This window comes from Ixodes scapularis, unplaced genomic scaffold (genome assembly GCF_016920785.2).
Source record: "Ixodes scapularis isolate PalLabHiFi unplaced genomic scaffold, ASM1692078v2 PGA_scaffold3__209_contigs__length_174095766, whole genome shotgun sequence".
Taxonomy (NCBI): domain Eukaryota; kingdom Metazoa; phylum Arthropoda; class Arachnida; order Ixodida; family Ixodidae; genus Ixodes; species Ixodes scapularis.
The window spans coordinates 78103778-78247956 of record NW_024609868.1 but is presented as its reverse complement, the minus strand read 5'-3'; the positions used below and the strand labels follow the sequence as shown (position 1 = coordinate 78247956).

The 144179-nt window shown below is 45.5% G+C and overlaps 3 protein-coding genes across 3 annotated transcripts; 2 read left to right on the top strand and 1 right to left on the bottom strand.

Moving 5' to 3' along the window:
* Positions 1-33023: 33023 nt before the first annotated feature.
* Positions 33024-37530, top strand: LOC121046570. The gene is made up of 3 exons (XM_042292782.1): positions 33024-33038; positions 33698-33848; positions 37298-37530. The coding sequence occupies exons 1-3, from the start codon at positions 33024-33026 to the stop codon at positions 37528-37530; spliced, it is 399 nt and encodes a 132-aa protein (XP_042148716.1).
* A 10201-nt stretch (positions 37531-47731) lies between these two features.
* On the bottom strand, positions 47732-71392 carry LOC120840109. Its single transcript, XM_040210523.3, has 18 exons — positions 71138-71392; positions 70844-71029; positions 67978-68108; positions 67780-67909; positions 67335-67403; positions 64990-65093; positions 63223-63307; positions 62925-63092; positions 61134-61220; positions 60931-61025; positions 56345-56461; positions 55775-55835; positions 53970-54080; positions 53826-53890; positions 52911-52982; positions 52697-52799; positions 48266-48332; positions 47732-48017 (listed from the first exon to the last, which is right to left on the bottom strand). Exons 1-18 carry the CDS (start codon positions 71201-71203, stop codon positions 47905-47907), a joined length of 1830 nt encoding a protein of 609 aa, XP_040066457.2. The 5' UTR covers positions 71204-71392; the 3' UTR covers positions 47732-47904.
* A 179-nt stretch (positions 71393-71571) lies between these two features.
* LOC120840108 (sentrin-specific protease 1) lies at positions 71572-73123 on the top strand. The gene has a single exon (XM_040210522.3). It carries the CDS (start codon positions 71787-71789, stop codon positions 73026-73028), a length of 1242 nt encoding a protein of 413 aa, XP_040066456.2. The 5' UTR covers positions 71572-71786; the 3' UTR covers positions 73029-73123.
* Positions 73124-144179: the final 71056 nt, after the last annotated feature.

Here is a 144179-nt window from a genome sequence, read left to right as displayed (position 1 = left end):
TCAGCGTGCAAAACGCCGCCACACTGAGCTACCATAACATCTCAGCGACTTTTGCATAGCACCGAGCACGGAAAAGAGAAAACAGTTATTCATTCACATAAACGAAGCAAATTTATTTAAAGCCCGGACACTCCGTACGTCCAATCTAGCTAAGGTTATCAATAGACTCGACCATGTCATTTGTCGAAACAGATAAAAGACGTTGGCAAAAATGATTAGACTGAATAAGTGAATCTAACGCACGTATTTTACCAACCGACGGTCGCGCGCCTTCAATACCCTTTCCAATTGTCATTGCGCACCTTGGACACACTTTGGGGAGCAATGCATAATTACATCGCCGCCCGAGGTCTCCATTGAACGTGTAGTGCTGACCCAAATAAAATGCTAACCTGACTCTCAATCGCTCACCACAAAGGACGATTTCGAACAGGCGGTACTGTAGGTCACTTGAGATAAAAAAAAAAGAAAAGAAGAAAAACAAGCTATAGAAACGAGCGTCATAAAAAAGGGGACCGGCATTTTTATTCCTACCTCCGAACAGAAACGAGCGCCACCCACTGCATCACACAGCGCAGAGGCCGGACTCGGCCACCGCGCGTACATACCAAGCGCGCGCGAGGGAGGGAGCAGGGTTGCCAGGTAGTTTCTAGCTGAAACCGCCAAATGCCAGACGGCGTAGCCCAAAAGTAGCCAAATGCAAGAGATTTATGTAGCCCAAAAGTAGCCATATTCTGCAGAGCCCAAAAAATTGTGCGCTCGAATGTGCGAGCTCAATTCGAAGGCCCTTCGTCTGCGTACTATATGGTTTAGAAGCAGCTTGCAGGATCTACGATATCTTTAAATGTATTGAACGTTTTATGTTAAACACAAAAGTACAAAACTTTTCCAGTTGCGTTTTTACAGACGCATAGTTATGAGCACTCACTCGTGCCTGCTGCCCGACTTACTTGCCTCATACATGAATTCCGTGTTAAAACGGGCAAAAACTTCTTCAGTAGGGTTCATGTCCTTACAGCACTCGTTCTTGCCAAGGAAAGTGCAAACTTTATATAGAAGACGTTTTGAAGAGTTGGAAGGGACATGTTTTTCGTTAGGTCTGACTTCGTGAGGGGCATGTGACTGAATTCGACATGGGCAGTGTCGGGAGCGCGATGGCAAGCTCGGATAGCAACGGAAACAGGGCTGCTCCTGGATCGATCCTGCTCATGTTTGGAATATCCATTACCCCAAATCTGCTGTCTTTTGTTATGGCTCATTGTACTTTAAAGGCCCGTTCACACTCTTGCGACCGAGTACGACTGAGAGAGACGAGATCTCTTACAACTTCTTAAATGTTTTTAGAATGAGGGAACAGACTGACATTGTGGCGCCATCTATGCGGTGACCCTGGAACTGCTTTTCACAAGAGCGAAGGTTTTGCGGGATTTTCGAGGTCAAATGTGCGTAATACCCATAGAAAGGCTTGTTTATAACATTGTCAAAAGTTTTTCGAGCCAAGAAAGAAAGGATAATGCTCGAGAAATAAAAAAAAATATGCCGGACTGCCGAGTTTACACTGCTTCCAAATAGATGGCGCCAGTGTGTTTTCAGGTTTAAGAAGTTTTAAGGAACCCAGGTTTAAGAGGTCGCAAGAGTGTGAACGGGCCTTAAGAAACTTTCATGTTTCGCGGAAAAGCCTCCTTTGTTATATCCGGTACAGCACGCGTTATCGGGCGACATCAAATTCTGCAGAATGTCTTGAGTTATCATTTTTCCTCGGATGAGGCGCCTCCTGTAGGTGGATGGTGGGAAACTCGAGGAAATAAGAGACGCCGGTAGGAAGCACAAAGAACTTGGAGGCAAAAAATAAGCCACAATTCAAAAGCGATGTCGTCGGAGCTGAACCTAGGTCACGGTAGCTCACTCGAGCTTATAGGTTCTGGCAGCACGCCCACGAATCTTCACGCAGAAAATCCCTCAAAAGTGAGAATCCAGAAAGGGTGGACTGTCGCTTTGTTTCCATGCTGAAGTTTATTTTGTACATCTACCCTAAACCAAGCAAAAAAAAAAAAGTAAAAGAAAAAGAAGTGCCGCGTTAGGATTTGAAATAGCCCAAAAATAGCCACATAGCCAACTGCCAAATTTCGACGCCAAATGCCTGACGAAGTAGCCCAATTTGGCTATTAATAGCCCAACCTGGCAACCCTGGGAGGGAGAAACTTCCTCCGCCGGGAGAACATGGCACATTTCGGGATCTATTTCACGCAGCGGATAACGCGGGCCTTTTCACACCTCGATACTGGCGCCATCTAGAAGTTGCGCGCTCAACCACGTTTCCAGCAGCGCGCCATCTGGTGGCTGAAACGGACGAATAAATAGAGGTACCGCAACCTCGTTGAGGTACCGCCAACTTTATGGGCGACACCTTGCAGAGATCTCGTCCTCGTGTCGCCATCGAGCGCGCGAAAAATTGAAAACCCTTTTAGAGGCGAAGCTCCTTAGGGTCTAGCCTTGTCCGTCCGGCGTCCATGCTCACATCGATTGCCATCCCATCTGTCTTCTTTAAAAAAAAAAAAAATGTTTGCGCAGTTGACAGGATTCGAACCTGTGCTGGGAGACCCCAATGAATTTTTAGTCCACAACTAATATCTTCTTTTTTTTTTTTTTTACTCTTTTTTGTGAACTTAGAAGGATATATAATTTTGACCACAGTTGTAGGTTTTTTCGGTCGCGCACCAGTCACCTAGCTGTGTTTTGTAGAAACGAACGAACTGCGCAAAGGACGAGGACAGAGGTAGATAAGAGTACGACACACGGAGCGCAGACTTCCAACTCTTTATTTGGCGCAGACGCAACAGTATATATAACAGCAGCAATCAGTTTGCGGCGAAATAAGGTTTAAACATGACCATCCAAAAAAGAAAATTTCTTGTCTGATACAGTGAAACAGATTGCATGCTTATGCAGTCGTGGCCTTTCTTTTTAACGAAGTAGGCTTCTACGAGTTTTCCGTGTGTCGCTCCGTGTGTCGTACTCGTTTCTACCTCTGTCCTCGTCCTTTGCGCAGTTCGTTTATTTGTACAAATCATGAACCAACTAGCCCGCCAAAAGGTGTTACTTGTAGCTGTGTTTGGAGATTTGTGTTTGTACTTTGTCCCTCTTGTTCCCCTTCTCCAGGAATTACTTTTGTAATTCTTGTTTAGCTCACCTTTGCATTTCATGGAATTTTTTTCTTTACCTTGTTACACTTCTTTTAAGCAGACGCGTAGTTTCTAGACATGAAAATTAACAAAGGTCATACTAATAACATCGGACTCATAATGATCTGGCACATTTTATTCGCGTCCGCCTGTTGACTGCGAATATCCACGCCAAGCTAGAGGACTAATAATGACCACGAAAAGTCGGATAACTAACTAAAAATTCTCGATTAACGTTTCAAATAGTGCCGATAAACATGTGGTTTTGATTAGAAACTCGCCGAGCGTCATCGAAACCAATAAATAAGTAAATTTTAGAAAGATGTGGGGCTCCTGGGAAGCGTGTTGTGGTGAGCTAAAGTCACCTCTCGTGCAGCGGGCGCAATGCCGGCGGTGCGAATAATGCAAACAAGAGACAGAAAAACCGGGTGAGCGCGTTTTCGCGCCTGCTGCGCGAGTTCTAGCTTTCGCTCACTACCGCGCTTCTAGCGCCCCTAATTTTTCTAAAATGTACTTGTTTCGTGTTGTTTTCATCTTAAATTTCGATGACGCTCAGCAAGTTTCCGAGTATAACTCTATGTTTATTTTCAATAAATTTATAAAAAAAGTAATGAACACATTTTGGTTGATCCGCTGACTGTAAAAATTTGGGTAGCTCTCACGATTTTTTTTAAACAAATCTGTAATGTTTAGAAGAAGAAATAAACTTTCTAATGCCTCATTGTCTTTTTTTTTTTTTTTTTGAGGTGGTGGCACTCTTTGTTCTTTGCGATTGCCGATGCCGGCATGCGGTCGTGTATTACTACTGCGTGGTGCACGTTAAAGACCCCAGGCTAGCGGTTGTACTGCACTGGCTAAATTGCTCATCTACAGCGAGTGACTCGTCGCAACTTTAATGGCTGACCAACTACACGCTGTATAAATATCCACCATAACCCAATTTTTAAAAACTTTATTTTCGCGGCCTCGATATTTCGCGAATTTCGGGGAGTGTAAGCTTCAGGAATATTTGGCGGGCACAAAATTTCGCGAATTGAAGTGATGTGTTACGAGTTCATTATCATAGGGTGACTGGTATGTTCGCGAGATCAGTTTTTCGCGATATTTTTCAAGTCCCGAAATTCGCGAACATTAGATCATCGCGAAAATGAAGTCGCTTACGGTATTTGATTTAAAACAGAATTATTTGCTCCCAATGAGATCTGTTTGATTTCAATAATTTGGTTTTAATAAAAAAAAGTTTTTTTTTTCTTCTGTGTTTTTCTTTTTTTTCTTTTTCTTTTTTTTTTTTTTACACATGACAGGTTGAGTTTTTAATCTGCTCGATCACTGAAAACAGTATGAATGACAAATTGACAAATTCACTAAAAATTTATTTGAGTCCGAAAGTACAGTTTAGTTAAAGGGATACTACAACGAAATTTCGGCGCTCATTTTTTGGTCTATATGTGTTCAAAAAAGCACCATCAAATCGAACATACCAATATCTTGTTAAAAAAGTCACGAAAAGGAACTTTAAAACGAATTAAACGATTAGCAAAGAGCACCTGGTGGATGCCGCTAACGCCTCGCTTGTAATGCCCGTCTAGGAACCTTGACAGCTAGTGACGGAGATTGTCTCGTCTCCGGCCACGACGAGAGAAGAGGGGCAGCAGGAACTCCCCTCTTCCCGAGAATGCCTTTTGTGTGTCGCAGAAGTCGCTATTGTCCCCCTACAAGGTTATAGAAGATTAACCCGTGACTCAAAATTCGCACAAAAGCAGCCGCTTCGGTGGCTGGAACGACTAGGCCATCCTCTCGACGTCAGCCTCGCCGTAGCTTTGCTCGTCTTGAGACGACCTAGGTCACAATTGCGTTGAATGTCACGTGGTCTCCGCTGGGTCTTCTCCGAGCGCTTGCCAGAGTGGGCCGTTTATAACGAAAAATACAGCCACCAGGCTCAAAATACAAACCTACGATTGTCATTTACGGATATTGTGGATCATATTGAACCTCTTTTTGAACAGGACGGGAATATTTCAAATTTCGTTGAAGTATCCCTTTAAGAACGTCATGTACCCTAGTTACCGGGCGCCTTTAAACTTCACCACAGTTACCGCACTATACCCTCAGGCAGCTATTTCAGAAGTGAGCGCGCGCACAGCTTTGATTGGCGCTCAAGTTGTGCAAGTGTACGTGCGCCTACAGCAATTGACTGCATTTCAACAGAAAGTTATCCAAAAGATTAGTGTGGTCACTGTGGTTAAGCGTAACTGCAACACATACAGCGGAGCGCTCAGTTAGCGTTTCATGAGCGCTGGAAGCAGCGCTCATGTGGCACCGACATGTGGCACCGATGCGCGTGACGTAGCGCTCGGTTAGCGCTTCGGAAGCGCTCCATGCAGTGGGCGCTCAGTTAGCGCTCCAGAAGCGCTTCAGTAGACGCTCCTTGTGCCGTGCTTGCTGCTGCGGAACAGCGAGTGCACGGCGATTCCGTTGTTGTTGTTTTTCCTTTGGCGTTGAAAGAAGAGGAAGTAAAAGAGCCGCTCTCCAAGCAAAGGGTTGGGCAGACGATCCAGAGTCATGGACTCTGAGCGACTAAATGATTGGATACGTGACCGGGCCGTGCAGGAAAGCCGGCACTACGGGGATGGACGCGCATCTCTGGCTCCCAACGGTCAGGCTGGTCAGGCCCAGTAGGTGTGGAGACGAAGGCGCCGCAGAGGAGAAAAGTGAAGGAGAGGGAGATAAGCGCCGAAGGAGTGAGAGAGGAAGGAGAGAGCAAAGAGGAAACGACCGCCATTTTGGCGTAACACGCTTTCAGCGCAGAGCATTGTTGAGGCTCTACGCGTTGCCTGCTGCGGGCCGACTTCTTTTCAGGCGATAGCTTTATGGGCGACACTATGCAGATATTTCGAATTCGTGGGCTGTCGTCGCGCCACTATGGAGAAACCCTTCTCTCCGCTCCTGGCGCGAAGCCAGTGAAGTCGGGTTTTCCCGTCGGCCGCGCAGCGCGGAGAAAGAAGAGGGGAGCCCAGTGGCGTCACTAGGGTCGGCAACACTAAGGGCGGTAGACCGCGGTAGACCGGCGTCCCGTTAGCGACGACGCGACGAAGGGAGAGTCTTCCAGTCGTCTGCTTGAACGACTTCTTTTCAAACATTACTCGCGCTATGCAAAATCCCAGCTTGGCAGAATCCAGTTGCTACGCGTAATGGATGGTTTTAGAAACTTCCTCTGCGCGTATACCCACTTCACGGATCACGGATCACTGGTGGCAGTCGTCAGAGGCATCCTCGACGCCAACCACGACGGCTATGAGAATCCAGCACGTCGCACCTGCGTCCTCGGGTACGTGACGGTACCATTCCACCCGCATTGCGCGACCGTGCTACTGGTATCGATTTCCTTTCTTCGCACTGTGCGGGTGAAAAATACGACTTTGCCTGAACAAAAGTTTACGGACAAATGTAAAGAAAATTTCATTCGTTAGCTGTTTAACCCACCGAGGAATAACACTATATAATTTTCTTGCCGGAGCCTGCGAAATAAAAGGAAAGAGGCGAAATTTGGAGAGAGAGAGAGAATAAACTTTTTTTCTTATTCTGAGCCTTTCAGCACGGCGGTCCGTGCCGGATGGAGGTGGTTCCTTTTTCACGAGATTCCATATGCTGCCTTAGCGGCCTGGCCCCTGGTGATCAACCGAAGCTGATCTTCCAGGGCAAGGCTGGACAGCAAGTTCACCCATCGTTCTACAGGGGAAAAGATGAGGGTGGTGGGGGATAGGGGTGGTGGGTGTTCTTGATTGAATCTACACTCGTCTACAATGTGACGGAGGGTTTCCATCTCTTGGAGCACTGGGCAGTTCCCGCTGTGTTGAGTGGGGAACATGCGACTTAGCAAAAAAAGGGAGGGGGGGGGGGGAGGGGGGGGGGGAAGGACCCCGACTGAATTTGCCTATACGCTACCTGTTCCTCCCGCGTAAGAATGCGGGGCCGGCAGAATTGCCTATCCTTGCGGTTGAATATTACTATTTCCTTGTAGATCAACATGGGTTGATCCTGCACCTCTTCCACGGCTGTGGCCCGGTAAGTCAGCGCGCGGGCCTGCTAATGAGCATGTTCGTTGCCCTCCACCGCGGAGTGAGCAGTACCCATACAACTTCTACGGGCTCCTTTGGGGACGTCTCTTGTTTTTGAGCGCCCGCAGCACTTTTCGGGACACCCAGCCGGACTGGAAGCTCCGGTATATGCTTGCTGTGAGTCGGTGCCTACCCTAGTTCTACCTGGCAGAATGAGGGCCAGGGCGATCACCATTTCTTCCGCCTCTTCCACATCTTTTAATCCCAGACACACTCGTCAGCATCTTCTCTTTGGTTGTCACTACCACCACAGCCCTGGTATTTCCCTGGTCTTTAAAAGCGCCCGTGTAGACAACATGCTCCCCTTTCCCTAGCTGTCTGGATAGAGCCCGAGCCCTGACTTCTTTTCTGCCACCATGGCAAGCAGGAGTCATGTTCTTTGGGGCGGGCTTGGTCTTGATGTTCTCCTACCAATCATCCACCAGTTGTCCTCACTCTTCCAGTTCTGCAGCACTCCATCCTATCTTCCGTAGGGCTTGTCTTCCTGCTTGCGTCTGGCTAAACCTTTGCCTTTGGCTGGGTAGGTGTCCCTCGATCAACTCGTCCACCGTATTGTGTATTCCCATTTCTAGAAGTTTGTCGAGGCGCTCACGGGGACTCCAATGGCCTGCTCACGGGGACTGCCAATGGCCTTTCGGATGATCATGTCCACCTGCTTCGTGTCCCCTTTGCTTAGTAAGAGGTACGGAATTGCGTACGCAACTCTCGAGATTATGAAGGCTTGCACCAGTTTGAGTGTGTCTGCCTCCTTCATCCCTCTCTTCCTGCTTGCAACCCGCCGGAGCATGTGGAGGATCTGCCCCGACGTGTGCTTGAGCCTGCACAAGGACGTCGTCACTTTGTTGTCTGCTTTAACGGTAAGGCCGAGGATCTTGACGCTGGGACCGAGGACAATGTCCTCGCCCTCCGGGACCACCTTCACATCTTCCGTGTGTTTCTTGGGCGCCCTAGGCCAGACGATTTGCAGCTCCGATTTCTGAGGTGAGCAGCAAAGCCCGCATCCCCTCGCATATTTTTCGACCACGTCTGCGGCTGCTTGCAGCGTAATCCAAATCCAAATTTCTATGCCGACTACTTCGGCATAGAAATTTGGATGTCGATTCACTCCGCCGAGTGAATGATTAAGAATGGCGCGCCCCCCCCCCCCCCCCCCCCCCCGCTCAGCTGGAAACAGCTGCGGGAGTTGACGTGCATCCCTGCGTCGCGGGCTGACTAGCTCACTCAGGAGGGGTGGCGTTACGGCGGCGAGATCATAAACTGGCCAAACTCTCCCAGTATATATGGCTCTGAAAAAGGTCTAACCGAGCACAACTTAAAAACGTCAAGTTTCTTTTTTTTTAATGTGTTATCCGCGGCGATAGATGGTCTTATAAAAGATCTGCCGCTCCGTGTGCATGTGCGCAAGCATACTTGAATTTTAATAATAAGAACAAATAAAGTTCAGCGCTCCGGTTCGGTCGAAGAGCACCGCTTTTAGCTTTTCCGTGCTCGATGATTTTTTGAATGAAAACAAAATAAATGCACATGAAGCATCCAATAATATCCAAAGGGCAAAAAAAAAAAAAAAACTATCTTAGGATTACGTTTTCGGGAAAGCTGTGGTATAAATAGTCACAGTAAAACCAGGATATCAATCACAATATTTAAGTCATGATTTAAATCATAACTTAAAGTAACTTTGATTTTTAATTCCACTGTAATTTCAAACCGTTTGTGAGGATATTTTTTTTCGTCATAGATTTCTTTTTTAGACACTTAGATGTTATCTAGATATCTCTGAAGGCGCCTATATGAACCTGTTAATATTCACTTGCCTGCAAAAAAATAAAAAAAGGTGTGAAGGGTTTTGTTTTACCGCCAAAAATTCTGACAAAAACGCTTCCTTACTCATTCATAAACTTGGCCACAGTCCCGCTCGAGGCATTATTCGAAATGAGCCATTATCGTATAGAAGTCCATTGTGCCCGCGAGAAGTTCATAGTGCGAGCCGAGGAAAGCCGGGCCGCGGGCGATATTTAACGGGCGCGTGGCGGCACCCGTTGAATTATTCATACGATCCCTACATTGCACACGTCACTTTGGTGCCTTTGTCTACGAGAAAATGGGACGGTCCGAAAGAAAACCTCGCCCCAACAAAAAAAGAAAACAACATAAATAAAGACGACAGCGAGCGTGATTGTCGACCGTAAATTAAGCGTCGAGGTTAGGACAGTTAGGAGGCACCCAGCCCGTTTATATAGGCCTAGCTCTTAAGTTTCGGCAGCGCTTCTGGCGGGCAAAATCGAATATTTTTCGATCGCGATTCAGTTGTGCGCCTTCACGCTTTCTCACGTTGCTCGCGGACGCTAGCCTGGAGGAATTGCATTGGTGGATATAAATTTTCGAAAGAAATTAACCAGAAAAATCCACCAACGATGACGTAATGCACAAGCCTCGTTTTCTAGGTGCTGTTGGCTCAGGTGACACAATACTAAATCGATCTTGGAGATACCCTATATTTGTTTTCCCCCTTCTTCGCTTTACGGGAGTGTCGATGGTTCAGACTCGTTTTGAGGAGCGTCGCTCTCGGTGTTCGTGGTGGTATACGCAAAGAAACAAACCAAACAACGACTTTAGGATGCGCCTAACTTCCGAAAGAACGTCTTCTGCAAGTTAGGATGCTACAAAGCCGTGGAGCTGTCTGCTTTCTGGCACTCGTCTGCTGTGTTTCCGCAGGTAGGTTGCATTAAAATGACACGGGTGAAAGCTCGTCATATTCGTATTACAGTGCAACCCACTACAGCGATGAGAAAACCCATAATTTTAATTGTTATAAACAATTATCATTGTATCTGGACTAGAAGCTGGTAATTTCCAATCTAGAAACTCTAAAAGCTGATTGTTATAAGCGGTATGGTATCGTTATAAGTGAGTTGCACTATCACGGGACATATAGGGGGAGGAGGACATCAAAGCGCGCGGGGACGTCGGAACACCGAGCTTTGGAATGATGAGTTGGAAGACACAAAGCTAGATGCCTTTGTCTCTCATCCGCTGTTCGAACGCGTTCGAAAGCCAAATGCCAGACGCCGGCGTTCGAAAGCGTACGAAGATTGGGTAGACACCAAGGCAGCTAGCTTTGCGTCTATCCACGAATCATTCCAATGAGAGCTCGGTGTTCCGACGTCCCTGCGTGACGTCGTCTCCACTTCTCCCTCAGTCTCTACACGTATTGATGGCAGAGGCTGGAGACCCGTTCACATACTTGCAACCGAGTACGGCTGAGTGAGACAAGACCGGTTTCTTAAGCCTCTTGCGACGACGTAAGACCAGATGCGCTGCTGCGGAGCACGTCCATCGCAAGAGGCTTCAAAACCATCTCAGCCGGTCCTACTCTGTTGCAAGTGTGTGAACGTCGAGCCTCGAGGGTGTTGTGACGAAGCAGATTTCTCATAGTCGACAAGTGCAGCCGCACAACGCGTTCTGAGAGTATCCACTTGGTTTGACGAGCGAATTTCGATGGCGGTCACCGGTCAATACTTCAGCTTTGACGAGTTGGTGGTTCATGCTTACACTTCACAGCGCACAAGAACAGACACATCTCAAAAGTTTACTCACGCAAAGAAAGAACGCTCACACTGCGCTGCTTCGATGGTTGGTCGGCTAGGCCCGCGAGCTTTGATACTGTGCGCATCTTGTATATGCACAATTTCCACAAATTGTTAAAAGAACAAGAAGCTATTTTAGCCTCTGTTTATGTTTCAGTATAGATGAAAAGATTGGAAATGCTTTGAGCTCTGCAGGGTAGAGAATAAAAATCATAATGATATAAATCGCGATCTAGATCATGATTTACATCGAGATTGAAATCACACCGACATTGCTATGAAAAAAAAAATGTCAACGAAAAATAATTTTGAAATGGTTTTTATAATTACCGTTTGTGTATCATATATGTTGCTTTCTGTCATATATGGCATTTGTTTTCATCGAAATCAGAAGGATCATTAGGCAGGAAAGATAAGATGAACACAAGCAGAAAGTGCTCTTGTGAGCAAATCGGAGCGTTACAGTTTCTAAACCGTTTTTCACAAACTAAAAACTTAAGCTGATTTTGAGTGTGGCGGGGTTTACACCAATAAGACGTTATTAATTGAACTGTTAAAATTACAGTAGGGTAATTTTTTCTTCCGCGTTGTTTTCAACGATCGGGCGGATTGACCAATCAATCTGTCATGTTTAAATTATACATCTATTGATAAAATTTACTATTTCAAACTGCAGTAATTTAAATAAAATCAATCTGATTTAAATCAAATAAATCTGATTCACTTAAATAAAACAAAATCATGATTTTGTTTTTCTGCTCTGGTTGTGAGTTAATAAATTGAGAAGTTGAGGCCGTCAAACGCGCTCCTGCCTGTTGTGGCATATCTGGCTCCGGCGGATTAAGGATTTGCAAGGTTCTATAACTTCGAATTATTTTAATAACTATTTGACAAATCAAAACTCTTCCACCGGTCTTGATTTGGAAATTTATAGTTTTTACAGTTGAACTTACTTTATGTGCCTTATATTGGTGCGTTTATTCAAATGCATTACAGTACTTATTTGTATTTATAATAACAAATAAATAAGATATAACAAAATTAAGCGCCGATTAGCAAATATGAAAATTAACAGATGTAAACAACAATAAGATGCCAAATTTGCGATAAAAAAAAGTTCAAAAACAATCTCCGGATATAACCAAGAATATACTCAAAGAGAGCGGTATCCATGTTGAATTCACGATAGAAATAGTTCAAAAAACACATTCCGAATATCGCCAAAACTAACTTCTGGAAAAGCGGTATATCCTAGCTACACAAATGTTGAATTATATAAAAAAAAACGGTTCGAAAACACCCTGCGAATATCGCTAAAACTAAACTCAGAAAAAACAGTGTTCTTTTTATACAAATGTTGAATTCACGATAAAAATAATCCAAAAAACATCCGCCGAATTTCACCAAAAATATACTCGGCAGAAATGTTATTGCCGAGTTTACTTTTGCCCTTTTTTGTAAGGTATTTTCACGAATATTTTTATAGAGAATTAGGCGTTTTATCGCGGTTTGCTTCTGTTCAATTTCATCTTCGCTGTAAATACATTACTATTTTATTTGGTGATCGCAATCACAGCTGACCTGCCTGATCCAGCTCCTTGTCCATTAATCGAGGGAACGACAATAAAATTACCGCATCTCCACGTGGTGAATGATGTTGATTGGGGTGAAGCTCGGGTGGTGCTGATGATACTTATTTTGGTCATAGGTAGTGCTGATGGTGCCGTTTTCGTTCATGTCAGTAGGAGAATGTGCGGTTTTCTTCTTTTTCTTTTCTTTAAGAAGACAGATGGGATGGAAACTCAGAACCCCCAACTCTTTTTTTTTTCTTCTTTTTCTTGATACTGATTTTGGTCATAGGAAGTGCTGATGGTGCCGTTTTCATTCATGTCAGTAGAACAATGTGTGGTTTTCTTCTTTTTCTTTTTGTAAGAAGACAGATGGGATGGCAACTCAGAACCCCCTACTCTTTTCTCTTTTTCTTCTTTTTCTTGATACTGATTTTGGTCATCGGTAGTGCTGATGGTGCCGTTTTCATTCATGTCAGTAGAAGAATATGTGGTTTTCTTCTTTTTCCTTTTTTTAAGAAGACAGATGGGGATGGCATTTCAGAACCCCCTATTTTCTTTTCTTCTTTTTTATTTTTTTTTCGTCTTTTTTATTTATTTTTTTCTTGCTCCCGCTGCTGAACTCACGAGCAGGAGCTCGTGAGCTCCTGCTTGTGAGCTCACGAGCAGGGCCACGCCGGACGGCATACGGACATACGGACATGGCTAGCCCCTAAGGAGCATTCGCCCCTAAAATTCTTGGAGAAGGAGAACAAAAGGGACAAAGGACAAACAGAAATCTCCAAAACACAGCTAGGTGACTGGTGCGCGACCGAAAAAATCCGCCTGATCCTGCACTCGGCAGCGGCGACGGATAAGAGCAACGCAACCAGCTGTTTTGTAGGCCGTTTTTTCGAGCCAGCCAGATTCTCCCGACACAAGCCCACGGAACCATCAAGCTGCAGCGTGACGGAGCATCGAATAAGAACAACAGCCATTGGTCAACACCGTCCAGTGTCGCCTGCGCTGCACTATAAAAGAAGGCTGCCTTTTTGCCGTTTTCCAAGCCAGCTAGTTTCTCCCGGCGCAAGCCCACGGACCACGCGTCGAGCGGCAGCGTGACGGAGCATCGAATAGGAACAACAGCTATTGGTTAAGACCGTCCAGTGTAGCTTGCGTTGCACTACACAAGAAGGCTGCCTTCTCGTATGCTGGCACTTGGCAGCGGCGACGGATAAGAGCAACACAACCAGCTGTTTTGCAGGCCGTTTGCCCGAGCCAGCTAGATTCTCCCGGCACAAGCCCACGGAACCATCCAGCTGCAGCGTGACGGAGCATCGAGTTGGAACAACAGCTATTGGTTAAGACCGTCCAGTGCAGCTTGCGTTGCACTACAAAAGAAGGCTGCCTTCTCGTATGCTGGCACTTGGCAGCGGCGACGGATAAGAGCAACACAACCAGCTGTTTTGCAGGCCGTTTGCCCGAGCCAGCTAGATTCTCCCGGCACAAGCCCACGGAACCATCCAGCTGCAGCGTGACGGAGCATCGAGTTGGAACAACAGCTATTGGTTAAGACCGTCCAGTGCAGCTTGCGTTGCACTACAAAAGAAGGCTGCCTTCTCGTATGCTGGCACTTGGCAGCGGCGACGGATAAGAGCAACACAACCAGCTGTTTTGCAGGCCGTTTGCCCGAGCCAGCTAGATTCTCCCGGCACAAGCCCACGGAACCATCCAGCTGCAGCGTGACGGAGCATCGAGTTGGAACAACAGCTATTGGTTAAGACCGTCCAGTGCAGCTTGCGTTGCACTACAAAAGAAGGCTGCCTTCTCGTATGCTGGCACTTGGCAGCGGCGACGGATAAGAGCAACACAACCAGCTGTTTTGCAGGCCGTTTTCCCGAGCCAGCTAGATTCTCCTGGCACAAGCCCACGGAACCATTGAGCTGCAGCGTGACAGAGCATCGAATAGGTACAACAGCCATCGGTCAAGACTGTCCAGTGTCGCCTGCGCTGCACTATAAAAGAAGGCTGCCTTTTTGCCGTTTTCCGAGCCAGCTAGTTTCTCCCGGCGCAAGCCCGCGGAACATGCATCGAGCGGCAGCGTGACGGAGCATCGAATAGGAACAACAGCTATAGGTCAAGACCGTCCAGTGTCGCTTGCATTGCACTACAAAAGAAGGCTGCCTTCTCGTATGCTGGCACTTGGCAGCGGCGACGGATAAGAGCAACGGTTACAACCAGCTGTTTTGCAGGTTTGTGTAATTTTCTTTTTACTTGCAAACTTCAGCAAGGTCTTACGTTGCCGCTGCCAAACTTGCACTGCCTCGTTTTTCTGTGAACATTTTTAAAGGTGTGTTTTTCACTCCCTGTCTTTCGATTGCTGCTTAGTTTATCTGAATGGCGAAGGATATCGTGAAAATATTGAATGACTTCACAGATGAATTTCGTCAAGAATTTAAGAATTTACGTGAAGCTTTGGAAAGAGGCATACGAACAGATATCCGTGTAATGCGAACAGAGTTGACCGGTGTGCAAGAGAGCATGACCTTCATGAATACCACGTTTGATGGAATCAGGGGGAACTTTCAGACCGCCATACGAGAAAACGCAAACCTGAAAAAGGATTACGTAAATCTTTGCCTAAAGTGTGATGCAATGGAGGAAGAACTGGAGAAATGCCAGGGGAATGGTTGACACACTGCGAACAGTATTCTAGGATCGGAAACATTGAAATGAAGGAAGTCGAGACGCGGCAATCAGGAAAACCTTTACGATATGCTCGATAAAGTCGCGGCGGACATTCAGGCCTGGATGGATCGTCCACCTCGATAGATATTCACTCACGGTGGACATTCAGGCCTGGATGGACCTTCCGTTCTCGTTGAACATTCGGACTCGTTGGACATTCCGTCTCAATCGGACATTTTGTCTCGCCTGTCACATTACATATTGGATCTTTCGACTCGTTTGATCTTCCGTCTCGGTGGATATTCAGGCCGCAAGCGCCTGGATATCCAACGACTCAAAAGATCCAACGAGACGAAAGATCCACTAGTGAATATTCAGGCTCGTTGGATATTCAGACACGTTGGACATTCAGGGCTGGTTGGATCTTTCGTCTCGTTGGACATTCAGACTCGTTGGACATTCAGTCTCAATAGGATATTCCGTCTCAATGGATGTTCAGTCACGGTGGACATTCCGACCTGGTTGGATCTTCCGTCTCGTTGGATATTCCGAATTGTTGGACATTCCGTCTCAGTTGGACATTATTTTTCGATAGGTATTCGCCTCGCCCGCCACGTGACCAAGTGGATACCTGATGTGAGCAATGCGTTTCGCATTGTTTATGTATTTCGAGCTGGTAGCCTCTTCAAATTTCTTTAAAAAAAGTTTGGTTGCTCAGGTAAATTCAGGTTGGTTAAACTTAGCTATTAAAATCGACACAATTTTGAATTGCCTAACGGCTTATAAACAATTGTGCTAGGATTTAACTTGTTTATTCTTATGCGGGCCATCCTATTTGAAGGAACCGCTGACCATTGTTCGTTTTGGAGAGAGATCCCTGGTAGCCTTCGCCTCTCGCCGGGGTCTGCTTTTTTGGGGTGTTCCCTGGTGCTTCCTCTACCAACCCTTCTCGGCATTTGCCGAGGCACCTTGGCTGGGTGCTTGGTTGAGACGGCTGCTGAGACTACAGTGGGAGCTACCTGCCCGCCGGACCAGTCAGCCGCCTCCCTCTTATCACCTGACCCGGCTCTCCGCGTTGGTATAAGCGGAAGCGTGATGTTGTGGCGAAAGAGAGTTGTAGGACGTAGCTTCCACCGCGGTTTCAAGTCCCAATTTTGCGGCAAAGCGAAACTACGAAGTTGTGAAATAGTTTTCGTGAATGGGCTTGGCGTGGCGCCAATTACGCTCGCCCTATTGAAAAATCGCATTCGTATAAAAAAAATATGTGTCCAATAAACACTTATGAATCATACAAGATATATAAAACATATAAGAGTCACACAAGAACTATGTAAGAACTATATAAGATATATATGAACATATAAGAACCATGTGTGAAACTTGTGAGAAGTTTCTTATATGGTTTTATATGTTCTTTTATATGTTTGACAGTTCTTATACTGTTATTTTATGTTCTTACATATCTTGTATGATTCATATATGTTTATTGGTCACAAGAAATTTCTCATAAAAAAAACATTCACTAGGGATTCAGCCGTTTGTACTGCCGAAGTTACGGGTGTGTCACCCTGTGTCCGTTGAAAATATAATCCGTACTAATGAGCGTGTTGGGCGGCCCCCAGTCGACAATTGGACGGTGGACACCCTGTGACTCCGATATATTTTAAAATGATTGATTGGCCGCCCCAGAGGGGAAGGAGGTGATAACCATTAACGTCCCACGCCAGGGCGGGAAAGAAGATTCGATTATGGGGACTGGGAACCAAAATATCCGAGGGGTGTTCTTGCTTTAATGTAAATTATCACCGTTGTTGCGCTTTCAATCCAATGTGACCGCCCCGGTCATTGAAAAGTCTACCACCGTCGTAACGTGTCAGCAGGACCGAACAATTTTTTATGTCCGTTCTTTTTTTTTTTTTCATCATTTGGTTAATTTTGCTAAACATCTAGAACTGCTGAAAATAATGAAGAAAAAAGACGCAAAAATTCCAATATTTATTTTAGAAACATGTTTTAAGTAGGTTAGTGCTTTATTATTAAATGTTGTGGCAAAACGAAAAAAGGATATGGCTTCAAGAATAAAATGTAAACAAATACAACAATCAGTGATTGCTGCACACCTGAGCAACTGTTTAGACAAAAAACGTTACGGAAAAGGTTTCCGCTTTTGGCACCTTTCTCTACGTTTTCAAAAGAGGACAACTTGATCAGCGGAAAACATTGCACATTTATTCACATCATGCGTCACTAAATGAGTACTGAAAAACTGGTAAATAGTCGCTGGGAGCACACCAATGCTCGCGATTCTGTCCACGTAATTGCAGATGTCCTGGTAGGCGGCAGCATTGCCGCTGGTGAAAGGCACATGCATCCATTTCTGCGTGGAGACTCTCGTCTCTGGCCGAGACGGCGCTTGATGTAGTTCTTGCCACAGCGAGCGGGTCAAGCAGAAGAGCTTGAATTTGATTCTGTGTGGCATGCTGCGCAACCTGAAGGAACTGAATAAATTCAATCAGGTAGGGATGGCGACTTGAAAGGCGACTACGCAGGCAGTTGTGCCACCCCTCAACTACGTTCGTCGTCCTTAGACCCAGATTTCCAAACTGTCCCCAAATCTCTTTGAGAATACTATGGGATAGCCAGAAGTTCCTGAAGTACCGGACGAACTGATCCAGGCGAGCGGCATTCACCTGGGGTTGATGGCGATTGCGTGAGAGGGCATGACTCTTGGACGTGAATCCATATGCACTGTTCAAGCTGGCTTGTATGCCATCCTGGACTTCATTTCCGTACTCACGAAACCTTTCCTGGGCGGACGTCATCGCTTCGTCGAATGCCTCACGGGATCTCTTGCTGCGGCTGCTGCGTACATCCGTACAGACTTCGTAGATAAATCGTTTTGCAAGCACCGCCGTCGCATCGGAATCCTTGTCCGGGAAACTGTAGAGTAACGTGTCCGTCTCTTATGCAGCGGGACCCTGGTTCAATCGTCAGTGTGGGATTACTTTTTTTTAGGCATTTAACGATATCTACAATTTTTTTATACGATTAGCACTGAAAAAGGAAATGAATGTTATCAACGAAACTTCGCTGAATTGTGGGGGGGGGGGGGGGGGGGGGGGGAGTGGAGTGGGTGAGTGTAGGACAGCGAGGCTTGGGGCCTCCGGCGGGCCGCCGCGAAGCAGTTGGGACAATTGAGTTAATATTTTTCTAATGAGCAGCCGCAGACGGTGATACACGCGCCGTCCGAAACTGGCGGAATTTGTTTTCCCAGGCTATGTCCTCCATTCACCCCCGGGAAAGGCCCAGTCCCATACCATTTAATTCAGCGAAGTTTCGTCCACAACATTCGTTTTTTTTTTTGTCAGTGTTAATCGTAATACACACACATATATATATATATATATATATATTGTCAAATGCCCAAGAAATGTTCGAAAAAAAAAAAAACACTGTGGATTGAATCAGGGTTCTACTGTGTATGAGACAGACACCTTACCACTGAGCTACCCTACAGCTGCAGATAGCCGTTTTCACAATTCGTTTTATACGAGACCCAATAAGGGACAGCCGCCGGCATTTTTTTTCCCGGGTTATTGTGCCGGCTGCCGGCAGAATATCCACTTCCTTATTTGTATATAGCTCAAAGTACATAGGCGTAATAACTACAATATTTCAAATGCAATTACAGTACTTCGGTGTAGCGGTAAATACACATAAATAATCGACCGATAAAGCAGCACTCACCGTATTTGTGTTTCATCGATTTGGAGAAGACGAAGCTCGGGGTTCTGACGGAGCGAGGTGGCGAAATTGTAGCATCGCAAATATTTGCAGTCCTTTATATAGCCATGTGGAATGTCGACAACCAAACTGTATGCGTTTGTGCGTCTTTTCAAAAACGAACCTGGAACGAGCATTGTTAGTGGATGGCTTAGTTTGTGAGCAGTCTAGGGTTTAAACTCACTCATTGCTATATCGCACCAAGAACAAGAGTGAACGTTTCTGAGATAACATAATAAGGCAGGCGAGGTGGTTAAAGTTAAACAGTTCTAAAACCCAAGATGGAGGCTACAAAGAGAGGAGAAACACAAGACGAGACGTCTTGTGTTTGTACCCCGTAGCTTCCGTCTTGGGTTTTAGAAATGGAATGTAGCTTCCGTCTTGGGTTTTAGAAATGGAATGTAGCTTCCGTCTTGGGTTTTAGAAAATAACCTTTCTAACCTGGCAAGTGATTTGAGGTCACTAGAATACAAAAGAACTTTGGTCCAAAACTGCAGAAGATAAAGTTTCGAATACCTCTTTGTTGTACGCCTACTTTTTGTGTTTCCGAGCGATCAGTCGCTTTTGTTTTCTAGAATCCTTGTTGAACCCTGTTTAGGAAGTTCATAATGCTTCGCTGCGTTGAAGACTCTTTGTTTCTAGCGTCCCTTTGATTTCTGTCTGCGGTGTGTTTTTTTTTTTGTTTTTTTTTTCTTATAAAAATAATTTGTATATACGTCGTCTTTATTCAGACGAAATAGAAGTCTGGGGGGCTGGGATAAAAGAAGACAAACCTGTCTTCTGACGGGACCCCAGCCGCTAGTTTTTTGTTTTTTTTTACAGCACTTAGCACAAAACAAAACAAACACTAAAATGAATTTTATTGCCAACGGGCATATGTAGAAAATATAAATGAATGCAACTTAAAAGCCGGGATACGAACTGCAGATCATGAGAGACTTAATATGTTACAAGGTTATCTTTGAATGTCAAAAAGGAACCATTGTTTTGCACAATTTGAGCTATGGTAGGGTGTATTCAATGTGAAAGTTGCTGGAGCCTGGAAGCCATAATTTGTACGAGCTTTGCTTTGACTTTGGTTGCTTTTGTTATTTTTAGTCTTTATTTATTTAGTCTGAGCCCGCGGCGCCTGTATTAGGCATAATTGTAGAGGGCGAACAAACATTAAAAAAAACCTTTCCGCATTTGTGGCACAAACAACTCCCCTAATGAGCGCATTCCAATCCTTCGTAATCTAATAATAAAAAAAAAAAAAACTTTCATTTTGTTTTTGGATATCACGTATCTTATGTGATCTTTACGTTGTTAATATAATCTGGAGCATTCCAGGAAGCGCTTTCACGTAGGATACAAAAACGTGCAACGACAGGTCAAGAGCGAAGTGGAAGATCCTCCCACCCCTTTCCACTTCAGCGGAGCGAACGGTGGTCTCGCCTGTCACGTGACATATTAGATCTTTCGACTCGTTGGTCGAAAGATTCGTTCGAAAGACCGTCAATAATAAGACGTTTTTAAGGTCACGGGATTTAAACAAGCTAGTCATCTTTAAGACATTTCGAAACGAGCTAGCCGCTGAATTGCGAGAAGCGAAATTTGTGCACTACAAAGAAATGTTTAATAACGTTGGCAAACAGCGACCTGATATTATGTGCAAAAAAATAATCAAGCTCTGAACCGCGGGACAATATCAGAACAAGTTGGTGACCTAACTGTAGATGGCCAAACTCTGTCTGATGTCTCTCTGGCTAAACTTTTTAACGACTATTTCGTAAATATAACATCTAGACTGCACAGTGACAGTGCTCTATTGTTTGTTCAACTTCACGAAATCAATGGCAGTTTGTTTCTAAAACCTACAGATGAAACAGAAATATTTGATACTTTCATTGGGCTAAAAAATAGCAAGAGCTGTAATATCGACGATTTACAGATAAAACTGTATTGAATTTGTCATAGATATCATCTCACCATGCGTAACATATATATTCAATTTGTCTTTAACTTCTGGTAAGTTTCCTCAAAATATGAAACTACCTAAAATCTCAGTTATCTTCAAAGGAGGGGATAAAAACATGTTGAGTAATTATAGGCCAATTTCTATTCTTCCTATTTTCTCCAAGGGGTTAGAAAAAATTAAATTTAAACGTATCAAAATTTTTTTCGCAAGGCATTTCATACAAACAGAGGTTCAATTTGGCTTTCAAAAAGGTAAATCTACTGAATCGGCAGTGTTACTACAGAAAGAAATTATACTTGAAAATATTGAAAAACGACTGCTAAGACTTGCTGTTTTTATCGACCATAGTAAAGCTTTTGATTGCCTCAATCACACAACGCTACCCTCAAAGCTCTATAAATACGGGGTTCGCGGCATATCATTCGAATGGCTTAAATCGTACCTATAAGAATCGCCATCAAAGTGACAACGCTCACCGTTCTCGAACATTGTTTGTGGAGTCCCACAGGGCAGTATCCTGGGACCTTTTTTTATTTAATGGTTATATAAACGATGTAGCAAACATTACTGATAAAGCTAAATTTATAATTTATGCATAGGACACGAGTCTTCGTTTCTCCGGTAATGATGTTGATGAGCTTATAAGGAGGGCAAATTTCGTTTTAGAAAAAGTTTTCTTTTAGTCGGATGTCAGTGGATTAAAAATGAACACATTAAAGTCAAAAGCAATTATATTTAGTCCCGTTAATAAATTAGTAAATATTACAATTCCCTAGTAATTGAAAACGCGTCAGTCCATCAACATGAAACTCCTGGCGTATAGTTATCTGAGCATATGATAGGGAATTACCACGTGGAATATTTAATGAAAAACTTTTTTACAAGTAGGGGGGTAGTTGCTAGGTGCCGAAGTTTTTTGCCGGTAAACATTAAGCTAAAGATATACTACGCCTTATTCAATTCCCATTTGAATTACTGTCGCTTGGTATGGGGAACGACTGCAAGAATAAACTTAAATAGAATTCTGTTACTTCAAAAAAAGATATTGCGCGTTATATTGCGGATGCTCCGTATAACTATCAAAGGCCGGTGAGCTTTTCTCCGGATATGCCGGTTTTGCGGTGAGCTTTTCTCCGGTGAGCTTATCTCCGGTGAGCTTATCTCCGGTGAGCTTTTCTCCGGTCAGCTTTTCTCCGCCGCCCATAACTATCATACTGAATCCTTTGTTCGTAAAGATAAAGTAATGCGCGTAGAACACTTCTATGAGTTCCGAAAACTTCATTCAATCCGCTTCTCATCTTCTACGTTTCTGAGTTGTTTATATCGCACTTCCGAACTAACTTTACATGAAAGCACTATCAATACGCGTTTTCCAGAGAAATGGTTGGTCCCTCAAAATCGCACAAACTATAATCTCCAATCACTTCACCTGCAACGTTCCAACACTCTTAAATAAATGGCATCTTTATAGTAGCAATGTTTTCACTCTTCCTAAAAAAATTAACTTCGCGCACACTTTGCTTAAAGCCATAAAAAATTTTTTTTTTTCTTTCAAATTCACATGTCGGCTTGACGGTGTCGTAAACGGTGTAGCGTGAAAAATGTACTAATTTGTATACATATCGTACTTTACAGATTGTATTATGATTCTTCCGTGAAGCTGTTGCTTTCGTTGTTACGGGATCCTAGACCCCGTCAAGCTGCTTATACCAGCTTTTTGTCTGGAGGTCACTCCAGTTCAGTGTGTACCTGGAAAATAAAGCTTGAATTGAACCAGGAACCTCTCCATTTCCAGCGGATTTTTTCGGTCGAGGACCAGTCACCTAGCTGTGTTTGGTGATTTGTGTTTGTCCTTTGTCCCCTTTGTTCCCCTTTTCCAGGGATTATTACAGTCATTCTTGTCCAGCTCGCTTGTACCTTTGCATTAATTGCGTTGTGATCAATCGAGGAAAACCGGGCAACGTATTGGGACTTTCCCGGAGTAAACCATGGGGCAAATCCAGGTCCCTGGTTGGCCTATATGAACGTTCCGCTCTTTCGGAAGCAGCAGACGAACGTGACCCTCTCGCGCTCGTTGTTTGAGATGAGACGGCCCGTGAGAGGAAACCGAGCAGCTGTGATTACCACCGACGACGCCGGCGACACGATGGCTGGCGATGATGGCGCAAACGCTTGGCGCCGAAAACAACCAACAGCGCGTGGTGCGCTAAAATTCGAGCAAATCTCCGAGGGCGGCATCACTCTGAGGCGGCATCCGTGTACGCGTGAAACACTATACGGCTATTTGCCTAAGTACCCCCCCCCCCCCCCCCCCCCGGCCCCCCCCTCCCCCCCCCCCCCCGGTCTCTTCTCTCTACCGCGTAAACCAGGAGAACCTGTGGAATCAGAAAAGCCGCCGCAACCGACTGTGAGTTGCCGAGGTTCGCGCGTTTGTGACGTGCTTCCGGGGCCAATCGGGGGCCCCGGATTTGCCCCACGGTTTTACTCCGTGAGGAAATCCTAATACGTTTTCGGGCACAAAGATGCTTGAGATGCACCAGTAGAGGTAAGTATGCATACAAACGCACATCAAAGTTTTTTTTTTTTTTTTTTTTTTGGGGGGGGGGGGGGGGGGTTGCCTCGAATTTGGAATAAATTGATATTGATTTTTTTTTTCGGCGGTAAAAGGTACAGTATTATGATTGAACCACCAAGTACGCAGTGTAGGATCCCTTGATTAATCTTTTATTACAAACCACGTGCTTCTATTACATCAGAGGACACAACACCAATGGAAGACTGCTCAAGGGTACTGAACACTACCTTCAAGATTGCCATCGAAAAAGTGAGCGATTTTAAAGCCAAATAAATATTGGCTGTATCAATCTTTGAGAGATGTTCAGTTATGCTCTTGTTTCACGGCATTAAAACTGCTTCTAACGTTTCACAGACATACTAACAGCACGCTCCAAAACCTTCCACGTGATACATAAAACAATTGAGGTAGTTCTTTTGAATGTATACTTTCTAATACATACAAAGTAATCGAAGGGGGAAAAAACACTCCGTAGGAATATTTGGTTAAAACGAAATGTGTATATGACATACTTGTGTCTTCATTATGCTTAAAAAAAAAATCCAATCTTTAAAGGGCAACTCCGCTTCATTTTTGGTTTTAAAAAAACAATGCAGTCCTCTGCAGTATCGCCTAGGAAGACCACACGTCAAATATTACGACGCAGTTCTGTCTAAATGTTTCTTAAACGGTCCGGCAAACTTTGCAACTCACGAAGTTGCCGAAATCGGCTGACTCGAGCGGGCGAATTCAGGCGCAACCAACAGCGCAGTCAAGGCTACGGCATGGGCGGAGCCAACATTGAGCTAAACGCCATCTACATGGCCCCCTTTTGCTTGTTTTTACTGCTCCGATCGAGCGTAGCGCGTGACGTCAGCAACGTTGCCTCTCGGCGCTCAGCGGTGTCCACGTGATTGACGTACGCGCCTGCGCAGCGCGCTTCTTGGGAGCAGACCAACCGCCCGCCGTGGTCCCGCCGTTACCGCCGACTTCCGCGTCACAACCACCGTTGTCGTCTGACCGTTTGTGATTATTGCCTCTCGGAGTTTCGTCCACACTATGGACATCACGTGCGCAGAGTCCCAGACTTATGCCGCAGTTGTGCAGACGTCGTCGAATGGCGTAGACACCAAAACGTGGCGAAGAGTGCGGTGCAGACGACACTCGCGCCTGCCGTACGCCCGCCCGCCCCCATCCCGCCCGTCGTTGGGCCGAGGATCACGTGACCTCTCGTACCACGTGATGGCCATGTACTTGGCGGCCCGAGGCCAATGTTGCCGGACGGAGCCGAAGTTTCGGTTTCGATTTCCGCTCGTGTTTAAAATTAGATTTAAAAATATATATCCCATTTTTCGCGAAGCAAAAGACGTAGTGTCTTTTACTAGGGCTTTTTAATTCGAAATCACTCATTATCCCGAAATTTTCGGAATTGAGCGGAGTTGCCCTTTAAAAGAGGTTTATAAAAAAAAAAAAAAACGATGCGCGCGGTTGACCGCATCGTGATGCGTCCCTCCTTTCGCTCTCTAGCATTTTCCTTTTTACGTACCGCCGGAAGACGTCGTGAGGAGCACACAGGGGGTGGACGCCCTGCTGTTGCAGGCCCTGGGCGGCGCCCTAGGCTTCAAGTAAGTTACGCAAGTTTCTGTTTCCACTGTACGCACCAGTCTAACGAGGCAAAACAACAATAATCCAAAAAAAGAAACGAGCTAGTAATTTAGAGCTCGAGTAAAGGAAGAACAGGAGTAACCTGACAACAACGGGAAAAAAATAAGTCGTATTTTTGGTCTACAAAGTGAGAAGAAACGAAAGCAATAGCTGTAGCAAGGCCGCGCAATGCGGGTGGAATGGTGCCCTCACGTACCTGAGGACGGAGGTGCGACGTGGTTAATTCTCATTCATAGCCGTCGTGGTTGGCGTTGTGGATGCAACTGACGACCACCACGAGTGCTCGGTGATCCGTGAAGTGGGTAAGCGCGGTGGAAGTTTCTAAGACCATCCAACATTACGCGTGGCAGATGGATACTGCCAAAATGGTATTTCGTGTAAGGCTGCAGTAATGTTTGAAACAGGCACGTAGCCAGGATTTTGTTTCGGGGGAGAAGGGGGGGGGGGGCGCCCATGACAAAATGCTGTATGAGGGGGAAGGGGGAGAGCAGGTCCTAGCAAAATGAAAAATTTCGAGGGGGGGGGGGGGGGGGGGGGACAAGCCCCATGGCCCCCCCTGGCTATGTGCCTGGTTTGAAAACAAGTGTTTGAAGCAGACGACAGGAAGCCTCCCTTCCTCCCGTCGTTATTGTCGGGATGCCGCTCTGCACTCTTCTTTCTTCTCTTTCCGCGCTGCGCAATGCAATGCGAGCCGCCCTGGCTGCCAGCTTCATACAGCCAGAGTCCCTATCCAGAACATGCTTTAGTGGCGCCCTCTCGAGCCGTCGACACGGAGTGCGGTAGCCACGGCCACTCAAGGAAACAAGGACGTCACGAAGAAGGTTATTTTTGTCATTTTAATTTGCCTATAATTTTTAAAATAAAGCGAAACTCGAGGAAAGAAAAGTTTCATGAAGTTACTGCGTTCAGTGCACTCAGGTTCGGCGCAAACTGAAAACCAGTAAAAAAGCCTGAGCTGCGTTCTATAACAAGGTAGCTCTTCTGAAATCAAAGCAGCCGCGCTTCGAGCTAGTCTGGCCACCATGGATGAAAAACGCTTTGTTTGGGCGCCAGCGGCGCCAGCAACCAGGTTATAAATACTATAACCTCGTTAGGAGGGGGGTTGCAATATTTGTGAAGCCTAGTCATCAAAAGTTTAAACGATTTTGTGGCCAACGTGACCGTAGATCTCTCTGGCAATTGGTGCGCGTGAGATGTCACGTGCGAGATGGATGGCTGATTGTAGATTCTTTGCAGGGGTTGGGCGCGCTCCGTCCGGTAGGTTTTATAAGATCGAAGTTCACACGTGAAGCAAGCAAGCGGTTGAGGCGGATCACGAGCAGAGGACACACCGCTGCTGGTGCACGGGACGATCAGGGCAATCGCCGCATTCGAAAAAAAAACAACCAAAAAAAAAAAAAAAAACGAAAGCTTGGCGTCGCCAGGGCGCTAATTTCCGCCGACTTCGGTATTTGTGAAGAAGGAAAACCTGATATTTCTCATGAGAAGTTGAGGTATTTGACCGGATGATCCGAACTCTGCTGTTCATAAGGGGGGGGGGAGGAGGGTTGCGGCAGTTGACCACACTTGCAGCGTGGTCGGCTGCCGCAATCGAACCGACTTTTCTTCAGCGGGGGTTGCCTTTCACCGGTAAGCCCTTGGCGTATTACACACACACAGTTTTACGATAACAGGAATCGATCAATAGATTACCGACGGTCGCCGAACTGCGGAAACGATGGATTTCGGCCGTTGGTCGCGGCGGTGGCTGGACCCCATCGAAGTGGAACGTGGTGTGCATCGTGCACTTCCAATAGTCAATAAAACATCCCCCATCTTCGAGTCAAGTTGAGCTGGTTAAATTTGTCACGACTGCAATAAAACATCCTAGTGGACAACCTGCATAGCGGTCGCAACGAAAAGAAAAAACTTGATATTACTATCATTTTGCAGGTGGGCGCGGAAATCATCGCCGTAAAAATGGATAAGTATTTGCCTAACTGTCGGATCGACATAGTTACGCAATCATGTGCGTATATAATTTATGCTCACTTTGGCTAGTGGCCAGAAGATAAAAAGAATACTCCTCGCAGATGCACGGTACGTTCCCCAAAACACGCCATCAGGCAATCGCCTACAGCGTTGACGTTCCACGTTGAATACTATTGTTTTCAGAATGGGTAAAGGTCTGTAGAAAACAGAATGCATTAGCTTTATAGTTGAGGGTACACAACGAAGCGCAGCAGGCGTAGAATCGGTCGGCTGGGTGCGGGCGGCGCGGGCCACAGTTTTTAGCTGTGATGACTGATAAATAAAACCCACCAGCACCACGCTTCCTTCTACCCGCAACCATCAACAACGCGACGGTCACGTGCTGTGGTCACGTTGGCCCGATCAGCAAGGAGGGTAAGGAGGAAAATGAGAAAGAGGCGAGGCGACAATGGAGCATGGCTTGTGGAAACTACACGGCTGATGTCATGCCCTCTCCTACCCTTCTAACCTTCTTGGGCCAGCAATTTGCTTGACTTTCAGACGATCTATTCACACCAGTAGCAAGATGGCGGTGTCCAGAAGCCGTACTTGTAAACGTCTATAACCTTTGCAAGTACGGCCTCAGGGCGCCGCCATCTTACTTGCTTGGGGTGTGCCTGGGCGCGTCATAATCCGATTACGACGGGCATCGATTATGACGCGCCCAAGCACACCCCAAGCGAGCAAGATGGCAGCGACCTGAGGCTATGCTTGCGGACATGTATAGACCAACACGCGGCTCTGACGTCTCACCACTGCGGTGGCGCTACTGTCGCATGCGTAGACGGATTACCTCACGCGAATCTGGTGTCTGCGCACACCCAGTGCTACATCCCGCGTGTGGGCAAACTCGGGCTTTCTCGTAGACAGCCGGTTTGGCTTGTAACCACGATTAAACACAACTTTAAAGCTGCGCTAGCGCGCGCTCTTTGAGCCTCCAAAGGAAATTCTCGAATCGGCATACGAGAATATCGCACCACGTTTTAAGAGATCGTAATTGAAAACAATGAAGAACACGTGACCTATGCTCATATAAACGCATTTGTTGAGGTATTTCGCGTCTATTATGCATCACTTTAAAGACTCGAGAGAGCGGACGTGTATGTATAGTACATTCGAACTATCAGTAAAGCTCTATGTACGTATAAGAAGAAAAAAGTAAAATGGACTGTCAGAAAACTAGACATAGCAAGCTAATATTTCTCGAATTTTGGTATTTTATTGGCCATCTCGTGCTAAAATGTCAAATGTCCGATCAGTCCATGCCATAAGTAATACTAATAATAATAATGAATAATAATAATAATAAATTTATTTACGCAATATGTATTCAGGACGGCACTAGGCAGGTTTGTCGAAGCCAGCAGGGGCTTGTAGGACTGAGCCTAAGTAGCAGCGGTAAATAAGGAAGTTTCGGAAAATAATAAAATCAAGCAGAAAAACACCACGTGGTTTCGAGTTGTGAAAACTACACAAAAATGTCAGCCAGAAAGTTATTGTCAAAGTCAAGGAAAAAAATATACAGTACAAATATAAGCTATTTTTCTAGTAGAAGGGAAAAAGAGGTTTATATGGCAAAGTGACAGTCGTATAGTACAAGAACTTGATGATAGAAGGAGTCATACACATGCACACACACGCACATACGCGCACGCACAAGTACACAGACATTACTGCATTACACTACACAAATAATGTTGACTCGAAGAAAGATTCATGTAAGGAAGCAACACCAATTATGACGAAACAAGAAAATTATATATTTAAGGCCTCTTCATCGATGAAAAGTGTGCGGAATGCCTTTCCGAGTTTCTTTTTGGAAGTAATCTTTGAAAGGCTTGGTGGCAATAGGTTAAAAATTTGAGGGACGTAGTACGAACGCGCATTTTTGCCGTAGCGGGTATAACGTATCGGAGTGAGGAATCTTGAAGCTTTTCGCAAGTTTCATGAGATGGGGCGTGGAGACTTAAAATCGTCATTCCAGATGTAAATGAGCACAACTGTCTTCAGAAATAAGGGGCTGAAAAATTGGCATTGATGGAGTTTGAAAAACATCTAAATCCGAAGAACCTCGGTTGTACCCCACGCTTCTCAGTATTCCCTTCAATACACTGTTGATTTTCTTTCGCCATAGTTTGGATCACTTACCAAAAATAGTTATGCCATACCGCAAACGGGAGTAGGTTAATGCATTTAAGCAATGCGCTTGCGTAGAACGAAAGTCATGAATGCTTTGGTATTATAAAGCATTCATTATAAAGCATTATATATTTGGTATGATAAAGCATTCATTATAAAGCAGTATCAAGCAAAATAATAATAATATTAATAACATTAATAATAATAATAATAATAATAATAATAATAATAATAATAATAATAATAATAATAATTCAAATTATAATTTTAACAAAATAGATTATTTTTGCCATCTCGACAGCTGAAACTGCCAACATCTCATTGCAAAAGGTCGGACTGGTTCGGTTCATTTATTCTTCCCTTTCAATAAGTACAACGCAGTGCCAACCAGGCAAGTACAACCAGGCAAGTATATGCGGCAAAATACTGGTAATAAAGCGAACCTATAGACAAAAAACTTTCAGCCTTTCCACTCTGGTGAAGAAGGAAGACCAGCGAAGCTGTACTATATGTGGTGGGAATGAAGTAAAGGCCGTCCGCAAGTCGGCAAGCCAGAGTGGAAAGGCTGGAAATGTTGCCGGCCATCTATGAGCGACGGCAGAAACTAGTTGTCTGGTTGCCGAGGATGGTAAGTTGCCGCGATCTATGAGCGACGGCGGCAAGCAGACAACCGGCAAACACAACACTCTGGACAGCTACCGCCATCTATGAGCGACGGCAGCATCCAGAGTGCTGTGTCGACATTTGTTTGGTACCGGATACGATCCTTGGGAACCTAGCCCCTCCGCTGTCAAAGAGACGAGCATACACCAGCGCACCGATAGGTACATACGCCCACGCGGACAAACGCTGTGAAAGCCACGCTCCTCCCCTTCCTTAGGAGGTGGGTAGGGAAATCACTGGGCAATTCGACAGCCTTGCCATGTTCAGGGAATGTTCTGTCCAGGTATCGGCTGGTGCGACCACTCGATGGCAAGTGGGGCAACGAACTGAATGGAACATGGAATGGCATGATTGGCATGCTTGTCCGACGGGTACGAATTGCAAAACAGTGCGAAATCGGAACGCAAATCAGCGAAAAAGGAACCTCGTACGCAGGAAGTGGACGCCGCTGCGGGCGGCGTGAGCGTGCTTCCCGAGCGCCAGAGGCACGTCCAGTTCTCGTCCAGCTACCTTCTGGATCGCACCACCTTCGTCATCCGGGCACCGTCCACGGCCAGCAGGACTGGAGTCGTCTTCAGACCCTTCTCCAAGCGCGTGAGCAAAGCAAAACCCAAAGGATGCGGCAGTCTACAGCCAGCACACTAGGTGGTGTTGCTCCGCGGCCGGCACATCCCGGCCTCGCCAGCAGAGTGAAATGAAAATTAGCACCTTTTTCAAACAGGGTGTATCCGTTACACTTCTGGGGGAGACTTCTGTTGATTCGTATTATGAAACCTTCGCCGTCGTAGACGGCGAAGGTTTCGTACGTACGGAACGTATCTCAGAACAGTGGTCTCGAGGAAGGGTGATTCTTTTTATAGAAAAATGACGGGCCTATACTTTTTGTTTTTGTTTAGGAAGAAATGCCCTCGTTCTTAGAGAAATGGCAATTAACCCATGTAACGTCACATTCGTCCGTGACGTTAAATCTGTTCGTGATGTTACATCTCTATCCGAAGCCCCTCAAGCTTAACCCATGAATCCGCCTCTGCGTCAGAAAGACTTCCTCCGCCATTTATCAGACTTTTGTGATAAACATGCATATATAATAAATATAATTCACGTAGCATTTTTTTTTGGGGGGGGGGGGAGATTTTTTATTTTGCGCCCCAATGTAACTGATGTGTTATGGCCACCACGTACATTGCACAATACAGTAGGCGAGAACATGGCAAAGGCGCGCGCTTTTTCCCATTTCACTTATATTGACTATTGCATCATATTTTTTCGGTTACGTTGAAGTACCGAATGACTTCATGACGCTGTTGTTTTGATGGCAGAAATTCAGTACTAAAACAAAAATAGAAAAGAAAGAGAAAGAACGTCGATCGATGGTTCGTGTTGTGCATGTCGCGCTGCGTGTGTTTGGTACAGTTTAAAACTGGATAACACATTACTCGCTAGTTAATTATATAACCTAATAATCGAAAAAAAGAAAGAAAACTGATTGGGTTTTACGTTGGCGGCAGGATCGCCGACCGCCATGGTTGGCCAGCGCCATCAAGCGCGGCGCCGACCAATCGCGGCGGTCGGCCGTCATGCCAACCTTCTCGCCGAGTGTCCACCTTGGGACCATTTGTCTGTTAGTTTTCCATTCTTAATTTCTTACCTATGCGTTTTCTGTTTTCTACATAGTGGATGCTAGAACCTTAATTATCTCTACTACTGCGTGCTCCGAAAATGTTTGTAACGTGAAACGTTCCCCGGCTCCGGATCTCGTGAAGCCGTGGCCTGTGACGTCACATAACTTCAGTTTCCCCGATAGATTTATCGGAAAATTTGACGTCACGTGACCTATACACAAATTCAGTTTCCCCACTAAATTTAGCGGGGAAATTGACGTCACGCGACTTGATGTCATATGCTGCTAGAAAGTTTTACGTGTGCAACACAATTGCCCACACAATGTGCCATAAATTTTCTTCTTTTAATCACAGAATGATTTATTGGTTTGATCCGCGTTACAGGAAGGGGCTCACTTCCCGTGATGCTCTCTTGTCACGGAAGAGCGCGTCACACGAGTGTATCGTCAGCGTCCGACGGGAGCTCTTTTCCTCCCTCATTAGGGAGTTTTAGGGAACCGTTTCTGCACACCCAATAGTTAGCTTTCGTAGATCGATTTCGCCGTCCCGCAGTGTCCTCCGCAACCCGCTACGATACCCGGAACTCCAGTCAAGACCATCGGCGCGCAGACGCAGTAGCGGCTTCTTCGTTGCGGAGGGCATAGCGGAGGGGGAAACGCGGTCTACGAAAACTCCCTAATACGGTACCATGGGCACTTCGGTACGAACTGCGCATCTGCGAGACTTCTGCGGTAGCTCATGCGCAGCTCGTATACCGGAGGGCCCATCGTATCCGTATTGGACGTGCAAAAACGGTTCCCTAAAACTCTCTGTTGAACACGAGCCCCAGCCTAACGCTGATGCAGCACTCGTGTCCGATATCTACCTACCATAGCCTCCTCTATACTCACGAAGCCTGGCAGCTCGACGACGGAGCCGTATACGGTGCCCGGTCACAGACTTGGAGCGCGAGGATCTGGTAGCACAGAGCATTTCTCGGGGAGCCTGTAGTCAGCGAACATCTTTTGCAACGGCGAGGACCCGTAACATGGTTTTCAAGCCCGACGAGGAAAGAAGCGGTAGCCCGAGGAACGCGAGCAGCACGAGCGGACATTCCATCGCTCGGGAGGAGTGTGTTTCGACTTCTCGCTGTAGCGGGGCGCCCGTTACATACCTCTCCTCTCATCCGTTGTCTGCCGCTCTACCTTTTCACTGTCGGCGGCCGTGTCTCGTGGCGATCTGCCAGGCTTTGTCAGTATAGAGGAGGCTATGGCTGTACATACCAAAAGCCAGCGAGGCCGCCATTTTTTTTTTTTTTTAATATCACACGAATTTTTTAACAGTTGTTTCCTTGGGTGCGTGTCAATGTACGGTCAAGGAATCGACGGTTATTCATTGACTTCACTATAGTTCGGTGCTTTCTAAGGTGCGGGATGTGCATGAGTCTGGTTGGAATAATTTTATTAAAATTGACCTGCATCAGGTATCTTTCTCATTAGCTCCAGAATTTCAGGATGAAAGTGGGCTAGATGGGAGAAGTGCGTGTGAGTAATGTGTGTCGCAAACAGGAGGAGGTCAAACCCCTTGGAAATAGCTACGTCACGTATGTGTTGCATAGTGCTCTCAGATTTAGATGTGGTGGTACAAGGTTTTAATACATATATGGCACACATTTTGATGTACTCATTCAATTAAACCATGTTCAGCTATCACTCGAGAAAACAAGAGGGCGCCGCCTTTGTAAATACATTCAGAGAGAATTACATTTTCCGTGCAGTGTATCAAAGGCTCAGTTATCGAAACATTTACACTTAATCTGTGACTCGGGATTAAAAACAGCGCAAAAGACGAAGGACCAGACGAAGAAGTAGCATGGACACAACGCTGCGTTGCTTCTTCGTCTGGTCCTTCGTCATTTGCGCTGTTTTTAATCCCGAGTCATGTAGTACCAATTCGCACGAGCCTCAACTTTAGTAATCTGTGAGGTTTAAAACTGGGAGATAAGGTATATAAATAAAAAGTGATTTCAATGGAATAAATGGAAATTTTATTGTTAAAAATAATTTCTTCCACACTGAGATGAGACGATTGTAAAATATTTTTAATATTGAGGTAAAGCTGATAACAATTTAACTTTTCAGCCTGGCAGCTGAGATGACGTGCTTCCACCCGATTCTCACAAAACATCGCCGTATTATTTCAGGTATGGGTGGGTTTGCTTCTGGCCATGAGCATCTCTTCACTTCTATTGGTCCTAAGGAACTTGTTGGAAGCGAAGTTAGCACCAAGGATCCAGCCAACCGAAAGCTATCTTGTCACCATGGTTCAGATATTCCGAATCCTCATGGGACAAGGTGAGTACAAAACACACGGGCAATGCAGTTGGATTTAGACGTGTATAGCGCCACCTTGTGCTGAATTTTCGAAACTCTGGTACGGCCTGCCGCCGCACTTTGGACCTAAGGTCCCTCTATCGCACCCGATCTCGAGCTTGAACGCCCGAGTGCCCTGCCGAGGTGTTGTTCAGTGTTCTGGTTGTTATACTCCGTTCACTCCCAAATTGTCAGTGCGGTGGAAGCACGGGTTCGTTGGACGAATTTCACGTCAACCCTTCGCCACGTGGTCACACTCCCGCCCATACCGACGGCGAGAGCGGGTCAATTGCGATAAAAGACCAGTGTTGGGTAAAGTACATCTAAAAGGTACTTCAAGTAAAGTACAAAGTAAATAAGACGTGGCGTACTTCAAGTAAAGTATCAAGTACACTGGGTGCAATGTACTTGATGTCAAGTACTATAAATACAATGTACTTTTAAAGTAAAGTACAAGTATTTTAACATAATCATTCATGATGCCCTTTAATTCCCTTCAACAGCGATTTTTTAGATGGTATGCATTGCCCAGGGGCAGACTTGTACCGTACGCATTACAAGTAATCAAATTACTTGTAATCGATTACTTTTTGGAGTAATTTTGTAATCAGTTGATTACTTTTATTAGGCAGTAATCACAAGAGTAATCTGATTACTTTTTGAAGTAATAAAATTACTTGTAACCATTACATTTGTCCACGGGACCCCCCCCCCCCGGGCACACGCCTTTTTTTATGAAATGACAAAAATAAAATTTGCTTTTTTTTTTCGGACGGAAAAAAGAAAGATTTTTGCGGAGCTGTAGGAAGCGAGGTCAATCTCTTTCTATGTACAGTTTCTGTGGAAGTCCCTTTTCCTTTTTTTCTTTTTTTCGACCTGGGACTGGGAGTGGGAAGCCTTAGGGAAGCCACAGTGCGTGACAAAAGCCATTCAGGGCGAAGTTTGAGGAAGCAGAATGTAGCTTTGTGAGTCCTTCGTTAAAACTAGCCCCCTCACGCACACACACACAGAAATAAAAAATAAAAAAAGATCCTTCTTAGGGCACCTACTCGCAGCCCGTAGCAGAACCAGAACCGAAGAATGCCTAAAGCGGATGCGAAATATTGCAAAGGCAGTTGAAATATTTCCCCATTTCCCCTACGTGGTCTTTGTGACAAGCAATGTTTCGAGTTGAGAAGTGGTCGGGGCGATCTCTTCCGCTAATGGATACTACACATGATCCGTTTCAAATCCTGGAGCTGCTGCTCTTTTGTATAACATGCGATCTCATCCAGATGTGAATAATAAAATGAGCGACGCAAACTTTGAGCGACAACCCTTGCTCAAGCTTAACAAGATCTAGAACCCCCTCCGCTCTCGCCGCCCCACCCCCCCCCCCCCCCCCCCCCCCCGCCCCCCACACACGCACACTGGCGAACGCCCAAATCATTAAACGTCTTTAAACGAATTCTATGCTTGTGTCCGCATAGTGAAAGTGTAACGACCACGAAGAGGGAGCCAGTTTTACTTCTTCAATACTTGTGCAAATGTGAAATATAGGTTGGAAGTAGTTCATTGTTATGAGCGCTAAAGATGTGTCTTCACACAATAAAGTAATCGGAGAAGTAACGATTACTTCTTTAAGTAATGTCCAATTACTTTTGCCGTCGAGTAATCAAGTAATCTAATCGAATACTTTTTAGCCAAGAGTAATAGTAATTGTAATCGATTACTTTTTTTTTAGTAACGTGTACAAGACTGCCCAGGGGTAATCAGGACTGCATGACCTATTTTCAAAAACAGCGGTAAATATTTGATAAAGTAGACACAGTAGTTTTAATGCGAAAGCACTAACTGTCTCATGGAGCGAGCCGACGTCATCAGCTTTGAGACCATGCAAAACGGCACCTTCATGAAACCACGCGCAAAGCTACCCAACGGCACCTTTTACACTACGGCCCGATTGGCTCGCGCGAGTCGACGACGCTCCCGTTGCCCGCTGCGCGTCAGTTTGTGTGGTGTCATCCTGACTGCGTTATCACACTGTTGCGTTATCACTGATCACTGCGTTCGCTCGCCTCTTGTCGGTTGTAGGGCGCGTGGCAATATATACGGCGCATGGGATAAACCAAGGGGTTCGTTCTGCTGGGAACTACGTTGCTGTCTGTTCCAAGGCACACGCCAGTCTGAGCAATCGCTCATCCGATGACGCTGCGTGTCCGCGAGGCAGCGGCTCCACCGTTCCACGCCCAAGGTCAGAGCGTTGCATGCGCCGCAGATTAAAGAAGGGAGCAAAGAGCGCCGTGCGTGATTTCGCTTTTCAACTCATAAGGTGCTGAGGTTTACCTCGAGCCTTTTTTTCGGGAATTGAGCCAAATTCCTGAAAATCACTGTATAGTGGTTTTCTTGCACTGGATTGTTGCAAAGGGGGTTAAATGTACTAGGAGACAGCATGACGTCAGCCCTGTATCTCCCGCAAGCAATCCTCTCATAGAGGAATGTCCTCTCTTTAATAAAAAAAAAAAATAAAATAAATGTGCAAGCGAGCTGGTGATAATTAATCACAATTTCACACCTGAGGTTGGAGTTTGAAAAAATTAAGGAACTTTCAAGTCGAAGGAAAAGACAAAAGAGAATGTGTCAAAACATTAGGTCTCCTCCGCTGTCTTTTTCTTCGACTTCAGTTTGATTTTCCTGCACCACAGTTTCAGGTGCTACATTATGGTTAATTTCCTCTCTTAATATTTGAAACCTCCTCCCTTGCGTTCACCGACCGAGAAGTAGCTCGAGTTAAAAAAATCCACGGGAAAGCCGCCCCCAGAACTAACGGAGCGATGCGTCGTGTGCTCAGGTTACTGGTGTGAGTAGAGTATCCCTCCCAGTATTTCTCCGGAGTTAACGGATCATTTAGTGATGCAAACGAAACAAAACCAAATTTGGGGTATGTACTTTGAAGTCGGGAATTGTACTTTCCTCGGAAAGTACCAGAAAAAAATACTTTAAGTAAAGTAGAAGTACATACTAAGAGAATGTACTTCAAGTAAAGTACAAGTTTCCTAAACCTACTTGAAGTAGTACTTTATATACAAGACTTCCCAACACTGTAAAAGACAAGCGGTTAATTGGTCGGGCGAGGGCATAGCTCCCACCGCACTGTCAGCTTAGGGGTGAACGAAGTATATCAATGTCAAATAGGCTCCCATTCACAAGCTGTGGAGAAATTGTACATTTTTTATACGATTACCTACATCGTATGCTAATTACTAGGCCATTATTATAGGGGGCAGCCAATACAAAAAATAAGACAACATACAAAGTACGTACACACGTACATACGTAAGTACACAACCAATCGCTGCAGCATACTGAAACGCAAAACCAAAATGACGTCTTCAAATTCCCCGACCTTTCCAGTTTATGTCGAAAGTGTAACCCCCCCATGGATTCTGCAGGCATCCGGATACCTCGGACCTGGAGACGTCGCCTGCTGCCGGGTGTCTGGATACTGTTCGGCCAGACACTCTCCCTGGGCTACAGCGGCACCCTCATATCCTACATGGCCCATCCGGGCCTCGAAGAGGCTGTGGACACCGTGGCCAAGCTTGCCCAAGCCATCCGGAAGGGAACCTTCACATGCGGAACAATCAGGGACGCTGCTGAACACTCCATGCTCCGGGTGCGTTGAATACAATTCAATCTTGCGCTTGTCTTAAAAAACAAAAACCGACAGCGGGCTCTTGTCTTCAAACAGCGCAAAAATACAACCAGCAACTAAATTAGCCGTGACCTTGCGCTTTTAGTCCGTGAATCTATGTTTGCGTGTCTTCTAGCCTTTCACTTCGCTCTGACTATACTATTCGTGTGGCAAAGCAGAGCACAACCAAAAACTCTGCGGGGAGATGTGGTCCCGTGTTTGGGGTAAAAAATAAAATCACAGTCTGTGTATTTTATTTCGTACCCGGAACACGTGACTATATCTCCCAGGAGGTATTGGCCCTATGCCGATATCCGTGAGAAAAGTGAATAGGTTGTGTGGGATGAGTGGTTCATCACCTAGCAGAAAGATGTGCTATTTGTAAAGTCTTAAGAACTGTTAGCAAATGTATTGGTCGTACGCAGGGCATTATATTAGGGTCCGTGTAATACTGAAAGCCGCGTTACAGTATTCACATTTTGGAGCTTTCTTTGTTTTGGGGTAGCAATAGCAAAAAGGCATCCGTTCACCCTAGACTTGCGCGAGATTTTCAAATTCAGCATTTGAAAATAAATTTTGTTTTTGTCGCAGTTAAATTGTTTCTACAGTGTCGAACCGACATTTTTGTCGGTTCGGTTCGGGTTCATGGCTTTCGATTTAGTTCCGGTTTAGTTCTATGGAGCCGAAATAATGATTGAAAACGGGTCGAACCGCTAAATTGGGAATATATTTTCGGCGTTGTTGCAATAGGTGCTATTTCCGCTGTAATACAAGTAACTATACACCAACTCAACTCTGTGACGTCACGGCGCGGTGGTGGCGCGTCGGGCGCACTTCCGGTCTGGGGCTGTGGGCAGAAGTCCCCATGCCAGACGTGTATTCCAGCGTCAAAACGCCGCGACTGGGGCCGTACCAAAAGTGTACCAAAACCAACTTGTTATGCCTAATTGACTTGGTCCGATTCTGCTTGCGATTTTCGGTATCGACCTCGACCATATCTCAGCTACGGTTCACGCTTTTGCAGCCCGAGAGACGTCGCGACTGAAAATTGCGAGCGAAATCTCATCATGCGAATCAGGTTTTAGCGTACATACTGCGGCGTCCACGCGAAATCTCATAATGCGAATCAGGTTTTAGCGTACATACTGCGGCGTCCACGCGGAATGAATCGCCACATGCCCATTATTCATGCGAAGTTTTGCTATGCAACGAGCCTCGGTAATTTCGCTGACACCGCTCACGTAGTCAGACATCACCAGGAAGACGTAGAATCAACAATTCGAACGCGAAAAAGGGCAGGGTGAAGGCGGGAACACATTTGCGAAAAAACAAACCGAAAATCGGAGAGAAATCGGAGGCTGCGAAAATCGTAGCTTGCGATTTTCGGAAGACGAGCCACATGAGGTGGAATGCGCGGCGCGGAGATCGCAATGCACTGCGGTTTTCGTGCTCCGACTTCAGGAGGCTGTGCGGTAGTCTGGCGAACTGGCGTCCCATATTTCGCGCCTCTTAAAAACTTCAGCTATTAAAACCTCGTTGAATGCCACGCGAGCCTTTGTACCACCATCCTTTGATAAAGACAGAAGGGGTTTTCTACGAAGGTTGAGACGGGAACGCAGGGATGGCATACGATGCTGCCTGCGCTGCTTCCGAAGCTGCGCAGGGGGGTAAAGGTGGGTGAGGAGGAGTGGCAAATCCCGTGCGCCGACATCCTGGGTCCCGAGTGAACGATCGCAAAAGAGAGCGACAGAACACGAGAGAAAGAAAGCAACGTTGCCATGGTAAACACGGAGAGTGAAAACTCTCAGCAATATAAACAGTGATAATTTAACGTTGTAAACTAAATTCTGAGCTATTCTAACGCTTATAAAAAGCAATAAAGTCATTACGCTGCATTAACTTCCCTTCTGTCGAAATCTCGGAAATCTGGTGGTTGCGCAGTTTCGTATTCCTCAACCGCGCCCAGCCGCGCCCCACCAGCGAAGCCGGGTATATGGTTTAGTTTAGCGTTAACGCGAGGCCGTACATCTGCGCGCTATGCAAAAAGAAGCCTTCGAAAAGAACGCGAGTATCTTTCCAAGTTCGTGGATTGTTGAAGTTCACGAAACTGCTCTGATGATGTAACCGTGTTTGGGACCCAGAGGGTCTGCCTGCATGGTCCGCCGCTTGCGGCAGCCAGAATGTATGGGAAAATGGCGGACCTTTTCCTCTAGATTTAGTATATGATCTCTATGAAGCTGCGTGAGCCGCCATGTTGCGAGCCGATCGTATCTTTTCGTTCCGTCCTGTTCCGGGCTTTCGCTCACCGAGCTCCTCCGCCCCGAATTCGGAGGCGCCGTGCGAAAATATCTGGCGCTGCAGATATTTCGAACCGCTCCCGATTTTCGGAAAAGGGGAGGAGCTTAGCTGCCGCGCGATTTTCGTGTGCGGTTTTCGCACAAAATCCGGCTTTTTTTCGCAAATGTGTTCCCGGCTTCACACCGACGCCGACAAAATCGCTTTTCAATGGTTTGTTTTTGGGCGACGGCGAGCTTCTTGCCCACACCCCCACCGCGCATGCGCGGCGCCGGTGGCTTCCGCTATGGGCGCTCCGATTTGTTTGTAAATATGAGTTGGTGTATACAGTTATTTTAGAGCGCAGTTCTTAAACGCCCGTTTCCGGCTTCGTAACCACGCGGTGCATTATGGTACGCGTGACGTCAGTGTTGACGATGATGATGCCGTCGTCAGCGACGTCACTAGCGGCAAAAATTCCCCGCTAAATCTAGCGGAAAAAAATTTCCTCGCTCAGCGGAAACAAATTGCCCGCTAAATTTGGCAGAAAACGTTTTCCTGCTAAATTTAGCAGAAAAATTTTACCCGCTAAATCTAGCGGAAGAAATCTGCCCGCTAAGTCTAGCAAAACAAATAGCCTCGCTAAATTGCCGCCAAATTTACACGCGATGCTCACAACAAAGATGTGCATTTTCTGCGACTTGCGTCAAGCACACGTCGATCCACACCCATGTTAGTAGTGGGAGACTTTCCACCTTCTACTCTCAGTACCCCTCCCTCCTCCTCCCCAAAAGCTGCGCTCTAATTCGGCGTTACAGGGGATTGTAAACGTCTTTAACTTTTTTTTTTATCGTTCGTATACAATCCATTTTTATTTTCAAAAACCAAAAATAATAAATTGCGTTATTTATTTCAACGCAATATAAAAAAAAAAGTTTAGATGAACATACAAAACGTTGTGTTCACACGACTCACATCAATTTCTTTACATCAGTCACATATATTTGTCACGAATCGAAAGATTGTCACAAAGTATGGTAGGTCGCCTAGAAAACCGGTGATTTGTACAACTTTTCGTCGCAGTATTAAAAGTTGAAATCGTTGTTGTACTCTTGCATTAAGGGATAATTTAAGCTGCGTAAAATCATGGAATGGGCACCTGGTCGCCATATATACCGTGAAATATAGTTAGGGTTCCGCGTTTTCGGTTTTTATTTTTTCAAAAATCGGTGTACTTTTTTCGGTGTTTATTTTAAAATTCAATTTTTGTTTGTGTGTGTATATTTATTCCCAAAAAAGGTTTACCGTTTTTTTTGTAGCGTGAGCTGCACTGGCCGAGGTTGAGCAGTTTCACGTGGCTCGCATAATGAGCCGTGCTCCCTGCTGCGCTCCGGCTCTCGGCGCCGTATGCTCGTTCGTTGGCGGCGTTCGTTGCGCCATCTCTTATCTCCCGTGCGAAACGGCGCCGTGTTGTTTGAAGACCGGTGGCGTCGCTGCGTTTCCATAAGAGCTAAGCCTTTTTCTTTCTTTACTTTTTCCTCAGGTACGTTCGCTCTTCGCAAATTTTACAAAAAAGAAATGCACCATCTGTGGGCAACGCTGCACAAAGTCGTAGCGCGATAGGTTAAGAAACTTGCGGTCGATTTAAAGAGCCTGGCCTCTCCTTGAATCACCCTGTATATGATGATGACGCATCTGAGCTAAAAATATTTAAAAATATCACGATAGTTTTAGAACAAGCCATTTCAGTCTACACAAAAACAGCGACAATCAACTGCAGGTGAAGAATCATGCAAAAAGGAGTGACCAAAATTGGTAATTCTAACCTATAGAACCTTCGTATACATATCTAATCTGGCCTAAAATAGCGCTTACCCAAGTGAACATTTTTTTATACAGGATAAACTGGCACAGCCTGGCTGTTGAAGTTTGCTCTTGACAAGATGCCTATCAATTGTGGAGCTTTTTGTGGAGCATACAAAAGCTCCACAAAATCCCACAATTTCTCATACATTGCAATTCTGTATATGAAGATTTGTTAAATAGATATACAACTTCAATTTGTTTTTATTTTCAAACATTAATTTTGTCATATCAACACAAAAAGAAAAATATCATTAGAATGACCCGTTTTGAACTGGTTACCGTTCTTTTTTTTTTCCGGTCCAGTTCCGGTTGTAAGATGGAGGCAAAGATTTTGGTTCGGTTCAGCTCCGGTTCGGCTAAAAATAATGGTCTACCTTTTTTGCGGTTTCCACGTCCCTCGGGGTTCGGGCAAGCCAGCGGGCACGGAGAGAGTAACTAAATATCAGTGAGTCATTAATCGGACGACGCAGAAACCTCTTCAGCCTACGGGGGCGCCCCGTGGTGTCGAACGCGCGCGGCATGTGACGTAATCGTGACGTTGTTGGTCCTGGTCAGCCGAGGAGAGAGCTGTCCCTTTCCCGGGTAGCTCCCTCTTCTCGGCCTCATCTCCTTTCCCCGACTTCCCCTCCCTCCCCCATGTCCTCATTCACCACGGTCTGCGGGTGCGGGAAAAGGGGGGACAGAGGACCAAGGACGTCATGAAGGAGGTTATTTTTTGCTTGTTTTCGTAATTTTAATATGCCTATAACTAGAGCCTATAACTAAAGCGGATTTTGAGAAAAGGAAATGTTCACTAGATTACTACGTTCAGTGCGCCCAAGCTCAATGCAAACTAAAAAAAAAAAAAAAGGTTGGTGCAGGTTTTTTTTTATTTTTTATTTTTTTTTTAAGTTTTAAGGGTGATGTTTAGGGACCATTTACAGTTGCCTGGGACAATAAAACAACCTTTTTGGGTTGCCATTAACCTTCTGATCCACCAGGAAGTCAGAAATTGACACTGAGGGCAGAAATGAATATTCCTGTCAATAATGCCACGGAAAGTAGAATGTATGGATATGCTAATCTTTCAATGGTATGTTTGCGCAACTTGCAAAGAACGAGAACTCCACGATCGCCCGGCTTCTGCTGCGGTCCATGGAGTCCGACCCGCGCAACTTCGTCAGGGGCGACCTGGAAGGCTTGGAGCGGTGCAGCGCTAGCAATTACGCCTACATTGCCGGCAAGATCACCGTGGACGCGGACATCCGAGACGAACGTCGGTTCCTTTTCGCCAAGGACAGCTTCCAGATCGAAAACTACGGGATCGCGTTCCAGCTGGGGTTTCCATGCATCGAGCCAGTCAACCATAAGTAAGTAAATCGTAAAGAGCCTCTGCTGCAGAGTGACCGTCGACAAGGGGCTATCCAAGATTCTCAACCTGGGAAGGTGTATAAAATTTTTGGCAGGGGCTCCGATAAAGGGGGAGGAGGGTGCTGAGTGCGGCCCCCGGAGTGCGGGGGCCGCACTCCGGGGGCTCGACTAAAGTTACCACCACCAGCAAACAGCAAAGTCTTGATAGTTTCATTACCTCATATATGTACGAGGGAGGACCCAAAAGGAACCAGAATTTATTTTCACAAAATCGTGTATTTAATTTTATGTTAAAATTTCAGTCACCTCTAGGTACTCTTTGCCTGATGCAGTACACTTGTCGAGAACGTTCTTCCAATGGTCTAAACAGCACTTAAAGCTCGTCGACGTTGATGCTTTTCAGTGCTTTTTGTTTCGCCACAGCGGCGAAACCTTTCAGAACCTTTTTTGGTCCGGGGAATAAAAAGTCACAAGAGGCGATGTCAGGTAAATAGGGAAGGAGGGGTAAGGGGCCGGGTCACGAAGTCTTTGGTCAAAAACTGCTGAACACTGAGCATGGTGTGGGCAGGCGCATGGTCATGGTGGACGAACCAAGCTCCTGTTAGCCACAAATCGAGATGTTTCTTCCAAAAATCATGACGCAACCTTTTTAAAACTGCCAGATAGACCATTTCACCCGAAGGAACCAATTCCGGGTGCGCAATTCCCTCATGTCAAAGAAACAGATGATTATTGCTGCGCTTTCTTGGGTCGTAGGGAAGAGGCAGTTTTCCATTGGCTAAATTGTGGTTTCGTTTCGGGGTCGTAGTCATAGCAGCAAGATTCATGTAAATATAAAAGAAAAAAAAAAAAGGGGACATTTTTTAATTGGTTTTTAAAGCACGGCACGCAGCAGTGATTGCCTTTTTGTTCAGGTGCAAGCAATAGTGAGGCACCAATTTTGCTGCAACTTGTTTCATTAGCAAATCCTCCAATAAATTCGCTGACAGAAACTCCACGACACTCCAACCACCTCCACAAGTTCATCAATCGCCCGACAGCGGTTATTGAAGATGACTTGAATTTTTGCCACAGTCTCTTCAGTTCGGCTGGTTGGAGGACGTTGGGAACATTGGAAACGGAAAAATCATTCGTAAACTTGTGTTTTACTCAGGGCAGGATCCCCTGAAGCCGTCTGAAACATAACTGTTACCGCCGCATTTTTCTTCAACAGAAAGCAAAATTTCATCGCTGCACATTGTTAGTATAAACCAACCATCACGCCAGAGGCGAACACATTGAAAAAGTGTATACAGAGTCAATCCACTGAGGCCAAATGCAGTGTCTCACAGAAACGCCAACTGTAAAGCGCGAAACACATGTACGACGAAACCGTCCGATCCGACGTCCGACCGCGCAATACGACGGTCGGAGGCGAGGGTTTTCAACGCTCTCCGATGCTACGAAAACCCTCGCCTCCGACCGTCGTATTGCGCGGTCGGACGTCGGATCGGACGGTTTCGTCGTACATGTGTTTCGCGCTTTAGTGATGCTGACGTGTCCAAACGCACCTAGCGGGCAAAACTTGTTTTGCCTGCCCTCCAGAAAATAATTCCGGTTACTTTTGGGTCCAGCTCTCATACATCGTATTATGATATACTCCCTTATCATCCTCCATTTCTTCATGACAGTCTAGCCTAGGGTGACCACCTTCCTGACCGGGGGGGGGGGGGGGGGGGGGGGGAGGGGGAGGGGAGGGGGTAATAAAAGGTGGACGGTATTTTAACGCCTCATAGGTAATTCACCAACACGCACACCCCGAAATCTTGTGCTGTCCACAAGCGTATTATACACCTGCAAATGGTTTTGCGACAACTAAGCTAAAATGATTTTCACTCCGAAATCTTGTGCTGTCCACAAGCGTATTATACACCTGCAAATGCTTTTGCGATAACTAAGCTAAAATGATTTTCACTCCGAAATCTTGTGCTGTCCACAAGCGAATTATACACCTGCAAACGGTTTTGCGACAACTAAGCTAAAATGATTTTCACTCAGCGATATATTCCTTGTTTAATTGTATTTGTAAATATTGTATTAAAGGTTTCTAAGCTGAAAACATAAATATTGACAGCAACACACCCTAATGTATGAAAACGAAATAACAGTAAATTTTTTTCGGCTTATTGTTTTCTGTCGATACTTATTCTTATACTAACATGCTCCTACACAAAATTAGAACCTAATGCTGTTGCTTTTTCGACCATTGTGAGTTGTAGGCTTTTTTGCCTTGTGTGACCGTTTTCACTAAAAAAAATAAAAAAAAAAAGAATTCCACAACAACCCTTTTGCAGGACACAGTATGATTTGCAAATAATTACAATAGTTTATTTTTCAACTTTTGGCGAGCAATTTTCACTTGCAATGTTTTGCCATCAAGGCGAGAGGAGCAACGGCGTATGCGCGTCTGCCTTCTGCAAGAATGATGGTCGCTTTCCGCAGTGCTTGTATATAAAATGGCCTACTACCGAGATCCACACGTTTATCAGCGACCTCCGCGCTTCCCCGTGGCCCGTTGTTAGGAAGCGCCATAATTTGTGTAGTGGATGTTGCGACAATATAAAATGCGGGACATTTTGAAGATTTTGGTATTTCTTGCGGGACGCGGGACACGAGCGCTCATTGCAAGACAGTCCCGCGAGTCGCGGGACGGGTGGTCACCCTAGTCTAGCCCCTCTTCATATCAGATTACACATTTATTTCTTGCTGTTTCATAATTCTACATATATTTGGCAATTATTTCTTTTTATGAACCAGCTACAAAAGATAACAAAATCTGCATAGATAACGAGCACACTCATTATAAGTTGCCTCAATTTGCACTAGATTTAAAGTGGAAAATAAAATGACTCATCTTCTTGGTATGCAGGATACTTCAACTTCAGGGTGCTGGCATTATCAGTCAATGGCTGAAGCACACAATACTCCTGGCACGCGAGCGGAGTCACCACGAAGAAAAGCGGTTTTACCCGGTCAACGTCGGTCACCTACAAGGTCCACTCTTGCTGTTCTGTATTGGTCTCTCCACTTCTGCGATTGTCGGGCTCTTTGAAGTTTTCGTTGCGAGGCTCACTGTGAAGAAAACAACTTGGCCCGCTTCAAACTACAAGTTATACGTGCCGCAAGAGCACGTATGTGACAATTAAATGAGTCAACATCAATAGGAAAAAAAAGACTGGTTTATGAATCATGACCAGAAACTTGAATAAGCAAGTAAAACAAAATAAATGTCTCCAAACCGTATAAAATTGACCATCTTTTTGGCAGCCCAGCAAATGACTACCGTAATATCCCGAGTCATCGCCCACCCCCCTACCGCCTGAAATTCATTAAAAAAGTGGGGTGGGCCATGTCTCGGTGGGTGAGCACAAACACTTGAAAAAAAGCGGAAAAAACCGCCTATTCTTCTCTGCGTATCTAGCGCTGATGCACAAGAGATACATCAAACTCAAAACTCAATTTAGTTTCCTTGTTTTATAGAAAAAAATGCTCACGAAAGAATATTTTACTATAGCGAAGTCCGTTGCCTGCATACGCGCTAGGAACACCGCCGATCTGCACCCTGAAATACTGTCCATGATAAATAATTCCAATACAATATACACATTTAAACGAACACTGAAAACGTACCTTTCAGGTATAACATGATTTATTAAAGTTTCTGGCCTCATTTCTTTTGTTATATCAATGTATCTTAGTGTAATCCCACTATTAGTATTTGATTGTTTTTGTTCCTATGTTTCTGTACGTTGTGCTGCTGACTGTACAGGGGGATGGAGCCCTGTCAGGCGATTTAAATCGCCTTTTGCCCCATCCTCCTAGACACTTGTCTGAATAAAGAATATTATTATTATTATTATTATTTGTTCCGTGAAAGAATGTCACCACTACGTTCTCCTAGTTAGTAAAAAAAAAAAAGAAAGTAAAGTCTACGAGAAAATAGAAAAAACCGACCAGGCGCAACGAGCGAGCGAGCGAGCGAGCGAGCTAGCGGACCAAAGAAGCGACCAAGAGCAATGCTGGGAAAGCGGGAAAGCCGGCGGTCGCGTTGGCAAATACTTTGGCGTCGGGCCAAGTCGGGCGCCTTGTCAATCGCAAGCTCTTGCGCAACTTTCTTGTTTGGTGCGTACATACGTGCGTCCGTGCACGGCGGGCTATCAATGCACGGTTGGGACGCTCTGCAAACGTCTGTGTAGGGCGTTCCAGCAAAGCTTTATTTACGCGTTGGCTTTGCCTAAAATATTGCACAACCGCGGTCGCGACGGGCGGGAAGAAGGAGCGGGTTCGCGGTGACCTTACTTCGGCGGAGACAGACTTTAACCTAACACTCCGCGGTTACATTAACAAACTCTTATTTTGTTATCTCTATCGTTTTCTTTTTGCACGGATGCACTATCAGTTCAGGGTCGCTCACGGAGGAAATGCGTAAACAAAAAGAAGTGTCTTTCCCTCCTTCGTTTTACTTTGTCACGGACGTCCTCCAACTGTAAGGTCCGCGGCCGCGTCATTCGGGTAGGATGAGTGTTCGTGGATCGCGGAGTCCGCGCTGCGGTATTTGAAGGGGTGGGCGATGACTCGGTGTTTTTTCGGAAATCGATATTGGCCCAAAAAATAGGGTGGGCGATGGCTCGGGGATGGGCGATGACTCGGGATATTACGGTATAAAAGAAACTACCACCCCAAAAAGACTTGCCCAGTTACTTTACCTCGACTTTGATGCAACATAATTTGTGAAGTACTGCTCCAAAAGAGCTGGAGATTAACTGGCGGAAACAACCCATGACGATTGTTAAAAATGCAGTTCCATGCCATACAATTTCCAGCCCATTCCCCAAATCACAGTTTCCCTGTCTCTCTAATGTATTCATCAACCTTCTTCTCAAGAAAGGTTAGGGGACCCGGATTATCCAGGATGACCTTGTGAAACTTTCTGTCGTCATATTTGGAGCCTGAAAAACAAAACATTATGAGTGAATATATGACAATGAAGTTTAGCAGAACGCAAATACTGTTGAGACCGGTTATAACAAAGTCGGTTATAACGAAATAGCGGCTACAGCAAAGTGATAATGATTTCCCATTCCCTTTTGCACTTCGTTCGGTTATAACGAAATAGAGGATATAGCGAAGTGATTTCCGATTACCGTTGACTTCGTTATAATCAGTCTCGACAGTACTTGAGAATTGATTCACTTGCCTAGGTCCTGCTTGGCTTTCTCTCGTAGTTGCCTTATCTTAAGCTCTCCCACTTTGTAGGCACAGGCCTAGATGCACACAACAATAAAGAAACAAAGTCACAACACTGAAGATCGAAACTTGCTGGATATTAGAAAAAAACTGGGGCAGTTGCACAGACCTAGTTACAAAAACAGCTTTTATGACAAGCTCTACTAATGAATACCAAGCTATCTAAAAGCGTTCTATGCTCGTGTCTCTGGTTAAAACAAAGTTAACTACCATTAAATACAAGCAGGCACCAACTCCAAATTTAAAGATTACCCAATCAAAATCAATAACATTCAAGATGGTTGCCACAAAAATATTAAATTTTCATGAAATGGAAGGGGGCACTAGCAGCAAGCTAAAAAGAACACTCGTATGACTTTCAATCTACTAGTAGTAGCATCCCCCTTAGACAGCTTGAATTGAACTAGCCTCTAGCAGCAAATGCAGAGAATGTTGGCAATGCTCAGTGGTGACAAAAATGTTCAAAAGATGGGGCAGATTTCCCTACCCTCTCTCCGAAGGGTTTATTAGAAATTTTTTGGGAGACAGTCGCACCCCCTTCGCCGATGCCACTGGAAATGCTGTCATATTTCACTAATACTAAACAGGGTGCTTCATCCAGTACTGAAAACAGTCATATAAAAATGCTCTTGAGATACAGAAATGATTCCTTACGCATGGTTGTTCATAATGGATGTCAGAAAACAAGTGTAAAGTGATAAGTAGTGAATTAGTTAGAATTATCTAGTTAACTTTCTAAATACTTGCCATAGTTGGCCCATTCTAACTAGAAATTTTCTGCATGTAATCAGGCTAGCTTAGAACAGTCACTAGATTTTACAACAAAATATTCTGCATGGCACTATTCAGGAGCAAGGCTAAGCTGTCTAAAATCCACCATACCAAAAGTGAGGAAAAAAAGTGGCAAAAGCTTTGTGTTTGAAGCAACATCAAAGTGTGTCAAGCCTTTGCTATGACCACTTGACCCTCAAATAACTTGTTACTGCCAGGTTGGATCGCGACGGCTTGTCACATACTTCCGAGGCGGATGCTCATTTGACTTTGGAGTGGGACTTCTGTCACTAGTTGGAGCCTCAGTTTCAGTACTGCAGTCTCCTAGCAGCTTACCTAAATTTATCACTAAATAGCGCACAAAGCAGTATTTGAATTTCGGAATTAAAACAATTACCTGCCATTATTTTTGTATAATGTTCCACATGTATGTTTCCCTGTATTTCTAACCCCTAACCCCCCCCCTCCCCCCCCTCATGTAATGTCCCCTTGAGGCCTTCAAAGGTAAATTAATAAACGAATTAGTGCTGTGCAAATATTCAAATTTTTTAGTAGTAGTTTAGAATAATAAACTTTTTGATATTCGCTTTGAAAAAGACTGCATATTCATACTTCTTAAGTGCTGATTGTGGCTCATTGGGCTCATTGAGTGCGCTTCTTACTGAGCACCTGTGCACTGCAAGGAAGCAATATGCGCGAAGCTCGCGGGTATTGCTTCCCCGCAGTTCACAGGTGCTCGGTGAGGAGCGCACTCAACTGGGCTAATTTGCTACGATTATGCAAGCTTATATCAAACTATATGTTTAGGTAGCACTGTCGTGACAACCTGCATCCATCATTTATGCTTTTTCTTTGGACAAATTTAATATTGAAGTAAGAAATATTTTCATATAGTAAGTAGATTTGTACATTATGTTGATTAGGATAGCTGTGACAAATTTGTCATTTACATGCCACAGTTCATAAACATATGGTTATATTAAAATGAACTGAGTAGTGAGGTGGACAAGTGGAATGTTGGGAAGAACCTTCATAAGTTCAGCTGAATTTTCATTTAAGCATAGTGCACGGTAGTAAAAGGCTTAGAGGAACTATTCAATATTTGATTAGAAAAAAGTCTACCAAAACCACTATTCTCTCCGAATTCGCTTTCAACTCAAAATCCACTACTTGCACATGCCAACCTGCTATAAACTATTTAGGCATCTGGTAAGGAATCTGATTGCAACATGCCAGCCAGGGGAAGTTGTAGAATCTTCTTGATACATCTCGGTTGATGTGTTTTTCAGGCTGTTCTGTTTACAAACGCCGGTCCTGTTGAAGTCCTTGGGGGTATCTGTACCAATTGTGTGCTGGTTGTGCTTGCCTTCGTGGCTCTAACATCCCAAACCTGATGCGTCAAGTCTCCCGGCCGTGGCTGCTCTCTTTCTCTTGACGTGTTCCCCTTCTTTTTCATTTCTTTCTCTCTCTGCACTGTGTTTCTTGCACGAGGGGGCATAACCTGGGATTAGGTTGAAAGGGATCCAGGCTGTTTTTGCAATCGTTCAATCATATTTTCATCTCTTTTTCCGGCTTGTGCTTATGTTACATTCAGTTTTCCTGGTTTTGCCAGTTTCTATTCGTGTGAAGTCCGGAGTTTGTAATCGAGCACAGCGCGCGGTATGCTTGCAGTGCACAGGTTCGCTGAGCACCACCGTTTTTTGCTTCAATGCGTGTGCTCAGCTTCACCGCTTCACACCAGTTGTGCTAGCATCAACAGCAGATGTGAGAGTGCATTCAGGTTTAAGCTAATGTGTTCGGAAAGTTTGCTGACTCTTGTAGGTCAACACTCTTCTAGTTGAGATTATAGAAAAAACCCCAACTTTTAGAAACAGCAAAAAAAAAGTTGATTTACATTTTATTAATAATGGCAGTTCTGCAACACCTTGAAACTCTGAAATAAGCTGCTGCAGTCCCATTTTTGGGGCCCTGAAAGGATGATCAGCTGTTATTTTCCAGGATCATTGTTTTACTGCGAATCCCCAGAAAATGCATCAAAAGGGCTGGCTCTATATATAAGTGAATTAGTAGATTTCTTGTAATTAGATTGCTAATTGATACTTAAAACTTGCTACCCGACATTCGGTGTGGTCAATACCTTTACACCCAAAAAAATTGTTTCTTAATTTTAAATGTGCTTCTTATTTAAATTATTTTCAGTCTTAGGCAAAGCTCCCAAATGCATGTTTAGAAATTGCTGAAGTTGATGGCATTCACAATTACAAATGAAGCGCCGTCAGTCACCGGCACCGAACGAGGAGTCTGCATCCATGGCACATAGAGAGGAATGGGGACTCTAAAGGAGTTGTGAAGCAATTTTAATGTTAAAATAATTTGCATCTTCTACTTTTTACATTGTTTATCTTGTTACAAAGGGCAGAAAACACATCTCCTTCCTTCGAAACATTGCGATTTTGCCGCGTAACCACGAGGCAAAAATTAGAATATTTTCCAATCTGCAGCCGCGAGCGACGGCCACGAGAACCACGCGGCGTGATGTCAAAGGGGGACTTCTAAAAAAAAATAGCAAGTTGTGCAACTACCTGCTCGATAAAAGGCAATTTTTTTATAAATCTTGTCGTTCCAACATAAATATAAGTGCATCAAAAACCTGTTATCATCAACAAAACTTTTATTGTATGGAGTTTTAGTGGTGCCATCTATCCGAGGTCAACAAAACCATCAGCTCTATCTGCTACCGCGAGGAGCCTCCAGAAGCTGGACGGGGATAAACGGGGTGGCCGGACCTGGATGAGCACGTTGGCACTTTTCTCTTTTCTTCACCATGTTGATCGTGCGGTGCAAGCATGTGGTTGCGAGTGGGTGAGTTCTTGCTGCTCATTGATGGCGCTAGAGAGAGAGAGCTTCACCGGAACTTCGCGCGTCCCCCTTTCATGTCACAGCGCACGTGACCCGGAAGATTGTGAAGGAGTTGAAAGGTGCTAAAAACCTCAATCTTTGTCGTTTTTTAAAAATAAAAAGTAGGACATCCAGGCAAAAACGTTTTTTTGTTCTTTACTTCAAAAGAGTGGAGACACACACTCCCACAATTATTTAACAAAACATTGAAATTGTTGCATGCGGTTAGAGCTGCAAACACCACTCGCGTCTAGCGATGTGAAACAACAACATTGCTGCATAGACACGTGGTAAGTGCCAAACTCCAAAACCAGCTGTGGTAATCAGATGTCGACATGTGGAGTGCCCTGTTTTTTTTTTTTAATCCTCTGACTCAACTAACATAAAAGTATTGAGTGAAACCAGAAAAAAAAAAAATGAGCATGCAATGCTTGTTAACGAGTTTTCCATGGCTGTTGCAAAAGAAACAAAATCTGGAATAACTGATTGTTTCATTCTCTTCCTATAACACCCATGTATATTACCTTATATCTTTGTGCATTGTGTGTATTATTACAAATACAGTGTATATTCGTGTTGTTTTCTCTGCTGCTATGGGGGAGGGGGAGGCTTGTCGAGCAACACCTCAGTTGCTTTTTTCTTCGCTGCCTCTCCTCTCCAAACAGAAAGAAATAAAAAGCTTGAAAAAGCTTGAATTTGAGTGTCGACTCACCTGTCCAGGCCAGGTAATGTACCGGTCAATCTCGCTCTCGATTTCTCCTTGACTGGACGAGGTATGTTCCAGCAAGTAGTTGATGGCCTTTTCCCTTGACCACCTTGTGAGACAAAAGCAACATCATAGCGTTTCAAAACTTGGAACTTGGGCCGTTCGGTAGTCCACCCCTAGAGGAGAGCAACTGTAGAATCTCAAGCTTGTATGCACTCACCCAAGGGCATGCATTCCAGTGTCTACAACTAACCGGCAGGCACGCAACATCTCCTGGGACAGGTGACCAAACCTTTAGAGACAATGACAGGTAAGTAAATTAATTTCAAGCATATTTTACAGAACTAAGGGTGAAACGGATCATGAAACAGCAGTTGCTAACAAGACGCTGGCTTATCCTCCTGTGTTTTGTGACATCCGGCCGTTCTGATGTTCCGAGGACATTACAGACGCTGCAAAAAGCTAACCTTATTGGATGCAAAATCTTTCCTTTTTCCCAATTTTGATGCTGCTAAGATGTTACTATTACCTCACTTATGATGCACCTCCTGTTCTGCCTCCAGTAAGCCCAACTACATAAAACAATTATCATTTGTTTCTAAAGCGACTTCTCAATGACATTCGGCACATCATAAAGATGTGCATTTCCATTTGGGAGAAAAAACATAAGCGAGAAAGAAAGAACTGCTGGAGTCAAATACTAAGTACATACTTCTTTTGTAAAACACCAGTCAATGCATGTTAAAGAAAACTAACACCTGTTGCATGTTTCGTAAATGTGAGTAAACTACTTTGAGCACAAGCTAAGCAAGGCAGTTACATTGAGCAGCTGGGTTGCTGGGGTCGTTTTCATTCATCTGTTCTTTTGATGAGATGACTATGGCAGTCAGTCACCACGTCAGATAAAAATAGGGCCAGAAAATTATAGGAGCTTTGAGGAAACTGCTAGCAGACCGGTGCTTTGCACGGATTCTGACTCCACAAACGAAACTGGCTAAGGATCTGCAAAAGAAAAGTTTCTAAACATTTGCCTGCTGGATCCACCATTTGAATACTAGGCTCCCCAGTTGCTGCGATCAACCACATCAGAGAACACGCCTTAACGAAAACATGCGATGGAAGCAAACACTCTCACCTGTCATAGAGGGTTTTGTAGACACCTAGTTCGTATCCGAGGAACTCGCTGTACAACCCCCAGCCCTGCGAGGAAAAGAAAACATCATCAAAAGCTTCCAAATTGACGCATACAAATACCCCACGGAACCCCTGACCCGCTTACCTCCACGTACGCAGTGTGAATAGGGAAGTGGACAGGTCCGTCGTTATAGCGCCGGTCCTCGATTTGGCTCCGAAACGACGGCATGCCGGGCAGTTCCATGGCATATGAGCCCTTTCGTTGTGCGCAAGAACCGAGAGAGGGAGAGTAAAGCAAAGAAGACACAGACAAAAGTTTTTTGGGGTCTGCCGGGCTCGTTTAACACAAAATTGCTTTTTGGCACCGCCTACAGGTGCCTGAATGGCAAAGTTAGCCAATGACTAGAAAATTTGCGACAGTCTTGAATTTGCTAGGTCTAGCGCCCTAAGAGAAGGGGTCACAAAGGATACACTTTAGCGGCCTTGACTTACGCCTTACAGATCATGAAAGTTAAATTAATAGGTATGGGCAGAAAACAAAAATTATAAAAGACTAGAGGAATTGCATGACATATGCTGTTGTTAAAGCAAGTAATTAGGCTTGTGGATGATAAGCAATCGTGTTAGCCAAAACCAGGAGTTAAGCGCTGCGAAAAGTGCTCGATGCAGCAATGACTTAATCTACCATGACAAGTAAGGTGTTTGATTTCGGCATATTCCGGAAAAACATAGAAGCTTTATGATGTAACCTTTCTCGAGACTATTTTGGCAGATTGATGGCAAAAATGACCACTGGAAAACTGGTCAGCTGTTTGGCAATTATCATGTTAGTCCAATATCTTTGATGGTAGTACTAGGCAGTTGATATTATTGTGGACACCAAAGTATATGTCCTTTTTGCTGGAATTCCGAGGACGCCCATATCATACGCTCAGAATCCCAGCACAAGTTTTGTTCAATGACAACATGCTATCTGTAAGTTGCAATGATTAGTTCTCCACATGCTGTGGTATCCTCGTCTTAGGGCACACCACTCATAGATGAGGATCCTCATTTTCATGCAAAAGACACATTTTCAATCAATCAATTGGGGGGGGATCGGTGGCTGAGTGGGCTGGCGGACACCTGCATGGAGCACGTGGAGCGAAAGCTCGCGCTGCAGAACCCAGGGATCCTGAGTTCAATCCCCACCTTTGCCCGTTTTGATCTGGACTGGCATTGTACTGGCGTGCCGTCGTGCATCACTACTGCATGATGCACGTTAAAGCCCAGGCTAGCGACTGTACTGCGCACTTGATCAATTTCTTATCTACAGCTGTGACACCAGATGTCCATTCAGGCTGACTAACTTCCGGATTTATAAACATACACTCAACATTATTATTAGTATTATCAATGAATGTTGTGGAAGCAATTGACATGCAAGCTTTGTTCATAAAATGGCTACACTAGATATGAGCCAATGTGATACAATTCTCACATTCTGCTTCTGCAATATTTTAACCCTATTTATGCTCCAAAATTGAACCCACAAGCTAGGCACTGAAAGATGCAGATTTGACCTTGGTAAAATAAGCATAGAATGAGCAAGGCAAATACTGCGAAAACCTTAATGCTTGTGAGCCCCTATTTTCTCCAATGGCACAAATCGAAAAATTTGCCGATGTTAAAGGCTTGCAAATAATTTCGTTGCATGAAGAGACAAACCTTCAGAGTGCACGCAATTTATTGGTGGCAAGCATGACACCTCTACCTAATTAGTGCGAAATTGGGGTCGCGAAAATACAGGGTTTTGCAGAAGCGTTAAAAGCAGCTGCCGAACACAGGAAACCTTTGCACAAACACAAAACTGAGTCGGCTTTGTAAAACGGCTCCTCAGAGCATCGGTGCGCGGTGAGAGTATGTCTTGCAGGATGAGCCATTGAGGCCATTTTTAAGACGCTTACGCACCTGCAAATGATGTCCTGGATTGCCTTCGTGGAGTGCCAGGGCCGGCATCACAAAGCTGGGCCTGAAAAATGGCTTAATGTTGTGACCCCGCAGCACATCCTTCCTGACGGCGTGAATAGTGAACCCTCCCTACGGTGCCTGGAATGTGCCACCAACTGGAATGATATCATATCCCCAAACGTGGTCCCTCGATTTCCAACCCATGATGTCGCAGGAGTGTCACGCTGTTGCCATGCCACAATTTCGGCAGTGGCACAGGAGCGGAGAGGGGTGCAATGGACGCCTGCTCCGCCACAGGTCGCTCTCCGGCTTGATGGCCCCCAGAAGCTTTAGCGGCCAAGAGTAAGGATGTGTCAGCAACAACGACACTTGCCTTTGCTCATACTTTTTGCTGGAACTTCTAGGAATAACTGCCAGGATTGCGACATCTGACGGCGTGACGCCCCAGCTTTCGCGACGCCACTTGTTGCCACTTCGGGACCGTTTTGGGTGCACGGGCGTATGGCGTGCCAAACAAAAGTCAGACGCATTCGAGCCACCGTAGCCCCACAGTCGGAAAGGGTGACTTACGATCGAGACAGGTCATTGGCATTGACGTAGAAGGTTCCGGGGCGGGAGCCGTCGGGGGTTCCCAGAATGTACATGGCGACTGGCCCACTGGACTTGGACGCGGGCTGAAGTTGCACCCTGAAAGCGATTCCGGTTTAAAGTGTGTGCAGCATGAGCAGTGCAAGCCCTAGATGACAGTTCCCACAACCTCTTTAGAAGCAGAATTATTTGTTAGTGTAACGAGGTAGAGGATTCGGCCAGTTTGTACACTAGACGAAAAATGAGGAAAATCCAACGGTGCTCGAAAACAAAAGCTCGGGCTGCGTTTACACTTGAGAGTCGCAGCAGACGCACAACTGGCTGGTGACACCGTGTCAACAACCACCAAATGTTGCACCTAAGCGCGTGATTGATCAGTCACTTTCCCAAACCTCTTACTCCAAACGAGATAACCTGGAAGCCATTGTCAATGCTTCCCTTCCCACCGCAACACAAGTTTGTGTTTAGCTGTTTTTTTCATACCCATTTCTGCCCAGCTACGAATTTGTCTCTGTTGTGCCACTTTATCTCGCACCTTTTGAGAAAACCTTCTAGCGATATTGACATGGATCGTTTGAAAGTGTAAGCATGACCACTACATCAACAGGCATTCGTTCGAGCGTGAGCAGTACCTGTCAAGCTGAAAGTGTCGCCGATTTGCTGCCACACCAGGCACCTTTCTCGGCACTCCTTGAAATCGGAGGCTTGCTCATTATTGAGAAATGGGTACTCTTCAATAGCGATGATCAGAGCCTCTGTCAGAAAACTCCATGGCAGCTATCATTGGCTGTATTTCCCACAAAGCAAAATGCTGAATGAAAAAAAAAATTGGCGGTGACCTTCATCTTGAAAGTCCTATAATGCGTGAAATCTAACAGTCGTTTCGGGAGTGAAGGACCTATATTTTTGTCAATTTTAGGAAAGCTGTATTCGCGACTTCAACAAAACGGACGGCACCAAGCGGGAAAACCAGGAACCAGCCGGAACAGGTCACTTTGCGCCTTTCTGCATCTTTGGCGGCTTTCGCGGACACGTATTGTCGGTGTGGTGGCGAACAATGTAATTTGACGAAGGTCAGAATATTTCTTAAGTTTGCCTGAGTATTCATTAGTGTGGTGAAACCTCAGTAGATTGTCTCCTTCCATCACGAGTTTGAAAGCCCGTTTACTCCATAACACACGGTCGCACGCTTTCGATTTCTTGGATGGGAAAGAATCACGGAAAAACATTCTGATTTCTTGTCTGTCTCGAATCACATTCAAAGTGATGAATACTTGGTAACTGATAAGTGTTTCTTTATAGGGACGTAGAACAGTGAACTGAGGTCAACAGACAATGTGTTTCACTGGAGAGAACACCAATATTGCAGTCAAGTGAATGGGAAGGTTCGATAGCTGCTTTTCTTGAGTATGGTTGTGTTTGATTAGCTTGAAGATTGAGCCACCCACTCCGGTCGGTGCGTTGGCTATTCATCTTGGCTGCTTTTCGCCGAAAAAGCCTCTAGACCACACCGAAGAAGGCGAAGGAGCTGGGCTCATTTCGCAATTACTTGATTCCGGAAAACCTGCTCGCTGCATACGATTAATGGGGAAATTGTCTGCTTTCAAAAGGTTAGAAGCTGTCACAACATAATGGTCTATTGTGCCTCCAATATTTATATTATACCCCCATTGAAGCCAGCAGCAATATACGTCTACATTGCCCAGGTTTACCGGCCACAAAAAATACTCAATTTCTCCGTTCAGGATTTGAAGTCAAGTTCAATGCAGAGGGGTTCTGCGTGAACCTCCAATGAGGTTCTCTTCAGTTATTCCGCATTCTTCACCGTGCTGCCGGCTAGAACCATTTGGCTGAGTTTAAGTAGTATCTCTCCGTCTGTCAAATATACTTTGGTTCAGTAGTTCACCTAATAGCTAGTTAACTAAGCTCATATTTCAACCTGAAGAATATACTAATATCGCTTTAGTGGGACATAGTATGCATTATAATACATAACCCACATATTAAAAAAAATGACTTTTTGATTGCTACTAAAACCTGAATTAAAATACGAGTATCAGCTGCTTAGCGGGGTGCCAGCGGGTTAACATGCTTCTTGGCTCATGAAGCGCTTGCTTAATTTTCGTAATTTTCATGCAGCCTGTGTTGTTGACCGACCAGACGACTGGAGCTGTTTCTTAAACGCGGATCAAAAGCTCGATTTTGCGGACAGATAAGTCACATGGTCGCGGCATGCGAGTTAGCTGAAGATTACTCTCAGTGGAACAATTCTGTAGTGATTGCCACTTTCCTTAGCTGATCAAAACTGATTAGAGTTTATTACCGTCTCTCTGGAGCCCATAGTTGCAGTTTTGAACGAACTCTCCGACACAAAAGTTTGACACAAAAGAAAAAAAAAAGGCATTGGGAAAACAAAACTATGCTTTGCAAGTTTATGTGCAGGGACTACACTTATACTGTCCCGGTTAAAATACTTATAAAATAGGGCATTAAACAAAAAAAAAACTGTTAAATTGAATGCGCCACCTGTTCAGCCGGCCCAGCTGAGCCGACGCGACCTGTTCCCAGCCGCCTTGTTTGTTCGGTGGTGGCAACCCGTATAGGTCGCTGGAGTCGCGAATTGGCCAGACCAGGGAGGGGGAGAGTGGAGGGAGGGAAGGAGACTGTAGGAAAATGGGGGAGGGACGGCAGGAGCGAGGAAGGGAGAAGGTGGAGGGAGAGAGAGATAGGTGGAGAGGGAGGGGGAGCAAGGAAAAGGGAGGCAGTTGGGAAGTATGCCCTAGGAAGGGAGGAGAGATGAGGAAAGGGAACTGGCGTGTCACGTGACATATATTTCCCCGCTAAGTTTAGCAGAGAAAGTGAACTGTTGTAGTACAAGTCATATGATATCAGGTCACGTGAATCTCAATTTCCCCCGCTAAATTTAAAGGGGAAAACTGGACTGGTGTTTAGGTGACGTGACTTTCAATTTTCCCACCATATTTAGCAGAGAAACTGAATTGGTCTGTAGACCATGCAACGTAAATTTCCCCACTAAATTTAGCAGGGAAACTTGGTGTGGGTCATGCAACATCAATTTTGGTGCAAAACATGGCGGGGAAACTGAATTGGTTCTTAGGTCACAAAACATCAATTTTGCTGCTAAATTTAGTGGAGAAACTCAGTTGATGCATACGTCACATGACATCAATTTCCTTGCTAGATTCAGGGGAAAATACCGACGGACGTACAAAGTTTTGGGACTGGGGGGTTCCGTTAAGAAGAATGTCATGCTTTAATGAACACGACACTGAATGGCTCAGCCGGAGAGACCCAGATTACCGGCCTGAAAAATCAGTCGGCAAGCGTCTGCTCGGGAAAGGGTTGCTTTTAGTCAGTGATTATCGCTTGGCCACCAAAAAGATCTTATATGACTGCTGTGAACGGCAAATGTGGGTGTGCCCGTGGCATTTGTGCGCGCAATTTGTTATTCTTCTTTTTGGGAGGCTGTTGGGTTTACCATTATCCTTACAACTTCCACACAGATGGTTACATGTCAAAATGGGCCAAATCACAACTCCCGTTTTAAAGGGGTGCAGAGCAGAATCGAAACTTGGTATATTACCAGAACACCTTTAAATGGTGTGAAATATGATCCATGATGTCCGTAAATGATAATCACATGCTTGTATTTTCAGCGGAAGGCTATATTTTTCATACCAACCGACAGATTGTGGCGATATTTGCGCGTGACGTCACGCTTGCAACGTCACGGGCCCGTGAACGGCCGAAGGTACCGTAATTACGATTGTTGTCGCTAGTTGGCACCAGCTTTATCACAAATGCGTTACAATCCTGCCAAGTAAGAATACCCAAGGTATGGTGCACTAGAACCGAGAGGTGTGCCAGGCGCCGCTCGTTCCCAGGCACCTCCATCGGAAACGCCGCGCCGTAGGTTGCTACTGATGGGCCTGTGATGTCAGACATCTCAACGAAGCTACGAAATGTTGGGAAATCATTTTATTAGTTTTAAAAATACTTTTCTTACTTTTACACATGAAAGACTGGTGTTTGTGAGCTGCTGTCACTCAAGACACCAAGTCTACACAAAGAAATAGGCGCTAAAATTTCATTTCCATACCCATTATGTGTTACAAGTTTATTAAACCTGCCCACATTGAGTATGCAGCGACCTTGTGAAGGTCCAATATGTTTATATATGTATGTACAGCCAGAACACATAGTTGAAAGAGATGTGGCATTAAAGCTCAATCGGTTTTCTCCGTGAATTTTTCTCTATCCTCTTTGTTTTTCTCGATTGCCATTTTGTGGGCGGACTATCCTACAAATAGAAACAAGAACTGATACGTGATGTAACAAGCAACAAAGTCAAAACGAGACGTTTATAGATACTAATATTATGTGCACAAAAAATGAAGCCTAAAAACTGCTCAACTGTTCAAATTAACAGCACATTGCGACAAACTGACCGTGCATTCATCTGCGTTGAACAGCATAGGCACAATACAAGTGCATCCAAAAAGTGTGGTTGCATTTAAAATGCTTCAACAATATACAAATCAGCTCACCGAAGTTTTGACTTTGGAACTGTTGGAAAAATTTCCAGCAGTTTGGGTTGAATGTCTTGGTTCAAGATACGCTTGTAACCTTCTACCACTTCTTCCTGTTAGGAGGAAAAAATGGCAACAAGCAAGCGAGTTTAAGGTTTGTCGTTACATAAACACACAGTTACAGGACTTGTTTAAACAAAAATAAGCAGCCCTAAACTTACACTGGACTTGCAACGAAAAGATGCATTGGCGCGAAGAGACTCCGAAAACTCCTTGGGACTCATCTTCAAGTTAAGAGCTTGTATAACCTGGTGAAGAAACAATGCTTCCTTCATGAAACCAATTTGGAATCCGGATTAGCAAACAATCTAAGCAATGAGGTACGGTGACAGAATGTGCGCTTAGTTCTACTAAGAGGCAAAAGAAAATTGCTTCAAGCATAGATGTCAATGACAAAAGTAACAACAAGCGAATAGCAGAAAAAAAGAAAGAGAAAAATACATAAGTAGCGTTTGGGATCTTGCCGGAACTAATTGGGAGGTTCATAGCAAGACAATGTGACCATACTTTTTTTAAAGTACTGTTAAGGTTACAAGTTAGGCTTATAATGATGGGTGCACCTGCATATGGGTTTTAACTTTTCTGCCCAACCTGGCACGCCATCCAGTTCATTTGGTGCAAATAAATATATTATCTTATAAATATTATTAAGAACTCCGGTTATCATTATCATTTGTGTTTTAGTTGTTCTTGTTTGCTAGCTCTTATACAGAAGTGATCAGTGGCAGCATAGCCAACAAGATTTACTCCCTTTAAAACACATGTGAAATTTGCCATTATGGTATTATGTGGTAATCTTCCTTCTCTCATTGCCACCTCATCAAGTAGTATCACCTGCTATGGCAGTAATTCTCAAAGGCAGTTTTAGGGTTTGCATAGCCACTCGCTCATCAGCCAAGCCAAGCAATAACACCATTTTTCGTTTGATATACTTTGAAGAAACACATATTTGTGTGATATTTATGTATTTGACAAATAAACAAGTCGAGTTTAGTGTAGCAACTAGCTGTATTGGTTTGTTTTGTCATTATTATAATCACCCACTCCTCATCGCAGAAAGGACGATCCACAAGGGTTTCCTAAAACATAGATGTTTGAGAACCACTGTGCTACAGAATAAATCTGTACGGTCTTCAACAATATGACAGATCCATTCAATGAAGAAGTTTCAGGCAGCTGTGCAATATTAGATTTTGTCCAGGCTCAAAGGTCCCACATTGCTTGGGGTGAGGAAATAAAGAAACCTTTGTTCTGTGCTCCATTTAAAAATAAGGTGCCTCTGGAGAATGTGCATTACACTGCCACATATACTGCCTTGGAGAATGGGCCTTTCATATTGTGGGAGACTGTACATAGTCTTTGAACAGAAAAAAATACCGCTAACTTCAAAATATATGTTTCACATTGCAGAACACAAATGGGAAAAAAACGGTCTTCTAAAGTGTGTGATAAATGTGCCCAGAAGCAGAAAGCACTACTGCACTGGTTGATGAGGAAGCAAGGCAGGTCCAGCAACTTGTTGCATGAAAATATTCTTCCATCCTGGTATAGGCTTGAGCTATGCAGCTGCAGAGTTGAAATTGTCAAAGAGAGAAAAGCTATCCAAAGTGCGGCTCCCATCGTACTATGTGAACAAGTAAGTCGAATTCCACTCTTGCTTTATAGCAATGTTGCCACTTTTATGGCAATGGAAGATGCAGTTCATGAAGTTCCTTGTCTCTCAGCATGGCCTGCACACACTGTTAACAGCAACCATGGTGAAAGCGATGAAGAAAAAAGATAGAACTTTCCACTCATGCATGCACAAAGGCTAGTACATAATCGGAGCATAGCCTGACTGTGCAGTCACACTGCTGTCTATTCTCCGGAGCCTCTATACCGTGACTAATTTATGCATCAGGTGCAACCCCCTGCCTTCCTGTTGTTTACACAAGAGTCGACAATGCACTGACCTCTTTCATGCCAGTAGATATCCGTTCGACTTCCTTAAGCCCCATGTCGTGAACTTCTTGTGCAGTCAGGGGCAACTCCAGATGATACCGCAAGCATTCTCGGTAGTATGCATCGCCACCGGGTAAGGAAGTGGCTGCTATCTCTGGCCTGAGGTGCAGCCAATATTCCTATGGGACGGTAAGATGATAATCATTGCAGACAGTGTAAAAGAAAAACATGTAATATTTTGCCAAACCCTTCCGAAAGGAAGCAAATCGAACACAGTAATAAAATTTATTCGTAAACTTCAAATAGTACCTGCTTAAGGAATTTCCGAAGTTTCTCAAATGCTGGGAGCACCGAGCGTTCAATTGCCCTCTCTGCATCTTGCATTAACATCTTCCTGCAAATGAAATAAAGAAACTTGTGCAAGCTGAATGCTCCTAGCAAATTAATGAGATAGTAAAAGGTAATAAATGCCTCACAGCAAAAGCAAAGCAAAAATTAGGACATCCAAACAAAGGAGCAAGTTTACAAAACTAATGCAAAAGGTGCCTGCCTGTATTAGAGCCACTGCACACATATGGCAGCTGCCAGAGTAACACCATGCTTTGTCCTGAGCCTCTTTCCACATCATCAGTCAGGAAGGATCAAATGCATTACCATGGAGACAGTTCAAGCCGGCTCAGTTTCCATAACAACCAATCACACTGAGGATTGTCAAGCACGCTCAAATGACCTTCGGTCGATGCTTGCTAATCCAGCCTCCCGACAATTGCTTATTGAGCGATTACCCTCATTTGGCAGTCTGCATGGTGAAATGATTGGGACAGCTATCTGTGCAATCTATGAATCAAATGTATATATTGCCCTTTCTTGACTTTATAATAATCCCAAAGTAGACCAGAAATAATGTCTGTGTTAAAGATATGCTTGGTTCTAGTGATTTGCATGCTTCGACCATTCCAAACTTGCGTGCAATAACCATAACCAAATGTCAAGTATTCGTTCAAGCTTGCATAAGTGACCATACCTTACTTTGTTTACATTTAAGGCCCGTTCACACTCTTGCGACCGAGTACGACTGAGAGAGACGAGATCTCTTAAAACTTCTTGAATGTTTTTAGAATGAGGGAACACACTGGCATTGTGGCGCCATCTATGCTGTGACTCTGGAACTGCATTTCACAAGAGCAAAGGTTTTGCGGGATTTCCGAGGTCAAATGTGCGTAATACCCATAGAAAGGCTCGTTTATAACATTGATAAAAGTTTTTCGAGCCAAGAAAAAAAGGATAATGCGCGAGAAATAAAAAAAAAATATGCCGGACCGTCGAGTTTACACTGCTTCCCAATAGATGGCGCCAGTGTGTTCTCTGGTTTAAGAAGTTTTAAGGAACCCAGGTTTAAGAGGTCGCAAGAGTGTGAACGGGCCTTTAGAATTTGAACGCTCATTGCAGGAATATTATGAACATGCAACAGCTCCTGTACTAGCTTGTTCAGTGGCAATTTCTTCTAACTTCTAAGATAAATTAAAGAACACTTTGAGCAAGTCGACCAAAATGTGTCTTTCCCACACATGAGAGAGCGTAGGCACAGAAAAGTGAGAGGCAGGAATCATGCATGAAACAAAGCATAGCCCCTGCAGACGCCATTCTCTTTGGTGGGCAGCAAACATTTTGACCGTGAGTTCTTTGTTTGTCGTAGTATGTCTGGTCATCGTTAGTTGGGAAAAACAATGCACTGTTTGAAGTATTTCCTCCCCCCTTTCTCAAAGGCAGAGTCCTTGTTCATAAAGAAACGTTGGATCTCTGACAACCATACAAAAGGCAGGGCAGACGTTGCTACGACTTGCAGATGCTGCTGCCAGTGTTCACCCACTACATCCTCTAAACAGAGCTTGGCAATCTGACATAATTCTACCTTTTGTGTAAGAGCAGACGAGCTTGCTTGCTGAATATATTTTTCCATCCAAAGTTTTCACAAAAGCTGTAATTGCTATGTTTCTATCTGCCAAACTTATACGGCTTTGGCTTCTTCACATTAGCCTTGATTTAAGACATGAGCCTTGGGACAAACGTTCATACCTCTCGGACTCTGAAATACCCGCAGGGAATTCTTTAAAACGTTCAAAGAATTCCGAATCCTTGGCAGACACCTGAAGGGCAGCTAATCTTTCCAGTACTCCTTTCTGGAAAAAAAGAAAATCAATTACAAGAACAATTTGATTAATTCTGCCAAGACAAGGCAATATAGTACCGTAAAATCCCGAGAGATGCCCCATCCCCGAAAGATAGCCCACCCCTATTTTTGGCATGATTTGCTATGTATTCTGAAACACCGAAAGATAGCCCATTTCTAGTAATTGCAGGGCCCTGGCCGATGATGAGCTCAGTGAAAACGGTGTTACTTAAAGGGGCCCTGCAATCATATTTAAGCGTCTACCTTTTTTGCGGTTTCCACGTCCCTCAAGGTTTAGGCAAGCCAAAGGACATGGAGAGAGTAACTAAATATCAGTGTGTCATATTTTAACAGGACGACGCGGAAACCTCCTCCACCTACGGAGGCGACCCGCGGCGCCGAAAGCATGCCAAATGTGAAGTCTTTGGTCCTGGGCTTACTACTGGTCAGAGCCACTAAAAGTTTCTTTTTAATCGAAATACAAAATATAAGTGGCACAAACAGTTTCAATTATTTATAGAAGTAGTTTTTTGTACAATATTTTAGATCAGAAAAGAAACAAATGCAGTTTATAAAGTATGAAAACAAGAAATGACCCACCGATATACCCGCCACCACGCGATGCATACTAGGAAGGTGTCGTGCGATCAGGCACCGATGAGCGGCGAGCCTAGAAAGGTCCCGAATGTTTGCGGCGGCGCTGCGGTCGTATACGGGCTCGAGAATCCGACCGGTTCCGAGCGTTCCGAAGGCCTTTGGCAAGAAGGTTCGGCTAGCGGTTTCGCCGTTTGGCGGTATGGCAGTGCGAAGTGGTTGTTGTTCGGAACTGATCTTTACCCCGTATTTCTGTTGTTTGTGGCCAATGAAGTGTCATGCCGAATTACTGTTTCATCGCGAAGTGGTGTAAAAATGGGAAGATGGAGTTAAACGTTAAAAAATGTGCCCATGTTAGTTTTACCCGAAAAACCAAAACAAAAGTTGAAACATGTTACCAATTACTGAATAATGAAACTGTAACAAAACAGCAAACAGTTAAATATCTTGGCGTCACTCTGTCAGCTGACTGCACTTGGAACGCACACATTAACGACGTTGTTATGAGGGCTGGCAGAGCGCTTGGATTTTTAAAACGAAATTTAAGAAAATCAACTAAATCTATCAAAGAGCTCGCCTATCTATCTTATGTGCGCCCAGTGCTAGAGTACGCCTGCACCGTTTGGGATCCTTCTCAGCAAAACCACATTGTTGCTTTAGAAAGAATTCAGAGTTGTGCCGCTCGTTTCGTTTTGGTGCGGTACGGCCGCTTTGAGAGTGTAACCGACATGATAAAAGAACTGGGATGGTCTACATTGGCATTAAGACGAAGAAATTTGCGCTTGAAGTTTTTATACAACATCTATAACAATAAAACTGGCATTAATAGCTCATTTTACTTATTACCACCAAATTATATCTCAAAAAGAAAAGACCACATTCATAAAATTAGAGAATACCGCACCAGGACGGAATTGGGCAAAAATTCTTTTTTTGTTAAAACAATTAAGGAGTGGAATGCCTTGCCCAGTGCGATTGTGTGTGCCGCGAATTCAGAAATGTTTTTTCAGAGTTTATTCGCCCCCTGCGATAATGCCTGATGGCGCTGCAGGACAATGATGAATAAAGAATAAAGAAAGAAAATGCAATGTGAGCCACCCTGGCTGCCCGCTTCATACAGCCTATCCAGGACGTGCTTTAGTGGCGCCCTCTCGAGTCGCCGACACGGAGTGCGGCAGCTGTGAGCGCTCGCTGAGCTCACTAACCCCTCCTCTATTTCACGGCCACTCAAGCGACCAAGGGCATCATGAAGGAGATTATGTTTTGCTTGTTCTTGTAATTTTAATTTGCTATAACGTTTAAAATAAAGCGAAATTCGAGAAAAGTCAAATTTTATTAAGTTATTACGTTCAGTGCACTCAGGTTCGGTGCAAATTAAAAACCAGTAAAGAAGTCCTTGCAGGGCCCCTTTAACTATGGCAGGATATAAACAAACATTACTGACTGGGAAGGACAGCCATCTTTAGTTCACCCCTTCCTGCAATCACAAGTTTCAATGGTCACAAAATATAAAACTAGCATTCTTTCACCTTTTTTGGCACACCAAAAGATAGCCCACCCCTTATTTTCATCCGATTTGCTATCGATTTTAGGTGGGCTACCTCTCAGGATGTTACAGTAGTTGTTCTATCACTAAAGACAATCCAAACCCACGTACCAAGGAAACTGCATGAAGCGTACGTTTCTGCTTGAGGCCTTCCCTCATGAGCTCCATCACTTCCTCAAGCTGCAATAGATAGATTCTATCACTTCCAGCAATAAATATGAGGCCTATCTTACATATATTTGTACAATTTTGAAATAAACATTAATTTCCTATAAAACTTTTTAACTCCATGGATTAACATTTCCCAGCTATATCTATTTTGCAATTTCAGCAACAAGTTAACACATACAAGTTGAAAAACAATGAGTCAGGCTTCAAAAATTTTTTGCAATTCCTTGCCCATCTGCATATTTTGTTTTCCAGCCCAATTTATATGATTATGCTACCCTGGGATGCAAACTGCTTGAAAAGGGATGTCAAGTTTTAACAATTTATTAACGCGTGAGTAAAGCTTTGAAACAAAAAGGTAACATTTCAGGGAAGGAGGTTAGCTAACCTGTTTCGGAAGCTTGTTGTACCTCGAGATCAGCTTCCTATAATCGTCCGCCGTCTTAAACACCATGTAGTCGATGGTCAGTGAAAGGTCGACGTGGATGCCCTCAATGAAGCTGATGGGATAAAGGTACCTAAAACAGCAACAGCAAACATTTACAACATAAACGGCTGGCACAGGCTGTGAACAAGACAAGCTTACCCCATTGTGTCAATGCCACGAAGATAACCTTCTAGGCCATCAATGAAAATGTGGAGACTCGCAGAGCACCATTCATCATCAACGCTCTTCAGTAGTCCTTTGGCTTGCTTCAAGAATTGACCTACCTTGTCCTGTAATTGAAGGTGTATAATAATGAAATGCCACAGACAAACCTTGACTATTACAGGAAAAGCAACCTTATGGTACCTGCGTTTACTTGACATTCACATGTGCATTCTCAAAATATCCTCTTTACTTAAGCAGGTATCAAAGCAAATATGGGTGCACACCTAAAGGGACACTGACACCCCTCAAAATGTTTTACAATTTTTCGTTAGGTGATTTAAAGGGACATTGACACCCCCAACATTTTTTGTTTTATTTTTTTGTCAGGCGATTCATTGGATCCGTCAGAAGACTACTCAATCAGTATTTCGCTACACCGTCACATTTATTTTGAATAAAGTCAAAAAGAAGCAACTGCTCAAAACCGAAACCGTAACTGGACTGGGGGAGGAAGAAGAAATATAGAGGAGGGGAGAGTTGGCAGAAATCACGAGGCTGTACAACTTTTTTTTCTTCAATCAACATATTTGTGGTTTTTTAGAAGCCACAAAAAATTGGTATCATATTTCATTTCTATTTTTAATATTGGGTCACCGATGGCACGTCGATGACCCACGATATTATTTATATTTGATGTTTGTGTGTAAACCATGGAAAGCGGCACATGATTATGGAGAAGAGAGTGAGCATGACTCAAACTGGCCAGTTCTTGATCGGCGATTTTCGGGCGTAAAGAAAACAAATTTCGATTTGCAAATTGTGTTCTGGGTTGTTGGACTCTCATATGTCATGTACGAACACAAACCTTGGAGAGCATAAATACCTTGTCAGTGTCCCTTTAATATGTGTTGGGAGACTACCCAATTAATATTTTGCTGCAGTCACATACATTTTTAATAAAACAAAAAACTCAACTGCTCGAAACCAAAACTGAAACACAAGCACGGAAGCTCAATGCCAGAAATCAAATGAACACACCTGACCGCATTTTTTTTTTTTTCGCTTCTCCAACGTGTGCAGCAGAAGACGACGATGAACTTGCATGCACCAATTGTCGTGCGATTGTTTCGCGTTATATCCCTTCCGCTCAATGTTCTGCACTTAAAGATTGATTGACCGGTACCACGAATGAAAGTTCTAAGGTATTGGCCCCATGTCCAACGTGAGGCCAACACTAGCGCACGACAAACCAACGTTGCGACGTCCCAACGTTGGTTTGTCGTGCGCTGCCACTGCATTGTCCAGTCGTTGCCATATTGAGAATGACATGTACTTAAACTTCCTGTGATCAGTGCAACATTTTTTTTCGATCAACGTACTTGCAGCTTTTTGGAGGCCACAAAAATGGGGTTTATATAATTTTCTATTATTATTATTATATTCAAAGTCGTGGGTCATCCACCTACATGACCCATGACTTTAAATATATTTGGTAGACAAGTTTGAACGTCACGTGACCATGGAAGAGAGTGAGCGCGACTCAAACTGGCCAATTCTTGACCGGCTGTTTTTGGGCAGAAAGAAAACGAATTACGAGCAGAAAATTGTGTTCTGGGTAGTTGGGATCTTATAGGTCATGTTCAAATAAAAACGATCAACGAGCATAAATACGTACAGATTCGAATGGACGACAAGGGGACAAACAAACGCTGAGATGTGTGCGTTTGTCCCCTTCTGATCCGTTCGTCACCGGTTTAGAATAAAGTGTAATGTTAACCAGTTCAGATGTTTAATAATTGTGTATTCCAACACTCAACGTGCTTGACCGGGCCCAGGCCACTCGCAGAACAAGCTCTGCAAGTGATAGATTGCAACTTGCAAGATACAGAAAGTTCATTACTCACCAATATATGTTATAGCTGTATACGTTTCCTGAGTGGCACACAGTTGGTCGAAAGACGTTTTAGTGAACGAAGTCCCGCCCACGTCTTTTCATCGAGACACTTTAGTGAATGGTCGGCAGCCGCGAAGCGGCATGTATGGGTGGGCCAGGTAGGTTAACATTCTTGTAATGGGCCGCCGCCGATCGTCGAAGCAAAGCGGCGTAAACGAAGGGGGCAGGTGGGTTAACACGCGCCCCAGTGATACGTCATTCGCTAAATCGTTGATTCGCTCAAATGACCGCTGTTCCCTATATAAAACGTCATTTGCTCGTGCGATTTTGACCATGACTTGCACCATTCCAATGTTTACAAAATCACAGCCCAGCGTGCGATCTTCACAGCCCAGCACACGCATGTACAGTCTCCGGCAATATGAAAGACCCACTGGGAGCGCGTGGCCGGCGGGGGCGCTGCGCGTGCTCCGGGCAATTCCATTCTGCTTCGAGGGGAGGACGCTCACTCGGGACTCACCACAATCTGATAAGCGCGTTTCGCTTTAGCTGAGCCCGAGTGAACGTCCTTTCCTCGAAGCTGAATGGAATTGCCCGGAGCGCTCGAAGCGCCCCCGCCAGCCACCGCCTCGGCCACGCGCTCCCAGTGGGTCTTTCATATTGCCGGAGACTGTACAATGCTTCAAAAGGCAAACGCATGCGCACGCACGCTGAAAACGGCACTGCCGACAGGATCAGAAAGGCAGGGAGGTTCTTCAGTTGTCCCGCCTCCAGCGCGACCTCTTTACCTTCGATAACGCTTCGACGTCTCGTGAGCCACGAGCGCGCACGCGCAGACAAAGCCTGCTGGAAGGCAACGTGCTGGGGGTCGAGCGACCGAGAGAGACGCTCTACCGTTCTCATCCTCCCAATGACTGTAATCACGACAGATGAAACATATTGGTTGGGGTACAAGCGCGATCTTACCTTCCTTTCTTGGAAAGACTGGAGCGAGTAAGACTCTAGGATGTCATCGTAATCGTGGACGCCGACCGTCGTCGCAAGTTCGGGGCTGTCGCTCAACCTCCATTGCCAAAAGTCCTCAAACAGCTGCTCAGCCATCGTTTTCGCGTCGGTCTGCTCCACAAAGCCACGGAGTCGACCTATTAACGCCTGATCGGAAGCAGTGACGAGAATATCATTAACACCAAATCTCCAGCCGCAGAACTGGCAGAACTTTGCCGCTGCTCAGCACAACCAGTCAACGAACCGGCCACATACCTCGTAAACATATGGCGCGCACGCGAGCAATAATCCACAGCCAAATAGCGCCAAATATTTGTACATAGCAAGATTGCCAAACGATAAGCACTAAACCACGGAGGTCTTAAGCTTTCCTCGTTCTGAAAACAATTTTTACGACAGTAAACAAGAAAACTAAAGGCATTTCTTAATGCAATGACCTCCTTTCGGAGGATCAGCGTGAAAACAACTGGGACCCCGTGACAGCATGGCAAAACGAAACCTTGACTTCACACTTTAAAGATATAAAACTGAGCCTAAGTGTCTGAAGAAAAAAACTTAAATAGATGATAAATTTGTGCTAAGTAACAATTTATTCAGTAGTTTGCTAACCTTATGAAGGAACAAAACGGGCTGCTTGAGTGGTTTGTGCAGTTTGATTCAGAACACAATCTAGAGAATCTTCCAAAACGCGTCTAGCAACCCCGTGACGAGGCGCTGTTTTTCTTTTTGTTTCCTTGTCACTGCTTTACGCGTTCTATGCCGGTTTTAAAAAGTGCTTTCTCAAAGAAAACCCTACAAACTTTTTATACAAAGAAAGGAAAATTAAGTCGCGACCCAGCTCCGTCCCTTTTAACCAAGTTGTGAGTGTGCCAACTTTACGACACAAGTGAGTGTCAAGGTGGTCATGTTCACGCCAAGTTCCTGCACGCTCATGAAACGCGGGATTTCAGTCAAACATGGCTACTGTGAATCTCCGTGCAACGATGACAACCAAGCAGCGCAGGACGAGGATTCGAAAAAGCTTTCCGACTGGAAAAACTGGGTGGTCGACCGCAGACGTGGACGCCTCGGCGACATCAAGCTCACCCAAGTCAGCGGCCTAGACGAACGCTGTTGGAACAACCGCCTGGGCACAATGGCAAATGGTAAGGAAGACGATGATTTGTGGAACAGACCTCCTCTAACACGCTTCAGGACCATCGCCGACCGTCCATCGGGCGACAGTGGGTCGGCAGCTACGCCGAGCGCGTTCAGACTCTGCGAGAGGGTATGCTACGAGCGCATGCTCAACAGCTGTGATCTGAACACCACCCCTGCCAAAAAGGCATTCATGAGGCAAGCCGCACCACAAGTCAACTGGCGTGACAAACTCAAGGCGCAGATCGAAAACGCCGAGAAGAAGCGAATGAAACACAGCTCCGAGTTAAGGCGCTTCCTTCCCTCTGCCGACGGCCTCGTCTTGCCTAAGCTGACTGGCCCAATGCTAGAAGAGATTGAGAGTGCACTCAGACCTACGCCCGCGCACGAAGCCCTTGCCAAGGGGTTCGGACTGACCATCAGCCGCTCGGACATGAGCACTCTCGCGGAGTACCAGTGGCTCAACGACGAGGTGGTCAACTTCTACATGAACCTGCTCGTCGAACGGACCAAGCAGAACAGCGAACTTCCCAAGCTGTACGCCTTCAACACCTTTTTCTTCACAAAGATGGCGGCCGAGGGACACTCAGCCGTGAGGCGGTGGACGAGGAAAGTGGACCTCTTCTCCTACGACATAGTCCTGGTGCCGCTCCACTTCACGATGCACTGGTGCCTCGCTACAATCGACTTCAGGAAGAAGCACATCGCCTACTACGACAGCATGGGCAGCAGCCGCGAAAGGCACAACTGCCTCCACAAGTTGCAGCTCTATTTGGAGGCAGAGAGCCAGGACAAGCGGGGACACGGCCTAGACTGGGAACCCTGGAAGCTGCAGGTGATAAGCGACCTGCCGCAGCAGCACAACGGCAGCGACTGTGGCATGTTCACCTGTCAGTACGCCGAATGCGTGTCGCGCAATGCCAAGATCTCCTTCGGACAGCAGCACATGCCATATTTCCGCAAGCGGGTGGTGTACGAGATCTTACATGGGCAGCTTCTCCCTGTCTGAACGAAGTTTTCTTTTAAGGCAATGTACATATTTTACTAGTCAGCATCGGCACTTTCTTTTTTTAACGGTTCTCAAATAAAGCATTGTATTTGATTGCCGGGTGGCCTCGGTCGGGATACCGCAGTTTCCGAGTGCAGCTCTTGGTGTCGTGGGCCATTGTTCATGTTTGTAGGAATATTGTCCACCTCCTGCATGTTTGGCAGCTTGTCCCAATCTAAATATCTGAAAGCCTGCTACACCCCCACTTTGCTTAGTGCTGGTTCATCCATATGCGTTTGAGTTTGATCGACTGCATCACAACTGTTTGCAACTGCTTAACGACAGGGGAACGCAAGGCATTACCTGTTCGGTAGCCCTAGAATGCTTCCACTCTCCGTATATTTTACATATCATTCTCCAAGTGCCTGAAATAATTTTTACAATGTCGTAGGCGACTATTTTTCATGGATAGGGTGAAGATTTGATCTTGCAAATACCTTGAAACCTTTAGTATACGGTCAGATGCAAGTTAAGAGTGTTCCAAATAAACACCACAATGTGCTAGCAGCAATGGCCTTGAATTGCTCCGTGAACCAACCAGGAAAGGCAATAGCCACGACGAATTATGACTTGTAGGGTCATGGAAGAGACAGACATTGGCAAGGCCCAGAGCTTGTGAGGGGGAACACTCGATTTCTGGGCCTATTTGGATAAAGGTGTGTCCTAACACAAAATGCATTTTAGGATACACCATTATCTAAATAGGCCCAGAAATCATAACACGGAATGCGTGTTGTGATCCGGATTCTAGGGGGATTGGTGGCCGAGTGGCCTAGCACACACCAGCTCGGAGCACGTGGAGCGAAAGCTTGCACTGCAAAATCCGGGGATCCTGCATTCAATCCCCACCCCTGCCCGTTTCGAACTGGATGAGCATCGTACCGGCATGCGGTCGTGCATCGCTGCTGCGTAGTGCACGTTAAATACCCCAGGCTAGCCGTTGTACTGCACTGGCTAAATTGCTCATCTACAGCGAGTGACTCGTCGCAACTTTGAAAGGGCTGACCAACTACATGCTGTATAAATATTCACACAACCTCAATTATTATTATCCGAACTCTATGAGAAAACTGCCGTGAAGAACTGTCTGAGATTTTCTGCGTCTAGCTTGTCTTGTCCTCATGGGTTCAAGGTTCTCCCCAAAAATATTTGAGATGTGTAAACGTGACAATTTGCAGGGTATTGAGAGGAGACGGTGTGACTACTGCAACTTTTGGTGTTCTCACAACTTTCTCTACTGCATTGCACGTGATTTTGTTTGCAGGGATTATGGAGTTCTGTTACGTAGTGCTGCACAGGTGTGCCAAACACAACAATCTGGGTCATTGTGCATTTTCAAAATTAGTATCGTCTTGTCCAGCAGCTGCAAAATATAGAGGTGAGCTGGACATAATAGAAATGGGCAATGAACCAGACCGGTGGGTGGCAAAACCACTACTGCCCACTGTGGGGAGAACCCTGCCACCCACAGAGGTACGCGTGACGTCTGCTCTGGTAGTGGACAATTTGTGCATTACGGATAGAAACTAGCTGGCGTTTATGAGGCCAGTTATACGCAGATCAGACTACCTGATAGACAACGCTAGAGAGCCAGCGCTTTCTCGCGAGCAGCTGCAAGAGGTACCATTGCGGTCGCTCGTATTCAAACGCAAATATGGGAACCAGCCTTTGGCCTCAGTGGTGGCTTCGAGGCACAATGCTTGAATCTCGGCCAGAGTCAAACAGGCTCTGAGGCAGAATGCTTGAAGTTTAAATCTTGGCCAGAGTGCTTCAAATTTTGTAGAGACTAATTCCAGAGAACATGCTGTGCAACAGGTTGTAGTATGGATGTGAAGAAATTCCCATGTGGTCTGAATTTTCAGTTCTTCGCTAGGGTGTGCCGATACCCCTTGTTGGTTTAGCTTGTAAACTTCCCACCCCCACCCCAAGTACTTTTCAACCAACTAACAAGCAGAAAGGAGGAAACTCTTCCTCAATTCCTCCTTTCCATTTGAAAAAGAGGAAGACCCTCCTCTCAACCGGGGGTAGCTCCCGGGGGGAAGGAGGAGCAAAGAGTGCAAGAGGGAATGCGGAGAAGGAAACTGGGAACCGGTTTTCTTCCCGGCAGAAGACGATTATGTAGGTTTGCCTTTAGAAAGCACCAGAAACATGTACAACAAAGTGTCTGATGAGTTGTACGTGTTGGAAAGGCAGCTAAATCCAATGAGACTCGAGTCCACCGTGGCATTGCATGAATGCATTAGGTGTGTGACTTTTTCCTTGTATCTTTGGGAATGTAACCGGCAACTGAAGCAACTAAAGTGTTAAAAAATTAGTCTATTAATTCACTTTTCACCTTCTCTCTACCTTTCCCTCTTACATAGTGCAATTAAGTACCATGTAAAGGCCAACAAACAACCTCGGTTTTTTGCAGGGAAGATAATCCTCTCAGCGTTCCCCTCTCTTAAGCTGCGAGGGGAGCCAAGTTGGGAGAGGTAAAAAGGGAAGGATATAGAAAAGGAGGAGGCAGGAAAAAGTGGAAAGCACACAAGCCTTTAAGTGAACCAGAAAACAAACATTAGGTTTCCAAATATTCTACATAGGTAATGCTTTGATTTAGCGCCCTATCGCAGTGTTCTGTGTACCGTATAGAGTGAAAGAAGACAATAAAGTGAGCCACAAGAGCAGAGGTTGAGGATGCCATGATTAAACCAAAACGCTTGTTGGTCTTTATGCTCGTTTCGTCCAATCTATAGGGTTCGCTCAAGGTATGCGACATCCATCAGGAAATGTCACTGAGCAGCATCAGATTGGAGGTGTTGCTACAATGTAATCAAGGAAAACTATTAGCATTTCACTGGGTTGGGTAGATGTCACACAAATAAGAATGTCAGACGTAGTGCTATTAGAAATGTACTACACTGCAATTTACTTATAACGATACCTCATATAACGTTGTACTGCTGATAATTCTAGAGTTTCTATGCTAGGAATGCCCAGTTTCTAGTTCAGATACAACAATAATCAGTTCTAACGACTGAATTTTCGGGTTTTCTTATTGTCGTTGTAAGTAGATTGCACTGTACTTGACTTCGCTGGCAGGTTTTGCAGAGCTCAGATGTGAACTGTCAAGTGTGAGTCTAAAATTTCTTCAGGTATAAGAAAGAATAAATGGCTAAAACAAGGAACAGCACACGCGCATCTTTATGTCATGAAGGCATGAAAGATGTTTTTGTGCCGTTGCACGCTTTATGTGCATATTTATTCTTTTACCCAACGCGCTGATTAGTTCATTAAAATTTCTTGCACCTTCTTTCACACATTATTAACTGAGCGTTTGTGATAGTGTCTCTCCAACGATGCACAGGCATCAATTTCCCTGCAGGGCGTGAACAAACCAGTCTTATCAAGGGAAGGAGCTCACATAACATTTGTGGTAAAATGAAGCCATCTGCATTAGGAAACTGAAAATAAGTGCTTCGTAAATAATTGCCATGGTTTGAAAAGTGAAAATTATTGCATGGAGGGATTAGGAAGTTGTATCGGCTTGTACCAACGTAAAATACCCAGCATGCTCCCATGTCGCATTAAGCGCCCGTCGTCGACTTTTGAAACGTTTGAATTTGATGCAGGGGACACATCAAGCGCCCACCCCAGACTTCTGGGCCCCCCTGGGCCCTGGCTAATCTAGGGACACTGACAGGGTATTTATGCTCGCCGAGGTTTTTAGTTGTACGTGACATATGAGAGCTCAACTACCCAGAACAGAATTTGCGGCTCGAAATTCGGTTTCTTTCCGCCCGAAAACCGCCGATCAAGAACTGGCCGGTTCGAGTCTCGCTCACTCTCTTTTCCGCGGTCACGGGCCGTTTTCTAAGGTATCGATGCGACCACCAAATTTAATCAAAGTCGTGGGTCACTGAAGGGACACACTCAATATTAAAAATAGAAAAAAATATGAAACCCATTTTTTGTGGCTTCTAAAAACCTGCAAATACGTTGATTGAAAAAAAAGTTCCACAGACAACCGGAAGCATTCTGTGCGTACGTCGTTTCGCGTATCGTGGGACTCGCAGGGACGGCGATGGCAGCGGACGACGGGCGTGGGACCTCTATTTCAGAACTGTCGTTCGCGGTACCGGCGAATTTTGTCCGCCTTTAAAAGAGAAATTTGGGACTGTTCAAAAGAATTGGTATTCATGCCTTACGACACGCCCGACCACCAAGCCGATTTGCACGAAGACGTCTCCGAGCCGTCGCTCCCTTCTTGTGGCTGAAGACATCGCTCGCGCAAACGTCAAGCGCGACGTGTCTACTTCGAGTTGAATATGCACGCGTACGATTTCTTTACTAGGTGAGAATGTCGCCAATGCGTGGTGCATCCGGACTTCGACCCTGGAGTGCTTTTGCTAGAGAAAAATCGGCAGCAAACTTTCCAACTTACAGTTTATCGGCTGAATTGTTACTAAGGAAAGAGATCCCCCAGTATCGACATGCCCCAGTAGCTCAGTGGGTAAGACGTCCGCTTCACACGCGGTAGGACCGGGTTCGATCCCCTGTGAAACTTTTTTTAATAATATTTTCTGATGTTTACATTTCTTTTTTTTTTTTTTAACAATTATTACTGAAGAAACAAAAAAAATAAGAAACAAATGTTGTGGCCGACACGTCGCTGAATTAAATGGTATGGGATTTCCTTTTTGACACCTGCGAACTCAATGTAATCACTTTCCACAAAATGCAAGGAGCATATAAATCAGGTAGCGTCCGCTTTCCGAGGTGCCCGTAAATGGTCTACAGGAAATGCAGCCAGCCATTGGTCCCGATCCCGTTGATCTTTCGGAAACTCTGTCGCACAATGCCACTTCTGTTTCGGACGCAGGACATGTGAGCCAGCTCTTCACGCAACATCTTGGGTGTATTCTTTTCGGAGCCGATCAAAATTCACCACGGGCACTCACTACTCATCTCCAACTCCTCAATGTACAAAACAACTCATCTTGGAGTACAGAACAACGAGCGGAACATACATAACTGCAAAAGAATCCCACGGCGAGCAGTTCCCGTACGCCGCATGTCGTCTGCTACAAGAAAAAAAGAAAAAAAAAAAAAAAAAAAACACGGTCGGGTGTAGCCACGTGACTTCCGCCACTCCACTCTCTTCTCTCCACTTCTCCGACCTCCGTCGGGTTTCGGTTTCGGTTTCGAGCAGTTGCGTCTTTTGGCTTTATTAAAAAAATACGCTACTCTGTTGCAAAATATTAATTGGGTAGTCCTCCGACACCATAATGAAGCGCCTGGCAAAAAATGAAAAATATTTTTTGGGGGGTGTCAGTGTCCCTTTAACCGTGATGCTCCCGCGCATCTGCCGCTTCTCCGAGCGCACTGATGCATAGCGGAGAAGCCCGCCCTATCTCATGCTTCTGGATTTTTGCTGTCGGACCTAACAACCGCCCATCATCCAGTTTTTTTTCTAGATTACCTAAAAATTTTGGTTCCGCCCACGCTCGGTATTTTACCACATATTTCGTGCATGAAAATGTTTGCACGGACTCTCGCGTAATATTAAATATTTACGAAGGACACGCCATTCAGCGGGCAACACAAGAACGTACAGAGGGCTAAGGCTGACGAGGTAGCCCAAGCGTCCACTTCATTGGCTGAAACCGAGGGAAAACAAAAGAACTTCAGTGCCATGGTCAGTGTGTTTGGGGGTAAACAAAGGCACGAGAAACGCAAGCGGCATATGAAGCCACTGGATCCTGGTAAAGTAGCGCCATTGCCTTTTCTACCTGCTAGCCGGACACAAAAAGATACTAACATACAGACGACCAAACCCTCGCAAAGCGATTGGCTAATGTCTACGTTGCCATGGAAATCGTCACCTCGGTCCATTTAAATATTCGAAGCTTCCAGAGGGTCGTTCTAAACCAGTCGCACCAAGATCACCACGGAGCGTCATCGTACTAGAAGCGTTCCTCGCCAATATAAGCGTCTTTGGCACTGTGTATGCGACCAACTTATCAATCATGCCCATCTCCACGGATCTCTAAAAACTATATTGTTCTTCTTGCATATATTAAAATAGTAAAATTATTTTTCAGTGCCTCCAAGCACCGACACAACATGTGGTGATGCTACGAAGATGTACCCTTGTTTCGCCGGTCTGTGGATAGCAAAATCTTGGTATACAAGAAACGTCTCCATAAAGCTAACTGTCACCAGCGAATTTAGATAGGTTCACCAAGAACGGAGGGATCAAGGAGAAATTGCTCCTTTCACGGACCAAAATGGCTTGGCGCTACTTTCCCAGGATCCAGAGGCTTTAGAGGCATACAAATGTGCACGATTTTAAAACAAGCGAAGTTTGCTCGTGCATAGCTTTGATGGGAGCTCAACTTTCTGTTTCATTTCCAAAGAAGTGGAAAGTGCACGAGCATAACTTCGATGAGCGCTCAGGTTGCCCGAGCGTACAGGCTCCGGTACTTTTGAGCCCGAATCCTTAGAAAGTTGCACGATTGCAACTGTACTCCGTTCACCCTGAAGCTGAGCCTAGAAGCTCCGCCTTCAGCGCTAGCTTTCTGCCCTTGCAAACACAATTGGGCACGCGCAACCAAAGCCCTGCGAAAGCCAGCGAGCTTGCTCTGAAGGCGGAGCTTCTAGTTTCGGCTTAAAGGGGCGTAAGGCGTTAATGCAAAGGTGCAAGCGAGCTGGACAAGCGTGACGAATATAATCCCTGGAGAAGGGGAACAACGGGCACAAAGGACAAACAGAAAACTCCAAACACAGGTAGGCGACTGGTGCGGAATACGGCTGCTAGTCTAAGGTCTTTAACGGGTACGATGCAGCACTGGCACGACTGCACGCCGGTACGATGTTCATCCCGATCAAAACGGCAAACTACGCACACCACTCCCCCGAACGACTTGCCCGAACGATCGACTTGCTCAGCGACTGAGTTGAAGAGAAGAAAGACAGCGAAGGCCGATCGAAAGACGATTAAAACAGGAAAAGGACATAAACAAGACAACAGGCGACTTGCTCTTTCTAGAAAACGTTCACACGCACACATTTTTTTTTCTTCTTCTAGCAGCACTTAGGGCTCTGGGGGGCGCCTGGCGTCCCGTAGACCAGCACCGCGCTGTCGCGCTTGTCGTGGTATCGCCTCTTGGCGCCTCCAGATTTCGCCTGCGCGAAACAGACGCAACAACAGTCGTTATTTTTTTTTTTTTGTTACGAATATTAAATTTACTTCGCGACACCACCGGCAAGAAGGCCTAGTTTACATTTCATTACGCCGAACCGTTTCCAATGAACCAATAACCGCCACATGAGATTACGGTTCCGTTCCGGTTCGGGTTCAATATTAAATGTTTGATTTCGGTTCTATTTTTCTTCAGGTTAAGTTAAAAAAAAAAAAATCGACAGAGACACTTAAGACTGCTTGCGTGTAGAAATGCGAAAGCATTCATACACGCAGCATATTCCTACAAGCAGCGCGCCACGTCTTCCCTTTTCACGCGGCGCTCCGGCGGTGATGCACGCTCTCCCACTGCGCAGGAGCAGCAAACATCGCCGGCTTCACGACGGCTTCCGTGACGCAGCATTTGCGTTGCTGTGCTTTTCTTTATTTTATTTCTGAGGCGCGTCCGCTTTAACCATTAGGGACGTGTGCTTGATGACGTGTTTTTATGCCCATCTTTTGGGCACAACGCCTTTTCGCGTAATGAACAAGTGAGGCTTTAGCCCCCAAAAGGTTTTGCTCCTGTGTTCGGCTGGGGTTCCGTTTGAGTCCCTGGTTAAAAGCTAGATGATAATCGCTCATGATTACTAAACAGCCGCTTTGTTTTGTCTCGCGGCGCCAGGAACGAAACCTTGTCCGTCTAAAACTATGCAGTTTTGGTTGCTTCACTGAGGGCGCGCCATTTTCAAGCTCGAAGAAGCATAAGTCAGTGAGACAATTAGTCCGTGAGTCACCCCCAGCGCAATGATGCTGTTTCAAGAGCAACTTCCCATGCGCTAGCGCATAGCGCAATCAGCCCGTATAGGCTGATTGCGCGATGAAAATTGACAGCTCGCGTAAGAACCGAGCCCATTCCATTCCCACTTCATTCAGGGCAAAAGGCACCTAATTCCATTCCCATTTCATTTCCCCAGCACTGCCATCATTCCGTTCCCATTTTATACCGGAGTCGCGAAAGTGCGGAATGTTTCCGGAATCATTTCAACACCGTAGTGGCAACTCCGCGACACTGTAGAATAGTGCACTCAAATATGGCTGAATACTTCCTATAGACAATTGCAAGCAGGGCATCTGGCCGCCGCCATCTATCTGGTCGTGCTGGCAGGTAGGTGCATTTATACCCCCCCCCCCCTCCTCCTCCCCCCTCTTTTCGGAAAATCAAGTACCATCGCCTCCAAAACCTCTGGGTGCACCTCATTAATCCAATCAGTGCGCCCTGGTGCCCGCACATATTGTTAGCTGGCACCCAGTAGATAAATAAAAATTGATGTGACCAGTGCTGGTTTGAATGGATAAATTTTTCTAACTATTCGCGCAGTCCAGTTTGAAGGCCCTACTTAGTATAAGCAAATACGATAAAGGCTATTAGCCCCGAGAGCGAACACAAGCGTCGCTGCGGTCGCCGCGCCCTGATTGGGTGAGGTGTACCGTGACGTCAGGGGGAGTACTCCGCTCCGCGATCTCGCATCGGCTCGCTTCCCAGTACCGATTTCCTGGTTTGGCGTTGTGTGCCGCAAGCTCTTCGAGGAGCTGGACTTCGTTTACCCGGTGTACAAGACGTTGAGTTAAGCCGATATTGACGTGCTTCCGTACATTTTATAAGCCTGCTTGTCCCATTTACCTTTAAAATTGGGTTAAAAATCCCGAAAGCTATCGGCGGAGGCAATTTCGCCGATGAACCTCCTCGTCCGTCCACTAGACACACGGCAATCTTGCGAGGGGTCGGTGAAGCGGTGGCGCAAGTGTTTCAGACGCCAGAACTCTGTTCCTTGCATGTTCATGACTTAGGACGATATTACATCCCGCTTTCAAGGCATTTCAAGTGGCATTTATATCATGGGCCTTTGGGTAATCGGCAAATTAGCTCGCGACCCCGACTCTGCGCTGCCACTCTGTATGCGCTGGTTCGCAGATGTTTTAAAGGCCCCGCGTCTGATGACCTTTGAAGTGCTCGTTGAACAGCGTTGTTTTACATAAATGTAGCTTCTTCGTGAATTAATTATATAGTTTATACACGTATGCAGGCATATTTCTTAGAAGATGCACGATTACTGGAAATTAGTTTGTATGGTAGCAGCAAAAACGGCTGAATTGCCCCCAGTTGCCTGTATGATATGTATTGAACTGCCAAAAATATGCACAGCAATAGTGGCGTAATTTGGAATGGTTATACTTTTTCCTGACATTCTTTATTCCAGCCTTTGGTATTCGGAAAATACACCGTTGGGCCTGAATTGTCATTTCCAATTAAAGGAGACACTGCTGCAAGTCCCCAAAAGCTTCCTCAGCCTCCACACTCCCTACAGCTGGACTCTCTGACAGCAGAGGAGAACAGGAGTAAAAGCAAGCATTCGAACGGCTGTCCAGTGGTAGGTGCAGCACTAGTAGCAGAAAATGTAGAACCTGTGTAGGGCGACAGTCTGCGTGAGAAAAGCTTCTGATATTTTAGCTTCAGGACAATTCAATTTAAGTAAAATCTCAATTTTAGGGCTTGAGGGACTAATAGCAAGCTAGACACTTACACCTTCGCTTACGTTTGTTATACATTACTCGAGGCTTGATATAAACAAGTTCACAGATACCACCCATGTAGTCCATTGAAATACTGTCCGAATCCAACAGAGGTCAAATGCGAGCAATGTATATTATAAATGTATCTTGTTTTTTTACTTTGCCCCAGCAATTGGACTGTCGTACTCGTGATTCTCTCCCGATGGCCCAGACTGTATTTAGTATGTTGCTCGAACAACATGCAGCTTTTCTGCTTCGGCGATCTTGTTTAAAAACAGAGATACAAAAAAAAAAAAAGAATAGTATACATAACCTGCTCATTCATTCAGACTATCAGCAGCATGTATTGTGCGAAATGTAAATCTATGGTGATGCTCCTGCAATTGTGGCCATATTTCTTCATTTTCATATACCAGCTGCGATTCATGCGTTGCCTGCCCTGTCAACCATGCTTCAAATGTTGGTTGAAGCTTCGCCTGTAGCTACAGGCCATACCTCAATAAAGGCACATATAAAAGTTTACACTTCCTACGAAAAACACGCCAAAAAAAGATTAAATAGAAACGAGCGCGCCGACAGCTGGCGTCGTCACAGCCTCCACAGTGCGACCGGGGCGAGTCGGGGAAAAATTCTCTCCTCGCCGTGACGTCACCCCGGTTCGCCGTAAGGGGGCGCCACGCGAACTTCTCGGGGCTAATAATGCTGAAAGTTCCTTCGAAAGCCATTGGAAGTAGTGGCGAATGACGACAGTGGCACCTCGAGCGGACCTGCAGCCTACAGAAGAAGACGACATCATACGTTTTATAAGCTCCGTTTTGTTTTCCCAAGCGTTGAAACAATTCATTACGGTCAATGCGCTTGAACCACGGAATTCACTGATCGCAACTGAAATGAGAGCAAAATTATAGGGTCACAAAATCAGACATTAGTTTAGGTATCATGTCGTCAGCATGCTTACCCTACGTTCTCCAGGGGATTACACACGTTTGGGACGTCTCTTGAAAGAGAGACACCCCAAACGCTTCCCGGGAAGGCGGGGGGGGGGGGCGGTCTCCTTGGGAATTTGAGAACTTTCTGCCTATGCTTTCACGCATGGGCCAACAGTGAGGCGCCATGCTTGCAATTTTCTATAGAACTATCGATAGTTTAGCACCACGAGTGTGCACACCATAAGCGTTAGCACGAGCCCTTCCCTTGAAAGCCTGTGATGCTCGCTCTTGAGTTCATTGAACGCGAAAATGTGTTTTCATTCCAAAACTTCTAAAACCATAATGACAAAAAAAAAAAAAGGAAAAGAAGTGGATTGTGAGTTTTGCAACGAGTATTTGCAAAGTATAATTGCTCTTGTAGTGTCACAGATGATAAAGAGCTTACTGTTGAGATACTGAAGAAGCCGATGAACGCAGCTGCTGTGACCATATAGGCCTCCTGCGCTGAAGCTTTGAACAAACTGTAGCGCCCTCATCTCGGGTAGTACAAGCTCACCTGCTTGAGCCTCGCACTACTTGTGGCGCGTTGGTTGAGCTTTTTTAAATTCTGTGTGGTGCTGAAGAACGAAAAAACACCCTTGGACGCCAGGAATTGGCCAGACTCAACGCCGCAATACAATCGAAATTGCCAAATTCAAGACATCACCGCTAGGGCACGCTTCTCTTATCGCTGGGTGGTGACGTCTGAACACCTGTGTCGCGACGCTTCCATTTTGTTTTCTTTTTCATGTCTACTTTGGAACGCGGGAAACGGCATCTCTTGGTTCGCGCTCAGCTTTGACGGCGTTCGAATTTTTGTTTCTTTGTATTTTCATCTTGATCTCGCGCTCCGCACCAGAGCAGGCACGCTTCTGCATGCGTGACAGTTTGAAACTCTAAAATTTGTACTATCCAAAACAAGTCCTAACAAGTCCCTTTTCTCAGCACCCCCTGGGCAACGCAGTGGGTCTATAGTACACGGCGTAAACAATAGCCCAGTTCCGAGGTACTAGCACTCTTCCAAACAGGGCAGCTTTCCTTGCGCTGGCTGGAACTATAGGTGTAAACGCAGCACAGCGGTGTCTTCGGAATTGCAGCCTATTCTTAGCGTCATGCATTTCCGGCGATCGCGTCCGAGGATGTGGTTCCAGTTTCTGCCAGCGTACGATGGCTACGTAGGTGAAATTTAGGCTTCCATCGAATGCGCGCTCGCGAAACTTGAAGCATACATCGTAACCACGCGCTCGGTGTCTGAAGGCGCAGCCTCCTCCTATCAATGATTTATCCTACTCACCACTGAACCGCGAACTTGGAAAATGTTCATGAAGTTGCATGTGTGCTCGCACTTCCTTTCGTTATGGATATTTCGGGCTGTCCGAAATATTAGTCTTAAAACCGGCGAACCAATTAATCCAGCTAACTTACTTGTTTTTCTCAGGGATTCAAACCGAAAAATGTAACGTTTCGGTTACGGTTACGGTCACCATTTCCTGTTGATATCTTTATCATGTCGGTTTTTTACGGTTTCGGTTACCGGCTACGTTCCTAAAAACATTTTTTTTACGGCTTTTCTAATTATTTGTTTTATTGAGATGCTAGACAGCCGTCTTATAATACTTAAATAGTGTAAAGAAGTCCCAGAAATCCAACAACAAGAACTCAAGAACGCGTTAGTACTTCTAATTGGTCAAAAGTTGCACACGTTTCTAGCTCCATCATTCTTTCTCTACATCTATTTGCATTAAATAGTATGATACCCAAGTACACATGTTACCCCCGCTACTTGGGAATTTAATTTCGTTTATTTATTCGTACCTCACAAGCGCCCTACAGCAGTATGCATGAGGGGGGAAATTCAACAGCTTGAAACTAAACAAAAACGTAAAATCGCGTAAGAAAAAAAAACAAAAAAACGCTATAACAAAGTAAAAAAAAAAAAAAAAAAAAACGCGTACAAAACATTTTGGTAAAGTGCAAAAATAAAGATAAAAAAATGTAGCACATAAACTAGGGTGACCACCTTCCTGCTGGCGAAATGCGGGACACGCGGGGCGAAAGGGAAAGGGGGGGGGGGGAGGATATTTATTAACACGCACACAACAGTCCGAGACTGTTAGCACATTTATTATCCTGTACTGTTTTTACACCTGCTAACTGCACTGCAGCAATTAAGCTAAAATAATTTCCATTCCCAGTTATATATATTTTGAATGTCAAACATGTTACTAAATGTGTCGAAGTTGAAAACATAAATATCGAATGTTGCAGAACTCAATGCATCAAATGGAAATAAAAAACAGTAATTTTTTTTTTTGAGGGGGGGGGGGGGTTATTGTTTCCTCTCAAAGCTTACTTTTATCAACATGGTTCTCCACAAAAGTTTAACATTATGTTCTTTTCCGACCTGTGCAACTGTGGCTGTCTTCACCAAAAAGAAAAAAAAAAAGAAAAAAAAATCGGCAGCATTCTTTTTGAATTGACACAGCAATTTGAAAAAAAATTACAATATTTTATATTTAAACTTTTGGCGAGCCATTTTTCTTACAATATATTGCGCACGCGAACGCGCACAACGGCTCGCGCAGAACGGCGCGTGCGCGTCTCTTCTCCTGCAAGAAAGACGGTCACTTCCCGCAATGATTGGATAGAAAATAACTTACCATATCGATTCACACGATTACCAGCGACCTTCGCGCTTCCCCCTGCCCCGTTGTTCAGCAGCACCATGAGTTGCGGAGTGAGTTTTATGACAATGTGAAATGCGGGACGTTTTGAAGATTTTAGAATTTCTCGCGGGACGCTGGACACCAGCCCTCAATGCGGAACAGTCCCGCGAGTCACGGGACGGGTGGTCACCCTAACATAAACATACGCGTAAAAACACTATGGCAAAGAACACAACTAAAAATAACTAACCGCGGCGCACAAACATGAACATCACTTCACAAAGCTCACGCGTTCTTGAATTTGTTCCAATCGTTTATTGCCAACTGCAACGGAGGTGTTTGGAAATTTTTGGTGCAAGGTGGCTAGTAATATGTTTATGCTGACGATTTAATCTATGAAAAATATGAAATGGCGGCTTGAGAAGGTCAAGCTTCAGAGGTGTATTGTTATAATAGATGTTTTGAAGAAACGTTAGTTGCGAAATTTTTGCTTCTCGTAGAGAGGAGTGGCAAATCGGCTTCATTTTTCAGCTGGGATACGCTCGTGTATCGAGAATAATGTTTAAAAATAAATCTAACGGCCCTGTTTCGGATTGATTCTATTTCTTGAATTAGATAATCTTGTGAAAGATTCCATATAATAGACGCATATTCTAGCTTGAACCGAATATACGACCTGTAAGCAAGTTAACGCACGTCTGGAGGAGCAAAATATAAATTTCTTCTCATAAAGCCTAGTGTGCTACTCACCTCGCTAGCAATATAATTTACATGTCAATGTAGTTTGTCGTTCAAAGTGACTCCTAGGTATCTGTAATTATTTACTTTCTCAATTGATAGGTTGTCTTTTGTGTAATTAAATGTTGCGATGGACCTTTTTTGTAATTAATGTCATAGATTTTGATTCTGAGATATTGATATTTGTTTGCCAGTGGTCACACCACAAGGAAAGAGTGTCTAAGTCATGCTGTAGTGAGAGACAGTCGGTTTGGTCCTGAACTGTTCGATAAATAACGTAATCGCCCACAAAGAGTCTGACTGTTGATGAAAGATTAGTGGCATTATCGTTGATGTATTTGTGCAACAAGAGGCCCAAAAGTGATCCCTGAGGAACTCGTGATTTTACATTTATACCTGTTGAAATGTGACCATGGAAGGTAAAGGCTTGCGTTCTGTTAGTCAAGGATCCAGTTCAAGGGACTATTAATGTTCAGTGAGCGTAATTTTTTTTAATACTTGTTGATGTGGTACGCGGTCAAATGCTTTAGAAAAGTCGAGGAAAAGGGGGTCAATTCGAACTTATTAATGTATGTTTTATGAAGATCTGTAACTAATTAAAAAAGCTAGGTCTCACAAGACCGTTTTTTTCTAAAACTATGCTGCTTGATAAAAAAGAATCAATCAATCAATCAATCAATCAATCAATCAATCAATCAATCAATCAATCAATCAATCAATCAATCAGAGTTTATTTCAGCTTGAAACACAAACTGAGGGTGGTGAGAAAAAGCAGTGTCGTCCACTTCTTGACGGTCCTCGCCACCCTTACAAGTTAGCTGTGTAAACGCGGTATAAATAAAATATTAAGAGAATGAAAAGTATATTAAGGTGCACATAGTTTTGCGCGTATTTGGCAGAAATTAGACATGGCTGAAGCACAGACAAATGATAGAAAAGCGTTCCGGAGGAGAGAAGAAGACAAATCACTCAGGTGATCGCAAAGAGGCGTATTCAAAAACTCAGGCAAGATATACCGTAACATAGTAAAGCCATAGTTCGTTGTACATCTAGGTAAATTATTATCTAATACTAAGTTAATTATATGAGTGTATAAAACATACTCAAGAATTTTTGCATGGCACAATGGCAAGTGAGATGGACCTATAATTGCTAAACAAGGATTTGCTACTATATTTATGCAGTAGAGAGACAGTAGCACGTTTCCAGTCATGCGGTGTAATGGTTTGGTCTAGTGATTGCTGATAAAGCAGTGCTAGTAAAAGCCCGTTATATGGTTGTGTTACCTTCAGTAGCTTGGAACTGATGCCGTCAGCACCAGGAGAAGACAGGGGGGGCAAGTTCTTTATAATATCGTTATTACCATCAGGGTTAGTTTTAATGCTTGCCAATAAGCAATTATTGTCAGCAAAATAATAAATACTGGGGCAACGGATAAGATTCGTCGGTAAAAATATCTGCTAGGTATTCATTAAACTATTATCACACACCGTAGGTGGCATTGCATTGCCTGGAGGGTCTGGAAAACAACTCGTAATTTTATCTTTAGTAGTGCTAAGTATTTTCCAAAATGTTTTGGGATTGTTTTGCATATATTTTTAAGATCAATGTCAAAGAAGTTATATTTTGCAGCCCTGGTTTCACTTTTGCACAACTTTGCCTGGGTGTAATATTGAGACCTTGTTACGGGCTTAAGCTGAGCAAGTTGGTTCATTGCTTGTGAATGGGGCCAGCTGAACATGAAAAACATACAGACAAAAATTATAACATTCGCACCGCTGGACTAGCAACATTTAATAATGCCTCTTTTTCCTTTTCTGCTAATTCTTGATTCCGTTTTTTTTTTCTTTACATCAACTTAGATTTTTTAATGCTTTACATTTGATATAGGTTTTCTTTTTCTTGACATCTAATTCGATATTTCTTTTCCTTTTACGGACTGACCTTTCTGCGGTTCGGAATGTTCTCATTCCTTCTCTTCTGTCTTCTTTAAGCGATCTTCCTCTTCTGCCTTTGCCTGGAACTCATGTCACTCCGCAGGAAAATCTTCTCTGAGTTGTGTAGTGCAACGGAAGGGGCACTAACACAGTCCCCGCCTTTTTCTTCGATGGCTAGGGCTTCCAGCGGTTCACGGGCGAGTTGATTTTTATGTCGCCCCACGATGTTGACGTTGCACAACGTTGCCTCGCATTGGCATGCGCGACAATGGGCTGCAAGGTGTCCTGCTGCTGTCAAGTTTCGTTGAGTTGTGGCGCGTTCCCTGGTTCTATCATTAATACAGCGCCCTGTCTGCCCGATATAGCACCTTCCACATGTTAATGGAATGTTAGAAATGACTTTTTTTGACATTGGGCGTACCTTGTTTTGTGTGCGATGTTACATGCCTCTTGGTGCTTACGTTGGTTTTCGTTTACCCTGCCGCACATTGAATACCCCTTTTTCGGCGCGGAGCTTATCACTGGGACCCCTTGCCGGCCTGCGATCTTTTTCAGCCGGTGAGTGATGCCATGGAGATATGGTGCTACCACTATGGGATTTCCAGTATTTTTCTTTGTTGTTCGCTCGATGCGTTTTTGTCCGCGCTTCAACTTCTGGGAGATCTTTTCGCATATTGATACCAGTAGTGTTTCCGGATACCCAGCGTCAAATAGCCTAGATATCTGAGTGTCAAAACTCTAGTAGAGTAGACAGTTGGGCGAGTTGGTAGTTATTGAACATAGTTACAGTTGCGCACAAAGGGACAAGGACAGAGAAGAGGAGCACGTAGACGACAGACAGGCGCACACTCTTCTGGATCTGGTGTTCACATGACTTCTCTAAGGCAGATGTCAGTGCCGTAGTGGCGGCCCCACGTTTCACGTTCTTTGAGTGTCCGGATTCGAATGGACCGAGCTTGGTATCGCCCTTTGCAGGACCGAGCTTGGTATCGCCAGCAGACGTGGCTACCTTTAAAGTCTAAGGCAAGATCAAGGAATCTGATAGATTTGTCGACGGGTAGTTCATGAGTGGACTCAAGTCCTGAGCAGCTCTGTTCAAAGCATCTCATGACATACTCGCAGCAACCGTTGTCTTGTTCTTCTACCTCCGTGTTACAAAGTATTAAGAAATCATCATCGTGGCGGAAGATGACTTCAATCCGAGGATCTTTCATGCTTCGTTGAATAGCAAGTCCGCATGTTGCGAGAAACACATCGCTGAGGCAAGGAGCCACCGGTGACCCGATGCATACACCCCTTTTTTGCACATATTGTCGATCTTGATAGGACACCACCGTCGCCTTCAGGTAAACACTTAGCAATTCCAAAAAGCTGTCGAGGGACATGCCAGTCGCACTTTGGAATGATGTGAGACCTTGCTGTTCAATTGTTTCTCGAAGTATGTTTAGGAGGCCTGCATGGGAGATGGAGTAATACATATCTTTTATGTTGTATTCAGCTGGCCCCATTCACAAACACATGTAATATTGAGACCATAATGCACCGCTATTTCTAGAGTTGGCTATTTTAAAGAGTCGTCTTTTAGTGTACAGCATGTGTTTTCAATGATTTTGTAAACTATGGGTTTTCCGGTGTTATTTTCGTAATGAATCTGGCAAGGATGTATAATTTGCCAATTTTGTTCTACCGACGGGGACCCAAACGAGCTGTGGAATTCAACAAAAAAACTTTCCAAGGCACTGCTAATACCAACAACATTTGCCTTGGAAAAGTCGCGAATCACCTTCGACTGCAAAGGTGTATTACATACATACACTCTAAAATCCATTAGAACAGCCTCATCATCCCTGAATTCGTCGAAACATGCAGCACTTTTTAGCGTTTTGGGCGTGGTAGTTAACCGCAAGTATAACGGGGCATTTTGGCGAGTGGGCCTGAAGACTACTTGAGTAAGGGAGTACGACTGGCAAACGCTTAGAAAGGCATATATTTGTAGGGCGTTACGACAGTCTGTGGATGCATCGACGGTGTTCCAGTCAATGCCAGAAAAATTAAAATGTAAAAACAACAACAACAACTCTTCAGCTTAAATAACAACAGCTTGAATAACCTGGGGTCAGTTTACCAATAGAGCTTTACAGCCGGTCCGCAAAATCAGACGAAGCGTTTGGTGGCTGATAACAAACACCTACAAGTAAATTAGGTATTTAGCTTGACACGTACCCAAAGTAATTTGATGTTATGATCAGTTTAAATAAAAACAACAATCAAATCTTTTCTTTTTTTTTTTTTTTTTTTACAGCAACAAGTATATTACGACGACGCGACTGCACTTTATCTTTCCTGAATACCGCGAAATCATTGTTGAGCATAAGCTCACTGTTCAATACATTATCGGAGAGCCAGGTTTACGTTCCTAGTATGAAATGAGGATTACACGTTTGAATTATATCAATGAGTTCGTTTTGTTTCAGTAATACACTCCGAAAGTTGGCAACAAGAAAATAAAAGTCATGAGCAGTGATCTTTTTTCGTTTTAGTCAGTTTGTATTATTAGTTAAGTTACGCTGTGAGTGAGTGAATAAACTTTCATTGTAGCGACGTGTGACAAACTCTCGGGTGGAGCCCCTAGTCCGGGGCCCCATATGTGGCGGCGACCGCCTTGGCGCGGTCCACCAGCGATTGCTGGACAGTGGCCCTGTCATCGGTCAGCCACTCCTCCCAGGAGGTGGGGGTGGGATTGGAATTGGGTGGGACGGCGGGAATGAGCTGGCACTGCCAGACCATGTGAAAAAGGTTGGGACGGTCGCCGCAGTGCGGGCACTGAGGCGGGCTGAGTGACGGGTGGAGGTAAGAGTAGAAGAGGGGGGTCGGGAAAGTGTTAGTTTGCAGTTGTCGCCATATGACGGCGTCTCTGCGAGTAAGGGAACGCTGAGGAGGCGGATAATGCTGCCGAGCGAGGCGTAGCTCTGCAAGGTGAGTGCTGTAGGAGTGAGGGGCTGGTTGGATGCTGACAAACTCTTCCCCTGGCGCCCGGTGTGAGAGGTCTCGGGCGAGCGCGTGAGCGCGCTCATTACCGGGGACGGCTGCGTGCCCAGGCACCCATATTAGCTGGAAATTGTGGGAGGTGGTGAGTTGATGGAGGGTTTGAGTTGCTTAAGCGTTGGATTGTAACACAAAGCCAAGCACCCGTGTGGCCGATTTACGCGGGACGGGGTTGTCGTCTAATGTGATGGCAATGGGGAGGTCGGTCTGTCCGCGAGCGTGTTTGGTCACGATTAGTAATTCTGACTTCGTGGGGGAACAGGTGAGGCCTCCACGCCGGGCGTAGTGCTCGATGGTAGTAGCGGCCTCTAGTAGCTGAGTCTCTATGTGTCCGAGGGAGCCTTTCGTTACTCAGACAGTAATGCCATCTGCATAAATTGCATGTCTGACATCCGAGATCTGATCCAGAAGGCGAGGAAGACCTCGCATGGCAAGGTTAAACAGGAGCGGAGAAAGTACAGAGCCTTGCCGTGTGCCACGGTTTGCCACTGGCGCGGAAGGAGAGCGAAGATGACCAAGGACGAGGCTGGCAGATCGGTCACGGAGGAAATTGCGGACGTAATTGTACACTTTCACTCCGCAGCCAGTGGCTGCCAACTGTTCAAGGACCAGGTCGTGGGTGGAGGAGAAGCTGTACAACCTTCTCAAGCAGTTTGCCCAGACACGAGGTAAGAGAAATCGGGCGCAAATTCTCCAAGGAGAGGGGTTTGCCAGGCTTGGGAATCAGAACTACTGTTGCTTCCTTCCACTCCTTGGGATGGGTACCCGACTCCCACACCTCGTTCAAGTACGTAGTAAGCTGCGTGGTGTCCGAATCAGAGAGGTTGTAGAGAAGAGAGTAGCGGTCCTGGTCAGGACCAGGGGATGTGTTGCGGCGTATGTCGGTCAGTGCAGCGCGAATCTCAATTGCTGCGATCGGTGCGTTAAGATAAGAGAGTGTGTTGACGGGACCCATGTAGTCTGCGTAACGTGGAGCGTCAGGAGGGGGAAGGTAGCATTGTCGTAGCTGAGTGAGGCATTGGGCGTCTGTTAAATTAGTGGCGCGTAGAAGTTTATGAATGCCCTTGGCCCTGTCCGATTTGGCTTGACCGGGCTGTATGAGGTGACGGAGTACGGGACCACGTGCGTGCGGTACCGAGCGTGCCATTGAGATTGTCACATAGCGCGTGCCAGTTTTCACCAGTAAGGTTGGCAGCATAGTCTGCAGCATCAACAGTAAGTTGGGCAATACGTAGTTTTAGCTTCTTGTTGCGGCGTTGACGTCGCCCCCGTTTGGTTAGGCTACGACGTGCTTCCCACAGATGGAGTAGGTGGGAGTCTACATCCGGTGCATCTGGAGTGGTAGTAAGGGTGCGCGTGTGTCGGTTTAGCCGGGTTTGCAGTGCCTGCACCCAATCGGTGAGTGTGTCGGAGGAGATATAAGAGGAGGACGATGCGCGAAAGGCAGGCCAGTCTGTGATACGGATGTGGCGTGCTTCACCTGTGAAGTCTTTAGTGTGGATACGGGTTTCAAGAATCGAATGATCAATGCCGAGCTGTTCCTCAAGGTTCTGCCAGGTGCAGGGTTTAGTGCCACGGTACATGGTAAGGTCTGGGCACGTGTCTCGTGCAACGCTGGTTCCAAGACGTGTGGGTGTCGATGAATCAGTAAGTAAAGTGAGATTCTGTTGTTGAATCAGAGTGTGGAGCTTTCGGCCTTTAGGTGTGTCGCGAGGGTAACCCCAAGTTGGATGTGGAGCGTTAAAATCGCCTCCAATGAATGTGGTGCAACCCTTGCAGCGTGCGGCTTCAAACAACTTGTCAAACCGTGCATGACGATCTTGAGGGAGGCTGTAGATATTGAGTAGACGGAGGGATTGGGTGTTACGCGTGCGTGGATTTGCAGGAAGGAGTTCAAGTAATACATGTGGAACGGCCTGGCTGTCGAAGGTTAAGTCGACGGCGGTATGAACGCGCTTGACTAGGGTTCCCACGAGGTGGTCTTTATCAGAATCATTATGTGCCACATATGTGACATATCCAGGAAGATTGGGAAGGGTACGAGGCTCTTGTAGAAAGATGATGTCGGGTGGGGGAGTGTGCGATTGGATATACTGGATGAGACTGCAGCGTTTTTTTCGGAAACTTCGGCAATTCCACTGCCATACCGTGAGGTCTGAAGAAGACCGTGGTGTGGTGGATGCAGGGGGACTACAGGTCGCCATTTACAAGGATCGAATAAGGGGAAGGGCCAGTTGAAGAAGTGTAAGAATGCTACGGGCCCATTCTGCATCAACAGATTCCAAGAACCTGCAGGCGAAGTTTGCTGCTGCTTGAAGGTTCAAGACCCACCCCTTGCTTGGAGCTGTGTCTGTTGAAACGGACAGAGTCCTCCGTTTTGTTGTTCTGCGCTGTCTTGGATCGGTAGACGCGCTCCCTGTAGTTTTCGGATCCTCGAGTGGATTTGCTCCGTTTGTACTGGGCCCTTCTTTAGTCAGAGGTGCCTTTGGTTTGTCTTTTCTGGGAAGCTTGATTAGTGTAGCATAGGTCGGTCTCTCAGGCCGCTGGTTTTCAGTTTTGCTAGTCAAGGTGTCTTGCGTTGTTGAAGAAGACCCTTCACTTTTTCTGGGCAACTCGGGCCAGTCGGATGCTTGAACTGGAGCTTTGGCACTACAATAATAATCGACTGCATGTTCCTTGGCATAATTCCTCGTCTTTTTTTCTTGCTGCCATTTAGAACAGGATGTTGATGTAGCAGAGTGAGCGGCTCCGCAGTTTACGCACTTCTCTTGAGCAGTGCAGGAGTCCCTGTCCTCGTGCGTGTTACCGCAGCGCTTGCACACAGGACTGTGCTTGCGGGAGGCCTCACGGTGTCCATAGCGGCAGCACTTGCGGCATTGGACAGGTTTCTCTTGGAATGGAGTAACTGGATGCCGAACAAGACCAAGGTAGACGAAGCTGGGCAGCGAAGATCCGCAGAAAGAGACCTTAATTGCCGAACTTTTACCTAGCCGTCGCAAACGCGCAACTCTGTTTTCAGGAGATCTTAAGTTGTTGGTGATCTCCTCGTCAGTCAGCGTAGTGTCCACATCTTTGATTACACCTGTGGCGCAGTGTCTGTGGAGAGGCTCGTATGCTCTGACTTTGATTCCGCAGAGCTCTGTACAGCGTAGCAATCCTCGTGCTGTCTGTCCGTTTCTCACGTCCACGGCAACGAGATTGAGGCGGATGTTGTATCTGATCTCCAGGATGCATTCCGGGAACGTCTTCGCCAGAGTATTGAAGAGTCTCAGGCTGCTCAGCGATGTAATAACTTGGTCCTGTTCGACTGGCGTAAATATAACAGTGAGTCCTTCAGGTACCACTGCAGTACTGCGGACTGTTTCAGCGCTTGGCCTGTAATTAGGGCTGTTCTTTTTTCGCTTTTTCCTGGCGACATCAGTCCAATCCAAGTTTTCAAAATCGGAGAGTTTTATGTCACTGGATGGCACAATGACTCGCCGCGAAGAGGTTGTAGCGCATTGCTGACTTGGAGTGATGTCCTCTGCGCTATTCATGGGTGTGTCCTGTTCTGATTCAGCGATTGAGCTGCCACAGACGGACGAGGGCAGACTGTACTGATCAGTGGAGGCGCGATGACTGGAATGTGGCGAAGGTGCCGTTGGCCCAGTAGACATGGCCATGGTCGATTCACGGGCGCCAGGGCAAGCCCCAGTGCGGCAGACCTCACCGTGGACAGAAGTAGGCAACGTACGAATGAAGTTCGAATGCTTCATACCGTCTTATAATATTAAAATGTTGATCCAGAAGAGCGAGGCTCAAAAACGCAACCGACTTCGAATCACTTCTTCGTCCTCGTTGCGCTGTGATTCAACAGCAATATCCGTCTGGAAGTTGTACAGAAATACCTTGTCATCCTAATTTTATATTGAACGGAAATGTATTACCAGATGCACCACCTACTGACGGTAACTGTCAAATGACCCACGGCATTTCAAAATCACTCCTTAAAATCATTCTTAAAAATATTTTGTGATTGTTATTGGTTAATATCGTTTATCGATACATACTTTACGGTTACGGTTACGGTTTTTATAAATTTCACATAACGGTTTCGTTTCGGTTCCGGTTACTGAAAAGTTTTTGTTCCTAAACGGTTTTCGATTTTGGTTACGGTTACGGTTTGCGTCCCTGGTTTTTCTTAAAGGTTTACAATCGTTAGAAATGACATATCGTACATCTTTTATACATTTCCAGTTTAGTCTGAGAAAGACAAGAAACATGGCAATACATATTTATTTAAATAAATAGAAAAATTACAGTTGGACGCTTAAGCTTCGCCTATAAGAGTGGAACGCGATAACTAAATATAAACTTCCGCTGGCTTGTAAGCCGTTTTAGCGTGTCTGCGTAGCTTAGAACCTGGCAATCACGGTGCTGGGAATAAAGAAAAAAAAAAAGTGTCTATGTGGCCTATAGTGGGATTCCACTTCTGGCCGCTGAAGCGTACGCACGTGAAATGTCTGGCTCCGAAGGAGCGGTGCAAGCGGCGCACGCCGGGCCGCGGTATCAGGTCTACCATAATGAAGATTACCAAGTCATGCTGCCTCCCCTACCATTGAAAAAGCTCCCAGCGCCGGGAAGGGGGGGGGGGGGGGCGGCGCTGGGAGCTTTTTAAAGAAGACGTAAAGCTTACTGCCTTTGAAAGGAGCAGTAATATTAATTATCAAAAGCGGTAAAAAGAGGAAGAGCTTCGGAGCCAGTTTAATTTTCTTTTAAAGGAAGACAGCACGAAGCCGGGCGAGTTTGAAAGATAAATTAGAGATATAAAAAATCATCTCGAAAAACTCGACTGTGAAAGATACTGTGGGGCTATCGTGCGTTCCCGACCAGAAAAGCTGTGGCTGGGCGAAATGCCATCGAAGCTTGCGCTGAGCGAAAGAAAAGGCATGCTCAACTATATGAGATAAAAGAAATTCGTCACTGTAATCTGATAACGCGGGATCAGAAGAAAATCGAGCGAGCTTTTGTTGAAGATTACCGATATCTCCTTGGTCAGTGCGCTCAGAAAGGTACCGGGCTCGAAAATGAATTTTTGACACTCATGCCCAGCTTGAAGGGCATATACGAGAAGGGTTAGGAGCGCCTATCAGCGTTAGTGAGTTGGAAGCGGCAATCGAGGCCTTAACCAATGGTAAAACTTGCGGGCCGGATGGGTTCTGTGTCGATTTCTATAAAAAAGTTTAAAAAGGAAGCCGCCGATGGTTTGTACGAGGTAAGTACTGTTGAAGGCGTACAAAAAATCTTTGTAGCCGCCATCCTTTCTAAAGTCCCATATTGAACTAGTCTCAAAGTCCGATGACCGAGTCAAACTTTTATCAGTTTCGTCTTACAGACCAATAAGTCATACGAACGTCGATTACAAACTATATATGAAAGTCTTAGCTAGACGGTCGCAAAGCGTTATCACATCCCTGGTCGTGCCGCAGCAGACGTGCGGCATAAAGGGTCGTATTATATGCACGAACATTCATGTTGGTCGAAGCATTTTAGAATGTTGCGACGCCTTCGAGGGTCGTGTTGCAATGCTGCAACTTGACCTAGAGAAGGCGTTTGACCGTGTTTTGCATGATGTTACTTTTTGTATTTTGGAACACGCAAACGTCGGTTCTGTTATTTTAGATGGGTTAAGGATGGCTGACGCGGATTTCACGACAGAAATTATTGTTAATAAGAATGTCAGTGAAAGTGTCGAAGTCCACTCATCTGTGAGGCAAGCTTGTCCTCAATCCCCTTCGTTGTTCGCGATTTACTTAGAACCCTTTTGTTTAAAACTTCTTCATAACGAATCCATGCAAGGTTTTGTGAGAGTCATCCGAAGTTAAAGTCCTTTCTGACGCGGACGATATAGCAGTTTTTTGTACTGTCCATGACAGTCTGCGTGAAGTTGTCAGAGTCGCGGCTGCCTTTTGCAGGCAAACTGTTAGTGTCATAAATTGGGGCAAACGTGCAGGTTTCTGGCACAATAACTCCCCTGGAATTTTTTTGAACGTCCAGTGGACAACCTTGCCGGCGAAGTATCTCGGTGTGTCGCTCGAACAGTACCGGGACAATACTCAATTGTGGAATAAAGAGACTGATAGGGCGAGGGCAAAAGCGGAGGGTTGGAGGGGTCGCGATTTATCTGTTTGCGTGCGCCACTGTCTGCAATTCATGTTTGATGGCGAAAATCTGGTATATATTACGAGCGTTGCCTATGTCACGCCTAAACGTGCAGAAACTGCAGAGTTTTCGCAGTTTTTATTGAGAATTGTGCTGGGAATGCTCTTCCCGTACAAATTTGTTTCGCTCTGTTCGCGGTGGAGGTCTGGAACTGTCCCACTTGTTTATTCGTCAGATTGTTTGAATGTCCATGTTTTTGCGCGACCAGAATGATTTACTTTTGTTCACAGTTTTGCAAGTCCTTTTGCAAAATTTTCTGCCTGAGTTTCTTGTGTGGTCTATGACCCAATATGTGCTAGTATTCAAGGGTTCATGCGAGAAGTTGTACTTTCTTTTCGTACACTCCAGGTACGCTTTTCCTTGGAGTATCTATGTTCAGTCAGTCGTAAGCGGCTGTATAAAGACCTGGTGGACGTCCTTTTACCTGTACCTCTGTATAGGTCACTGTACTGTGACGGACCAGGGTAGGATGACTTAAAAAGGGTAAAGAAAATGCCGGTGAAGCCTTCTTTTAAGTAATTTTTCTTTAAACTGCACTGCGGCGCGCTGCCTGTAAAGCCGTTGCTTGAGGAGAAAGGTGTGTTTGTCCCATTGCCGATCAACTGTCTACTATGTAAAAAGCCCGAAGCAATAGAACACGCATTTCTCGATTGTTGGGATGCGCTTTTCCCATGGGACATTTTTCAGCGCACGCTGAAGAAAGACCTCCCCCTCACCCCACATGGCATTCGTTTTTTTGCCGTTAGAGAGTGAAGGTGGGGCTCCGTACGACTTGCCCATGCTTCTCGGCCTCCACTGCCTCTGGAGGACCAGAACGGGTGTAAACAACGCAGATATAAAGGTGCGCCCCGCTAGAGACTATTTAGTTGAAAGTGTCGCGTATATTCGGGAAGTGTATTGCACTCTATCAGAGCCTCCGGACTGGATGTCCATTCTAGACGCGTTGGTGTGTTTAAAAAAGATTTTAAAGCAGTCGCGTGGCTGCACAGAGGCCTACGCGCTTTTAACATTTAAAGGAGCGGTGCAACGATATTCAATTGGAATGTTTTTCACTTGACTCGAGCTTACTGGCACACCTGGGACTCAAGGATACTCACACGCAACGCCACAGGCCAAGAAACTCCTTTGTTGCGGTGTAATTTCAAGGACAAAAGCGATCATTTTCATTCAATCTCTCCTTTGCAAAATTTGATGACGTAACTCGGGGATCACAGTACACCCAAGTGACGATATTTGAATGCGGTTCATAGATTGGACCCGAGCATTGCGTGGGCACTCGACTTGGGCTCGTGATAATTGCTAGCTCGAGAAGCATTCGGGTAGTGACCCGTGTCCAATCGCTGCAACGATGACAACAGCCGAGCCATAACAATGTCTGGAACTCAGCGCGTGTCCTGCGCTTTGCCATTACCAGCGCGTGGCTATGATCAACACTGGCGGCATATTATCGGCTCCAGATCACGTGGCCATTTGTTCTGGCTGCGAGTTGAGGGGGTGAACGCTGCTCGTTTTTCTTTAATTTTTTTCCGGGACTTCTATTGCGTGGGGTGAAAAACGAACGCGTGTTTCATAGGTCATTAACGTTAGGGATCCGTTTTAAGCCGTATTTGCGCAAAGTACAAAAATTGTTGCATCGCTCCTTTAAGACTGTGAGTGTGCTTCCTGTTGTTCCGATTGTCTAAAAAAAACAAAAAAACCTACGTGTTTTAGTGTGTAGCGTGACTGGCTCGCAACCGGATGGTCGTAGTTTCGATCCAGACATGTACAAGTTTGAAAACAGTAATTGAGTTAAATTACTGAGTATCGGTCTCAAAAGTAATTTAAGTAGAGTAGAACTTACTCAAAGGGAACTAAATCAGTAGATTACTAACTACCGTAAAAAGTAGAGAATCACTTTCGAAGTTACTTATAGAATATTTTATGGTAACAAGAACGTACATAGGTTTTGATCCATTAGCAAAATTTTGCTAGACAAATATAATGCTGCTTTTGTTTTCACAGAGATGCTTTAATAGTTGTTTCTGCTTCAGCGTGCTTAATTGTTTTGTACTTTTTTTGGATTTTTTTTCAATGATGTACTGTGGATGTACCATTTCTACTTTGAGGTTTAGCACTGCCTGAGCTTGATTTTGCAGAGAGTATTTGCATGTTTACAGTGTTGCGTAAAGCACACAGGTACTTGAAGTAAAGTACAAAGTAAATGAGAGGTTATGCACTTCAAGTAAAGCAGTAAGTACTCCGGGTGCAATGTACTTGAAAAAAGTGAAAGCCGTTTACAACTCCCTGTAACGCCGAATTAGAGCGCAGCTCTTGAGGAGGAAGAGGGAGGGGTACTGGGAGGGGGTCGAGTGACCTTGGGTGGGGGTCACGTGACCTAGGGGGGTCACGTGACGATGACGATGCCGATGATGTCATCAGTAACGATGACGATGCGGATACCGATGACGTCATCAGTGATGATGACAATGACGATGCGGATGCCGGAGGCGTCATCAGTGATGATGACGATGCGGATGCCGGTGACGTCATCAGTGACGTCACTGATGACGTCATCAGCGATGATGACGATGACGATGCGGATGCCGGTGACGTCATCAGTGACGTCACTGATGACGTCATCAGCGATGATGACGATGACGATGCGGATGCCGGTGACGGCATTAGTGATGATGACGATGACAATGCGGATGCCGGTGACGTCATCAGTGATGTCACTGATGACGTCATCAGTGATGATGACAATGACGATGCGGATGCCGGTGACGTCATCAGTGATGATGACGACGACGATGCGGATGCCGGTGACGTTATCAGTGACGTCACTGATGACGTCATCGGGGGTCATGTGACCCCGGGGGTCACGTGACTTGGGGAGCCACGTGACTTTGGGTGTCACGTGACCTCGGGGGTCACGTGACCCTGGGGAAGGGGTCACGTGACCTTGGGGTGACCTTGGAGAGTCACGTGACCCCCGATGACCCTTAGGGAGGGGTCACGTGACCTTGGGGTGACCTTGGGGTCACGTGACCTTGGGATGACCTTGGGGGTCAAGTGACCTTTGGATGACCTTGGTTACGCCGACGGCGACGCCGACGCCGCTCACGCCGGGAACGGGCCCCTAAGAGCTGCGCTCTAAAAGCAAAGTACTACACATACAATGTACTTTCAAAGTAAAGTACAAGTACTTTTAGAGCGCAGCTCTTAGGGGCCCGTTCCCGGCTTGAGCGGCGTCGCCGTCGGCGTCGGCGTCGCCGTCGCCGTCGCCGTCGGCGTCGGCGTAACCAAGGTCATCCCAAGGTCACGTGACCCCCCAAGGTCACGTGACCCCTCCCAAGGTCATCTCAAGGTCACGTGACCCCACGTGACCCCCTGAAGGTCACGTGACCCCTTCCAAGGTCATCTCAAGGTCACGTGACCCCAACATGACCCCACGTCACCCTTTGAAGGTCACGTGACCCCCAAGGTCACGTGACCCCTTCCAAGGTCAAGGTCACGTGACCCCACGTGACCCCCAGGTCACGTGACCCCTCTGAGGTCACGTGACCCCTCTGAGGTCACGTGACCCCCGAGGTCACGTGACCCCTCCAGGTCACGTGACCCCCAAGGTCACGTGGGGGTCACCTTTGGGGTCACGTGGCCTTGAGGTCACCCCCAGGTCACGCCTCCCCGAGGTCACGTGACCCCCTCCCCGAAGTCACGTGACACCCCCCCCGGAGCATATTAAAGAATGAGGGGAGGAGGAGGAGAAGGGGGAGGGGTCTACCCTCCCCTCAGTACCCTTCACTCCTCCTCCTCAAGAGCTGCGCTCCAGTTCGGCGTTACAGGGATTTGTAAACGGCTTCCACTTTTTTAACACAGACTTTCATGATGCCTCTCCATCCCCTATACAGAATTTTTTAAAAGTGCATCAGTTTTTTTTAGGGGGGGATGGCAGCGAGTATTGGAAAAAGTCAAGTTGCCGCGGAGCAGTTGGTTTACTCTCGCTGACGAACTATTTAACATCTTAAACGTATAAGGCATTAATTTGTATCGGTCTTATATACGCCTATTTCCGCCATTACTTCACCCAGAGAAATGACCAGATAACGTCTCGACAGATAATAGCGCGTTTTTTCATGACGATACCCTTTTTTTTCAAATTTGGGGAATGCATTTTGAATAAAAACAAATACCTCCGACTTGCATAACAATATCAACATTTATCAGACGTTTCGTCTCCTATACGGGAGACATCATCAGTGCAGCCTGGGAACACCCGACTAGCTACCAGAAATCCAACGCTTCTTCCTTCTCTTCATCCGTAGCGCTGGTTCTGCCTAGAGCCACTCGATATGGCAGCGTAGCTGCCAGAGTAGCGCCACGCTTTTCCCTGTGCCGCCTCTCACCGCGATTGGTCACACGAGGTACCATAGCAACGAGCTGAGCTGGCTCGGTTTCCGTAGCAACCGAGTGACGACTCGTCACGTGACCTCTCAAGAGCCGTGATGTCATCGGTAAGATGGCAGCGCCCAGAGCTGGTGGATGCGAGTTTGTTCGGTGCGCGGAGTCGTGATGTGCCGCAGCTTGCCGACGATTTAGGGCTTCTTCGTGCTTTCTGACGTAGGTATAACGTGAATATCTGAAAGAATGATACTTTATACCCATTCTGTGCAAGATCGCTCTCAATATTAGCACCTGTGCGACAGCATCAGTAATATCGCCTTAAGGTGCATCCACACGACGGACCGGGCCGCGGACCGATTGATCACGTGATGCGCGGCCCGCGGGCCGCCCGGCCGCAATGAGCATCCACACGGCGGACCAAAAGAGCAGACGACAAAGCGAACGGGCCGGTCTAACCCTCGACCTCACAGCTCCGCCGAACGCATGCAGCGAGCTGCTTTGAGGCTATTTGTAAGGAGCCAAGATGGAGGTTCAGCGAAAGAGGCGTTTGGCCGCGGTGGCCCTGGCGTTGAATATTGAGGACGAGGACGACTTAAGTGAACCGAAAAAGGCATGGGGAAATCTTTAGATGATTATTTAGGTAGTCGTCGCGACTATTTTCCCACGGAGAGGGGAATTGCTCCATGAGCGCGATGAAGTAAAAAGTTGCATCGTCGCACAGCAAAAGGTTCGTCTTCTTCGTCTTCAGCAGTTGGCGCCAAAAGAAAACGACTTTGGGTTTGGATTCCAATCCGAACAACAAAAGTCAGCTTGTTGCCAGACTTAGCGCTTCAATTATACTAAAAACGCCGCGGTCCGCCGCCAAGGTCCGGGCGAGAAAAGTGGCTTGGCATTTCTCACAAGCGCGGGCCGCGGACCGCCGGCGGACCTCAAAAACCGGTGACGTAAGATCACGTGATGCGCGGCCCGCGGACCAAAAGAGCAATTTGGTCCGCCGTGTGGATACACCTTTAGCGGTGCTCGGGTTTCCGGATGTGTTTGAGGATCGATAAGACATTTAGCATGCAATTTTCGCATTCTCTTACCTTTATTTGAACGTTGGAGTGTCTGAGAATCGATGCGAGATCTATGCGTCGCATGTTGGTCCTTGGGGAATTTGTTTTTGCCCCAGGTAACCGCATTATCACAAACACCCCTGCCCGTTCCGATCTAGATGAGCATCGTACCGGCCTGCGGTTGTGTGTCACTTCTGCGTGGTGCACGTTAAAGACCTATAGACTCCAGGCTAGCGGTTATACTGCATTGGCTGCACTGGCTCATCTACAGCGAGTGACTCGTCGCAACTTTGAAATGGCTGACCAACTACACGCTTTATAAATATTCACACAACTCCCAAGCATACTAATCGACGATTTTACGATACGCGCAGCGCAAGTTCGTCTGCTTCTTTTAGTAGGGGTTGTGGTGACGTCAGAACGCCGAGCTCTGATTGGTTCTGAATAAAGAATAGTGGGTAGGCCTTAAGGCAGCTTGCTTTTAGGTCTACCCACTATCCTTCAATCGGAGCCACTCAGATCTCGGCGTTCTGACGGCACCACAACCCCTGAAAAAAGAAGCAGACAAACTTGCGCTCCACATAGCTTTTATGATAAAATTTTCGCATTTCTCTAGCTTTCTTTGAAAGTCTTAATTTCTGAGAATCATAACGAAAGGTATACGGCGCGTCTAGGGCCTAGGGGAAATTGTTTCAGCCCTGGGTCACCGAATAACCACAGCATTTTTTAGCAAGGAAGCTCCTGCGATCTTTAACCTTTTTTACTAATCGCAAATTTTACGAATTGGCAGTTCTGAACATTTTGATATAACTTGATTTCGTTGCAATAGCTTGCATTTGATCGCAGTGTTTTTTGGTTTGTTTTTCAAGTGAAAAACTGGCGTTTGCTCAAGTGAGGTATATGAAATGTCCTGGTATATAACAATACATCAACACATACTATTAAACTTAGATGCTCAGAGGTGTGTTCGTCTTTGTAATTAACAAGTTACAGACGTATTTATTTCTTACGAGTGTAATATTTATTTTACGCAGCTGGACCCGTTTTGTCCTCCTTAATGTCAGTGTGCTTGGTTCCAAATATCCTCTTTACAATGCCTACAAAGGCCAAAATGATGTCAGCCGACCCCAACTCACGCGTTGAACACGAAAACTGCGTCGCTCGGATGTATGCTCTCGTCAGCAATCAATTCGTCCATGGATGTTTGAATTCGCTATCCTGGCCAATGAGTGTCCTGACAAAACTTATCATCACTTGCGAATGCCAAGTTCTACGGTGTGCTTAAAAAGCACGGTGAAAGCTTGGGGTCATCGCACCGGTGCCCTAGCATGTCACGACTGCGTGATTTCACAGTTCTCTTTTGAGTTGAGGATTACAGGTAAGAAAGAAGAAGTTTAAAAATAATTTCGTGGCCCCTTTAACACGGATATGTGTGCTACACCAGATAAAAATATTGACTTTTTGAATGCCGGTGAAGTTCCGAACGACCATTTGGCCTGTCGGCAACAACACCTCATATCCGGCGTCCGTCTTTTTCGATGGCGTCAACGATCCCCTAGAGACCACCACGACGTCCTTCTTGGTTGAACCCCGTCGACGTCGCTCCTCACCAGTCGGTGAGAAAAATCTCATCTTGAAGGGATGATCGGGTCTTGAAGAAGTATGATGCTAAACATATACTCGCTCACCATGGAGCAGTCGAGCAGCAGTCATATCCCGAGCCAATCGTCCTGTCGTGGCCGGCATAATCGGATTTTGTTCCATTGGAGCGACGTCCAAAAGTACTAGGACGGTACGTTCGTCCCACAAAGCGGCCGCCATCCCGGCGGCGCCGAAAACCACTCGCTTTGTCCGTGCACGTACGATACCATAGCAGCTCTCGTCGCCCGACAGTCCCCGGGCTGCAAATCGTCTCACTTTCCAGAAAAAAACAAGCACCGTTCCTCCAGAGGTTCTTGCCGTACCGCGATGCCAAGCGTCTTATACCACTTTTCAATGAACGAATGGAGATATCAACTAGACTACAAAGGTTGCCGCCCGGCGTCGCTAGAAGCACGGTTACCATGGCAACCTCCCAGGCCCAAAATGGAGATCACTATCAGCGCTTCTGACGTCGTGCATCTAGACAATTTTGCGTCGTGTCGCTACTCTGGCAGCTACGCTGCCATATAGAGTGGCTCTAGTTCTGCCGACTTCTTCGTCCATGGTATACGGGAGACATTATCATTGTCTGCCCTCGCTTCAACTTCTTTTTACGTCCGTCCTGGATGGTAAGTTAAATGACATGTTATTTCAGGATGTCGGTGTATACGTCGGGGAGGGGGCTGCGGTTAGAATTGCAGGCAGATGGGTCACTGCGAATACACCCTGATTCCAGAAATCTTCTGGGGCCCCACCGTTATTCGCGTGCCAGGGTCACAGCGTTCGCCAGGTCAAAAGTGTGACCAGTCGTCCAACAATGGTCCACCAGTTCAGTTTTTGATCTTGTGGCATGTGTTGCCTTCTCCACGTCTCTTTTGTGCTCTTTGAGGCGGGTACTCCGTTTGCGGCCAGTTTCTCCGATGTAACACTTGTCACAGTCCTGACAGTTCACTTTGTATACAACACCACTTTGAGATTCAGGAGGGGTTGGATCTTTTGGCTTCGAAATGAGGTCACGTAATTTTATATGGGGTTTGAAAGTTGTTCGTATACCTAGTGGCAGGAGGGACCGGCGAATAGATTCTGAGACGCCTTTTACATAAGGGATAGTCACCACGCCTGCTTTGTAATGATTAGTCGCTTTTGTTCTTCCCTGCTGCATCTGTTTACGTGTGTTTTCAATAAAACCTTGTGAATACCCGCGCCTCAAAAGGGATCCGATAACAGTCTGAACTTCCGATGCTCGACAATCTGAATTTGAAGGCAAATGTTCTGATCGGCTAATTAAAGTTTTTACAACGGCTCGCTTATGTTCTACAGGGTGGTGAGAATTGAAACTAAAAAAATTACCGGTATCACAAGGTTTACGATACACCGTGGTTTCAATCTGACCGGTGTCACTTCGGCAAACAGTTACGTCCAAAAAAGGTAACGTGCTATTTTGTTCAACTTCTCGCGTGAACTGTATGGATGGTTCAATGCTGTTTAGGGTTGCATGGAAGTCATCGACGTGATCCTCATTTAAAATAACGAAAGTGTCATCTACGTAACGTCGATAGAATTTGACAGGGCATGCTTTTACTTCTAACGCGGTCTGCTCTATGTGTTCCATTACCAGATTAGCCAAGGTCACAGACACCGGACTACCCATCGGGCAACCCTCAATCTGACGATAGAATTGTCCACGGAAGGTGAAATGCGACTGATTTAGACAAAAACGCAAAAGAATAATAATATCCTCAACTGTCAGAGATGTCCGTGACGAAAGTGTGGAGCCATTACGTTACGCATTACGCATTTTGTAAAGTTAGCACAGGATCCGACTAAAAAATCTGAAAGGGCTCTGGTTGACCACCTACGTGATCTAAAAAAGAAGAACCGCTTAAATGACACAATTTACCGCCGCCTTTTTTCTTCCGATGGTTGTACTCCAAAACTTTACGGCCTCCCCAAAATTCACAAACCCGATTGTCCTCTACGACCGATTGTGTCGTTTGTTGGTTCCTCCAATTTGCTGGTCCAATTTGTTGCCCTAATTCGAGGTCATGTTCTGGACAAGGGAGATGTAATGGTCTCGTTTGATGTCATATCTTTGTTCACTAATGTTCCGACCACTCTTGCATTGGAAGTTGCCGAAACACGCCTACGTAATGACTCCACACTTTCGTCACGGACATCTCTGACAGTTGAGGATATTATTATTCTTTTGCGTTTTTGTCTAAATCAGTCGCATTTCACCTTCCGTGGACAATTCTATCGTCAGATTGAGGGTTGCTCGGTGGGTAGTCCGGTGTCTGTGACCTTAGCTAATCTGGTAATGGAACACATAGAGCAGACCGCGTTAGAAGTAAAAGCATGCCCTGTCAAATTCTATCGACGTTACGTAGATGGCACTTTCGTTATTTTAAATGAGGATCACGTCAATGACTTCCATGCAACCCTAAACAGCATTGAACCTTCCATACAGTTCACGCGAGAAGTTGAACAAAATAGCACGTTACCTTTTTTGGACGTAACTGTTTGCCGAAGTGACACCGGTCAGATTGAAACCACGGTGTATCGTAAACCTTGTGATACCGGTAATTTTTTGAGTTTCAATTCTCACCACCCTGTAGAACATAAGCGAGCCGTTGTAAAAACTTTATTTAGCCGATCAGAACATTTGCCTTCAAATTCAGATTGTCGAGCATCGGAAGTTCAGACTGTTATCGGATCCCTTTTGAGGCGCGGGTATTCACAAGGTTTTATTGAAAACACACGTAAACAGATGCAGCAGGGAAGAACAAAAGCGACTAATAATTACAAAGCAGGCGTGGTGACTATCCCTTATGTAAAAGGCGTCTCAGAATCTATTCGCCGGTCCCTCCTGCCACTAGGTATACGAACAACTTTCAAACCCCATATAAAATTACGTGACCTCATTTCGAAGCCAAAAGATCCAACCCCTCCTGAATCTCAAAGTGGTGTTGTATACAAAGTGAACTGTCAGGACTGTGACAAATGTTACATCGGAGAAACTGGCCGCAAACGGAGTACCCGCCTCAAAGAGCACAAAAGAGACGTGGAGAAGGCAACACATGCCACAAGATCAAAAACTGAACTGGTGGACCATTGTTGGACGACTGGTCACACTTTTAACCTTGCGAACGCTGTGACCCTGGCACGCGAACAACGGTGGGGCCCCAGAAGATTTCTGGAATCAGGGTGTATTCGCAGTGACCCATCTGCCTGCAATTCTAACCGCGGCCCCCTCCCCGACGTATACACCGACATTCTGAAATAACATGTCATTTAACTTACCATCCAGGACGGACGTAAAAAGAAGTTGAAGCGAGGGCAGACAATAGAGAGTTTTAGTAGATCGTTCCCATGACTCCGATAACGATACCCGATACTCCGCCACCGCCTTCCTTGTGCATGCATAGTATCGTTATCGGGGCTATCGGAGGTATCGGAACGATCTACTAAAACTCTCTAATGATAATGTCTCCCGTATACCATGGACGAAGAAGTCGGCAGAACCAGCGCTACGGATGAAGAGAAGGAAGAAGCGTTGGATTTCTGGTAGCTAGTCGGGTGTTCCCAGGCTGCACTGATGATGTCTCCCGTATAGGAGACGAAACGTCTGATAAATGTTGATATTGTTATGCAAGTCGGAGGTATTTGTTTTTAATCATGAATCCCGGCTTTCGGAACATTTTTGCATGCATTTTGAAGTTGTACGAAAGTACCTGCAAAAATAATTTTGTAAAGTACAACTCACAAGTACATGCTCGAAAAATTTACTTCAAGTTTATTATTTTTTTTTTTTATGTAAAAACGTTAGGCGAATTACTAAGCTTTGTCACACTGCCTATACATCATACAAAAGACAGTCTGCATACAGATTGGAGCGCTTGTCAACGCGAGACTCGTGGTTCGAATGCCGTATGGCAATGAGTTCAAGGATGAAACTTGGCATGCGGCATTCGAACCACGAAGGTTGCGGTGACTCGGGTTTGTAGACTGTCTTTTGTATGATGTATGAGCACTGAGCCCGGCTTTAGAGTTTAGACAGACACAGATAACGATAGTTGTTTCGATGTCGTGACTATTTTGATAAAAAAATACATTGATATTTCTCTGTAATTTCGAATTAGAGCGCAGTTCTTGAGAAGGAGGAGGGGAAGGTACGGAGGGGAGTCTCACGTGTGACCTCATGGGGTTAAAATTTCCCGCTAAATTTGGCGGAAAATTTTCCCACTAAATTTAGCGTGATTTTTTTTTGTGACGTCATTATAGGAAACGTTTCATGGTGCAACGCGCGGTTACGGTGATGGCGACGGCGTCACCGCTCAAGCCGGAAACGGGCGCCGTAAGATCTGTGCTGTAAAATGTACGTTCTCTAAAATAAAATAATTAACCGAATGGTCTGTTTTAGTTTTAATACACATATTAGATTGACGAGACCATACAGTGCACACGGCTGTACGGTACAGCCACGTGCTGTCAGGTCAACTATTTTAGAGCGCAGTCCTTACGCGCCCGTTTCCGGCTTGAGCGGCGTCGCCATCGCCGTCGGCGTAACCGCACGTTTCATTATGGGACGTTTCTCATAATGACGTCACACGTTACGTCACGTGTGGCGTCATGAGGGTCTCGAGTGACGTCACGAGGGTCACTAGGGACACGAGTGACGTAACTCGTAACCGTGCATTGCATTATGGGACGTTTCCCATAATGATGTCACACTTGACGTCACTCGTAACCGCGCGTTGCATTACGGGACGTTTCCCATAATGACGTCATATGTGACGCCATGAAGTTCACTCATGAAGGTTCAACATCCACGAGTGACGTCACGAGGGTCACTACGTTCACGAGTGACGTCAAGAAAAAGGAGGGAGGGAGGGCGAGGAGAAGGGGAGAGGGAAGGAGGAGAAGGGGAGGAGAAGGATGGAGGAGGGCGAAAGGGGAGGAGGAGGGGCATATTCTTCTCCCCCGTACCCTTTCCCACCTCCTCAAGAGCTGCGCTCTAATTCGGCATTAGAAGGAGTTGTAAACGTCTTTCATTTTTTAAACACAAGTTATAGCAAGTGGCGAAGAGTGAGTTTTTAATGCGTTAGTATTAGAACGCTCGTTTTGACGAAAACCCGGCGGCGTCTTTCGTTTGTCAGCTACAGCAAGTGAGGGAGAAGGATGGGGAGAGGGTGACGTGTACGACGCTCCCATTGGTTCGAAGCGCTGACGTCACCACGCGTCAACCTTTCCACCGCCTCCCTCTCTTCCCGTAGCTGACTAACTGAAAGACACCACCGGGTTTCGTCAAAACGAGCACACCCCCTAGGTAGCAAAGACTAAGTGCTGAATGATATTGCGTCATCAGAGAAGGCCAACGCTGGACACAGATTGGAAACGAGTGCCGCGTCAGCGCTCGGCCTCGAGTCAAGTTTAAACTATGGGCCGAACGTCGACGTAATTGTGTCCAACTTGGGCCCAGCGTTGGCCTTCTCTGATGACATCACCTTATTCAGTACTACGGTTTGGTTATGTAGGGGGTGCTGCGGCTCGGTGCGGTGGAATACGGGCGCAGTGGCGCTAGGGTCAGTAGCGCCACCCACCGCGACCCCCCTCCCCCCCGCGACCTCCCCCCCCCTCCCTTCACTGGCCAGCTGCACCCACCTGAGCGCTGCACCCGGGCGGTCCGGGTGCAGCCCGGACCGCCCGGGTGCAGCGCTTAGCCAATCTGAATTTAGGTGCTGTTTTGCTGAGCCAATGGGAACTTAAGTGCCGTTTTGCTCAGCCAATGGGAATTTAGGGGCCATTTTTCGCTACTACAGGCAACACCTGCTGCGCTCCATGAGACAGCTAATGCTTTCGCATTAAAAACAAACAAACAAGCGAGGCTATTTGTTGCAACGCTGCCTGATAAAACATCTGTTTTACAGAGCTACCAACATGTGCAAGACTGGCAAAAGTTGGTGGAAGAATTTTGTTTCCTAAAGTAACAGAGTTGTTGCGAACGCCGCTGATTAACAAGGTAAGAGGAGTATAAAGAGTGATCCTCACCCTGGTACTGTCAATTTAGGGGACTACATAATTAGGGTCGTGAACGCGGTTGTCTGGAGTTCGACCTTCAAAATTAAACAGGAGAAGAATTCCAAATAAGAGGTTGTTTTTGTGTGTCATGTTAATTATAATGAAAATAAATAAAACAGAAAAACGAGGAGAATCTGAGGTCTTGTTCAATGTGATTAACGTTCGCCAGCCCGTCTACGCTTTTATATTTTGTTAATTTTCCCTGCTAGGCTGTTTTCTCGCCGAAGCTTTTGTTAAAAACAAAAACACACTAAAAGAAAGAAGTGTGTTAGTTTTGTTGAGTTTTACTTGGCTTAAACTATACAAGATACACTGCACGGCGGGGTTGGGGTGGAGTTGAGACATAAATTAAGAACCCACTTTGAATGAAGATAAAGTGAGTAGACAGGCGAGCTGGTTTATGTTACACATTTTTGAAAAACCGAAGACGACGGACGAAAAAGGGGACAAACACAAAACGCCCTTTCCTGTCGGTCTTCTCCGGTTTAAGAAAAAAGGTGCAACTTTTTGAGTGACGTATGCGTAACGCCAAGCGACATTGCTTTGAAAATGTTGTTTCGCGGAGGTCGCGAAATTTGAGTCAGTTTGTTCAACTGATCTTGTATACAAAATGTGAGTTTCATTTGCAAATCCAAAGTTGTACATATTTAAGCTTAAAAAGGATGATCAAGTTGTCTGGAAACGTATATCATACATTTTAGCGATATTGTTTACAAACTTGAGACAAGAAATAGCATAGGTCGTGAGGAGACGTTTCATTGATGTAATTCTTGCTGTAATGAAATCTGCTCGCTTTTATTCCTCTACTAATATCGCGTAACCGAAAAGCCATGGGAATCGTTATCTTTGTTCTTCTTCAACATTTTTTTTTTTATTTTTTAGGAAAATGCGCACTGTTCTTAGTGTGCAAGATTTCCACGTCCCAATTGTCCTTAGTGGATAATTACACGCCACTTCACGTAGCTCAATAAATCAGTGGAAAATTAAAGTTATTTACCCCGTGTAGGTGTAGGTAAACAAGCGGAGGACTTAGAAAACACATAGCACGCGGATTCTCTATGGTTGTACGAGGGGAGAGCAAATATTTTCCTCACAAATATTTTAAATAGTAAAACCACGAATTCACAGTTTCCCCAGCTATCAAATGTATATATATAAAAAAATTGTATTCACTGATACTTTAGTGTCGTCTGGTGCTTTGGGTATTCTATTCCTTGATGGGGCGTGGTTTGCCGTTTTGAAATAAACTATGAGGCCGTTGTGCATTTGTTTCCTATTTCCTACGTTTTCTTATAACAATGTTGAAAATGCTGGTTTACACGCTTGCGGCTGCTTACGACTGTGTGCCTTACAACCCGCTAAAATCTTAAAACTAGAGAACGTTGAAGCCATCTGTCGGGGAGCCGCGGAATACTTCGCATTTCCGTATATTTCCTTCTTTTTTTTTTTTTTTTGAGTATTATGTTTTTTGGCATAAAAAACAAAAAACAAAAAGTGATGACAATGTTATAAACGATCATTTCTCATAGATAACACTTACATTTTATCTCGAAAATACTACAAAACCATCGCTCTAGAGAAATGCAATTCCAGGGTTACGTCACAGATCGCGCCAGCTTGCCAGTGTGTTCTCTCGAAGAGATCGCAAGAACTCGATCGTAAGCAAACGCAGGTGTGTAAACGGGTCTTTAGCTGAAAACGTACTTACAAGTGCTGTTAAATAGGAAAACAGAACTGAATTAGTCAATGGGTTTCCCTTTTTCTTTTCCTCTCTCATTTTCTTATTCCGCTTTCTACTTTTCTTGTCCTTTGCTTGCTTTCTTGTTCTTGTCTCAATCCTTCATTCCGGTTGTTTTCCCCCTTTTCCGGATGTTCTAGAGCGCACCCCTTAAGCGCCCGTTTCCGGCTTGAGCGGCGTCGGCGTCGCCGTCGGCGTAACCGCGCGGTGCATTATGGGAAACGTCCGAAAATGCACCGCGGTGACGCGCGCGTTGCATTATGGGACGTTTCCCATAATGCACGGCCCGGGAGGGAGGAGGAGGGGGAGGAGCAGGAGGAAGGAGGATGGGGAAGCAGGAGAGAGGATGAGGAGGAGGAGACGAGGGGGTGGAGGCGAGGAGCACGGGAGGAGTATATGAGGAGGGAGGAGGAGAGGGTACGGATAAAGAAGAGGGGCATACCGCCCCTGCATACCCTCCCCTCCTCCTGAAGAGCTGCGCTCTAAATCGGCATTACAGGGAGTTGTAAACGTCTGATTTTTTTTCGTGTATCATCTTCTTCAGTTTAAGAAGTTGTGAGGAAGGTATGTACGCATTGAAGGACATATCCATTAGTAAATCTTCGTTGCTAGTTGAAATAACTGTGTTGTCTGTCCTTGTTTCTAAGTGTTGTTATGTTTTCATATATACCGATCTCACCAAGCTTTCCACGCATGCGTGACACCGCCATAACTGTAGTTCGCAAGAGGTAGGCGCCCGTGCATGAGATAACTCGTACCTTCTCGTGCTCTGCTCGTGCAGACCTCCAACATGGTTGTCGCGCGTGCAGAAACACTACAGTTACTACAAGGCCTGGCAACAACGGTGGCGTTCTCAAACAAGCTGGTGAGATCGGTCTACTGATTCTCAAAATGAAAAAATAAAAGAAAGGCCTGGCCTTTATGAGCACTTCAGAAGTATTGCTTGGTTTCGTTTGTATCGTGTCGCATGCGTCGAGTGCGCTTTCTCCTACGGCATCGACGTACTGCGGCAGAACAACACCCGCAGTAATATGGCCAAAAAACGTCGCTATATATATATATATATATATATAAACTTGACAGAAAAAAAAAATGGACACACACTTTTTGTTATAATTTGTTGAAATGCTCTGTAATATATATATATATATATATATATATATATATATATATATATATATATATATATATATATATATATATATAGCACCAGCTCGTGGGCGGATAACTCCCATTCAGTGTCGCAGGTGCCGGTTTTCCGAAGAGAGCAAGCTATTGTGGGTATAATACGCTTATTCCAATTACTTGCAAGCGGGTTTGCTGGCTAAGCGTTCTTCCTTGAGTGGTAATTTTTTATGCAAATGTTATATAGTACTATATATTTAAAAAATAACTTAAAAATAAAATCAAGGGCGCGGGAAAAAAAGGAAAAAAAGTTAGATAATTCATAGTTCGGTGGTTTTTCTCGGGTGTAAGATGAATTTATAATATTAATGTTACGTCCTCGTCATATTGAAAAAAAATAAGAAAAAAACAACATATATTTGTACGCAAGTGCACATTTTATTAAATGCGAATAATATAAATAAAAATAAATGTTTTCGCAATGATCTTACAGAACTAAGTTTATTTTATTATACCCTTCTCCGGGATATCAGGTTTTGTGCTGCTTTTTTGATATGAAAAATGTTGCTTAGTCAACTGCTTTTTTTATTCTTTTGGTAAAACTAAACTGCGGGTTTAAGCAACTGTCACGCGTTTTTGTACCTAATTAGGAACGGTAGAATAAAACTTACTGAACACCCGGAGGAGCATCCATACAGCTTTCCCGCGCTCATCACCCAAGCGAGGAATGCCGAGTGATTGGGCTGCAAACAGCACGCGCAGCTTACGATAATTCACACGAGAGAGCTGCGGCGAGTGTCCAGAACTAAGGAACCTTATCCAGAACGCGTTCCGCGCAGCCCAGTGGAGAGAGATGGCAGTGCGCAAGAGGCGAATATCGACACGGTCTCTACTACGAACGAATTATTTTATTCCATCTTCAATGCTATTCAATTTCATACCGAAGAATATCGAATTGTAGTGTATACGATTGTCAGATTGCGCCGAGCAATATTTTGCACAAACAACGGTTTATTACGCTAGATATTTGAGCGCTCGAATATATAAAAAGTACCTTTTACTTCTCGTCGCACAGTCATTATATTGACAAAAAAAAAAAAAAAAAAAGAAAAAGGAAGTCGGTGTACATATTTTATTATGGTCAGAGTTGAAATGTTGCTACTGCGTGCGCACATATAATGGACTAACAATTTTAACGCACACATCAACGTCATTTCTAGACACCAAAATGTCTAGAAATTGTGGTGTCTAAAAAAAGTAATTTATCTCTTCCTCGGGCTCCGAGTAAGGCCGAAGGTATAAAATGTTCTAATTAAAAACGCAACAAACATATCGAGCGAGGACGCACGTATTCCAGGCGCGGCGGGCGACGCAGCTGGTGGGAGAGGCATGTGGACACGCGACGCGGAAGCGTGACCTTGATAAGACGCCATGACGCAGCTGGACCGAGAAATCAAACTTGCAGCCGGCCATCTCTGCGATAACTGACGTTTAAGAAAATAATACTATTAGAATGCTTTAATTATTTTTTGCATTTTTATTACAAGCAAACAAGGTCATCAAAGACTGTAAAGCTTGTACGTTGTGGCCCGGTAACCACGAAAAACATAATTTTAATCAAGCGCTGCTGAAAAGAAAAGCGAAGCAACAACCAGCGATAACAACCAACAACAACATAGGCACTTTTTATATGGGATCTAATTATTTAATGAATTAATGAACAGCTAAACACCCCCTTCATAGTCAATATTCATAGTCATACATCAGATCGTGCAATGATTGCCCGTGTCATATCTTTTTTATATATTTATGTAAAAAATATATGTGAAAGCCGTGTTCTTGGGAAGAGAATTCAGCTATATACGAACGTTATTGCTAATTTTCTTCCTGAGATAGTAAATTTCGAAGCTCGTGGTGTTGAGATTGCCAAGATTTCACTATGGTGATTTTCACAGCCGCCAATTTCACAGCCAAGCATGCACGTAGTAATAATTTTCCTACCTCTTTTATGAAAGGTTTACTACATTTGCCCAGAATATTAAAAATTAGAATAACATATTTTTATGAAAAAAAAAAAGAGCTGCGAAACACGTCAAGCGAACACGTTTTAGAGACATATTCACAAATGATTTACATACAAACTGGTTTATATACAATGGCTCAAAATGTATCCGTGTGAGGTCATATATATATATATATATATATATAATATAATAAATAAATAAGTAAAAAAATAAATAAAGTCCTACTGCACTTTACTCCCTCTAATTTCTTCTTAGGGGTATATAAACATTCGCGGGCTGTACACTCGCTACCTGATGAAGAGCGGTCCCCGCTCGAAACGTCGTAATGAACTTCGAATTAGTAACTCCGACAGTACGCATCTTTGACTTATTAACTTTTCCCGGTCCATTGTTTCTATATTTACCTTACTTTACCTATATATATATATATATATATATATATATATATATATATATATATATATATATATATATATATATATATATACACCGGGTGTTCATTTTTAATTCGAACAGATTTATTTAAAAAAAGCCGTGAAAGTTACACTTATGCTGCTTGTGGAGGTGAGTTAAACGGCCTGGGGGACATATTATAGGGGGCTATCGTAACGATCAGTTGGCTAATTAACTAAAATTCGATAATTAACTTTTTAATTAATGAAAATAGACATATGATTCCAATTAGAAACTTGCTCAGTGTCATCGAAAAGCACTAAATCAATCTTTTTCAGAAAGACTTTGAGCGCGTGAGAAGCGTTGTAGTGCACTAAAGTTACCACTCGTGAAGCAGGTACAAAGCTAGCGGTTGCGGTAAGGCGCCCGCGAGATTTTTCCGTCTCTTATCTAGCCCCAGACTTGTACCTGCTCCACGAGTCGTAACTTTAGTGCACTACTACGCTTCTCACGCGCTCAAAGTCTTTCTGAAAATGACTGATTTAGTGGTTTTCGCGGACGCTGTGCAAGTTTCTAATTGGAACATATGTCTATTTTCATTTATTAAAAAGTTAATTAACGAATTTTGATGAATTAGCCAACTGATCGTTACGATTAGCCCCCTACAATATGTCCCCCTGGCCGTATAACTCACCTGCACAAACCGTATCAGTGCATCTTTTACGGATTTTTTAAAATAAATCTGTTCGAATTAAAAATGAATACCCGGTATATATATAGGGTATTTCAAAGAACGCAGGCCAAATCGCTCCTGCGAAAACTACACATCGCAATGAAAAAAGGCTTGTGGCGTTTTGGTCCTGGGCTAGGGGCCCATTTAAAAAATTAATTAAAGTCCGGGATAATTAAGTTGTTAATTATTTTTGCGTAATTAACTTTTTTATTATTGTGTTTAAGGGCATGGTTTCAATTAGAAAATTGCTCAGCATCACCGAAAAAACACCGAATCAACAAATTACAGAAGAATAGGAGGCACGCGAAGAATTTTACGGCTTTCTGAAAAACCGCACAAAATCGACGGGTTTTTAAGTTTCGGTTTGCTATCGGAGCGCATCTCAGCCCCGGCGGCACCGCGCCCCGTGGAGAGATAGTGCAACCAGCCTCTGCTGCGCTGTCATCGCGCGACGCAGCAGAGGCTGGTCGCGCGATGACTGTGGCACGGCCTAATCAAGTGGCCGTGACTGTGGTATACGGCTTGTGGCACCGGTGTTCCGGCTACTCCCTTGTGCACGCTGCACGTTCACTGCGTGCTCTCGCCTCCTTCACGCAGCGCTGCCCAGTTTGCTCCGCTAGCCAAGCCAGTTCATGTATCGGAGGATGCCAAGCTGGGTAGTCTAGCTCTGATATGGGCTTCTGACCCATATCAGAGGTGCAATAATGCATTTGTGCAAGATATCACAAAGTGAAAAAACGGTTTTGCGGCTTGACTTTTTTTTTTGTTGTTGTTGTGAATTGAAAAAAAAAAAAAAGAATGTAAATAAACGTTCAGCAGGCCCTCTCTTTCAGGTCATAGGTTGACGAGGACGTCTGCTAGAAAGGTTGGAGATTGATATGTCTGATGAATGCAATAAAAAGAAATTAAAGGAGGACACTTAAAGGGGCACTGACACCCCAAAGGTCGTATTTATTTTTATTGTCTAAAACGATGCAAGTTGCAGTCATAGACACGCAAAAAAAACCGCATCGCGAAAAAAAATTTTCCCGCGCGCGCGCGCCTTTTTATTTTTGGCGTTTGATTTTCCCGCCTCTCGCCTCCTCGCTTCTTTTGATCGGTGACGTCAAAAATCAGGAAATTTAGAAGCTTTGTAGGCGACATCTCTATAACATTTAATTACGGCAATCGTAAAACATGTTTTTAACGCAATTGCGAACGCACTACGGCCCTTCTTTTTGAAATACCAAAAATCGGGAGTTCGTTGTGGTGCCGTCTCCTGGATTTGTATCCTCCAACGGAAAACAGGCGACACCGCTCAAAACCGGTCCGCCGTAACGCCGCCGCTCACTCCTTTCCTCCTCGCTTTGGGTCGCCATGGCAACAGCAGGGAGTGGTGAAAGAAAGTCGACTCTCAGGTCTCCGCGATTTTTGACGTCAAGGCACCGGCGCCGATCGCGCGGGAACTTCGAATTCGGCATTTGGAAATTGTTTTTTTACTTCACAAATACAGAATTCCCAAATTTCAAATTTTGAGGGTAATGTCCCGGCATCGTTTTCAATCGTTTCGGATAATAAAAAAAAATATGATTTTGATGTGTCAGTGCCCTTTAAAATTGCTTACGTATAGGAATTCCTACACGTAAGTAGTCTTAAGTGTCCTCCTCCTGTTGCTGATTTTCAACAAAGTGTTACAAAGTCTTACGCCAGGATTATTTAAGATATTTGACTGTCCTCATATCACCAGAATGCTCAAACGTAGCTATTTGTATTTTATGTTATTTTGATGATTTTATTATGAACAAATTAAAATTTTTTATATACTTTTGCGTCATTGTTTTTATCAGTACCAAGGTATGATCGTCATATCATGAAATATAAATATAATATATAGTATTTGGTCATACAACTGCCCATGAGGAGAATAACGCGTAGAAAACATAGCGCTTCGGGGTCACGGATGCTTGTTAGTTAATCTCCGCTCTCCGTTTTCGTGAGAAAAGAAGATGGAGTCGAACGACGAGTTCGATGGCGTGTGCAAAGATCATATGGCCAGGTTGAAGTCGTCGCATTCATACACCAATAGCGTCAAAGTTGACAGTCTAACTGCACGTGTGGCGTACTTTCAAGACGGAGAATTTCTTTAGGTATAGGAATATACGTCACCGTGTTTTAGGTCACGTAGGCCACGCCACAGACACTTGCTAACCCCCTATTCTGCATGGAGCGGAGGACTTACTTTTCCTGTCTTACAGATTGTCTCATCATTCCGGTGAGAAAACGATGGCGTCGAACGACGAGTTAGAATAGTTTGATGATGTGCGTGAAACGCATGGCATTCTTGAAGTTGCTGCATTCTTAAACCAGCAACGTCGAAGTTGACAGTCCGACGCTGCTCCTAGTTGCGTCGATGAAAGAAAGAATGATCCCAATGTCAGACTGTCAACCTTGGCACTGTAGGCGCAAAAGGGCGATGACTTCAAACTTGTACCATGTTTGGTTTTCCACACAACATCGAACTTGTCGTTTGACTACATGTTATATTCTCACCGAAATGGAGGCACAATTCTCAATTCTCGGCGGAGTGCCGTAATGCGGATATTAGCAAGCATTCGTGAGGCGGCGCACGTGACCTAAAACGCGAGCGATGACGTCTTCTCTTTTTCCCGTAGAAAACCTTCTTTGAACGAATTCACTGTAATTTGTTGGATGTTTAGGCAGCGGAAATTTGAACCACCCCGAGGGGCGCCTGGTGTCGCCGATGTGGGCGAGAAATTTAGCACGCCGGTACGATGCTCATACAGGTTGAAACGGGCGGCGGCGTGATTCGAGTCGACGATTCCTGGGTTCTGCGGCGCATTTGCTTTCTCCGCGTTATTCTCCTTATGTGTTTAGCTTTGAAGCCATTGTTGTTGTTGTAATGACAGATCGTAAAAATGGGAAAAGCCCGTGCGTAAATATTATCCACCCATAACGGGGGAAAGACTCGCACGGGCTGGGGAGAGAGAAGTGAAAGAAGAGGAAGGAGAAGGGGAAGGTTGATTTTGATAGTGGCGGCATATTAAGATATTCAAATAGTTAGTTGCTGAATTGGAGGGAGAAGGGATGCCTGAAATCAGGTTAAAAAAATTAGAATGTACGGAGTGAGTTAGGATACACCGAATAAAAGGTTTGGAGACACGAAGCGTCACACCAAGCGGCATAAAAGTCGGGTGGCGTAGAGTTTCATCCGCGTTGTAAGCTACACATGCTCACATTGGAATAGGAATTCAGGTACTCTTACAAGTATCTGCAGCAAAAAGTACTAAACTGTGGCGGAAAGCAACGGCGTCACAGCTCTGTGGCGGAGAGCTATGGCGTCACAGCTGAGTTGCGAGGCCACTTGCTTCCAGGAACTCTAAAAGTGCTCGAAAAGTGTCTTCTGCGAGGCGCTTTCCCCCGTTCAAGAACATCAATGGGCGGGGCGTTGTCACCGACGTGCGGGATGTTTGCAGGGCAGTATGAAGCACAGTTCGAGCGCTGCCGTATTTTGGATACGACCATAGCACGTGTTCGGTGCCCTTTAGGGTCCCGCAGCTGTCGCAGTTCGCACTTTTTTTGCGTGAAATCTTGTGCAACGTTTTTGCCGTAAACGACGCGGGATGCGCTTGTAACCTGCTCCTCCATCAAGACGTCCTTTCCGGAGGTGGCAGAAGAGGCCGCAATAGCGCTAGCACTCGCGCAGCCCAAAGTGGGAAGAATTGTCACTGATTCGCAAAAGGCGTATAACAGCTACAGAAAGCGGTGGGTGTCTCTTGCGGCTCGAGATATTCTCAAGAGGAAACGCGACGTACCTGAAAGGAAAGTTGAGGTGATATGGACGCCGGCTCACTCTGGGCTGGGGGCAACGAACTTGCCCACCAGTTCGCACAAGAGATGGAACACCGGGTAGAGGAAGGTGAGCCACAGTTCATAATTGGTTATAAGGACATTTCGAATTACTACAGGACGGAGAGGCGACGTTACCCCAATCCTCACAAATCGCTTAGCGGAGAACAGTAACTTATTTACAGGAAAATATAGGCAGGATCTTTTCCGCACCCTTACCTTCAAAACAAGATGTACCCAGAAAGGTACATGAAGGAATGTAATTTCTGCAAGAATCAGTTAGGCACGCTCCAACACGCTCCAATTGGGTGGAATGTGCAAGCGCGTCAACAATCCCGAACCTCCGCCTCCTGCACTAAAAAACACGCCCAGTGCTTCCGCCTATGCGCGCGAGAGAAAGTGTACACGATCCCTCTTTCGTGCGGAGCGGAGTACATCGGTCAGACGAGCTGATGTATCAACGACCGTCTCCGTGAACACACGAGGGAGATCACGAGCCCGACCGAGGATTCCGTGCATTCGGTTGTTGTCCACACAAAAAAATGTTCCTCTTGCACACCCCATTTCACCCAAACAAAAATCATAGGGGGACATCGATCTCGATTCGGAAGAGAAATAATAGAATCCGTAAGCACCAAGTTGGCGGCAACAAAACTTTCCAGCCCTTCCCTTTCCCTCTCGGAGAGATAGATTAGCTTCCTGCGAGTGGTGGGGAGCCTCCCCAGCCCATGCGGCACTAGAACTGAAAGGTTTGGAAAAACAGTGGCAAACAAAAACAACCCCGGAAAGCTGCCCTCTGTTCTTACTTCTTTGCGCCTTCTGTTCTCGCTTGAGCCTCTGGTGCTCTGGTCCGTCTTGCGCCTTCCCCAAGGAATTCCGATGACCCCCCCCCCCCCCCCCCCTTTCCCCGCTCTCCGCCGCGCCCCCAACGGCACGAAGCGACGCGAGGTATCATCCACGAGAGAGGCGACACAGACCAGACCACGCCGTGGACCAGACTCCCGACCGCCCGCTGTGTTCGCCCCCGCAACGGTCTCCCGGTGTTTCTTACACCTCCCCTCATCCTCTCCCCCCTTTCTCCATCGCCTCCCCAAGTCGAGCTCTGAGCGGCGAGCCGCCCCAGGAAATCTGTAGTTGCAAGTCGAAAGCTGTGTAGTCTGTTTCGTCCTCTTGAGTGTTTCTTTCGTTTTAAGTCAACGTAATTGGAGTATGCGATTTCATCAAGCCGATTCCCCCACCACTTACCATCCCCACTACCCCACCCCATCTCCAAACCTCCCTTACCGAGCGATGGGAGACTTTGGTGACCAGCCCTGTACTAGAAGACCCGCTCGTTCTGATCTCCAGGGGCCAGGCGGCTAGGGAAGCATATGGGTCCCGTGAAGATAGAACCACTTCCATCAACGGCGTCTAAAAAGACGTCGTAATTAGCTCGGTTCAATAAAGTTGCTTCTCTCTCTCTCTCATTCGATGCAGAAGGCTAGACTCCTTTCGGCTGAGTTTCGACTCCGGCAGGGGGGAGGAGCATTGCCAGAGGCGACACCGTCATGAGGATGTCCCATTCTTGTGATCAGATGGACAAGACGCTTGGCCTCACTGAATAGGGAAATGAAATATTCTGGGGTCTTCTGGCTACGAGCCTTACCCGCCAGAGAGTCCACCTGCTCGTTGCCTTTCATGTCACAGTGAGATGGAATCCATTGAAATGCCAGCCTCCATCCCTTGGCTTCAACATTGCGGGCTACATGAGCGGCCTCCTTTGCGAGTGGTGGAGCATCTTCCAGGTTTTCAAGATGGCAAAGGGCATTTCCGGAATATTTTAGTATAACTGCCGCTCGAGACTCAAGTACAAGCAGCGCCTCCAGAGCTTTGCAGATAGCTACTAGTTCCGCAGTTCTGGACGCTGTATGAAAGTTAAGCCTACCAGCTTGCTGCACCGCCATGGACGGGATCAGAAATGCCGCTGTAGATGTTGTTTCGGGCTTAGTCGACCCATCAGTGAAGGCATGTAGCCAGCCATTATACCATCTATCTAGGTGATCCATAGCGAGGGAACGAGCTACGATGGGAGCGACAGATGACTTTCGCTGGAAGAACTGTAGAGTACCGGTCACATACAACGGTGGTAAGGTCGTGCGGGGTGCACGGTGTCAGTGGGAATCGCCTTTTGGATGGTCCGATCTGGTCCTCGAATTCTATTGTGACAGTTCCAAGGCAGGATAGCGGCCGTGAGCGGAGTTTGGATAGAAGAGATGTCGCCGACAAGGCGTCTTGGAGTCGCACTAGATGACGCATTGCTCGTATTCTTTTGTGAAACGAGATCGGGTTTTTTCTTGCCTCAACTAGCGTCGCTACATTTGCAGAGAATCATGGAAGCCCAAGGCAGAGTCACAGCGCGCATCGATGAAATTGCTCCAACTGCTGTATCCGGGGTCTGCCAAGGTAAGGAGTGGTACAGCGAGTATTCTTGAGAGAATGAGTCCACGGTACAGACCTAGAAGGCCCTGCGGAGAAAGGCTTGAGTTCCTTCGTCGGAAGCAGTGAAGAACGCCCGTCAACTGACAACACTGGATGAGTAGTCGCTTTGCTTCCGGGCGCCAGGTCACGTGGTTGTCGATCAGGACGCCCAGGTATCGTTGAGTCGTAACATGCTGAAGAGGGATGTTACCTATCTTCGGAGCATTAGCTACGGGTCGGCTGAGTGTTCTGTTCGGACGGTAGCACAGAAACAAGGTTTTTTGTGACAGAAAGATTGAGCCTGAGGTCTTCTGTGGTCTTCACAACCTCGTCAAGTGCTCTTTGGAGCTGTGAGCCGTTACTTTTTGAAGCCCTTGAAGGACCGACGCACTAGAGGGCTGCGTCGTCAGCGCATATCGCAATGTGCAGAGCTGCAGGAGACTTGGGCATTGCCTTCAGAGAAAACGTAAGGGCGGCCATAGCAAGGTTAAAGAGGAAGGACCTAAAGCACTGCCCTGAGGAACACATTGTGTCATAGAACGACGGCTGCTGACGGCGCCAGGAACTTGTACGAAAAAGGATCTTCCTGTAAGGAAGGCGCACACGTAGCTGTACAATCTTCCTGTAATGCCGAAATGTCGTAGCCGCTGGAGAATTGTTGCATGTGGTAGAGTGTCAAATGCCTTGTGTATATCTAGGAACACATAATGCATTCTCTAGTGAAATGCTCGTGCCTCCTCCAAAGATGATGCTAGGTCGCCAATTGCATCGGCAGTGCAGCGTTTAGCGCGAAACCCACAAAGTTCATCAGGCAGCGCACCTATAGCCTCCATATACCAGGTTAGCCCACGTAATCAAGTCGCTCCATGAGCTTTCCTACGCAGCTTGTCAGCGAGATGGGACGGTACGAGTCAAGCGATTGCGCTGGCTTTCCTGGTTTGCGTATAGGCACAACAGTAGATGTTTACGAGGCCTAAGGAATCTTAGCTGTGCGCCATATACCATTAAATGCCTCTAATATGGCCAAGTACTGTGATCTGTTAAGATTTCTTGGAGCCTGATAAGTTACCCCATCAGGTCCTGGAGCACTTTCGCGTCGACACCGACGCAAGGCGAATTCAAGCTCTGAGATCATGAAGTCTGAATCGAGAGCAAAGGGAGGCCAGCTTCTACTATTCGCACGGGATTCTCTACCACCCTGGCTATCGGGAGGTAGTGGAATGGATGTCGCGAAATGGGTCCGGACATTTCATCGAACGCCGTTTCATCGAATGCCGTTTCATCGTAGCCGTTTTATCGAACACCATTTCATCGAACACCGTTTTCGCGAACGCCGTCTCATAGAAGCCGTTTCATCGAACGCCTTTTCATCGAATAAAGTTACAGTCTGTAATATTTTGGAATTTACTTTAATTTTTATACACAACTTCATCTAATTCTCTCTGTTTTTTTCTTTCTGTTTTTATATCACTGGGTGCGGTGACGAGATAAGTTCCATTGTGAACATATCCTGCTTCGAGAAGAAAGCCTCCATTAAACAATGACCGCTCTCCATGTCACATAAAACAATTAAAATGAGACAAAAAGAGAAAGCACAGACTCTTAAGAGTGTTTTAAATTTCTGTCCTCTATTTGCAGTGTCGTGGTTTCAGTCATGTAGGTGAGTAAAGCTTTTCAGCAAGTCGCATACCCAATTGTTTTTATTTCTTTTTATACCAATTGTTTTTATTTTTAATTTGACACCACCTTCGAAACAATTTCACAAGTGACTACCTTAGTCTTAACAAATGCAGTGGAACATCTGTAAAGCACTGATATGCCCCAAAACTCGGTACAGAGCCATAACAGAGAAATTCGATGAAACGGCCCTTAGCGATTCGATGAAACGGCGTTCGACGAAATGTCCGCTACCCGTCGCGAAGGCATCAGCAAGTTCAGCGGCCGGACGTGTACGTAATCCGTTACAAGTAACGAAATTACGTGTAATCCCTTACATTTATCGGTAATTAAGTAACGGAATATTTACATATTTTCTGTAGTAATTTTAAAGTAATTTCCTTACATTTTTTACGTAACGGATTCCTTATAATCCGTTACATTTTTTTCAAGACCAGCCCAGCCCCCCCCTTCCCTTCTCTCCTCCCCCCCCCCCCCCCCCCCGCTTTCTAAAGAAAAGGTCGTTTTCATTTTGGAAAAGTTGAGCGCCGTGACAGTGTCACGCGAATTGACCAGCGAAAAGGGAGGCTTAGCACTCTTCAGTTCCGCGAAGTTTTTTTTGTTTTTTAGCAACACCTGAATCTATTTTTTTAGACCCTAACCACAATGTCAAAAAATCCAAATAAACATTTCTAAAAAAAAAAAGCATAAATGAGGGAGGGGAATGGGGAGGGGGGGCAAGTTATATCCGCTTTTTTTAGTGTCTGTTTTTTCTCTGCGATCGAAGGCGGTAAAGGGAAGAGGAAGACACCAATTAATTGTATGCCTCGTCGAGAAGCTCAAGGCGGTAAGTGCACGGACAAGAGTCTCGGTTATAGTGACTAGTACCATTTTCATAATGTCACAACACGAGACAACGCTCTGTCTACCCTAAAATCCACTATAAGAGATGTGATAATATGTGAAGGTGTTATTGCCACAAACCTCCTCGTTCGTCGATGCACACTTATCATCTTCTCTTAGAAAACAGGATGAATATATTTTTGCTTCTTTCACCTTATTTGACCGTGTTTTAAAAGCTACTTACTTTTTTGTAGTCCAACTTCTAGGGTTGGCCCACTCTATTAGTGAATTCAAGCCAGGTTATCTGCATCCCAGTCACCCTTTTTGTGAGTCAGCTTTTTGTGAGCACTCGAAAATGGTAATAGTCTTCCTTTTTTCTTCTTCCCGTTTTTACCCCAACAGGACGGATCTTATCTCAAGCAGATATTTTTACAAATAAAACATAAAGGTGGCTGACGTCGACTTAATATTCTGGGCTTGAGGAGAGAGTGAAACTCGTGAGTGGGGCCATAGCGCGGCTTACTCCCTTCGCTGCCCGTGGCATCAGCGGACGAATATTTGGAGAATATCGGAGAAAACTGCAGTCGGTCCGTGCTCCGTGCGTTTTCGAACGGCACCAAGAAAGGTACACACGGCAAACGTGTGTTTACATTTCCTTGTTTTAACCAACGTTCTAATGAATCGTTTTGAGTGTCCTGTTTTTTTTTCTTCTCTCGATTACTTATATTTAAATATTAGAAACTTTTTTATCATTCACCAACGTCTCAACCAAGGCTCGACCTGTTCAGAACCAAAGAAAGAAGAATATCGAGCCAAACCTTATTTATTATTTAATTTTCACCTTACTGTTACAAACTTTACTAAAACTCTCGAATATCAGGCAACGGCTGCAATGACGAAACTTTGCTCTATCTTCGAGCTAAATAGTCAGTGCTTCATGTCTGAGGGGTCCCAGGGGGTCCAGGACCCCCTACCCCCCCCCCCCCCCCTCCAGTTTTGGCGGGGGGTCCTCTGTCCTAGTCCTGTGCTTGGGAATCAGAGATGGCAAGTCGTGAATAAATTGAAAGAATACATAGCTGTAGAAATAAGCTGTAGAAGTGTCGGTTTATTGTTGTCGAAGAAACACAATTAGAGCCCCCCCCCCCCCCTCCTTTTTCCGGGGCCTCTATTTGTGCTCGAGCTAGGACAGCCCCCCCCCCCCCCCCCCCCCCCTAGAGTGGAGGGAGGCTTTAAGCTCTATAAATAGTACTTCCATTGCTTCGCTGAAAAAGCTGAATGCAGAGCATAAAACGTTCACGAGGCACAATATGGCACTCCCATCCAGTGCCTCAGTTCAAATGGTGTTAAGCATTCGACATATTGAGTAAGAAATAACGCAAAATGTCTGACGAGACTTTCGAGAGTCAGATGTTGCTCAAAATACTCAAGGTCAATAAATGGAAAAGGTCGCAACAATAAGGATTTGACTAACCTTCTCCCCTTTATTTCTTAATTGAGGAAAATAATGTTGAAAGTAACGCCACGAAAGTAACGGATTACTTTTTGGGGTAACGGTCAGTTACTTTTTGGGAGGGTAATTGTAATTATAATAAATATCAATTTAGCTTCGAGTAATTGTAAATGTAATTCTTTACTATTTTTCAGTGACGTGCAAAAGTCTTGTTCAGCCGTCTCCTGCATTGTATGGCAAAAAGCAATTGCTAGACCTGCCGATTGGATGAGTTGGCATTTTTCTCGGTTAGTGTCTGGGCCATCTTCCAAGCACGTGAAATACCTGACGCTGATCCAAGGGAGGAGCAAAGTTGGTCCCATTGGTGCTGTTGGAGCCAGGATGTGTGCCGGCTGAAAGCCGGATCAAGTTGTCTGTGCCTTATCCAATCTGCGGGATCGCTCGTTCTGCGAGCTCGCCGCCGGGCTCTCCTCCGGGCCGCCCGCAGTTTGAGGTACGTGAGGTCGGGACTAGAATGGGTGATAGGAACACGGATCGTTTTCGTAGCCAGGGATACAGCTTAAGTGATTAGAGAAGTCTCCTGCAAGGTTAACCACATGTTCTCCCATTGGAGCCCTAAATGCATCCCAATCCGTGACGCGTACCTCTTTGTACAGTGGCGTCGGAGGTCTTCGTGAAGTGAATATTATACGAACATGGTCGCTTCCCCATATGTTGGGTTGAGCATTGCACTCTGCTCAGTGGCGTACCAAGTTTGTTTTAAGGGGGGGGGGGTGCAAACCAGAACCCCCCCCTCCCCCAGGGTCCGGGGGGTGGGGAGGGCGGTGCCCTTGGTATCCCTTGGGCGCCGCCAGCCAGTGTTTGCCCTGCCCAGTGGCAGCTGTTCCTGAGGAGGCAAAACAGATGCCTTGCCCCCCCTCCCTCCCCCCCACTTTGAGAGCTGGGGGGGGGGGCAAGCGCCCCCCTTGCCCCCCCCCCCCCGGTTGGTACGCCCATGACTCTGCTGTTGTATTCGGTGAAACAAAAGAGAGATCCAAAACACTGGTTAACTTCCGGTCTTACAAAAGTTTCAGTTCGGTCACTCAGCACTTTAAGGTGTAAGGACGATGCTACAATCTCCAGCTGAATTCGTCGTCGTGTAGTCTGCCTGTTTCTCCATAGCTGGTTATGGGCATTAAAATCTCCATATGTAACAAGGTGTTCTATCTCTCGTAGCTCTTCGGGACCCCGGTAGATGTTTGAAGGAACGTAGACACTAATGATAGAGAAGAGTTCTCCTCTGGAGCGAACTGTCACACCGATGTATTCCGCTGCTCCTTTTACGATTGAGGATAGGTCTAGGGGTTCTTGATAAATGCTTTCCCGGACAAATAGTGCCACCCGAGACTGGCCGTTGTTTCGTTTTGATGCACTTAGGTATATCACATATGGCGGAAGTCTGTAGTCTCCAAGACAAATACGTGGCTCTTGAAGGCCCAGAATGTCTGTTTTGCTGGCCAGAAGGTTCTGGCGTAGGCCAGGAACACGAGATCTAAGGCCACGTACGTTCCACTGGAGCACAGTGGGTAGTTTAGGTTTTCTACTTTGGGGCTTTCGACATCTTCCGTTGTGACTCACTGTTGTTTGGTGAAATAGCGGTCCAACTGGTCAATGACGAATAAGAAAAGAGCATGCCATATGTGCAGCGGTTTTGATAATGAACGGCCAGTCCACATCTGGAGTCGGTAACAAAGGTGGCTTTGGATTTGTGACATTTGTTGTTGGAGGCTTGAGATTGCAAATGTTCTCCTGGGAATGCGCATGTGCTTTGGTAACTATCGAAGTCAATTTTCTCCGTTATGGGGTCTTTGCTGGGTGCGACAGCCTGCTTTTGGGGAAGAGACTTTGGTAGAGTCCGAGGCGACTGTTGAATTCCTTTTGCTATCAATGAATATGTAGTGCCGGTGACGGATGCTGAGGCGGATGTTGAAGCGCATGATGCTGGAACAACTCCTTTAGCTTCCGGAACAGAAACTTTCTCGGGCACGATGTGTTTCTTTGTAGTCACTGTCTCCAGAGCTCTTTGGCAAGGGGTCAAAGCGCCATCCGGCGTGGGATTACTTTTGGGGTTTTGTATAGCTGCTCGTGCAGTCCGGAGATCGACAGAGTTCACATTCGAGTAGTGAAGAATGTGTCGTTCATTCTTCTATTTCTGGCGTTTTGGGGGTGTTGCCTCATGCTGTTCTCCGCAGTTCACAAATTCTTGAAAGATGGCTGACGCTGGTTTGGCAGGTAAAATCCCTGTTTGCTATTATGTTTCTGTCTGACTCCAGAAAAAACTGAGCAACGTCTACTGAAATCAGAAGGTGCTAATTTGTATATGAAGTGATAATCTATCGTGACACTAACAAATATCTTTCAAGCGGTAGAACATATATATTAAAATTTCTTTTCTGTGTCTAAAGAAGGAATATATTTCCCTAAAGTTAAATTTTTTTTTTTCCAAAAGCATTAAGTGCAAGTATAGAAAAAAAGGGCCACGATATGCAAACGTGCATATCTATAAGTTTGTCTACCAGAAGTTCGGATACCTTGTGTGAAAAACTAACGGCGGTGCATCTGTACTACGAAACAATGTTTGCTTATTTTCGCCACTTTTCTTTATTTTCACGCGAGCCTTACAACGCAGATTGAGCATCACTCCTAATGACATTTGGCACATAGTTTGAGGCTATACCCATCAATAACTGTTACAAGCTTCGGACGTAAAAACCGAGTAGTTTTCGGGCAAAATGATCGTGAAATTACTCCCATGAAGCCTATTTTGCAAGAAATATTGCTTTCAGTATAAGATGAAAATGAAAAAAGGGGCACGATATGCTGAGCAAGCACTTTTCATCTACATCTCTTAAGTACTAACCAAACCATGTACGGCATAAAAACGTCCCTTTTCGCATGTTCCCAGCGAGCAGAATTTCTAATACACTCATATATCTTTTATAAATATATGAGTATATGAGTATAAATATATGACATCAAGATGAAGACCACTTCCCATTCTATATATTTACATATAATAAATATTTTTAGGCAGAAACCAAGCGTGAGAACTGCGATTCAAACACCTGCTTATATGGTCATTTTTTTTCATGGCCGCCGTGGGGCTTCAGCCTTAGTGAGATACATTGAAAATAACTCTCTTCTTCCCAGCACACAATTCGAATTCAGGCCGCTTACCTCCACGCAGGATATACTCTTGTAGCTGTACAAAGACTTGCTTGAGCAACCCCAGAAGGTCCAGACGAGGTACATACTCGATGTGGACTTGAAGAAATCGTTCTGCAATGTCTCACACGAGAGCATTCTATGGGGCCTCACCTACATTAACTATGAAAAAAGGACGTATTGCTAGATTGGAAGCTTTCTCTCCAAACGACATGACGCTTGCCCTGGGAAACATCATGTCACAACCGTATACACTCGGGCGGACAGGAGCCCCAGAAGGCGCTGTTTCGTCCCTTCTGCTGTTCAACCTTGCGATGCCAGGAGATACCGCATGTCGAACACGCCATTTACACGGACGACATTACGCTGTGGTGGCGGACAGGAACGCCTTTAGCGGGCGGCTAATGCGGCGGCGGAGTGCACTCGCAGCCGTGGTCTTTTGTGAACCACAAAAAAACTAGAACTGCTTGTCCTACGCAACCCAAGGGAGAAGCTAATTGGTCATGTACAGATCTCCATCGACGGATAACTGAGACACAAACCCAAGGAGGTCAGAATCCTGGGTCAACTCACACCGCAGGGCTTAGAGAAGAAATACACAATCGACAAACTCGAAACGGCAACAACCCAGACCAACGAGATGTTTAGACGGATTCGGAACAAGAAGCGCGGACTCAAAGAGAAAGAGGTAATTCAATTCATGCAGGCCTTCGCCATTTCGAGGATCATATGTGGGACGGCATACCTCCGACTCAACAAGGCTGAAGTAGGGAAAATAAACGCTATAATTCGGAAAGGCTACAGGAACGCGCTTGGCGTCCTGGGACATACCTACACGCACAAGCTGCTTCAACTGGATTTTCACAACACTATTGAGGAACTCATCGAAGCCCAGATCTTCTCGCAAACGAAACGACTCAACATGACCGAGAACGAAAAATGGCTGCTGGACAAGCTTGGTATGGCAGTCTCTGGCGGCACTCCGGAACTCTATCAGGGAGTTGACCTCTGCACAGAAGTTCGGCAGAAGATCTAGGCAAGCCGAATTTCAAGAAACATGCGCCCCTCCAGGGGCGGCGACTTGCGGAAAGCGCGGTCCGAAGCTCTCGCACGAACTTGGGACACACGGGAGGGGACTCTCTACGTCGACGCGGCCGGACCGAAAGAGGAGGTGGCCACCATTGCGGTATTCACAGCGGGCGAATGAATCGTGAACACGGCCTCGGCCTACGCACGAACGCAGAACAAGCGGAAGAGGCAGCCATCGCGCTAGCCGTCATCTGCAATCCCAAGGCCACGGTTATGACGGACCCTCAGAAGGCCTGCCGAAACTACGCCCAAGGTGCATTCGGACGACCGGCTACGAGGCTCCTGAAATAAAACGACATTCACGGTGTACACACTGTGTGGACTCCGGAACATTTGGAGCACACGGGGAACGAGGCGGCAAACACCGCGGCCCGAGGCCCTGACCGGGACTTGTCCCCCTACCCCAATAGACCGACGATGGACATGACCTACGACACTTAACTTAAAACCTACCGACTGCTTCGAAGGCGATAACCACCTTCATGCAAGAGTCTCGACAAGGAGGAGGGGCACATGTAGAGAAGGCTTCAAACCAACACGCTAACGACTCCGGAAAAGCTCCACGCCTGGTATTCGATGCGCCACCCTTCCCCGGAGTGTCCCTTCTGCGGGACTCCATAAGCGGACAAATACCATCTCACTTGGGCCTGTCGCAACATTCGCGAACTGGACAAAATAGAAGACCCCACGGAAGAGGAAGGGGCAGCCAGACTGCAGAGTGAGGAGTTTGGCAAGCAGAAGATGATGGTCAAGTGAGCCAAGGCGGTCACCAAGGCGCTTGGAGTCACAGAATAGGGGCACCCACTAATCTCTTCTGACATTTTCACCTCACTTGTCCCCATCCTACATTTCACTTCTCTGACTACCAATAAGGAAGTTTTAAACAACAACACAATATTGAAAACCAAGATACCACGAACTTCCCGATACTACTTCCCTAGCATTGTTTTTCCCATGACAGACCTTTCTCGTGTGCGTGCTTTGCCTTTCATGGTAATGGGCTGTCACACAGTTTTCACCTGTCGGCGGCAATGACGTCCGCCGAGAGAGTGAGCGGCCTAGGGAAAGGGAGGGGGAGTCTTCGGCGGCAACGCAACGGAACAGGAATATTGTCACGAATGACAAGTGAAACAGAGAAAATAACTGAAAGAACTGAAACGTTTAATGGGGAGAACTTGTGCCCAAAGATAAAAAGGAAACAGAAGATAACGGCAGAGCGTCGCGGGCGTCGAAGTCGGCGTAACGGCAGAGTTGAACGCTGGGGCGAAGCTGACTCTGGCTTGCCACGCGGAGCCCCTTTTGTACCCGCGTGGGCTTCTGGAACATGCGACGTAGAAGGTTCGGTGTGTAGAACATTCTAACCACGAATCAGCCCCCCCCCCCCCCCCCCCGCCCCTTCGTCAGATGCGTCAGCGGTGCAGAAATCTGTGCAAGTCAAGAACAAAACGTCTGTAGTAGGCGCACAGCCTAAGGTATCTTCGGACGGCCTTCTTGTCTGATGGTTTGGGGAATTCGTTGACAGCCGACGTCTTTGAGGGACCAAGGCTTACTCCCTGAGCACTCACGACGTGGCCCAAGAATTTCAGCTGACCATAGGCGAACCGACACTTGGAAGGCTTGAGGGTCAACCCAGCAGCCTTGAAGGCCCGTAGCACGGCTCGCAGTCGTCTCAGGAGCTCGTCAAATTCGCTCGCGAATACCACAACGTCGTCAAGGTAGACGAGACAGCTCTGCCATTTCAAGCCGAAAAGGACGGTGTCCATAACGCGCTGGAAGGTGGCCGGCGCTGTGCACAGCCCGAAGCATTACTTTAAACTCATACAGTCCGTACGGCGTGACGAAGACCGTCTTCTCACGATCTCGTTCGTCGACCTCAATCTGCCAGTGCCCGCTCTTCAGGTCCATCGGCGAAAAGTATCGGGCGTGGTGCAGCCGCTCCAGGGTGTCGTCGATGAAGGGCAGCGGATAGACGTCCTTTTTTTTTTTTTACTGTGTTTAGGCCGGCAATAGTCCACGCAGAACCTCAGTGTTATGTCTTCTTCACCAGGACTACTGGGGAAGCCCACGGACTGTTTGAGGGCTGGACGATGTCGTCATCAAGCATTTCCTGAACTTGCTTCTGGATAGCTTCCCTTCCTTTTACAGAGACTCGGTGCGGAGGCCGATCCACAGAAAGTGCGTCGTCATCAGTAACTTCACAACCGTCGTCTGGCGCACCTTTGATGACGTGGCTAAGCACTCATTAAACTCGGCGAGGAGGTCAGTCAGCGTCCGTCCGGTCAGTCAGTCGTCGGTGGGGAAGGGGGAGGGTTGGGTCGATGTCGATTTCTGACGGCGTGGTTCTCTTATGCTGCGTCGGAGAGGCGTCTTCTGAGATTACGACGATAGCTACTGAGTCCTGAATTTCCTCGACGTAGCCCGCAGCTGTTCCCTTTGTAAGGTGCTGCGACTCTTGCCGGAAGTTGGTGACAAGAGCTACTGTACGCCCGTCATGGAGCTCGGTTACGCCTCTTGCAATGACAATCCCTGGTCCAAGGAGACGTTGGACGCTTCCTTCCAGCAGTGCTACACCGCAGGTGGCTCCTTCGGTCCAGACGGGCACAGAGACACTCGACAGCGGCGGCAGGTTGACGTGGCTGGTGAGGACACGCACTGCAGCTAACGTCACTTTGGGAGCGCAATATAAAGCGCCTATGTTGGTTCTAGAAAATGCCCCTTTGGAGCCGGCGTCATGCGGCAAAGCCCCTAAACGACGACAATCTAGCTCAATTTTAGTAAAAGATTTTTTTTTTAAAGCATGAAATGCTTTTTAACACTGCCACCCAATCCCAAAATCTTGTCCGTCCGTGCGTCCGAATATTTTTTGTTATCACGAGACCTATACACGAATTCAGTTTCTCAGCTAAATTAAGCGGGAAAAGTAATGACACGGGACATAGACCAATTCAGTCTCCCCACGAAATTTAGCGGAAAACTTGAGGTCACGTGACCTATACACTAATTCAGTTTTCCCGCTAAATTTGACGGGAAAATTCACGTCTCGTGGCCACAACATTCAGTGTTCCTGATAAATTTAGCGGGAAATTGATGTGAAGTGACCTATACCGCAATTCAGTTATCAACTGAAATTTAGCGGGAAAATAGACACCTAGGAGTAAATTTAGCGGGGAAAATCGACGTCATGTGATTTGAAGTCTCGTGACCTATACAACGATTCAGCTTCCCCGCTAAATTTTGCGGGAAACTATACGTCACGTGAAACACAAATTTTCTATACTAAACACATATTTTGTTATATATTCGTAAAATGCAATTAAAGATGCTAATATTTATTAAAATAAGTTTTGCATAATTTTATATGAAGTAGTTTGTTGGTAAATCATTTGAGGATGTTTCTCTAAAACGTGTTTACTTGACGTGTTTTGTTGTTTTTTGTTCTGTTTTTTCCCATAGAAATTTTTGTATTTTCCTTTCTGATATTCTGCGCACATGTTGAAAATCTTTGATAATATAAGTAGGAAAATTGTTTCTATGTACATGCTTCGGCGTGAGATTAAGGCTGTGCAGAGTACCATAGCGAAACTTTGGCAGTCTCGCAATCTCCAGCCCTCGAGCTTCGAAATTCGATATCACCGGAAGGAAATTAGCTACGGCATTTGCATATAGCTGAGAGCTCCTCCCCAGAACATATCCTTCGCACATATTTTTCTTTACATAAATAAAAACAAAATATGACCTGGTCCATCATTGCACGATCTAACATGGAAACACACTATTATATATATAAAACAAAACACACGAAGAAATACCCTGCTAAACAATACAATTTACAAAAATATTACATAGCACGCTATTTTCACAACCGCACATGAAACTACATTCGACTGTTAAACGCGCTACGGCGACCAAGAACCTGCACAAAGAAAGGTGGGTTTCATCGCGTGTACGTTCAAACATTTCCTGAAAAAAGTTCTAATGAAAAAAAAAAAAGCTTTGTAACGTGACAGTAATAATGATGTTAATAATAATAAAAAGAATGTGAAGCACGAGGATATCAGACAATACAACGTATTTACACAATGGCAAACATATACAAAACAACATATATACACACAAGCTTTCGGTAAACCCAAAGTCCCGATTCAGGAAAAAGAAAAAGAATAAAAAAAGAAAACAAGGTTGTGCCGTCGAAAAAACAAAAACACTTATAATGTTATTGTGTAGTAGATCGATGCGAACGTGCTGTGAATGGATTGCTTTAGATGGGACGAATAAAACACTAAGGAAAGTGATAGGTCACATATATCCTTGTCCTTCGTGTTTATATTTTTTCAAACCGCAGCAAGGTATTTTGTAGACACCAGATTTTTAATTTATTATTAACCTGTTTATATAACAGTATAAACATAAATTAATCCGGAATATTAATAAATGTATCAAGGATATAAAACATTCTCAGTAATTTTTTATGTTGCATTTGCATTTTTGGCCAGAAAAAAACAACAAAAACTCATTTGTGTTCCTGTGTCGTCTTTTCTGCCAAAGTTGTGTAAATTTTGTACGGGAATAGTAGTGTTGTTAAACTAGCGTATTTCAACCAATCTGCAGCGGTATAATACCAAATGCTTATAGTTTACTGCGCTTATCTATATCTTGGGTACAGTACAAAATGTTAGTTAGTAACCTTTTTATTAGTTTGTTTATTGTTTGTGTTCCATTGTTCGAGCAGGATTCAAAAACCGTGGGGCATTAACTACGATCTAAATAGTTCTCTCAATGATTCACAAACGTTATTAATGAGAGAGCATCATTTTCTGAAGCTTCAATCAAATATACAGGGAGTTTTTTTCTTTTTTAGGCCTTACATATTTGCTAGAAAGAAAAGCCATGAAAGCCATACCATACTCGTGGACAACTTTCTGTGGCTTTGCCGTCAAAAATATGGGAGCGCGTGCTTGAGTGCCGATGAAATTGTGCACGTCCATTCCTTCTCTCATCGGAAGTGTCACGAAAAGTTTTTGTAGGTAAAATTATGAGAGCGTGTTGGTTAAACACCTTGGGAACGCTAAAGGACACGAGGGACACACAAAAACATGTCAGACATGGAAAGCGTTCACCGTCCGTGTCTGACGTGATTTTGTGCGTCCCTTGTCTCGTTTTGCGTTCGTATACCACGAGAAAAAAGTTTTCGGCAGGTATATTGAGGTCTGTGCAGGTAGTTATACGACCGGGGGGAGAGAATATATCGAGCTAATCATCACAATCATTCAAATAATAAAGCTAAATTTGTCAACTGACGTTTTAGTTAGTGAAAATAAATACGATTTTAACTAGAAAATTGGCGAGCGTCATCAAAATCAACTAAACTAGAAGATTTCGGAGACTTGAAGCGCGTGGGAAGTACAGTGGTGGGCTACATTTACCACTTGCGCGACAGGAGCAAGACTGGCGGTGCGAAAATAAATATGATAAGATTATCATTCGCCTTTTGCACACACATCGCTACAGAACCGTTCGATAACGTTTATGAAAGTGGCCCCTTTCAAGACCAAGTTAGATGTGTCTGACATCATTCGACAGGATGGAGCTTCTTGCCACTGATTTTAATGTGCCACAAAAACGTTTAATGATCAGATATTCCAGAACTACACTGCCAAAAATCGCGAGACCAGGATACCACGACGAAACGGTAATTTTTTTATCAAATTCGATTTGTAAATATTGTAAGTGGCAATGGATGCCCACAGGCCAACCGATTAACGCTTTTTCGCAGGAATAACTTCGAATATGCGACGAATTTTTTCCATGGGAAAGAATCCCTAGCTCGACGAGGCTTGCTCTTAGTTTGCCACAGAAAAGTCGTCTCTGCTCATCTGGCAACAATGCAAAGTTTCACTAAAAAAAAAAGAAATAACAATAACGAACCAAGATAGATATCCAGGATATTTCAGTTCGCAGCAAAAGCGGAAGGCCACATTATATGTCGTCCGATTTAGGGTTCGGCCGTTATCAGAATTATACTCGACCGACATAGAATCGAGTTTCTGGCCGAAATGCAGCAGCAACAATAGGACCCGTATGGGTTACCATCTCCAGAGACGTCACACAAAGAAGGCTACATACAGACATACGTATGGATGTGTCTCGGACTGGTATGGAGTTCGTAATGGGAAAGACGATCTTCGCCATTGATTTGGACAGAAATCGATAACGTGGCATGCGACTCCACAAAACCTTCGAGGACGACGAACCCGAATCGTGTGTTTTTTCCGTCGGTGTTCGCGGCGGTTGCCGTAATGACCCTGGCCGAGGATAAAACGACGTGGTCTCGGGGCTAACGAGTAGCATCACGATACGCACGACATGCGTTTCGTGTTTCTCGGAAAGAAATGGTGGGAAAGCGCAATACGATACGTATGAAAAAACTTCATAGCGTATGACACAATTTACGGGACGTGTACGTGGAATACGACTACACACACAAAAATAAAAGAAGGTCGATTCCGATCGATCTGAATAGTTTCTGCGTATGTCGGAACCTGTCTTTGAAGTTGGTTAGCAAGTTCAAAATGATGCCTCTTAATTCTGGAGCTCATTATTTTGCTTCAACATGACGCAGGTAGCTGTAGAACCCCAGAAACATCGGTGTTTTGTTGGAAAAATACGAGATATCACATATTAAACTGAATTAAACGAAAACTCAAAGTCACCTATTGGATGTCCACGAAGGTTCGATGGAACGATGAGGGGCGGCATCGGCCTCCCGTAAGTAGCGCCCCTGTATGGGAAGTAGGCCCACTTGTACAGATTACCTAGGCCAGAACGTAAAACCAAAGGTTTGGGGGAAAACGCCAAAACACGATTGGTCATTTTGAATTCGAATGCACCAGCCAATCGCTTCCTCTCATTCTTTAACGTCACTGACGTTGGGGCTTCATGAACTTTCGTTTTCAACATGGCGCTGCTTTCAACGCCGTTTTCGCCGAGGGACGCCGACCTCTCGAAGTTAACGGGGCTCACGTCGCAGAGCTGCGCGTGCCGTTGTCCGTTTTTGTGCGCTGTAGTTTCTGTGCTGATGTGAGAATTCAGCGATTGTCTTGCCGTCCGAATACATCGCCGTCGGCGTGCTGGCGGAAGCCTCGCTCGACGAGATCGACGAAAGCGGTGTCGATGGTCTCTCTTCATTCATTTTGTGTCCGCCACTGAGACAATTCACGTTGCAGGCGATGTGAGCGTTTTTTCATGGTAGTTTTTGTGAGACGTTATGACGATTCTACAGTCGTCTTCTCTGTACTCTGTGGCCCCCGCTTGGACAATCGCGTAAGCCTCGCTCGTCGAGACCAGCGCAACCTTCTTCTACACCGACACCCTCCCTTCGTTCGTTTAGTGTTTGCCCTCATGACAAAGAATGTCGTAAATTCGTCGTGGTGTACGCGTTTCTTTGGGGCGGCGTGACAATGCTGCGGTCATACCACTATTATTGCGATACGCTGCGTGAAATATGCGAGTGGTTTACTGCCGTGCTGCCTTATTGGACTCCGCCTGTTCCCCTGCTCGCTTTAATAAATGAAGGATGCCTACTGGTATGGCGCCTTCAAGGCGATAGTTATTTATCTGTGAAGTTGGCGTCCTTGCCGAGTCTGGTCGTTGCGATCAGTTGTTTGTAAATCAGGTAAGCGGCAATTGCCTCGTCCTGTCACACATGAAGGTGTCCATGCCGGCGAGAAAGGCGAGAGGCGGGAAGATTTCCTATACCTCATGTTGCGACATGAAGTAGGAAATCTTCTAGCATCTCTCCTCGTGCGCGATAAGTGAGGTACTTTAGCCGCCTCGCGGCAATGTCGTACCGTTGAAAGAGCAGCTAGCACGCGCCCGAAACGGACGTTGCGGATGTCGCCATATCGGCCATGTTGCGGAGCAGACGACGCACGTTGTCATAGCGCTCACTATACTCTGCCGGCTCCGCAATCTACCGGTGATATGTTATAGCCCTCGGGTACTCTGACTAAGCGAGGTAGTGATAACTCGTTGACGCCACTAGGTTTCAACGCTGGTAACTACGGTACGCTTGGCGCTAGGGAGGCCGATGACGTCAGGGGCAAGTCGTGGGCGCGAAGAATACCCCGAGACACACCGCGCTCTTTGATGGCTGATAGTGAAGCGCTTGCCAGAACCGAACATTAAAATCGAAAAAATGCAATAATCTGGAATACGAGCGTGTGATTGTCTTTAGCAGATAGAGTTGATCATGTTTAACTTATTTTAGAACGTAAAGGTATACAGGGTGTCCCCTAAAACAATTCACAGGGTTTTTTTCACCCCAAAAATTTACTACGCATCGCCAAAATGCTCATTCTCATCCAAAAGGTAGCGCTAGACGTCCGAACTAAATGCCAAAGTTTCAGCACGATCGGATATTTTATTCAAAATATATAAGAGATTTTCTGAAAATTTCAATAGGAAAATGGCGGCAGACCTCTCGAATGCATGAAACTAGAGTTCCTTCATTTGCGGCGAGAAGTTTGGGTTTCGCCGCCTGTGGGAATTTTTTCACAACCCAGAGTGGAACACTTCGAGCCCCTCTGCTGGTGCAAGCACGTGTAGTGCCAAGCTTCTATGCACTATACAAATTAAAGCCTAACCGCGTGGATAGTACATCCACTACGCATAGTGAGGAAAACAAAACCGCACCTAACGAGCTCCTCACCGCGAATAGACTCCATACGGGAGCCAGAGTTGCGCGTCAATTTTCCACGTGCCGCCGCTCGGCTCTTCGCCAAGATCGATGACGTGAGCAGCAAAGAATCCTGCGCCGTGCAGAAAAGTCGCTTCGCAAACGTTGCACGCGCCGTGGCGTATAGGCCTTTTCTGTGTACCCTCGTCCCCAGACACCTATTAGGCGTATCCGGTATGGGCGACGAAAAAATACTAAAACGTTTCAACCTGTAACTCGTAAAAAAAAAATAAAGGGGAGGCAAAACGATAATATGTGACGGTTACGCTTATATCCTAAGTGTCTTCTACTTGCGTGGCGACGGCAAAACAATGTTTTCGCCCATAATGGAAGTGACGACAATTCAAGATCTCCTACTCCTCCTTTCCTGTTTTCATGAGCGGCGGCGCGCGCGGCGCCACTATTTGCCGAATTCAGTTACACGACCGGCCGCAACCGACGGAGCACGGCTCCCACACTCGCGGGGACTGGCTTTCACGCATAACTTAGGATTTTAGTACAGCTGAACGCTAGACTCTGGCTCCCATGGAGCTCTATGGCACCAGACACCAAAGAACGGGCGAAAATAAACCCCAAGGTTTCCACCAAAATAAATAAAAGAAATACGCGTAACTTTGGAATACAACGCATGTTTGTTAGGGATGGGCGAATATTCGGTCATTACGAATAGCCAATCGAATTCTGTTCTATTCGGTATTCGCCTAGAATCGAATTTAAGTATTCGACAAAATCGAATTATTCGACAATATCGAATTATTCGACAATATAGAATTATTCGACCTTTCGAAATACAGTCAAACCCGACTATACCGAACCCGTTTACATCGAATTATTCCTTATATCGAACAATTGTTGTGCACAGTAATGTTACAGCGATAATATATAGCAAAAACTATGGTTGCTCGAACAAAAATAGCAGCCGCTACCGATATATCGAACTGCCAAGAGCGCCGTTTTGCTCTGCAAGCTGGCTTTCCCCCAACGCGAGCGGCCGCATTGGGGGAAAGCCAGCTTGCAAAGCACGCTGGCTTTTTTTTTTTTTTTTCCGGGCGGCTGCTTGGAAGAAAATAAGATATATCTTTTGCGGAGAGAGGGTGCTCCGTGCTCCGTCCGCAAAAGAGAATATTATTTTTTCTTCCAAATTGACGCGGCCACCCAAAAGAGAGAGAGAAAAAAAAAGAAAAAAAAAAAAAAAGCCAGCTTGCTTTGCTAGTTGGCTTCCCCCAACGTACCACCTGTTTTAGGGGAAAGCCAACTTGCAGAGCAAAACGGCGCTCTGCAGGAGAAGGTACTCCCGTTGGACGTGCTCCGTGCTCTCGGCATAGTTCGGCGCTAATGCGCGAATATAGAAGGCAGCCGCCTCAGTATTTTGGAGTCCGTCAATAGCGTAGAAAAATATGATTATCGCGGATGCAATGAGGAAAAAGCAGCAGAAGATGCAAGACTACTTCATTGTGTAATATTTCAGCAGAAAGGGATTTTTTAGAGTCAAGTTCATTAAAACTTTTATATCTAATTACCCGCTATATCGAACTGGTAGACGTTTTTTTGCAAGTTCAATATAAACGGGTTTCACTTACTCTGGCTTGGATTTACGGCCAGGTGGCACAAGCTTCCGACCGTTTCGACCATTTCGTGCTACCGAACTCAATACACTTGAAATTAACAATTACAGTATATCTAATACCAGATAAGGGCAAATATAAAACTATAGTTTAAACATATTTTGTGGTATTTTTTGCTAGTACTGTTCGAACTATTCAATTTGAAATTATTCGACCAAAATCACTATTCGATTCGAATTCGATTCGGACCCAAAATCCTCTACTCGCCCATGCCTAATGTTTGTGCTAAAACTTTGGTATCCGGTTCGGATCTCTAGCGCTACTTTTGGGTGGAGAATGAGCGTTCGGCTTCTTAGAATGGATGCTTGGGCGAGTTGGGTATTCATGTTGTAGGATATTCATGTTGTAGGAAAGTAGACTCACTCACCCTCACACTCACACTCACACTCACACCAGAAAAACAGCGCGACGTGAGTGACCGTTTTTCTGGTGTGAGTGTGAGTGTGAGTGTGAGGGTGAGTGAGTCTACTTTAGCGCTTCTCCTACAACATGAGCGTTCGGCGTTACGTAAGTTAATTTTGCGGTAAAAAAAAAGTATTTTTGTTTGGGGACATTTTGTATTTTAAGTTTCGATTCAGTATCACGCAAAAAACAGTCTGCAAACACGAGTCAGCACAATATCAGTGGTTCGAATGCCGCGTGCCAAGTTTTCTCCTTGAACTCACTGCCACGCGGCATTCGAAGCACGAATCTCACGGTGACTCGAGTTGAAATCTGTATGCAGACCAGGGTGTAAGATAGCAGGTGGGGAAATGGCCCATAGAAGTCTATCGCAGCGCCTTGACCGGATTGTGTACGCGTCTACTTGCGGGTACCGCCGATTTGCGACAGATGGCGCTGCGGCGAGAAGAAAAAAAAATTGGAATTGAATTTACATGGAACTTTCTGGGAGAGTGCGCAAAATAAACCAAGAGCACGACAGTCCTCCACTAAAAATCCACGAGAAACCATCTCTGTCAGTTTAGCCGGTCGCCACCAATCGCCCACCCGGAGTGAGAGTTCGCGGTGCTCCACATAGATGGCGCCACAGAAAAAGAGAAAACCGAGGGGGACACAATCCGGTCGCTCATTTGGCTCTCGTTTCTCCACCTATCTATCTTACACCATGATGCAGACTGTCTCTTTGTGCGACTTACGAGCAATGTGACCCCGAGCTGCAGTCACACAGCTTATAAGTACATCGTACAAAAAGAAAGGCTGCTCGCTGCAGACTTGAGGGCAGAATTATGTGCAGACAAGCACGTTCGAGGCGTGAATGCTTCAGGCATGTATCGTCTGCATTGAACATGCCTGCAGACGCTTTCTTTTTATGGTCAATGTGACCGTTACAGAAGGAGGAAAGACGCTTCAGACAGTGTATGCAGACCGTCTTTTGCACGATGCATCGTGACCGCGCTCTTTTATCGGTACACGGTCGGTGGCGGTACGAGCTGCAGGTCCTCCGGACTATCTCCGTTTCACTTTAAGGCCGACCGCAGCAGACGCCATGCGATACGGCGGAGCAACACCACCAGATGAATCCTTATATACTTTGCTCGTCGTCTATATGCAGAGAGCAAGTCGTCTGCAACGACGCCGAGCTCTGATAGACTTTGATTGAAGAATAGCGGGTAGATTTATAAGCAAATTGCCTCGAAGTCTACCCACTATCCTTCAATCGGAGCCAATCAGAGCTAGGTGTCTTTGTGACGTCACCACAACCCCCTGAAAAAAGAAGCAGACGAACTTGCGCTCCGCATAAGTCTGCTAT

Bases quoted from the DNA above. Each gene is read 5' to 3' on its own strand.
- LOC120840109 (XM_040210523.3), bottom strand. From the start codon at position 71,203: ATGTACAAATATTTGGCGCTATTTGGCTGTGGATTATTGCTCGCGTGC. The intron at 63,093-63,222 runs GTACTATTTGAA...ACCGTCCCATAG, and splicing joins TTCGGAAATTCCTTAAGCAG to GAATATTGGCTGCACCTCAG. The intron at 61,221-62,924 runs GTCAGTGCATTG...TTTCTTCACCAG, and splicing joins TATCTACTGGCATGAAAGAG to GTTATACAAGCTCTTAACTT.
- LOC121046570 (XM_042292782.1), top strand. The intron at 33,849-37,297 runs GTGAGTACAAAA...TGGATTCTGCAG, and splicing joins CCGAATCCTCATGGGACAAG to GCATCCGGATACCTCGGACC.
- LOC120840108 (XM_040210522.3), top strand. From the start codon at position 71,787: ATGTTCACGCCAAGTTCCTGCACGCTCATGAAACGCGGGATTTCAGTC.